This window comes from Xenopus tropicalis, chromosome 7, assembly GCF_000004195.4.
Source record: "Xenopus tropicalis strain Nigerian chromosome 7, UCB_Xtro_10.0, whole genome shotgun sequence".
Lineage (NCBI taxonomy): Eukaryota > Metazoa > Chordata > Amphibia > Anura > Pipidae > Xenopus > Xenopus tropicalis.
The window spans coordinates 94,515,776-94,659,954 of record NC_030683.2 but is presented as its reverse complement, the minus strand read 5'-3'; the positions used below and the strand labels follow the sequence as shown (position 1 = coordinate 94,659,954).

At 39.1% G+C, this 144,179-nt stretch overlaps 4 protein-coding genes across 4 annotated transcripts; all 4 read right to left on the bottom strand.

The window, feature by feature from the left end:
* Positions 1 to 24,923: 24,923 nt before the first annotated feature.
* Positions 24,924 to 71,921, bottom strand: LOC101734514 (prolyl 3-hydroxylase 1-like). Its single transcript, XM_031906511.1, has 22 exons — positions 71,904 to 71,921; positions 71,522 to 71,621; positions 68,639 to 68,778; positions 67,576 to 67,665; positions 65,886 to 65,938; positions 61,066 to 61,148; positions 54,857 to 54,969; positions 53,764 to 53,880; positions 51,396 to 51,491; positions 50,601 to 50,751; positions 48,726 to 48,843; positions 47,758 to 47,833; positions 47,011 to 47,102; positions 41,535 to 41,617; positions 35,049 to 35,161; positions 33,950 to 34,066; positions 31,594 to 31,689; positions 30,799 to 30,949; positions 28,905 to 29,022; positions 28,218 to 28,293; positions 27,420 to 27,560; positions 24,924 to 25,970 (listed from the first exon to the last, which is right to left on the bottom strand). Exons 1-22 carry the CDS (start codon positions 71,919 to 71,921, stop codon positions 25,734 to 25,736), a joined length of 2,379 nt encoding a protein of 792 aa, XP_031762371.1. The 3' UTR covers positions 24,924 to 25,733.
* Positions 71,922 to 72,164: 243 nt separating this feature from the next.
* Positions 72,165 to 93,493, bottom strand: LOC101733740 (prolyl 3-hydroxylase 1-like). Its single transcript, XM_031906510.1, has 12 exons — positions 93,422 to 93,493; positions 91,341 to 91,463; positions 89,681 to 89,733; positions 88,932 to 89,014; positions 82,644 to 82,756; positions 81,541 to 81,657; positions 79,184 to 79,279; positions 78,389 to 78,539; positions 76,495 to 76,612; positions 75,507 to 75,582; positions 74,709 to 74,849; positions 72,165 to 73,211 (listed from the first exon to the last, which is right to left on the bottom strand). The coding sequence occupies exons 1-12, from the start codon at positions 93,491 to 93,493 to the stop codon at positions 72,975 to 72,977; spliced, it is 1,380 nt and encodes a 459-aa protein (XP_031762370.1). The 3' UTR covers positions 72,165 to 72,974.
* A 7,001-nt stretch (positions 93,494 to 100,494) lies between these two features.
* On the bottom strand, positions 100,495 to 107,321 carry LOC105945914 (prolyl 3-hydroxylase 1-like). Its single transcript, XM_031906509.1, has 6 exons — positions 107,209 to 107,321; positions 106,395 to 106,657; positions 104,518 to 104,635; positions 103,832 to 103,907; positions 103,040 to 103,180; positions 100,495 to 101,542 (listed from the first exon to the last, which is right to left on the bottom strand). The coding sequence occupies exons 1-6, from the start codon at positions 107,319 to 107,321 to the stop codon at positions 101,306 to 101,308; spliced, it is 948 nt and encodes a 315-aa protein (XP_031762369.1). The 3' UTR covers positions 100,495 to 101,305.
* Positions 107,322 to 120,123: 12,802 nt separating this feature from the next.
* Positions 120,124 to 142,269, bottom strand: LOC101734646 (prolyl 3-hydroxylase 1-like). Its single transcript, XM_031906508.1, is given in 11 exon segments — positions 120,124 to 121,170; positions 122,647 to 122,787; positions 123,445 to 123,520; positions 124,132 to 124,249; positions 126,026 to 126,176; positions 126,821 to 126,916; positions 136,957 to 137,095; positions 137,763 to 137,815; positions 139,446 to 139,535; positions 140,509 to 140,648; positions 142,142 to 142,269. Coding segments are annotated over 11 exon segments (1,365 nt in total). The 5' UTR covers positions 142,266 to 142,269; the 3' UTR covers positions 120,124 to 120,933.
* Positions 142,270 to 144,179: the final 1,910 nt, after the last annotated feature.

Here is a 144,179-nt window from a genome sequence, read left to right as displayed (position 1 = left end):
CGGCCCAAGGAAAGTCTCCCATAGGGCTCAATGGCACTCTGCAGCTCCAACCCGGCCCAAGGAAAGTCTCCCATAGGACTCAATGGCACTCTGCAGCTCCAACCTGGCCCAAGGAAAGTCTCCCATAGGGCTCAATGGCACTCTGCAGCTCCAACCTGGCCCAAGGAATGTCTCCCATAGGGCTCAATGGCACCCTGCAGCTCCAACCTGGCCCAAGGAAAGTCTCCCATAGGGCTCAATGGCACTCTGCAGCTCCAACCCGGCCCAAGGAAAGTCTCCCATAGGGCTCAATGGCACTCTGCAGCTCCAACCTGGCCCAAGGAATGTCTCCCATAGGGCTCAATGGCACTCTGCAGCTCCAACCCGGCCCAAGGAAAGTCTCCCATAGGGCTCAATGGCACTCTGCAGCTCCAACCTGGCCCAAGGAATGTCTCCCATAGGGCTCAATGGCACTCTGCAGCTCCAACCCGGCCCAAGGAAAGTCTCCCATAGGGCTCAATGGCACTCTGCAGCTCCAACCTGGCCCAAGGAAAGTCACGATACTGAAGCTTGAATGAATCCGAAACTTTCGTACTCGGTGCGATGGCTACGAAAAAGTCGTGACAAGTCATAACGCTACGAAAAAGTCGCAACAATTTACGAAAAAGTCATAACGGCTACGAAAAAGTCGCGACAATTTACGAAAAAAATACCGATCATTACGAAAAAAACGCATTTGGACACTTTTCGGACGTTCGTGGATTAGTAAATGTGCCCCTAAGTCTACCATTAAATAATTTAAACATAAGGATTAATTATATCTTAGTTAGGATCATGTACCATGTACTATTTTACTATTACAGAGAAAAAGGAAATAATTAAAAAAAAAATTATAATTATTTGCTTATAATGGATTCTATGGGAGATGGGCTTCCCGTAATTTAGAACTTTTTGGAAAACGGGTTTCCAGACAATGTATCAGCAAGTACCTTTGTAACAGCATTTTTGTGGATGCAATTTTTTCATCAATTTTTGCATTTTGTGTGTTGAATTTTGTGTAGACTAAATAATGATGCCTTGACATTGCCCTGATCACACTACTTACAGGGTGCGATAACACTGATTTAAGATTTTCACATACTACTAAAAAAAAATATTTTTATGAACATGGTTTATTTAGATGAAGCAGGGTTTTACATATAAGCTTGTTTATGCAGTATCTTATTTTAGAGACCTACATTGTTAGGGGGTATAGTTTCCCTGTTTGTTGTTGTTAGGAACTCAATGAGAGTAGTAACTAGATAGTGGCTAGTGCCCCACCCAGTCTGAAGCTAGGCACTCATAATTATCTGCTGGCAGAGCTGTGGGGGTAGGATTGATGGGTTCATGCACAAAGCCTGCCCTACACATGTGCCAATCGGTAGAAGTGGAGTGCCCAGGGTATTATGGGATATATATACCCAGCACTGATTACCAGCTAACTAAAGTTCCAGCTTCATTATTCCCACATATACCTTTCTGTGCCTTGAGAAACCCTTGTGTCTTCTGCTAGTAAATAAACATTCAGATAGTTTGCTGTAGGGTTCCCTTATATATCTATACAAAAAAGTAATGTTGCTTGCTTCAGCAAACCCTTTTTTACCCGCGGGATGTGATTTACAAAAACAGATGATAAAATTCAGTAAAGCAGATAACCAACAACCAATCAGGTTTTTGCTCATTTTTTCTTGTGGTATTTAGCCTCTATGGTAATTACTGAGTTATAATTAAGCTTAGATCCTTCAAAAATGAACAAAACTCATGATTTTGAAGTTTTCCCAGGAGCAGTAATCCATAGAAACCAACCAGAAGGTAACAGTAACTGGTTTTGCTATAAACATGTTTATTCCCTTTGTGTGTATTGGAACACAAAAATGGGCTGGACAAAATTATTGGCACCCTTTCAAAATTGAGGATAAATAAGATTGTTTCAAACATGTGATGCTCCTTTAAATACTTGATTTTCTGGAAAAATTTCTGGGGTGCCAACAATTTCGGCCATGATTGTATGTATATTGTCTTTTATTTTCTATTAGAAGCCCAGCTCCCGATTTTTACAGGCTCCCATTCAAAAATGCCATATCCTATATGAGAAAAGGTTGGAATACACAGGTTCCCCTTGAAACCCTGGAAACCCTAAAAATGTGGAGATGTCACTTATGCACCCAACCACCCACCCACAGCAACCTTCATTCAGCAGGCAGTGGGTGCGCCAGCAGCAGGGTCTGGAGTGTGAGGGTCAGAACCCAAGAGACCCAAATGGCAGAAATTCAAAGAATTCGAAACAATGAACTCATAACAACATAAACAATAGACTCATAATAAAAGTGGCAACAATGTTAAGCCATAAACATTACATGGCTTTGTGCAGACAGCTGAGAGCTGGCAGCTTCATAGCATTAGAACACATATGTAAATGGAAAAGCATTCTTAACATTTTCATGTAAACTTGGACAGAGGGTTAACAATCCCCTGTTCTAAAGTTCTGTTTTATTCAGATCCACACCAACAATGCTAACATTTTATTCTCTTAATGTAGAATTTCACTCTCCAACGCACTGCGGGTGGGAGGACTGGGAGATTATGACATGCCAGAATACATAAACAATCAGCACCAAGCACAATATATTTACTATATCCCAAGTGGAAAGTGTTTTTTCTAGCTGAATATTAACTGGATTCTTCATATGGATTCTAATGACATTTTATGTAATAGACACTTTGTCCTTTTGCACGAACACAAACTAATGACGTCTTTTCTGCCACCAATATTTCATACTAATTTTTTAGCATTAAGTTATTAGTTTCTAAAAAGGTTTATCATGTGAAAACTCATGGATTAGATTCAATATTAGTTGCAATTCATTTCTGAAAAACCTACCTTGCAGTTTATTCTGGGGGGAAAAAAACTGGAACTGAATTTCGAGAAAAGTTTTTTCTCCTCTAATTGAATCTTGTCCATGAGTTTTAAAATGATAAACTATGAGATAACTTTTTCTCACTGAATTGAATCTGGCCCAGTGTTTAATATAGCAGTGGTTGGAGGAAGATGTCAGTTTGTGCATAGAGAAGAAGAGTGCATGTTGAAGCTGGACCTTCTTTTCTGTATGTCTTCTATATGGCTTCAAAGTGTTTATAGTCGCAGCTTACTCAGTCCCCCCCACCCCCAAACCAAAAGTAGTGACTGTTTATGGCATCTTACAGCAGCCTCTCTCTGGCATTTGTCAAAACCCACAGATTGCCAGCCCAGGCCTGACACTTTGCCTCTTTCATGGAATATTTTTGAAACCCTGTTCTACTAAGTTAAATTGACCTAAATTAATGATGTAACTGTTATATCTTAATCACAAGCAAATGTCCATCATTAAGTGAATGGAGAACATCAAAACAACTGCTTTATTGTTTCTAGTGCTATGATATTTATTTCTACATTCTTTTACTCTTTGCTTTGTATTTTATACCCTCTCATTTTCTCTGAATTTCACATTTTTCTGCCGCCTTCTTACTCTCTGCCTTTATCTTCTTTTCTACTACTGTTTCAGAGATGGAAACATATTTATTGTATAGACAAGTAAATCTGGAGCAGAAAAGTGTCCTCAGCCAAATTAGACTACATGACACAAAGTTTGGCAATTCACTTTAGTGATATGGTTATTCTTTCATTTCCAGTGTTGTGAGTTTTATATTAACATTTTGTTGTCATTAAATGGGCTGATCTGTAGTTACAGTAGACCATTTATACTTCCTGGAAAAGATATTCTCTTCCGGGATACATATTTAAGCATTGTTATTGCTAGGTGAAATAAAAAGAACTTACTGCTGTAGTATGCAAACTGCAAGTAGTTTAAATGTGAGGGGAGGAAATCTTCAAAAGGCTTTTTACTTCCTGGCTGTGATGCTAGCTCTGTTACACAACTTTTTCTCTCTGAATCTGGGCCAGTGTTTAATATTGCAGTGGTTGGAGGAAGATGTCAGTTTGTGCATAGAGAAGAAGAGTGCATGTTGAAGCTGGACCTTTTTTTCTGTATGTCTTCTATATGGCTTCAAAGTGTTTATAGTTGCAGCTTACTCAGTCCACCCCCCACCAACCCAAAAGTAGTGACTGCTTATGGCATCTTACTCTCTCTGGCATTTGTCAAAACCCACAGATTGCCAGCCCAGGTCTGACACTTTGCCTCTTTCATGGAATATTTTTTTACTAAGTTAAAGACCCTGGGCATGCCACCAATTAAAATCACAACCCCAAACACACACCTCCTGAAACATAGACCAGGAGACCAAAGAGTGATCATTATAGAGCAGGGATCCCCAACCTTTTTTACCCATGAGCCACTCTCAATTATAAAAAGAGTTGGGGAGCATCACAAGCATGAAAAATGTTCATGAGGATACCAAATAAGGGCTGTGATTGGCTATTTGGTAGCCCCTATGTGGACTGTTTGGCAGTTTTGGTTTTTATGCAACCAAAACTTGCCTCTAAGCCAGGAATTCAAAAATAAGCATCTACTTTGAGGCCACTGGGAGCAACATCCAAGGGGTTGGGGGGCAACATGTTGCTCAAGAACCACTGGTTGGGGATCACTGCTATAGAGTATTCATTCTTTGTACATACAGAAAAAATAGATGCAATGATGAACTCCATTGAGCTCATAATATAAATAAGGAATATTTAAAAAATTGGGCAAATACCAAACTGAATCTGAACCTTTATTTGCATATTCAAATCTGAAGAAATTGAAAATCTTAATTATCTCCTTTAGATGTTCAGTGGTTTAGAGTCATACAACTTTATACATAATGATTCAGCTCACTTGGCAATATGTTTGGTCAACTCCGTTGATGTTCATTGAAATGTATAAAAATTATACAGGGCCCAGTACTATAAAGGGTCTCTTGACTTCTGGAATAAAAAAGGGGGGAACAAACTGCTATTAACTGAATGACACAGTGATAGGAAGAAAACATAGAAAAAGAACGAGAGTTAAGGCTGGCAGAAGCCAGGGCATGTGGGTGTATGGTTTAGCTTGCAGCGAGCTCAGTGATTTTCTGGATAAGTTACACAAACTAACTTTATACATTATGTAACTTTAATTGCAGCTTTTATTGTAGACTTAACACCTAAACATATTAATATCAGATGGATGCTTTAGTAGCTGTGGATTTTAATGAAGGCACCATCACAATAAAATATATGTTTCTAGATTGTAAGTTTTGTTCCAGTGACTGCTATCTTTCCTTGCCAGCATTAAGCAAAATGGTTATGTTTCCCCCTGGTGGCCACAGAAAAGAAAGACTACCAATGGTACACACATCCCACCATTTCATTTCATATTTTCCTTCTTTGTAGGCATTACAGAAGCAATCTACTACATGGTACTCTGCTAACTGACTTCCATCTACAGAGAACAAAGCAGAAAGTTTGTTAAATAGGTCTTCCATGTGAAAAATGTGATGTTTACATATTGAAATAAAATGCTGAGCAACATTCCAGTACATTAATGAAAAGTAATCAGATCTCATTCAGATCCACATTCAGTTTTGGCCAATAATGTACAGATTGCAGGATGGATTAACTTGGCATGTGAGTAATTTAGTACAGGTACTTTAGTTCCCATTTAAGAGCCTTTGCATTTGCAGGACACTGTACCTAACTGGCATTTCCCAGATAATATAGGCAAATAAGCTGCACAGCCACAAACACCAAAACCATTCTGACCGTCCCCACTCCCAGTTCAACTGGCCAGAGTTCACCAACACTAGGGGGCTGATTTACTTACCCACGAACGGGTCGAATGGAGTCCGATTGCGTTTTTTTCGTAATGATCGGTACTTTGCGATTTTTTCGTATGTTTTGCGATTTTTTCGGATTCTTTACGAATTTTTCGGATCCAATACGATTTTTGTGTAAAAACGCGAGTTTTCCTATCCATTACGAAAGTTGCGTAAAAAGTTGCGCATTTTGCGTAGCGTTAAAACTTACGCGAAAAGTTGCGCATTTTTCGTAGCGTTAAGTTTTAACGCTACGAAAAATGCGCAACTTTTCGCGTAAGTTTTAACGCTACGAAAAATGCGCAACTTTTTACGCAACTTTCGTAATGGATACGAAAAACTCGCGTTTTTACGCAAAAATCGTATTGGTAACGAAAAATTCGTACAGAATCCGAAAAAATCGCAAAACATACGAAAAAATCGCAAAGTAATCGCAAAATGTTCGTTTTCAAGTCGGAACTTTTCCAATTCGGGTCGGATTCGTGGGTTAGTAAATCAGCCCCTAGGGGTCAAGAATGGTCTTGATTTCCCGGAGAAATCAAGACCCAACTTCTAAGAAGACTACAAACCAATGAAACCAAGAAATTCAGCAATTCCACACACTTGTAAAAAAGACATTCTGGAGAAATATAACCAAATATATCTCATATTAAAAAAGAAAAATTATCCTCCCAAATACAGGCAGATGGGAACATGGACTTCACTGCTAAGCAGCCTCTCCAAAGCCTTGATAGAGCAATTTCCAGGGTGGGGATTGAAGAAAATGCAGCAGGAGAGGAAGGAAGCAAGCAAATACACCGTCCTGGGACAAAACAAAACAATTCTTTAGACCAGTGCAACAGGATATGGAAATGTACATCAAATATGGCTGCCCACCTCTACCGACCATATAAGACCCATTTGTAGGGTCTGTTTGAATACAGATACAGGAGACAGCAGACTTCTACTACTCATAAAAGTACATGAGTGACCAAAGAGAAAAAAGAGAGTCCATATGTATAGAACCCATACACATGTAAAAATGTTGGCAGTTCAGAATAAATAACAATATCAAGATGTAATTGCTAGACAGAGATGGGGATAATTGTATTTTATGTGAACAATATTGGATTCTTGAGTTTGAGACCAAATTTCTTAAGGGTTTTAATGAATCATTAGAATTGCAGTAGAGTATAAGCAGGATTTTCTAAGGAAGCTCACGGACTCACGGATTATGTAAAATATGTTGGAGACTGTAGGAGCTCTTTCACCCTATGATGTAAACCATGCTAGCTTGTCCTGCATTCCCATTCCCATTTGAGCCTATGACCAAGTACCCCAGGGTACGAAACGGGTAAGGCTTTATAAGCATTATATGTAAGTGTTAATAAACTTTTTGTTTTTACACCAACAATTTTGAGCTACTACAGACATCACAATAAACAAGACAGAAGGCATTTGGCTCTCCAGTGGATATTTTATTTTTACATGGTACTTATTGAAGTGGACCTGGCGAAACCTACACCACTGTTTGACTTGAGCCCCTTACACTTTGTGGCACACAAGTTGTATTTACTTTTGTCATAGTTTTTAGTTTAGTATCATGGTTTGAGACTTGAAACTAGTGGGACATCATTTTTGTAACTTGCATTTTTTCCTTCATTAGAAATTAATTTTTAGCCGCCAGCAGGTTACCCGCTTTTCTGTGGCAACAGCGCACCGCTGGCCTTTAGTGACGGCATTTACTCCGTGAGGATTTTCTTCTCCAGATGAGAATCCCACCATTCGCCCGCACTGTGGTCTCACTTCAGCCTAGAAACAGCATAGAGGTCTGAATGAATAAATTCCACATTTAAAAGAAAAAATAGGAGGCATTCAAATCTATACCCATGCCAAACTGATTAAATCTTAAATAAAATCTAAATCTATAGGCTTGAGGAGCATGGAGGAGCACACACCAAAAAAAAACACAACATGTCTGGGTGCAGGTAAAATGTGTACTTGTAAATATCTAAATCCTTTAAAAGGACAGCATTCCTCCCATGCTTTGAAAATTAAAAAAGGGGTCAATACAGGGTATTCCCCTAATCTGCCCAAGAAACACCCAGTTATTTCCAATGAACTCATAACCTCATCCATGTGAGCCATGGCCTTTCCTTGGGTCCAAGATTAAAATTTTCCCCACCAGGATCAAAACAACTGGGAGGTCCACATATATTGGGCAATAAACTGTGGACTCCATTGGAAAGACTATTTTTATTGGCTTTTATGTGGCCACAATAACTCTAAAACAACCTGCCAGCCCAGTGTGATAGTTAAGCGCACAGACCAGCTGGCCAGCTCACAGATACTGCTTGCCTTGGCAGTGGTTTGAAGGACTATGGATTAATAAGCAACAAAAAAGGGCAGGGTTTAGTGAACAGAACCAATATCTGCATTAAACAGGGAGGAGCAAAATACTTACAGTTATTGTCTTTGCATCAAGTTCTGTAAAAACAAAATTTCCTCCTTCAAAATCCCCATTTAGATATAGTATGGCACTATAAGAAAAGGAAAATATGATGGTGAATCCATGTCATGACTTGCACGCGCAGTTAGTAAATGGGCTGCCAGTGTATGGTCTGATCTTCGACACAGTACAAGCAAAATATATACATTGTGCCTACCCAGCTATTATATTGAATTTTATGCAGAAATTTAGATCTGCACACAGTGACACTATGACAAAAAGAAAAATGTTTAAAAATATTTTTAAATCTGAAAATGCATAGGTAGGAAAAAAGTAGGTTTTAAAAGGAATCTATAGCCTAATTATGCAAGCCCTATTTTTTATCTTCTAGACTTAACAGGAAACAACTTTCCCACATAAACCTATTACTAATTCTGTAAAAATTTCAAGAAACAAGTACAAATTTCCACTTTAATCTGCTTCTTGATGCCATTTTCTAGAGCTCCTGTAAAGCTACCAGCATGCCTCTGCTCTGTTTGAAATGTTTGGTCCAACCCTTCCTGAACCCCCTGCTTTTATTGAAAATATTTGCAGTGGGAACACAACTCCCCCCTATCAGCTGAAAAAGGACATTCAGAACTGGCATTCCGTGTTATTGCGTATGGCAAGGTAATGGGTGTATGGTCATATCCCACATGTACCTGTAATCACGGAAAGTATAAGCTGGATGTTCCTTTATACACATATTTGCTTCTGCATTTAGAATGCAATTGTCAACATGCACAGGATGACTTAAATCCTTTCTTCCCTCCTGTTTCTCTTTAACACAAAACAAAAATATTTCAGTAATGGAAATTGTTGGGTTATATGAATCCTCCATTCCTTGCAGCCTGAAGCCTCCAATATTTCTAAAATCCACTCAAGGAAGCCCCTGTAACACTGCCTGACTAAACATTTATGCTCATAAGTGGATACACACAGTGTCGGACTGAGATGGCAGGGGCCCACCAGGAAACCCTGGACCATGGGCCCACTCTCAAAACTTTAATTCCTCCTCTCCTCCCTCAGACCCTTTATTATCCTAGTCTCTTTTCTTTACATACTATACTCTATTCTTCCATCTATCAAAGTTTTCTTGTCCCATACTAAAATAGAGAATGACCATGAAATAGGCTAAATAGTTAGAAGCAAGAGGGCCCATTGACACCTGGGCCCACCGGGAGTTTTCCTGGTATCCTGGTGGGCCAGTCCGACACTGGATACACACAACTGTTCCTTCCTTCCCGTCCATTCATTTTGTGTCCATTTCTTTACCCTCCATCTCCTCCACCACTGCTCCTTCTGCTTATCTTTTTAGCTTGACTTACTCCCACCTTTCTGTCAGCTACTCTTTTGCCGGCGCCCACCTTACCATTCAGCCCACTCTCCTGTCCTGCTGCTCACTCCCTCCAGCTGTCTCTCCAGCCCCTTCCTCTTTACAGGGTATGTTCGGTTCCTGTTTCCAGCTGTGATGGATCCGAGCACCCATGGATGAGAGCAGCAGTGGCAGGAGAGGGATGGCAACACTGGTCCCTTTCAGTTATAAATAGCACGGATATAGCATATACAATTTACAGTTTGGTCTCATAGGGAAATGACCAAACTGTAGATACAGTTTCAAGCAGCCTGCACTTTTCTCCAGAAGAATCGTATACATTTAAATTTCAGGTGCTGCACCAAAGTTGTGTATCATAGATAAATATTGAAGGAAGGTGCACGCCCCATTAAAAAGTCTTTTATTAATTCATAATAAAGTCAATGTTTCAGTAATTTTTTACACCTCAAGACATATTGGCAGTAACAATGCTTACTAACAAATTTACAATTTAAAATCCAGTAAAACCACACCCATCTTAACCAAAATTAGGTTTCAAGGCCCAAGGTCCAGTTCACTCCCTTAAAGGCAAGGTAAATTCAAACCTACACCCTGAAAGCCGACCAGATTGGTCATATGGAGCATTAAGCCACACAACCATCAGTACAACATTACTCCAAAGTATACATACATATTCATATAATAATGAATACATAGCCATAACCACCAATTCATTAACCCTTAGTTGAAACAGTTGCTTCTTTATCCAGAAGGTCTGATATTGCAGTAATAGATGTGATCTGTCACTCCCATATCTTGGTACTAGGGATGTGATCAATTGCAATGTACCAACATGTTGTAGGATGATGTATTTAAAAAATGTTTGGCTTCAGGGTGTAGGTTTGAATTTACCTTGCCTTTAAGGGAGAGGACTGAAAGGGTTAAACTTGGAGTCTGGGCCTTGAAACCTAATCTTGGGTCAAGTTTTAAATTGTGTAGTTGTTAGTAAGCATTATTATTGGCAATATGTCTTGAGAAACACAAATGTTGACTTTATGCAAAATTATAAGATTTTTTAAATGGATGCTCACCTTCATATGAAGAAAATAGACAGTATGTAACTAAATGTTGGTTTCTTAACATTCTGACCTAAATAAAAAGCAAATTTAATAAAACACTGTCACCATACCAACAAAGGAATAAAGGTGAATAGTTTTATTTTACCTTCAACAGCAGTTCGGCAGACGAGGTGGGAGTATGAGAAGTAGAGTGGGCTGTCCAGTCGAAAGTATGACTCTACCACTCTTCTTACTTTATCGGTAACATTATAGTATAAGAGTGCGCTGCTTAAAGGGACCTTTCCCTCTTGCCCCAGCTGAAAACAACACAATAAAGATTTGACTAATGGATATCTGTGCTTATTGACCAATACAACTGACACAGGATCATGCAGAAGTCCACTTTTAAATTCAAATAAAGATTTTTGACTTATAACATACAGTATATATCTAACGTTAATGTTTAGAGGTGTGGCTGGGGGTTAGCACAGAGACACATTCAACTGGAAATGCATACACCACATGTAAAGTTGGCCATACACGGGCAGATTTTATTAGATTTTAATATAGCACATTTAGAGCAATGCATCCATTCTACTCTGTTGTATAAGGGGACCAAAACACAGTAAAACAGAAATAAGTTGTGTGCTGGAAGTTGTTTACAACAAAAAGAAACTTTCATACAGTTTGTCGTTGCTACTTTGGGATATTTGGGATCAAATGTCACATGCACAGCCGCTGTGACATCACCCAGCCAGACTGAGGGTATGCCTGAGAAGTGTCAGTTGGACTTAACTGTCATATCTGAAGACATCTCTTGAAGCAACAGGAGAAATCTTTCCAGGGCATTCTTCAGTACTATAGCGCAACCCAATCAAATCATGGGAGGTAGGTTTACTATTTAGAGTCTTCTATTGAATATATATAAATTTTTTAAGGTCCACTAAAGCAAGAGAAAAGCTCAACCCTTCAAGCTCACTGTACTGCCCCTTGCGCCTCAGTCACATTACAAGGCACAACAGATGCCATTTTTGGGCTCCAGGGGCATTTGCTTTGTTCATCTACAGCCTGGGCAATGTTTATCCTTATCATTTCCCCTTTTGGAATAGTGAGAATGAATATAGAAATGTAGATGTTCACATGCTATATGGCTACAATTGGTTAAGGCAGATGTTTAACTCTGATCTTTATTATTTCCAGATAATTGGCATCCATATTCTGCTTGTCCTCAATGGACCAGTACGTTCAGTACTGCAGACAGTTATCCCTGGATATACAGACCTGAGAACCAAAGATATAACTGGCTTCCAGGGCAAGAACCAATAGGCATGTCACTGGTATATCATCCCTTACCTGTACACTGCTACAGGCAGGCAAATTATGGAGCATTTTATAATTGTATACAAACCATGGAAGCTTACAACCATGCTTACTATTCACACATGGCAAGCGCTGCAGCACAATATGCTAGGGCAATGGATATCTGGTACAGCCAAACACTCCAGCATCCATCCTTAGCCAGTGTCGGTATGCAGCCTATGGGCGGGAATAACCAAATCACTGGTCAGTTTCCTGGCACCCACACTCCAGCTACTGATGGCAGTTCAGCTATTGAGAAAACTGCTTTAACAAATCCAATAATGCCTGATCCAGGGGATCTTTCCTCAGCAGACTGCACCATTCAAAAAGCCCAGACTCAAGAACAATCAAATGTGAGTGGGCCAAATAAAACCTATTCAGGAGCTTTACTAGACGATCAGAGTAAGATCGAGCTGAAGAAAGATCAGTGGGTAAAGCAAAAACACAAGCTAGATAACAACAGCAGCAGTGTAGAAACAGTGAGCCTGAAGAGAAGAAAGAAAGAGGCAGGCTCCTCTGTTCTTGATGAAGCATCAAACTGCAAAAAATCAAATATCAAAGTGACTGAGCCAATACAGACCAGAGTGGAGATTGACAACCTAAAGAAAAAAATGCAGCAGGAGAGGAGGGAGGCATGCAAATACACCGCCCTGGGCAAAAAACAATATTTTAAACTGCGGCAGCGGGATTTAGAAATATCCATTCACTATGGCTACCCACCATATCAGATTCATGATCGCAAGAGCTATTTAACTCAAGATTAGAGTAGAAGGCCTTCTACTACTAAAGCATGAGTGACTTTTTAATCTTTTTTTTATATTATTTATTTAACAAAGGGTCATGGTGAAGTAACCATGAGTGACTCTGCAAAAGGAGATAGAGAGGAATCTATCCCATAGCCAAATGGCAGATATTTGCTTTCTTTTTTTTTTATTATTTATTTAACAAAGGGTCATGGTGAAGTAACCATGAGTGACTCTGCAAAAGGAGATAGAGAGGAATCTATCCCATAGTCAAATGGCAGATATTTGCTTTCTTTTTTTTTTATTATTTATTTAACAAAGGGTCATGGTGAAGTAACCATGAGTGACTCTGCAAAAGGAGATAGAGAGGAATCTATCCCATAGCCAAATGGCAGATATTTGCTTTCTTATTTTATTTTATTTTTTTTATTTTTTTTTTAATATTATTTATTTAACAAAGGGTCATGGTGAAGTAACCATGAGTGACTCTGCAAAAGGAGATAGAGAGGAATCTATCTCATAGCCAAATGGCAGATATTTGCTTTCTCATTTTATTTAATTTTTTTTCAAGTTTTTTTTTTATTATTTATTTAACAAAGGGTCATGGTGAAGTAACCATGAGTGACTCTGCAAAAGGAGATAGAGAGGAATCTATCTCATAGTCAAATGGCAGATATTTGCTTTCTTATTTTATTTTATTTTTTTTAATCTTTTTTTTTATATTATTTATTTAACAAAGGGTCATGGTGAAGTAACCATGAGTGACTCTGCAAAAAGAGATAGAGAGGAATCTATCCCATAGCCAAATGGCAGATATTTGCTTTCTCTTTTTTTATGATTTATTTAACAAAGGGTCATGGTGACGTAACCATGATAAAGTCACGCAAGTCACACGGCATAATCACATTTTTCTTTGATTTTTTAGTGATTTTCTGAGTTTCCAGTTCTGCGTTGTACTTTTGATTAGTTATATTACTTGTGTTACCTTGATTTTGCATTTCTTTTCTTGCATTTTATTGCATTTGCAATAAAATTTATTTTGCAGAGTGTAGTTTGGGTGTTTCCTTACCTAAAATGTTATGTTAGGTTATGTATAGCCAACTGAGGTGTTAAGTGACAGACTGGGCCCCTAAAAATTTGTGGCGCGTGATGATCATGATGTTTCATCTTGCCTGCGGATGATTTCATCTCCCCTGCTGATGCCACAAGGTTTTTATTTTACTGACACCTCATTAGCTACCCTTTCAGGGCAGTTGCTATGGCTATATGTATTTCTGGGTGACATTTTAGGTTTTACTAGTGTACAGGCAGATATTTGCTTTCTCTTTTTTTATCATTTATTTAACAAAGGGTCATGGTGACGTAACCATGATAAAGTCACGCAAGTCACACGGCATAATCACATTTTTCTTTGATTTTTTAGTGATTTTCTGAGTTTCCAGTTCTGCGTTGTACTTTTGATTAGTTATATTACTTGTGTTACCTTGATTTTGCATTTCTTTTCTTGCATTTTATTGCATTTGCAATAAAATTTATTTTGCAGAGTGTAGTTTGGGTGTTTCCTTACCTAAAATGTTATGTTAGGTTATGTATAGCCAACTGAGGTGTTAAGTGACAGACTGGGCCCCTAAAAATTTGTGGCGCGTGATGATCATGATGTTTCATCTTGCCTGCGGATGATTTCATCTCCCCTGCTGATGCCACAAGGTTTTTATTTTACTGACACCTCATTAGCTACCCTTTCAGGGCAGTTGCTATGGCTATATGTATTTCTGGGTGACATTTTAGGTTTTACTAGTGTACAGGCAGATATTTGCTTTCTCTTTTTTTATCATTTATTTAACAAAGGGTCATGGTGAAGTAACCATGATAAAGTCACGCAAGTCACACGGCATAATCACATTTTTCTTTGATTTTCTAGTGATTTTCTGAGTTTCCAGTTCTGCGTTGTACTTTTGATTAGTTATATTACTGTGTTACCTGGAGTTTGCATTTCTTTTCTTGCATTTTATTGCATTTGTCAGTGGTTTCATTGCATTTTTAGATTTGTGTTGCTGTTCATTTACTGTTCTTGCTTATTGATTGTTCTTGGTTATTTTACAGAACTTTGCTTGTGTTACTTTGACTTCAATAGTAATTAGTTCATAATCACTTTTTTGTATATTCAGTGACTTTAATTGCATTTTTATTTGTGTTGCTGCTCGTCTACTGGCTTTTGCTTTTTTTTTTGCTTGTTCCGGATTGTTCCTGATTGTTCTTGCTCTTCATTGTCCTTGGTTGTATTTTTTTTTAGGGAGGTCTAGAGTTCAAGGGAGGGGTGGGGGTTTCTTTGCCAGATTTGTTTATCTTATCTGTTTTTTTTTCTAGTCTCTGCCTTGCCTGTGTTGCTGTAGTTTGTGTTTGCATAGCTGTTAGATTTTTCTGGCTTCTGATCATATTGTGATTTACTCCATTTTTTGTGTGACTGATTGGGAGCATTTGGACTCGGGTGTTTAGTTTTGAAAATATTTTGTTGGCAACATGGCCAGAAAGTTGTTCTTGGTCGAAGAGGCTGCTGCACTGTATTGTGTAGTAGTAGCACGGTTAGTGCTCTTGAGGAGCCCATGGTTGGGGCAATGACTCCCTTTTACCACCGCCCCGCATCAACCGAAGATTCGCAGGAATACAGATGAAACTATACAGTCAAAAGATGTTCAACTAAACAGATAAAGGTAAATAGAATATATTTTGGGGCTAAATTAGGCAGGTTTTTTTAGTTGCTATTGCAATTTTGGGGAGAAATCTAACTTTGGATCTTTTTTTTTTTCTTTATTTCAGGCCAAACCGCAAACTTCTATGGAGAACTGTGTCGACAATTCTGCATGCAGGAAAGCAAGAATGGCGCTGCTGAATAGCTACAGGTGTGCACTTCCAGAAAACATATAGTTTGTGGGGGTATTTCACAGGTAAGGGGGTGTTTACAAGTTGCAGATTGATATTTTAGTGGTTTTATTTCGTTGTTATTGCAATTTCGGGGAGAAATCTAACTTTGGATTTTTTTTTCTTTATTTCAGGCCAAACCGCAAACTTCTACAGAGAACTGCGTCTACAATTCTGAATGCAGGAAAGCAAGAATAGTGCTGCTGAATAGCATTGGTGTTTTATTCTCAAATTTACTTTGGACTTTGTGACTGTGATAGTGTTTCAGAAAAAATAAAAAAAAAATTAAAAATATGGTATATGTTTTTACGGTATCTGTATGACAGGAGCTGCATTTAGAGCAAAAACTACACCACAACTAAAAATATAGAGGTGTGCAGTTTCTAAAAATGTGTGACTTCTGAACAAGAAAAGTGGGTTACCAATACATATTTGGTTTTTTTGGATTCAGCAGAATCGGGGCTTTTACAAACAGTAACATTTTTGTAAGTTAATGTAATCGTTCTTGGAAAAAAAACCACAAAATATAAATACTTTTTTCTTTATTTCACTTTTTTTTTAACATATTTCACTCAAAAAATGTGTTAAATCTCCAGAAAAAGTACAACATTTTATAACAATGTTCAAGCCCAATTCGTTCCGGAAAAAACGATATATAACATGCTTTATTTCATGTAGGTTTTCTTGTCAAGAAACTGAAGCAAATGTAATGAGTGCAAAATGTCTAAAAATGGATTGGCAGTAGATGTTCAATTTTGGGACAAATCGGCTGGCAGTGAAAGGGTTAAGGAGACAGTTAAAAAGGTCTATGGTGAGTTCCTGGTCTGACCAAATACTACTCCTACTTACACAAGTACATGAAGACACACAAGACACAAGTGGAGGGAGGGAGGTAGGTAGGGGGAAGGTATGTATGCACAAACACAAGTGGAGGGAGGGAGGTATGCACATCCATCTGCACAATGAGCCAGAGTAAGTAATTGCTACAATAACTTGTTATTTACAAAAATTAAATTTGTATTAAGTCCAGCATCAAGAATTATTTTGCCCTTGTAACTACTATTGTAGTACTGTGGTGGGACTTGTACACTGGGGTCCAAGTACTTGATAATTAATATGGCAGCTTCCTTAGCATTCCCAAACTTGCTTTTGTCTGCTGCTGTAGCATTTTTCTTTCCCTAAAGTTATCTATTTATTTATCTGTTATTTATTTGATTATTGAAACTTAGCAGAAGCTGCTGCATTTCCCACCCTAGGCTTATACTTGAGTCAATAGGTTTTTCCAGTTTTCTTAGGTAAAATTAGGTACCTCGGCTTATATTCGGATCGGCTTATACTCGAGTATATACGGTAACAAAAACAAAACATAATGAGGAATAATGAAGAATAATAAAGAACTGTGCTATTATCAAAAGTCAGACATACTAACAAACAATACAGCAAGAAAATAAACAATTCCTTTTTAGTAACATTCTGTTGCTATGGCAACCTGTGTGCTGAGCCCATACTACATTTCCCAGAAGTCTCTGTGAGCCTAAAATTGTGAACCCATGTTTGCATTTACTCATTTACTAATGAGTTTCCCACATATATGTGCATAGAGACAGATTAGTGGGCATACATGGCCTATTGCCGCCAAGTAGAACCACAGGGAAATGTATAATTCCATACTACAGAGGTATAAGGGAACCCAGTTAAATGTCAGCAAAGACAATCGCTACAGTCACACAGAGCCAAGTGTGCACATGGGAAAAAATGCGCACAGACAGACCAAGGGGCAGACCAAGGGGCATTGAACAAGATCCACCAGACTGATTTATTTTATTCTGCTTAGTATGTGCAAGGGTCCCTACTGGTAATTATGGTCTTTGGCACTTAAGTAAAGATTCACATTTTTCAAAACAACCGGAGTGCTGCTGTTTTCTTCATTTTTGTATTTATCTGCCCGGGCAGTGGGAACAGCGTGCACCTGGGGCTGCAAGAAGCTATTTTCACTGTGTAAGCACATGTTAACTGATTCTATGGTCTGACCTAAGTACCTGTCCTTCAGGGCACATTTAGTGGTTTATATTATTTCACTCATCTTATTATTTGGAGTTACTGCGCTAAAAGATCACATGCACCATCGGGGAAATCCCAGGGCTTACATGTGCTCAAAGGCACAGTAGGTAAATCAGAACAATTAGCCCTTATTGCCAAGGTATAATGCTTCACAAAACTGGCATTGTAAAAGTACCATATGATACAGAACTTCCAGGATGGAAGCCTGTTCAAGACCAGTCTTGTTGGGGAGCAATGAGACTTTCGATTGGTCAACTATGCAATATACTTGTGCCATAATCAAATTAACGACTTCATCCAACAACTTGATTTGCCAGTGTGACTTGTCCTACATATGCTGACATCGCCATTATCCCTGTCCTTCACCTCATATACAAGCACAAGGCAGAAAAGTGAAAAAAGGATGAAAACAGGAGCTGTGGAGACACAGATAAAATGTGTGTCACAAATGACCCGGGGTAAAACCACCAAATGACACGGAGTGTATGAGAGACTGTGTGATACCCAGGTCTGCCACACAAGTAACCAGATCTGGTACTATTTCTCTTGCACCCAGGCAGCTGTTTTCTACATTGTTTGGTGTGCCCCTCTAAGTTGTGTGTGTATTTATATATTCAGTCTATTAATTAGTGTTCTCCTGAACACACACATATATATATATATATATACATATATACATATATATGTTCTAGAGAACACTGAAGGCAGCCTCACCTTCTCGTATTGTCCTTGTTTCAATTTCTTTCATCAGGTTTCCAATCTCTTTAGTAATTCTTGCTGCTGTCTCCTTCTCCATCCTAAAGAATTATTATAAACCAATTTGTAAATTCAAGAAAAATCTTTGTGGACTGTAAACAATAACAGTATCCCTCTTAAAATGCTAATATGGTTACCTACACTGATTGCTCTTCTGGGGTTAAAAAGAAACTGAGGTTTGTACAAAAACAACAGGTTTTTAAATGCCCATTTGCAAAAAGGAATTGTTGTTTGCTGTTTAAGGTAATACTTGGTGGTTTCTCGTTGAACTTAAATTCTTAATGGATTGTGTCAGTTTTCATTTGAAATATACCAGAGTGCAGTGATTCATGCAATATCTTGATTGAGAAGCAAGAAGTTTTCAAGAGTTTCTAAATGTCTACTGACCTTTTATTGAAATAAAACTGCTCTTCACTGGCAGAAACAGCAATGAACTTGGGATTGCATTTGCAGGTTCTGTTTGATTCCCCACATACCTTTGGTACATTATAGGGGGATCATGTAGGCACCAGTAGCCACAACTGAGAGATACACCAGGTTATCTATGTTATGTTTAAATAAACTGACAGTAAAGGTGGCCATACACGTTTCAATAACAATCATTGGTTGCAGGAAAGATCATTTCTCCACTCCCCTAACTTTAAGAGCTGGATTGTCAGATATGCAGGTAAAAACAAAGGAATTCTACCCCTATCTGATGATTCAGCATTAACCTACGGCCGATGTTTGGGCACATTCAATGGTGCCCCCAAATCAAAATTCTTCCCCCTGGCTGATTGACAAGATGAACAATATCCAAGGCTTTTAGTGATATACCGATGATATAATTTAGAAAAAAACACAAGTGCTTAGAGAAGCCGAACATCTAACTCGTTATAAGAAATGATGAATCCAATGAATCCAGCAGAAATAAAACTCTAAATCTACTACTAGGAGGAAACATGCTGATCCACAGAATAATCTAATTATATCCAATCAGATGGTAAATGTTAGTTTGTCAATGTTCTACTCTCTGGCTCAAGACCTAGGTCCTAGTCCCACACAGCATTTCAGGGAGTAAATAATTCATTTTATTTTGCTGGGTGTGATAAAACAGCAGACTTTTTAAAATGATCTTACACACTCCCTTAAGCTGGCCATACATGCACCGATATAAAAATACAAAACACACTGTTGTGGGCTTCAAATTATCATCCCAATAATTTTCCCACCATGACGATTGCTTGTTTAGTCAATTGGACAGGTTAGAAAATTTCGGTTGGATAATGAGAAAATCTACGCAAGGATTGTGTATCTGAAGATATCCTTGGGGGAGCTACAAAGCACTTCCAGAAAGTCATTTTCTTACAATTTGTCTCAACTATTTCATATTCAGAACATCCTCCAAATTATTATTATTAGGGCTTTATCCTACAATTTCAGTCTGAATGTTAGTCTTAGATCGTTGCAGTTAAACATACAATCGATATCCAAACATTCACCGAAAGAAGACTAAAATCTGAACCTGTACGGCCACCTTTACAGAAAATGCTACATTCTTAGGGTGTTGGTATGAACATTTTAAATGCACACAATCAGAATGCTAGGAATGTTTACTTTACTGGCTAAATTGTGACACAGGCAGATTGTGGCCTGCGACCATTATCTAAATAAAGTTCTTGAAATTCCTATCAGAGATGCAGCAACCCTGGCCAATAGCTTTACTGCTGTATCAAACTCACCCTAGTAGACATATATTAAGAATGTGCATAAAACATAAAAATCAATACCACGGTTAAGAAGACCACGTAGTCTGGGTGTTTTTGACTTTTTGGGTTATGTCTTACACTGTAGTTAAACATTTGGCCAAGCCCAAACAAAACTATGGGGCTGATTAATCAAACCTCAAAAAAAATTGAAGAGCAATTTAACACTGCATCAGGTGGCAAGAATTCAAGGAGGTGAGAGGTCACTACCACCCAAAAGATCAAAATGTTGTTTGACTGTGTTTGGTTTTGCCTAATTAACCATATTATTGTTGCATATTTTCCCCTAATTTTCTTTATTTGTTGGATAACTCATATAAAACAGTGTCCTGATTTTCCTCCACCTCCTTTTATCTGTTCCAGATTTGTAATTTACAATTTACAGACAATTATGCAATTTGCCGTTACTCACTGGGTCGACAAAAGGAATTCCAAAGGTGTCATAGGCAAAGTAAAGCAGTTCTTTCTCGAGCAGACTGCGCTGAATATAACTATTAATATTCTGAAAAAGGAAAAGTAAGTTTAGCCTGAGACCTTTTTAAACGCAGTGCCAATCACAGTATTACAGACACACATATATAAACAGTGGAGGGCACTCACGGCCTTTATTTATGTAGCAATCCCTGCAGATTAAGAAGGAAAGTACTAATAGCTGCATTGACTGAGATGCTTTAGTTAGCTTTAATTATTCTGTATTAATAAAGCAATACCATGTACTTTATCCCAACTAAGACATAATTAATCCTTACTAGAGGCAAAACGATCCTATTAGGTTTATTTAATGTTTAAATTATTTTTTTAGTAAACTGAAGGCATGAAGATCCAAATAATGGAAAGACTTAGTATCCTAGGTTCCACACATTATGGATAATGGATCACATTCCTGTACTGGATTTTATTATTTTCTCCAAATGATCTACATGCATTTGATCTAGAAGTCCTACTTGTTTTGTACAGAACTGAAGAAAAGGTGGACCATTTACAGTATAAAAATATGTTAATAGTAAATATCCAATTAGGTGCTTATTGCATCTCAGTAAAATCATCTATCACTAATTGTTTTTGCTTTAGGAGAAGGGGGAACCTCAAAAACACCAAAGATCTGAAGGAAACGCTATTTCATTTGCCCTTACAAGCAACAGGCACACAGCATAAAATATCTTAAAGAGACTTACCTCTTTTGCATTTATCAACTTTGCTTCTTCCTCGCCAAGAACAGCAGTATAGTAAGCCAAATTCTGATTCATAACCTCATCATTAGGGAAGAATAGCAAGTAGGTTTTTGCACATTCAATTGCTTTTGTGTAATTATTAGCTGAAATAAATAAGTATTTAATTGCAGACTGATTGGAAGATTTAGCTTGCCATCCATAAACAAGAATTGTGCTGTGGGCCTTCCCTTGATTGAGGATAGATTTTTTTTGTAGATAACTTTTCAACTCCAACTCCATACAGGACCAGCCTTTGTTAAAGCATTTACTTGTTTGGAAGCACTGACTATAAAAACATAATTTTGTCTCTTTATTAGGGTTGGACTGGCCTGCAGGGTAATAAAGGATGTCCTGGTAAGCCCCATTATATGCAGGTTTGAATGCCTTCTTAGACAGACGTAACATTCAGGACTACAGTATGTCAAGATCTGTTGTTAGTTATGTACATGTATGTCTGTTTGTGTGTGTATGCTCTAAGGTAGGGATCCCCAACCCCAACCAAGTCACACTCAGATGTAAAAAGAGTTGATGAGCCATAAAAGTATGAAAAAAGTTCCTTGAGGATGCAAAATGTAGAATGTGATTGGCTATTTGGTAGCCCCATGTGGACTGCTGGCCTGCAGAAGGTCTCTTCCAGGTTGCGTCCAAAACCTGCCTCCAAGCCACAAATTTAGCACCTACTTTGATGCCACTGGGAGCAACACCAAAGGGCTTGTGAGCAACATTTTGCATTTGGATTCAATACTTTATTTACCATAGTTCCATGAATACCTACAAACTTTTACTAGCCTATATTTATGCATATTCTAGTATAAATTTTAATAATCTGTTTATTGGTAATTTATGTTATTCTATTATTACTTTTTCAGTCCTTTGCCAACTGTAAAATTGATTTGAAATGTGCATTTTACTAATTTGTTTATATTCTGTATTTTATTATTCCCTGTTGGGATTTACTTGTTCTCTCAACGATTCTTGTAATTGTCTAATCAATAAACAACAAAAAAAAACATTTTACTCAAGAGCCACTGCTTGGGGATCACTTAGGATATCATTTGGAGTGACTTAACCTGATGAAGAGCTGTATTTGATTGACCTAAATTAATGATGTAACTGTTATATCTTAATCCCTAGCAAATGTCCATCATTAATTGAATGGAGAACATCAAAACAACTGCTTTATTGTTTCTAGTGCTATGATATTTATTTCTACATTCTTTTACTCTTTGCTTTGTATTTTATACCCTCTCATTTTCTCTGAATTTCACATTTTTCTGCTGCCTTCTTACTCTCTGCCTTTATCTTCTTTTCTACTATTGTTTCAGAGATGGGAACATATTTATTGTATAGACAAGTAAATCTGGAGCAGAAAAGTGTCCTCAGCCAAATTAGACCACATGACACAAAGTTTGGCAATTCACTTTAGTGATAAGGTTATTCTTTCATTTCCAGTGTTGTGAGTTTTATATTAACGTTTGGTTGTCATTAAATGGGCTGATCTGCAGTTACAGTAGACCATTTATACTTCCTGGAAAAGATATTCTCTTCCGGGATACATATTTAAGCATTGTTATTGCTAGGTGAAATAAAAAGAACTTACTGCTGTAGTATGCAAACTGCAAGTAGTTTAAATGTGAGGGGAGGAAATCTTCAAAAGGCTTTTTACTTCCCAGCTGTGATACTAGCTCTGTTACACAGCTCTCCCCTAATTGAATCTTGTCCATGAGTTTTAAAATGATAAAGTATGAGATGAGTATGAGTATGGCATCTTACAGCAGCCTCTCTCTGGCATTTGTCAAAACCCACAGATTGCCAGCCCAGGCCTGACACTTTTCCGCTTTCATGGAATATTTTTGAAACCCTGTTCTACTAAGTTAAAGACCCTGGGCATGCCACCAATTAAAATCACAATCCCCCACACACACCTCCTGAAACATAGACCAGGAGACCAAAGAGTGATCATTATAGAGCAGGGATCCCCAACCTTTTTTACCCATGAGCCACTCTCAATTATAAAAAGAGTTGGGGAGCATCACAAGCATGAAAAATGTTCATGAGGATACCAAATAAGGGCTGTGATTGGCTATTTGGTAGCCCCTGTGTGGACTGGCAGCCTGCAGAAGGTTCTGTTTGGCAGTTCTGGTTTTTATGCAACCAAAACTTGCCGCCAAGTCAGGAATTCAAAAATAAGCATCTACTTTGAGGCCACTGGGAGCAACATCCAAGGGGTTGGGGGGCAACATGTTGCTCAAGAACCACTGGTTGGGGATCACTGCTATAGAGTATTCATTCTTTGTACACACAGAACAAATAGATGCACTGATGAACTCCATTGAGTTACTCATGTAACAAGCTCATAATAAAAATAAGGAATATTTTTAAAAAATTGGGCAAATACCAAACTGAATCTGAACCTTTATTTGCATATTCAAATCTGAAGAAATTGAAAATCTTAATTATCTCCTTTAGATGTTCAGTGGTTTAGAGTCATACAACTTTATACATAATGATTCAGCTCACTTGGCAATAAGTTTGGTCAACTCCGTTGATGTTCATTGAAATGTATAAAAATTATACAGGGCCCAGTACTATAAAGGGTCTCTTGGGGAAATTTGTCGCGGGCAACTAAACTCCCTCGTGTGCCAGAGCCCTTAGTAGCTGTGGATTTTAATGAAATTTTGTTTCGTACAAAATTTGGTGCGTGTATGGTGGATCGATGAGACGACATCGCAAAGGCTGTGGATATTGGTCGTCTCGTCAGTCGGGCAGGTTAAAAGATTTTGATGCCGCCCGAACAAAATCTACGTTCAGGACTGAATTGGCAGGTGGAGGTAGAATTCATATTGTTTCTACCTCCAACATCAGACAAATCAGTCATAAACGTCAGTGGGGGAAACGAACGATCTTTCTTGCGACCGTTGGTCGCTGGAAAGGTCAGAATTGCCACATGTATGGCCACCTTAAAAGACCAAATTTAATAAATCATTAGAATTACAGTATTTAGAGTATAAGCAGAATTTTCTAAGGAAGCTCACAGATTGCGTAAAATATGTTGGAGACTGTAGGAGCTCTTTCACCCTATGATGTAAACAATGCTAACTTGTCCTGCATTCCCTCATAACTGAGACTTCCCATGCCATTTATTAGCTTAGTTACTCTTCTTTGGCCATTTTCTATTCCATAAATATCTTGGAGACTAAAACAGCACTGAATACTCTCCATATATTCTACATATTCTTACCAGCTTCAAGCTGCTCATTGCGATTGCTTGCTACAGCAGTTTATAAACAGTTACTGTCCAAACATAGTCCCATTAAAAATGTAGGTGGCTTGCATATTTTAAATCTGAAACATAAGAACTTATATTTATCATCATTGAATCTCATCTGTCGCAGATCCCCCCCTCCTGCAAGGGTGTCACATCCTGGAAGAAACAATTAGCCTGCATAGAAAAAAAATCACTGTAAATAATAGCAGCCAAGTGTAGAAGACATCCTCTATATCCCAAACATTGCCAGTTTTTATTTATATGAGCCACAGTTTCAAGTCATAAAATAGCACATTGACCAATTTCTCTCAATCATTCCGCAACCACATAAACATACAAACCATGTGGAACAGTGTAACATGAAAAACTCACACTTGGTTGTTTTGCAAACACAGGCTATTCTGCAAGACCGGCTCCAAATAAATACACAACCAGTGTGGGTCCTAGATTATTACACTGTTCACTGAAAATACAGTTGACTGAATATCTCTGCAACAAAAACATCAGGACACAAAGAAATTCTGCCTTCAAAATTCATTTAAAAATATTTTGAGCCCAATTGGTCATTTTTTCTAATGTTCGATATTAAAAGTTCAGTATCTATTTTCCATGAAAGGATCAAGGCAAAAAATTAGGTATTCCATCATAACTGTCACCCATTCTTGTAAACAAGTGGAAACAACAAGCAAACTAGATATTTCCCCTTGGTATCCACTTATTGCATGGGACTGCAGGGCCTGGTTTAAAACAGAAAAACTTCCTCCTGTAAAAAAAGAAAAAGATGCAAGTTGCAAGCCAGAATGCACACTGTTAGGTTCTAGCACGAACTGCCTCTTGGAATTGAAAACTCTTTATAAATTTGTACATGCAACATTCATGACTCATGAGTCGTCTCTGCTGTTGTGCTTTTCTTCCAGGAATGATTAAAAACAATATGAAAAACATTAACGTCATGCTTTGGTTTTTCATTAAACTTTTTTTGGAAATGTTATCTCCCTGGTTCAGAGCAGTCTCCGAGGCACAACCAAAAGTCCCACATTAATGTTATAATTCTGTCTTGGGTTTGGAGTCCACAGGTGGTCCGCGCACGTGTTCTATAGAAGAGTCTGTGCTTTCTGCAGCAACTGAATCTGTAGTATCTGATGGTGATTCTGAGCCAGACTGTCTCAGATTGGCTTCCCCTAGAGAAAGTGGTTCTGCTGTTTGTTGTGCCTCCTCCTGGGACAGATCTGCCTCTGGACTAAGGAGCATTTTTATCAAGTCATCAGCTTGAACTCTTTCCTAAAATAACAACAAAAACAACATAAGAAACAAAACTGCCAAATCTTTTGGTTGATTTTTGCCTGTCAGTGGTGTGTGTGTTTCAGGAGCTGCACTATAAAAATGAAGAAGGCAGAGGGGAAGCTTTCAGTGCCTTGTAACATTATGGTACACCAGGCATTCCCAAGCTTGGGAGGGACAGAGGGGAACATTTTCAGAACTGGTCCTCCAACACAGTTGAATGATAGTTGCCTGCTCCCTTCCAGTGCACTTTTGTTTCAGTAGATTACTGCTTAGACACTCATTCATTTCTAGAGGGCCAAATCCTAGCATTTCAAGTTTTTTGGTCACTGAGCTTTCAATGGGATCACAGATCCAAGTAGATACAGGAAAAGGTGATGTACCGTAATCAGCTTGCAAAAGGAACTAAAATGTTCTGAAAGCTTGCTATGGTTATCTTAGTTAGCCAATAAAGGTATCACCTTTATACCACTTTTGTTATTTTTTAGATCCAAGTACCAATACCCTGAGAATGAGGTTTCTTTATAGAGTTGATAACAAGCAGTGCCATATATCTAGGCATCCGGTACCATGTCTAATAATTATAAATTTGCACTGCTAGTTTTTAGTTTATGTAAAAATAAAAAATCCACTAGAGAGCCAAATGCGCATGTGTTATGCATTTCTAAACCAATAAACAACATAGAAGGCATTTGGCTCTCCAGTGGTTTTTTTTTAGTTTTACATGGTGCTTATTGAAGTGGGCCTGGTGAAACCTACATCACTGTTTGATTGAGCCCCTTCACTGAGTTTTACACTTTGTGGCACACAGGTTGTGTCATAGTTTTTAGTTTAGTATCATGATTTGAGACTTGAAACTAGTGGTACTTCATGTTTGTAACTTGCATTGTTTACTTTATAAATTAATTTGTAGCCACAAGCAGGTTACCCGCTTTTCTGTGGGTAACCTGCTGGTATCCGACCCACTGCAGGCTGTGTGTGTATGACAGGGACCAGGGTTAATGTGACAAATATGTTTTATCTGCAAGAGGTGCAAACACAATATGGCTACCTACAGAATGGCCTACCAAGTATTCACAGTGTGGGCACCACTAGAATAATGCAGTTTAAATGTTCCAGAGTGATTTGCATAATACTCAGCTGTGTAACCCAGACAAGTATTGGGTTTGGGCTTAAACACAAAATACAAATTTAGCCCATGCTAATAATACTGTTTTTCCTTCTTCTGTATATAATGTAATAGTGTATCACTTGCACAACGTCTGTGAATGTACTCAGTAGAAATGTTAGTTAACTTTAAATCAGGTACTTGAAGGGCAGTGTATCATTTGTAACTTGGGATGAGGTTACTCACTGTCATAATTATATATAATGTGCATAATTAAAATAGCACCTTTGTGCTATAATGCCTAAAACAAACAAAGCAGCATAATCCTGCTATTAATTTACCCTCTCGTTATGACGGGGATCTAGAGTGAACCATAAGGCAACAGCGCACCGCTGGCCTTTAGTGACGGCATTTACTCCGTGAGGATTTTCTTCTCCAGATGAGAATCCCACCATTCGCCCGCACTGTGGTCTCACTTCAGCCTAGAAACAGCATATAGGTCTGATTGAATAAAATCCACATTTAAAAGAAAAAATAGAAGGCATTCAAATCTATACCCATGCCAAACTGATTAAATCTTAAATAAAATCTAAATCTATAGACTTGTGGAGCATGGAGGAGCACACACCAAAAAAACCACAACATGTCTGGGTGCAGGTAAAATGTATACTTGTAAATATCTAAATCCTTTAAAAGGACAGCATTCCTCCCATGCTTTGAAAATTAAAAAAGGGTCAATACAGGGTATTCCCCTAATCTGCCCAAGAAACACCCAGTTATTTCCGATCAAGCCATAACCTCATCCATGTGAGCCATGGCCTTTCCTTGGGTCCAAGATTAAAATTTTCCCCACCAGGATCAAAACAACTGGGAGGTCCACATATATTGGCCAATAAACTGTGGACTGTGGACTCCATTGGAAAGACCATTTTTATTGGCTTTTGTGTGGCCACAATAACTCTAAAACAACCTGCCAGCCCAGTGTGATAGTTAAGCGCACAGACCAGCTGGCCAGCTCACAGATACTGCTTGCCTTGGCAGTGGTTTGAAGGACTATGGATTAATAAGAAACAAAAAAGGGCAGGGTTTAGTGAACAGAACCAATATCTGCATTAAACAGGGAGGAGCAAAATACTTACAGTTATTGTCTTTGCATCAAGTTCTGTAAAAATAAAATTTCCTCCTTCAAAATCCCCATTTAGATATAGTATGGCGCTATAAGAAAAGGAAAATATGATGGTGAATCCATGTTATGACTTGCACGCGCAGTTAGTAAATGGGCTGCCAGTGTATGGTCTGATCTTCGACACAGTACAAGCAAAATATATACATTGTGCCTACCCAGCTATTATATTGAATTTTATGCAGAAATTTAGATCTGCACACAGTGACACTATGACAAAAAGAAAAACGTTTATAAATATTTTTAAATCTGAAAATGCATAGGTAGGAAAAAAGTAGGTTTTAAAAGGGATCTATAGCCTAATTATGCAAGCCCTATTTTTTATCTTCTAGAGTTAACAGGAAACAACTTTTCCATATAAACCTATTACTAATTCTGTAAAAATTTCAAGAAACAAGTACTAATTATCCACTTTAATCTGCTTCTTGATGCCATTTTCTAGAACTCCTGTAAAGCTACCAGCATGCCTCTGCTCTGTTTGAAATGTTTGGTCCAACCCTTCCTGAACCCCCTGCTTTTATTGAAAATATTTGCAGTGGGAACACAACTCCCCCCTATCAGCTGAAAAAGGACATTCAGAACTGGCATTCCGTGTTATTGCGTATGGCAAGGTAATGGGTGTATGGTCATATCCCACATGTACCTGTAATCACGGAAAGTATAAGCTGGATGTTCCTTTATACACATATTTGCTTCTGCATTTAGAATGCAATTGTCAACATGCACAGGATGACTTAAATCCTTTCTTCCCTCCTGTTTCTCTGTAACACAAAACAAAAATATTTCAGTAATGGAAATTGTTGGGTTATATGAATTCTCCATTCCTTGCAGCCTGAAGCCTCCAATATTTCTAAAATCCACTCAAGGAAACCCCTGTAACACTGCCTGACTAAACATTTATGCTCATAAGTGGATACACACAGTGTCGGACTGAGATGGCAGGGGCCCACCAGGAAACCCTGGACCATGGGCCCACTCTCAAAACTTTAATTCCTCCTCTCCTCCCTCAGACCCTTTATTATCCTAGTCTCTTTTCTTTACATACTATACTCTATTCTTCCATCTATCAAAGTTTTCTTGTCCCATACTAAAATAGGGAATGACCATGAAATAGGCTAAATAGTTAGAAGCAAGAGGGCCCATTGACACCTGGGCCCACCGGGAGTTTTCCTGGTATCCTGGTGGGCCAGTCCGACACTGGATACACACAACTGTTCCTTCCCTCCCGTCCATTCATTTTGTGTCCATTTCTTTACCCTCCATCTCCTCCACCACTGCTCCTTCTGCTTATCTTTTTAGCTTGACTTACTCCCACCTTTCTGTCAGCTACTCTTTTGCCGGCGCCCACCTTACCATTCAGCCCACTCTCCTGTCCTGCTGCTCACTCCCTCCAGCTGTCTCTCCAGCCCCTTCCTCTTTACAGGGTATGTTCGGTTCCTGTTTCCAGCTGTGATGGATCCGAGCACCCATGGATGAGAGCAGCAGTGGCAGGAGAGGGATGGCAACACTGGTCCCTTTCAGTTATAAATAGCACGGATATAGCATTTACAATTTACAGTTTGGTCTCATAGGGAAATGACCAAACTGTAGATACAATTTCAAGCAGCCCGCACTTACCTCCAGAAGAATCGTAAACATTTAAATTTCAGGTGCTGCACCAAAGTTGTGTATCATAGATAAATATTGAAGGAAGGTGCACGCCCCATTAAAAAGTCTTTTATTAATTCATAATAAAGTCAATGTTTCAGTAATTTTTTACACCTCAAGACATATTGGCAGTAACAATGCTTACTAACAAATTTACAATTTAAAACCCAGTAAAACCACACCCATCTTAACCAAAATTAGGTTTCAAGGCCCAAGGTCCAGTTCACTCCCTTAAAGGCAAGGTAAATTCAAACCTACACCCTGAAAGCGGACCAGATAGGTCATATGGAGCATTAAGCCACACAACCATCAGTACAACATTACTCCAAAGTATACATACATATTCATATAATAATGAATACATAACCATAACCACCAATTCATTAACCCTTAGTTGAAACAGTTGCTTCTTTATCCAGAAGGTCTGATATTGCAGTAATAGATGTGATCTGTCACTCCCATATCTTGGTACTAGGGATGTGATCAATTGCAATGTACCAACATGTTGTAGGATGATGTATTTAAGAAATGTTTGGCTTCAGGGTGTAGGTTTAAATTTACCTTGCCTTTAAGGGAGAGGACTGAAAGGGTTAAACTTGGAGTCTGGGCCTTCAAACCCAATCTTGGGTCAAGTTTTAAATTGTGTAGTTGTTAGCAAGCATTATTATTGGCAATATGTCTTGAGAAACACAAATGTTGAAACACAAATGTTGACTTGCAAAATTATAAAAAATTTTAAATGGATGCTCATCTTCATATGATATTAAGACAGATAGACAGTATGTAACTAAATGTTGGTTTCTTAACATTCTGACCTAAATAAAAAGCAAATTTAATAAAACACTGTCACCATACCAACAAAGGAATAAAGGTGAATAGTTTTATTTTACCTTCAACAGCAGTTCGGCAGACGAGGTGGGAGTATGAGAAGTAGAGTGGGCTGTCCAGTCGAAAGTATGACTCTACCACTCTTCTTACTTTATCGGTAACATTATAGTATAAGAGTGCGCTGCTTAAAGGGACCTTTCCCTCTTGCCCCAGCTGAAAACAACACAATAAAGATTTGACTAATGGATATCTGTGCTTATTGACCAATACAACTGACACAGGATCATGCAGAAGTCCACTTTTAAATTCAAATAAAGATTTTTGACTTATAACATGCAAGATATCTAACGTTAATGTTTAGAGGTGTGGCTGGGGGTTAGCACAGAGACACATTCAACTGGAAATGCATACACCACATGTAAAGGTGGCCATACACGGGCAGATTTTAGTTGCGATTCAAGCACTTCAGACCGTTTGGCAGCTTATCTGCCCGTGTATGGGAACCCTCGACTGGCCTACCTACCTCTCATTTTCTGCATACAGGAAACTACTAACCCCCTGATTGTTCCATAGAAGCATCCCCTACAGTGTCTGGTCAAGTTCATCAACCAGCAGCCCATTTTAATGGACTACCATGAAGTACCATACAGGCCATGATTGTGCAAAATACAACCTATCTTACTAACTGGCAAAAAACTCTGTCTGCACCTTATTCATTTTCCTCTGTTACACATTACTAGCTCTGTTTTCTCTATTCTTGCCCTAGGATACAAGCCACAAGTCATACAGCCACTCTTTCTTTCTGTTATGTAACACATTTTGCGTAGCTGAGAAAACACAAGCAGTTCAAAACAAACCTTAAGTGCTTTGTACACAGTAACGCCATGAAACTTTTCATTTGGAGTATGAGGGGAGGTTGTGCCACGGTACCCATCACCAGCTGAAGCGGCTGCCTGAAACAGAACAGAGGCCTAGTTCTAATACTGTCAGAAAAAGCGTAGCCCTTCAGCCTCTTAAATGTATAACACTAAAGAGAAGATGGTTTTATTGTTATTTTTTAAATTTTTAATAACAAAGTTCATTCATTAACAAACCTTATAAACAGCATGTTCTAAAGCCACAACATCCCATTACTTACAGTGGCTTGCAAAAGTATTCGGCCCCCTTGAACTTTTCCACATTTTGTCACATTACAGCCACAAACATGAATCAATTTTATTGGAATTCCAGGTGAAAGACCAATACAAAGTGGTGTACACGTGAGAAGTGGAACGAAAATCATACATGATTCCAAACATTTTTTACAAATAAATAACTGCAAAGTGGGGTGTGCGTAATTATTCAGCCCCCTGAGTCAATACTTTGTAGAACCACCTCTTGCTGCAATTCCAGCTGCCAGTCTTTTAGGGTATGTCTCTACCAGCTTTGCACATCTAGAGACTGAAATCCTTGCCCATTCTTCTTTGCAAAACAGCTCCAGCTCAGTCAGATTAGATGGACAGCCTTTGGGAACAGCAGTTTTCAGATCTTGCCACAGATTCTCCATTGGATTTAGATCTGGACTTTGACTGGGCCATTCTAACACATGGATATGTTTTGTTTTAAACCATTCCATTGTTGCCCTGGCTTTATGTTTAGGGTCGTTGTCCTGCTGGAAGGTGAACCTCCGCCCCAGTCTCAAGTCTTTTGCAGACTCCAAGAGGTTTTCTTCCAAGATTGCCCTGTATTTGGCTCCATCCATCTTCCCATCAACTCTGACCAGCTTCCCTGTCCCTGCTGAAGAGAAGCACCCCCAGAGCATGATGCTGCCCCCCCTTATGTGACAGTGGGGATGGTGTGTTCAGAGTGATGTGCAGTGTTAGTTTTCCGCCACACATAGCGTTTTGCATTTTGGCCAAAAAGTTCCATTTTGGACCAGAGCAGCTTCTTCCCCATGTTTGCTGTGTCCCCCACATGGCTTGTGGCAAACTGCAAACGGGACTTCTTATGGTTTTCTGTTAACAATGGCTTTCTTCTTGCCACTCTTCCATAAAGGCCAACTTTGTGCAGTGCACAACTAATAGTTGTCCTATGGACAGATTCCCCCACCTGAGCTGTAGATCTCTGCAGCTCATCCAGAGTCACCATGGGCCTCTTGGGTGCATTTCTGATCAGCGCTCTCCTTGTTCGGCCTGTGAGTTTAGGTGGACGGCTTTGTCTTGGTAGGTTTACAGTTGCGCCATACTCCTTCCATTTCTGAATGATCGCTTGAACAGTGCTCCGTGGGATGTTCAAGGCTTTGGAAATCTTTTTGTAGCCTAAGCCTGCTTTAAATTTCTCAATAACTTTATCCCTGACCTGTCTGGTGTGTTCTTTGGACTTCATGGTGTTGTTGCTCCTAATATTCTCTTAGACAACCTCTGAGGCCGTCACAGAGCAGCTGTATTTGTACTGACATTAGATTACACACAGGTGCACTCTATTTAGTCATTAGCACTCATCCGGCAATGTCTATGGGCAACTGACTGCACTCAGACCAAAGGGGGCTGAATAATTACGCACACCCCACTTTGCAGTTATTTATTTGTAAAAAATGTTTGGAATCATGTATGATTTTCCTTCCACTTCTCATGTGTACACCACTTTGTATTGGTCTTTCACGTGGAATTCCAATAAAATTGATTCAGGTTTGTGGCTGTAATGTGAGAAAATGTGGAAAAGTTCAAGGGGGCCGAATACTTTTGCAAGCCACTGTAAATTAAAGTGAAGGCAACACTATCAGGCACAGCTATGACAATATGATAACAATGCGGACAGCATAACCTATCAACAATGTTATCGTACCTGCTGTGCAACTGGCACATCCCGAGACCGAAACACCATACTGTCACACTGACAAGAGACTCGTCAACAGTCTCTTTCCAGTGGGATCAGATTCTTGGTTGCAGCAGAGCCCCCATAAAATGGGCAAACATATTTCAGCCAGTGCTTTCTCCATTTTAGTCTGGGTGATTCTGTGATGGTCTCTTAGGATATTCTGGCCCACCAAAATATGTCACACAAGGCTGAGATTTATAAGAGAAATGGCAACAGATTGTTCTGGGTTTTTGAGATATTAATTGGGTAGCAAGTATACAATTGTTAGAAGAATTACCTGGGTATGGCACCAATAGTTGGTTATAATGTGACATTTAGAAACATAAGAATGGATATGCAATAGCCCTCCAACAGAACCTTTAGCATCAGCATTAACAGTCCAACTGCTCTGCCCAGAGAGGGCAGCAGCAACACCACTCGATGCACAGAACAAAGTGCCACAGGCCGAGATTCAGTAATAATCACCGCACTCAGCTATAATAACAAAATACAAAACAAACAAATACAAAAGTATCGTAGAAGTGATACCTATATTGTTCAACAATAAATGTCCAGATCCCTGGACTATTAACAATCCACCATACGAGATGGCCTGTCAGTTTGCGGGAAAAAATCATGGGGTGGATCAATTAAGAAATCAGACTGTTAATGGTGTTGCAAAGTTACGCTGTGGAATTGATATGTTGAAAGAATTTCTCAAAAAAGGGGCTAGACGGATTCATTTATTATTGGGTACACTGACTCCACTTGGCCTTGGGAATATGGATTTCACACAATCTTTCCTTAACTGTTTTTTAATATATATTTTAATTTCTTATAAGTGCTCACTATGAGTATCTATCTTCTTTTGCAAGTGCTTAAAGTGATTTGTAACATTCATTTTATTAGAATTAAGTAATACCAAAATGTATTTATTTTACTGATGTTAAAAAGTTGTATACAGGTAAATGTGGTCCTTTTAAGAAAAGCAGCAACTGTTTTGACAGCACCAACAAACTCTATTACACTCAGGGTCTGCAGAATATATGACAGACTGGCCATTAATATAGCACATTTAGAGCAATGCATCCATTCTACTCTGTTGTATAAGGGGACCAAAACACAGTAAAACAGAAATAAGTTGTGTGCTGGAAGTTGTTTACAACAAAGAGAAACTTTCATACAGTTTGTCGTTGCTACTTTGGGACATCAAATGTCACATGCACAGCCGCTGTGACATCACCCAGCCAGACTGAGGGTATGCCTGAGAAGTGTCAGTTGGACTTAACTGTCGTATCTGAAGACATCTCTTGAAGCAACAGGAGAAATCTTTCCAGGGCATTCTTCAGTACTATAGCGCAACCCAATCAAATCATGGGAGGTAGGTTTACTATTTAGAGTCTTCTATTGAATATATATACATTTTTTAAGGTCCACTAAAGCAAGAGAAAAGCTCAACCCTTCAAGCTCACTGTACTGCCCCTTGCGCCTCAGTCACATTACAAGGCACAACAGATGCCATTTTTGGGCTCCAGGGGCATTTGCTTTGTTCATCTACAGCCTGGGCAATGTTTATCCTTATCATTTCCCCTTTTGGAATAGTGAGAATGAATATAGAAATGTAGATGTTCACATGCTATATGGCTACAATTGGTTAAGGCAGATGTTTAACTCTGATCTTTATTATTTCCAGATAATTGGCATCCATATTCTGCTTGTCCTCAATGGACCAGTACGTTCAGTACTGCAGACAGTTATCCCTGGATATACAGACCTGAGAACCAAAGATATAACTGGCTTCCAGGGCAAGAACCAATAGGCATGTCACTGGTATATCATCCCTTACCTGTACACTGCTACAGGCAGGCAAATTATGGAGCATTTTATAATTGTATACAAACCATGGAAGCTTACAACCATGCTTACTATTCACACATGGCAAGCGCTGCAGCACAATATGCTAGGGCAATGGATATCTGGTACAGCCAAACACTCCAGCATCCATCCTTAGCCAGTGTCGGTATGCAGCCTATGGGCGGGAATAACCAAATCACTGGTCAGTTTCCTGGCACCCACACTCCAGCTACTGATGGCAGTTCAGCTATTGAGAAAACTGCTTTAACAAATCCAATAATGCCTGATCCAGGGGATCTTTCCTCAGCAGACTGCACCATTCAAAAAGCCCAGACTCAAGAACAATCAAATGTGAGTGGGCCAAATAAAACCTATTCAGGAGCTTTACTAGACGATCAGAGTAAGATCGAGCTGAAGAAAGATCAGTGGGTAAAGCAAAAACACAAGCTAGATAACAACAGCAGCAGTGTAGAAACAGTGAGCCTGAAGAGAAGAAAGAAAGAGGCAGGCTCCTCTGTTCTTGATGAAGCATCAAACTGCAAAAAATCAAATATCAAAGTGACTGAGCCAATACAGACCAGAGTGGAGATTGACAACCTAAAGAAAAAAATGCAGCAGGAGAGGAGGGAGGCATGCAAATACACCGCCCTGGGCAAAAAACAATATTTTAAACTGCGGCAGCGGGATTTAGAAATATCCATTCACTATGGCTACCCACCATATCAGATTCATGATCGCAAGAGCTATTTAACTCAAGATTAGAGTAGAAGGCCTTCTACTACTAAAGCATGAGTGACTTTTTAATCTTTTTTTTATATTATTTATTTAACAAAGGGTCATGGTGAAGTAACCATGAGTGACTCTGCAAAAGGAGATAGAGAGGAATCTATCCCATAGCCAAATGGCAGATATTTGCTTTCTTTTTTTTTATTAATTATTTAACAAAGGGTCATGGTGAAGTAACCATGAGTGACTCTGCAAAAGGAGATAGAGAGGAATCTATCCCATAGCCAAATGGCAGATATTTGCTTTCTTATTTTATTTTATTTTTTTTAATCTTTTTTTTTATTATTTATTTAACAAAGGGTCATGGTGAAGTAACCATGAGTGACTCTGCAAAAGGAGATAGAGAGGAATCTATCTCATAGCCAAATGGCAGAAATTTGCTTTCTTATTATATTTTATTTTTTTTAATCATTATTTATTTAACAAAGGGTCATGGTGAAGTAACCATGAGTGACTCTGCAAAAGGAGATAGAGAGGAATCTATCTCATAGCCAAATGGCAGATATTTGCTTTCTCATTTTATTTAATTTTTTTTCAGTTTTTTTTTATTATTTATTTGACAAAAGGGTCATGGTGAAGTAACCATGAGTGACTCTGCAAAAAGAGATAGAGAGGAATCTATCCCATAGCCAAATGGCAGATATTTGCTTTCTTTTTTTTTATTATTTATTTAACAAATGGTCATGGTGAAGTAACCATGATCAAGTCACGCAAGTCACACAAGTCACGCAAGTCACGCAAGTCACACAAGTCACGCAAGTCACACGGCATAATCACATTTTTCTTTGATTTTTTAGTGATTTTCTGAGTTTCCAGTTCTGCGTTGTACTTTTGATTAGTTATATCACTTGTGTTAACTTGATTTTGCATTTCTTTTCTTGCATTTTCTTGCATTTGCAATAAAATTTATTTTGCAGAGTGTGCCGCAAAAGGGGTATAAGACGAGATACACGGTACTACTGCCCTAAGTGCCCTCGCAACCCCAGGTTATGTTTCAAACCATGTTTTGAAATATACCATACTCAGCTGCACTATTGAAAGGGTAATAAATTGTTGTGCACTGATTGAATCTATAATAATTATTGGCATCCCGCTTTGTGCAAAATTAATATAATAGCCTTATGGTTTATGTATTCTATGTTGTGGTTAGTTTGGATGTTTCCTTACCTAAAATGTTATGTTAGGTTATGTATAGCCAACTGAGGTGTTAAGTGATAGACTGGGCCCCTAAAAATTTGTGGCGCGTGATGATCATGATGTTTCATCTTGCCTGCGGATGATTTCATCTCCCCTGCTGATGCCACAAGGTTTTTTTTTACTGACACCTCATTAGCTACCCTTTCAGGGCAGTTGCTATGGCTATATGTATTTCTGGGTGACATTTTAGGTTTTACTAGTGTACAGGCAGATATTTGCTTTCTCTTTTTTTTTATCATTTATTTAACAAAGGGTCATGGTGAAGTAACCATGATAAAGTCACGCAAGTCACACGGCATAATCACATTTTTCTTTGATTTTCTAGTGATTTTCTGAGTTTCCAGTTCTGCGTTGTACTTTTGATTAGTTATATTACTGTGTTACCTTGAGTTTGCATTTCTTTTCTTGCATTTTATTGCATTTGTCAGTGGTTTCATTGCATTTTTAGATTTGTGTTGCTGTTCATTTACTGTTCTTGCTTATTGATTGTTCTTGGTTATTTTACAGAACTTTGCTTGTGTTACTTTGATTTCAATAGTAATTAGTTCATAATCACTTTTTTGTATATTTAGTGACTTTAATTGCATTTTTATTTGTGTTGCTGCTCGTCTACTGGCTTTTGCTTTTTTTTTTGCTTGTTCCGGATTGTTCCTGATTGTTCTTGCTCTTCATTGTCCTTGGTTGTATTTTTTTTTAGGGAGGTCTAGAGTTCAAGGGAGGGGTGGGGGTTTCTTTGCCAGATTTGTTTATCTTATCTGTTTTTTTTCTAGTCTCTGCCTTGCCTGTGTTGCTGTAGTTTGTGTTTGCATAGCTGTTAGATTTTTCTGGCTTCTGATCATATTGTGATTTACTCCATTTTTTGTGTGACTGATTGGGAGCATTTGGACTCGGGTGTTATATTAGTTTTGAAAATATTTTGTTGGCAACATGGCCAGAAAGTTGTTCTTGGTCGAAGAGGCTGCTGCACTGTATTGTGTAGTAGTAGCACGGTTAGTGCTCTTGAGGAGCCCATGGTGAGGGCAATGACTCCCTTTTACCACCGCCCCGCATCAACCGAAGATTCGCAGGAATACAGATGAAACTATACAGTCAAAAGATGTTCAACTAAACAGATAAAGGTAAATAGAATATATTTTGGGGCTAAATTAGGCAGGTTTTTTTAGTTGTTATTGCAATTTTGGGGAGAAATCTAACTTTGGATCTTTTTTTTTTTCTTTATTTCAGGCCAAACCGCAAACTTCTATGGAGAACTGTGTCGACAATTCTGCATGCAGGAAAGCAAGAATGGCGTTGCTGAATAGCTACAGGTGTGCACTTCCAGAAAACATATAGTTTGTGGGGGTATTTCACAGGTAAGGGGGTGTTTACAAGTTGCAGATTGATATTTTAGTGGTTTTATTTCGTTGTTATTGCAATTTCGGGGAGAAATCTAACTTTGGATTTTTTTTTCTTTATTTCAGGCCAAACCGCAAACTTCTACAGAGAACTGCGTCTACAATTCTGAATGCAGGAAAGCAAGAATAGTGCTGCTGAATAGCATTGGTGTTTTATTCTCAAATTTACTTTGGACTTTGTGACTGTGATAGTGTTTCAGAAAAAATAAAAAAAAATTAAAAATATGGTATTTGTTTTTACGGTATCTGTATGACAGGAGCTGCATTTAGAGCAAAAACTACACCACAACTTAAAATATAGAGGTGTGCAGTTTCTAAAAATGTGTGACTTCTGAACAAGAAAAGTGGGTTACCAATACATATTTGTTTTTTTTGGATTCAGCAGAATCGGGGCTTTTACAAACAGTAACATTTTTGTAAGTTAATGTAATCGTTCTTGGAAAAAAACCCACAAAATATAAATACTTTTTTCTTTATTTCACTTTTTTTTAAACATATTTCACTCAAAAAATGTGTTAAATCTCCAGAAAAAGTACAAAATTTTATTACAATGTTCAAGCCCAATTCGTTCCGGAAAAAACGATATATAACATGCTTTATTTCATGTAGGTTTTCTTGTCAAGAAACTGAAGCAAATGTAATGAGTGCAAAATGTCTAAAAAGGGATTGGCAGTAGATGTTCAATTTTGGGACAAATCGGCTGGCAGTGAAAGGGTTAAGGAGACAGTTAAAAAAAAGGGATAAAAGGATACGGTCTATGGTGAGTTCCTGGTCTGACCAAATACTACTCCTACTTACACAAGTACATGAAGACACACAAGACACAAGTGGAGGGAGGGAGGGAGGTAGGGGGAAGGTATGTATGCACAAACACAAGTGGAGGGAGGGAGGTATGCACATCCATCTGCACAACGAGCCAGAGTAAGTAATTGCTACAATAACTTGTTATTTACAAAAATTAAATGTGTATTAAGTCCAGCATCAAGAATTATTTTGCCCTTGTAACTACTATTGTAGTACTGTGGTGGGACTTGTACACTGGGGTCCAAGTACTTGATAATTAATATGGCAGCTTCCTTAGCGTTCCCAAACTTGCTTTTGTCTGCTGCTGTAGCATTTTTCTTTCCCTAAAGTTATCTATTTATTTATCTGTTATTTATTTGATTATTGAAACTTAGCAGAAGCTGCTGCATTTCCCACCCTAGGCTGATACTCGAGTCAATAGGTTTTTCCAGTTTTCTTAGGTAAAATTAGGTACCTCGGCTTATATTCGGATCGGCTTATACTCGAGTATATACGGTAACAAAAACAAAACATAATGAGGAATAATGAAGAATAATAAAGAACTGTGCTATTATCAAAAGTCAGACATACTAACAAACAATACAGCAAGAAAATAAACAATTCCTTTTTAGTAACATTCTGTTGCTATGGCAACCTGTGTGCTGAGCCCATACTACATTTCCCAGAAGTCTCTGTGAGCCTAAAATTGTGAACCCATGTTTGCATTTACTCATTTACTAATGAGTTTCCCACATATATGTACATAGAGACAGATTAGTGGGCATACATGGCCTATTGCCGCCAAGTAGAACCGCAGGGAAATGTATAATTCCATACTACAGAGGTATAAGGGAACCCAGTTAAATGTCAGCAAAGACAATCGCTACAGTCACACAGAGCCAAGTGTGCACATGGGAAAAAATGCGCACGGAGAGCATATAATTTCCTGACAGACCAAGGGGCATCGAACAAGATCCACCAGACTGATTTATTTTATTCTGCTTAGTATGTGCAAGGGTCCCTACTGGTAATTATGGTCTTTGGCACTTAAGTAAAGATTCACATTTTTCAAAACAACCGGAGTGCTGCTGTTTTCTTCATTTTTGTATTTATCTGCCCGGGCAGTGGGAACAGCGTGCACCTGGGGCTGCAAGAAGCTATTTTCACTGTGTAAGCACATGTTAACTGATTCTATGGTCTGACCTAAGTACCTGTCCTTCAGGGCACATTTAGTGGTTTATATTATTTCACTCATCTTATTATTTGGAGTTACCGTGCTAAAAGATCACATGCACCATCGGGGAAATCCCAGGGCTTACATGTGCCCAAAGGCACAGTAGGTAAATCAGAACAATTAGCCCTTATTGCCAAGGTATAATGCTTCACAAAACTGGCATTGTAAAAGTACCATATGATACAGAACTTCCAGGATGGAAGCCTGTTCAAGACCAGTCTTGTTGGGGAGCAATGAGACTTTCGATTGGTCAACTATGCAATATACTTGTGCCATAATCAAATTAACGACTTCATCCAACAACTTGATTTGCCAGTGTGACTTGTCCTACATATGCTGACATCGCCATTATCCCTGTCCTTCACCTCATATACAAGCACAAGGCAGAAAAGTGAAAAAAGGATGAAAACAGGAGCTGTGGAGACACGGATAAAATGTGCGTCACAAATGACCCGGGGTAAAACCACCAAATGACACGGAGTGTATGAGAGACTGTGTGATACCCAGGTCTGCCACACAAGTAACCAGATCTGTTACTATTTCTCTTGCACCCAGGCAGCTGTTTTCTACATTGTTTGGTGTGCCCCTCTAAGTTGTGTGTGTATTTATATATTCAGTCTATTAATTAGTGTTCTCCTGAACACACACATATATATATATATATATATACATATATATGTATATATGTTCTAGAGAACACTGAAGGCAGCCTCACCTTCTCGTATTGTCCTTGTTTCAATTTCTTTCATCAGGTTTCCAATCTCTTCAGTAATTCTTGCTGCTGTCTCCTTCTCCATCCTAAAGAATTATTATAAACCAATTTGTAAATTCAAGAAAAATCTTTGTGGACTGTAAGGGCTCTGGTACACGGGGAGATTAGTCGCCCGCGGCAAAACTCCCTGCTCGCGGGCGACTAATCTCCCCGAGTTGCCTTCCCTCTGCCATCCCACCGGCGAACATGTAAGTCGCCGGCGGGATGGCAGACGCGGCGGGGCGATTTCGCGCAAATCGCCGAAAAAGACTCGCGAGGCTTTTGTATTTTATACCCTCTCATTTTCTCTGAATTTCACATTTTTCTGCTGCCTTCTTACTCTCTGCATTTATCTTCTTTTCTACTACTGTTTCAGAGATGGGAACATATTTATTGTATAGACAAGTAAATCTGGAGCAGAAGTGTCCTCAGCCAAAGCAGACCACATGACACAAAGTTTGGCAATTCACTTTAGTGATAAGGTTATTCTTTCATTTCCAGTGTTGTGAGTTTTATATTAACATTTTGTTGTCATTAAATGGGCTGATCTGCAGTTACAGTAGACCATTTATACTTCCTGGAAAAGATATTCTCTTCCGGGATACATATTTAAGCATTGTTATTGCTAGGTGAAATAAAAAGAACTTACTGCTGTAGTATGCAAACAGCAAGTAGTTTAAATGTGAGGGGAGGAAATCTTCAAAAGGCTTTTTACTTCCTGGCTGTGATGCTAGCTCTGTTACACAACTTTTTCTCTCTGAATCTGGCCCAGTGTTTAATATAGCAGTGGTTGGAGGAAGACGTCAGTTTGTGCATAGAGAAGAAGAGTGCATGTTGAAGCTGGACCTTCTTTTCTGTATGTCTTCTATATGGCTTCAAAGTGTTTATAGTTGCAGCTTACTCAGTCCCCCCCCACCCCACCAACCCAAAAGTAGTGACTGCTTATGGCATCTTACTCTCTCTGGCATTTGTCAAAACCCACAGATTGCCAGCCCAGGTCTGACACTTTGCCTCTTTCATGGAATATTTTTTTACTAAGTTAAAGACCCTGGGCATGCCACCAATTAAAATCACAACCCCAAACACACACCTCCTGAAACATAGTCCAGGAGATCAAAGAGTGATCCTTATAGAGCAGGGATCCCCAACCTTTTTTACCCATGAGCCACTCTCAATTATAAAAAGAGTTGGGGAGCATCACAAGCATGAAAAATGTTCATGAGGATACCAAATAAGGGCTGTGATTGGTTATTTGGTAGCCCCTATGTGGACTGTTTGGCAGTTTTGGTTTTTATGCAAACTTGCCTCTAAGCCAGGAATTCAAAAATGAGCATCTACTTTGAGGCCACTGGGAGCAACATCCAAGGGGTTGGGGGGAAACATGTTGCTCAAGAACCACTGGTTGGGGATCACTGCTATAGAGTATTCATTCTTTGTACACACAGAACAAATAGATGCATTGATGAACTCCATTGAGTTACTCATGTAACAAGCTCATAATATAAATAAGGAATATTTAAAAAACTTGGCCAAATACCAAACTGAATCTGAACCTTTATTTGCATATTCAAATCTGAAGAAATTGAAAATCTTAATTATCTCCTTTAGATGTTCAGTGGTTTAGAGTCATACAACTTTATACATAATGATTCAGCTCACTTGGCAATATGTTTGGTCAACTCCATTGATGTTCATTGAAATGTATAAAAATTATACAGGGCCCAGTACTATAAAGGGTCTCTTGACTTCTGGAATAAAAAAGGGGGGAACAAACTGCTATTAACTGAATGACACAGTGATAGGAAGAAAACATAGAAAAAGAACGAGAGTTAAGGCTGGCAGAAGCCAGGGCATGTGGGTGTATGGTTTAGCTTGCAGCGAGCTCAGTGATTTTCTGGATAAGTTACACAAACTAACTTTATACATTATGTAACTTTAATTGCAGCTTTTATTGTAGACTTAAAACCTAAACATATTAATATCAGATGGATGCTTAAGGGCTCTGGCACACAAGGGAATTTAGTCGCTCGCGACAAATGTCCCTTGTTGAGGGCAACTAAACTCCCCCATATGACATCCCACCGGCGAAAATGTAAATCGCCGGTGGGATGGCATATGCGGTGGCACGATCGCTGAAGTTGCCTCTCAAGGCAACTTCGGTGAATTCCGCAAATCGCGCCTCTGCGTATGCCATCTGGGGGATGTCATATGGCGGAGTTTAGTTGCCCGCAACAAGGGAGATTTGACGCGGGCAACTAAACTCCCTCGTGTGCCAGAGCCCTTAGTAGCTGTGGATTTTAATGAAGGCACCATCATAATAAAATATATGTTTCTAGATTGTAAGTTTTGTTCCAGTGACTGCTATCTTTCCTTGCCAGCATTAAGCAAAATGGTTATGTTTCCCCCTGGTGGCCACAGAAAAGAAAGACTACCAATGGTACACACATCCCACCATTTCATTTCATATTTTCCTTCTTTGTAGGCATTACAGAAGCAATCTACTACATGGTACTCTGCTAACTGACTTCCATCTACAGAGAACAAAGCAGAAAGTTTGTTAAACAGGTCTTCCATGTGAAAAATGTGATGTTTACATATTGAAATAAAATGCTGAGCAACATTCCAGTACATTAATGAAAAGTAATCTGATCTCATTCGGATCCACATTCAGTTTTGGCCAATAATGTACAGATTGCAGGATGGATTAACTTGGCATGTGAGCAATTTAGTACTTTAGTTCCCATTTAAGAGCCTTTGCATTTGCAGGACACTGTACCTAACTGGCCTTTCCCAGATAATATAGGCAAATATGCTGCACAGCCACAAACACCAAAACCATTCTGACCGTCCCCACTCCCAGTTCAACTGGCCAGAGTTCACCAACACTAGGGGGCAGATTTATCAAATCACGAGTTTGAATCCCGAATGGGAAAAATTCGGATTGGAAACGAAAATTTCTGAAATTGCAAATATCACGAAAATGCTTACGAAAAAATCGTATTAGTCACAATAAAATCGTATTGGCGATCCGAAAGTTACGAAATTTTCGTACCGAACGATTGTAAACAGCGGCAAAACCGTTCCGATTTTTGTTGCGCAAGAAGTACAATAAAGTCGCACAAGGTACGGAAAAGTCGTGCAAAATACGATCAGATGCTCGGAGCGTTTGTGGATAAGTACATGTGCCCCTAGGCGTGTAGATAACTATGGATTTAGTAATCACAAGTAAGAAAAATTTGCACAATTACATGTGGAAGTCATGTATGTTTGGCACTCAGTATTCAGGGAGAATGCTCCCCCTTCAGGTAGAAGAAAGGCTACTGGCACACAAAGCCATTCCAGCCATAACTTTATTATAAAAGGTTAGGAGCTAGTCCTCAAGAATGGCTGATTTCCTGGAGAAATCAAGACCCAACTTCTAAGAAGACTACAAACCAATGAAACCAAGAAATACAATTTTTTAGACCAGTGCAACAGGATATGGAAATGTACATCAAATATGGCTGCCCACCTCTACCGACCATATAAGACCCATTTGTAGGGTCTGTTTGAATACAGATACAGGAGACAGTAGACTTCTACTACTCATAAAAGTACATGAGTGACCAAAGAGAAAAAAAGAGAGTCCATATGTATAGAACCCATACACACGTAAAAATGTTGGCAGTTCAGGATAAATAACAATATCAAGATGTAATTGCTTCTTTCCAACCGCTGTTTAAGGAACAATAGTATTTAGTGCTGGAGCTTCTTTTAATAAATAAGAAGACAGATTTTCTTGTTTCTGCCAAAGTTATTTAGCTCTAGCAACCGAAAGGTGTTTTTATAGAATAACAAATTATGGAGTTCAAACAATTTCATTTACCCAAAAATCTCTTTAGTATATTCCACAACACAAGCAATTTTTAAGATGACCATAAGTTATGGCAAGTTTTAGGGCAAAAAGAGTAACTAGCAGAATCACATTTTATTTAAAAAAAAATTATTTGATAACTAAGACATATCAATGTATAATGCCGGTCTCTCTAACGTTCCAAATAAAATGCATATAATAAAATTGGTTATGAATTGCAAATGTTGTTTGGGTTCAAACAGGAAGAATATTTATCTGTGACTGTTTGAAGAGGGTGAAGATCAGATGTAGATGAATTTCACAGGTTTTGAGAGTTATAGTTATTTTCATTTGGTCTTAAATGTTCTGTCTCAAGCACTGGTAACAATAATTGGTTTTGGTAAATTGTTGTTTTTTTTTGTTGAATAGATCTTACACCATATTTACATATAAAATAACTTTACTCCTTCTCCAAACTGAATTCTTATTTTCCCGTGTAAGTATTTCACCTGTCTCAGGATCAACTACATCTCTGATGATTGGATATATTTCTTTTTTTCCCAGGAAAAAGAGAGCAAGATGCATTCAGAGGCTGGGAAGGCATTTAAGTTGGAAAGGAGAAGGAAAGGCAAGATTAAGTCATTAGATTGAAATCGGATATAGAGGGGCAATCTATACTGCACTCCAGCAGAACCACACCCGCCAAACTGCAACTTTCCAAATAAATGCCTCAATTGCAAGCGCATATGAATTGCAAAAGTTGTTTAGGACGAGTTTAAGTATTCAAATAAGAAGACTATCTGTGACTGTCTGAAGAGGGTGAAGATCAGATGTAGATAAATTCCATAGTTTTTGAGACCGATCGTTATTTTTATTTGGTCTTAAATGTTCCAATGTCTCAAGCATTGATAACAATAATTTGTTTTGTTAAACTGTTGTTTTTTTATCAATAGATCTTAGATTATATTTACATATAAAATAACTTTACTTACGACACAGCAAATTTTTATTTTCTTTTTTTTCCAGGAAGAAGACAGCAAGATTTGTTCAAATGCTAGGAAGATAACTAAGTTAGAAGGTGGAAGGAAAGGCAAAATTGGGTAATTAGATTCCTGTTTGAGATCTGATATAGAGGTGCAATCTATACTGCACTCCAGCAGAGCCACACCTGCCAAACTGCAAAAATCAACTTCCCAAACACAGAACGTGGGAAAACCAAATGGATACAATTCAGTTCTAAGCAGCTTCTTCAGAAACTTGATGCTGAAATTTCCATTTCACCAAAAAAAAGTGGTTAAAGCTAGACAGAGATGGGGATAATTGTATTTTATGTAAACAATATTGGATTCTTGAGTTTGAGACCAAATTTCTTAAGAGTTTTAATGAATCATTAGAATTGCAGTAGAGTATAAACAGGATTTTCTAAGGAAGCTCACAGATTATGTAAAATATGTTGGAGACTGTAGGAACTCTTTCCCCCTATGATGTAAACCATGGTAGCTTGTCCTGCATTCCCATTCCCATTTGAGCCTATGACCAAGTACCCCAGGGTACGAAACGGGTAAGGCTTTATAAGCATTATGTGGCTTTTCTGTGGCAACAGCGCACCGCTGGCCTTTAGTGACGGCATTTACTCTGTGAGGATTTTCTTCTCCAGATGAGAATCCCACCATTCGCCCGCACTGTGGTCTCACTTCAGCCTAGAAACAGCATATAGGTCTGAATGAATAAATTCCACATTTAAAAGAAAAAATAGGAGGCATTCAAATCTATACCCATGCCAAACTGATTAAATCTTAAATAAAATATAAATCTATAGACTTGTGGAGCATGGAGGAGCACACACCAAAAAAAAACAACACAACATGTCTGGGTGCAGGTAAAATGTGTACTTGTAAATATCTAAATCCTTTAAAAGGACAGCATTCCTCCCATGCTTTGAAAATTAAAAAAGGGGTCAATACAGGGTATTCCCCTAATCTGCCCAAGAAACACCCAGTTATTTCCGATCAAGCCATAACCTCATCCATGTGAGCCATGGCCTTTCCTTGGATCCATGATTAAAATTTTCCCCACCAGGATCAAAACAACTGGGAGGTCCACATATATTGGGCAATAAACTGTGGACTCCATTGGAAAGACCATTTTTATTGGCTTTTGTGTGGCCACAATAACTCTAAAACAACCTGCCAGCCCAGTGTGATAGTTAAGCGCACAGACCAGCTGGCCAGCTCACAGATACTGCTTGCCTTGGCAGTGGTTTGAAGGACTATGGATTAATAAGAAACAAAAAAGGGCAGGGTTTAGTGAACAGAACCAATTTCTGCATTAAACAGGGAGGAGCAAAATACTTACAGTTATTGTCTTTGCATCAAGTTCTGTAAAAACAAAATTTCCTCCTTCAAAATCCCCATTTAGATATAGTATGGCACTATAAGAAAAGGAAAATATGATGGTGAATCCATGTCATGACTTGCACGCGCAGTTAGTAAATGGGCTGCCAGTGTATGGTCTGATCTTCGACACAGTACAAGCAAAATATATACATTGTGCCTACCCAGCTATTATATTGAATTTTATGCAGAAATTTAGATCTGCACACAGTGACACTATGACAAAAAGAAAAATGTTTAAAAATATTTTTAAATCTGAAAATGCATAGGTAGGAAAAAAGTAGGTTTTAAAAGGAATCTATAGCCTAATTATGCAAGCCCTATTTTTTATCTTCTAGACTTAACAGGAAACAACTTTCCCACATAAACCTATTACTAATTCTGTAAAAATTTCAAGAAACAAGTACTAATTATCCACTTTAATCTGCTTCTTGATGCCATTTTCTAGGGCTCCTGTAAAGCTACCAGCATGCCTCTGCTCTGTTTGAAATGTTTGGTCCAACCCTTCCTGAACCCCCTGCTTTTATTGAAAATATTTGCAGTGGGAACACAACTCCCCCCTATCAGCTGAAAAAGGACATTCAGAACTGGCATTCCGTGTTATTGCGTATGGCAAGGTAATGGGTGTATGGTCATATCCCACATGTACCCAGGGGCGCTTCTGCCATGAGGCGAGTTGAGAAACTCGCCTCAGGCGGCAGAAGCGCCCCAGTTACAAGGGGCAGCAAAAAGCCGCTCCTGGTAACTTTAAGAGCCGAATTTCCGGTTTTTAAACCGGAAATTCGGCTCTTCTAGTGCAGAGAGCACAATTGCGCTCTCTGCACTAGCGATCAGACCGCCCCCGGACCCGCTCCTGCGCTAGAGAGGTAAGCGCTGGGGAGCGGGGGGGGGGGGGGCGGCATCCAGGAGCCCAAACGCCCCTGCATGTACCTGTAATCACGGAAAGTATAAGCTGGATGTTCCTTTATACACATATTTGCTTCTGCATTTAGAATGTAATTGTCAACATGCACAGGATGACTTAAATCCTTTCTTCCCTCCTGTTTCTCTGTAACACAAAACAAAAATATTTCAGTAATGGAAATTGTTGGGTTATATGAATCCTCCATTCCTTGCAGCCTGAAGCCTCCAATATTTCTAAAATCCACTCAAGGAAACCCCTGTAACACTGCCTAACTAAACATTTATGCTCATAAGTGGATACACACAGTGTCGGACTGAGATGGCAGGGGCCCACCAGGAAACCCTGGACCATGGGCCCACTCTCAAAACTTTAATTCCTCCTCTCCTCCCTCAGACCCTTTATTATCCTAGTCTCTTTTCTTTACATACTGTACTCTATTCTTCCATCTATCAAAGTTTTCTTGTCCCATACTAAAATAGGGAATGACCATGAAATAGGCTAAATAGTTAGAAGCAAGAGGGCCCATTGACACCTGGGCCCACCGGGAGTTTTCCTGGTATCCTGGTGGGCCAGTCCGACACTGGATACACACAACTGTTCCTTCCCTCCCGTCCATTCATTTTGTGTCCATTTCTTTACCCTCCATCTCCTCCACCACTGCTCCTTCTGCTTATCTTTTTAGCTTGACTTACTCCCACCTTTCTGTCAGCTACTCTTTTGCCGGCGCCCACCTTACCATTCAGCCCACTCTCCTGTCCTGCTGCTCACTCCCTCCAGCTGTCTCTCCAGCCCCTTCCTCTTTACAGGGTATGTTCGGTTCCTGTTTCCAGCTGTGATGGATCCGAGCACCCATGGATGAGAGCAGCAGTGGCAGGAGAGGGATGGCAACACTGGTCCCTTTCAGTTATAAATAGCACGGATATAGCATATACAATTTACAGTTTGGTCTCATAGGGAAATGACCAAACTGTAGATACAATTTCAAGCAGCCCGCACTTACCTCCAGAAGAATCATAAACATTTAAAGTTGTGTATCATAGATAAATATTGAAGGAAGGTGCACGCCCCATTAAAAAGTCTTTTATTAATTCATAATAAAGTCAATGTTTCAGTAATTTTTTACACCTCAAGACATATTGGCAGTAACAATGCTTACTAACAAATTTACAATTTAAAACCCAGTAAAACCACACCCATCTTAACCAAAATTAGGTTTCAAGGCCCAAGGTCCAGTTCACTCCCTTAAAGGCAAGGTAAATTCAAACCTACACCCTGAAAGCGGACCAGATAGGTCATATGGAGCATTAAGCCACACAACCATCAGTACAACATTACTCCAAAGTATACATACATATTCATATAATAATGAATACATAACCATAACCACCAATTCATTAACCCTTAGTTGAAACAGTTGCTTCTTTATCCAGAAGGTCTGATATTGCAGTAATAGATGTGATCTGTCACTCCCATATCTTGGTACTAGGGATGTGATCAATTGCAATGTACCAACATGTTGTAGGATGATGTATTTAAGAAATGTTTGGCTTCAGGGTGTAGGTTTGAATTTACCTTGCTTTTAAGGGAGAGGACTGAAAGGGTTAAACTTGGAGTCTGGGCCTTCAAACCCAATCTTGGGTCAAGTTTTAAATTGTGTAGCTGTTAGTAAGCATTATTATTGGCAATATGTCTTGAGAAACACAAATGTTGAAACACAAATGTTGACTTACAAAATTATAAAATTTTTTAAATGGATGCTCATATTCATATGATATTAAGACAGATAGACAGTATGTAACTAAATGTTGGTTTCTTAACATTCTGACCTAAATAAAAAGCTAATTTAATAAAACACTGTCACCATATCAACAAAGGAATAAAGGTGAATAGTTTTATTTTACCTTCAACAGCAGTTCGGCAGACGAGGTGGGAGTATGAGAAGTAGAGTGGGCTGTCCAGTCGAAAGTATGACTCTACCACTCTTCTTACTTTATCGGTAACATTATAGTATAAGAGTGCGCTGCTTAAAGGGACCTTTCCCTCTTGCCCCAGCTGAAAACAACACAATAAAGATTTGACTAATGGATATCTGTGCTTATTGACCAATACAACTGACACAGGATCATGCAGAAGTCCACTTTTAAATTCAAATAAAGATTTTTGACTTATAACATGCAAGATATCTAACGTTAATGTTTAGAGGTGTGGCTGGGGGTTAGCACAGAGACACATTCAACTGGAAATGCATACACCACATGTAAAGGTGGCCATACACGGGCAGATTTTAGTTGCGATTCAAGCACTTCAGACCGTTTGGCAGCTTATCTGCCCGTGTATGGGAACCCTCGACTGGCCTACCTACCTCTCATTTTCTGCATACAGGAAACTACTAACCCCCTGATTGTTCCATAGAAGCATCCCCTACAGTGTCTGGTCAAGTTCATCAACCAGCAGCCCATTTTAATGGACTACCATGAAGTACCATACAGGCCATGATTGTGCAAAATACAACCTATCTTACTAACTGGCAAAAAACTCTGTCTGCACCTTATTCATTTTCCTCTGTTACACATTACTAGCTCTGTTTTCTCTATTCTTGCCCTAGGATACAAGCCACAAGTCATGCAGCCACTCTTTCTTTCTGTTATGTAACACATTTTGCGTAGCTGAGAAAACACAAGCAGTTCAAAACAAACCTTAAGTGCTTTGTACACAGTAACGCCATGAAACTTTTCATTTGGAGTATGAGGGGAGGTTGTGCCACGGTACCCATCACCAGCTGAAGCGGCTGCCTGAAACAGAACAGAGGCCTAATTTTAGAAATACTGTAAGAAAAAGCGTAGCCCATCAGCCCCTTAAATGTATAACACTAAAGAGAAGATGGTTTTATTGTTATTTTTTAAATTTTTAATAACAAAGTTCATTCATTAACAAACCTTATAAACAGCATGTTCTAAAGCCACAACATCCCATTACTTACAGTGGCTTGCAAAAGTATTCGGCCCCCTTGAACTTTTCCACATTTTGTCACATTACAGCCACAAACATGAATCAATTTTATTGGAATTCCAGGTGAAAGACCAATACAAAGTGGTGTACACGTGAGAAGTGGAAGGAAAATCATACATGATTCCAAACATTTTTTACAAATAAATAACTGCAAAGTGGGGTGTGCGTAATTATTCAGCCCCCTGAGTCAATACTTTGTAGAACCACCTCTTGCTGCAATTACAGCTGCCAGTCTTTTAGGGTATGTCTCTACCAGCTTTGCACATCTAGAGACTGAAATCCTTGCCCATTCTTCTTTGCAAAACAGCTCCAGCTCAGTCAGATTAGATGGACAGCGTTTGTGAACAGCAGTTTTTAGATCTTGCCACAGATTCTCCATTGGATTTAGATCTGGACTGTGACTGGGCCATTCTAACACATGGATATGTTTTGTTTTAAACCATTCCATTGTTGCCCTGGCTTTATGTTTAGGGTTGTTGTCCTGCTGGAAGGTTAAGCTCCGCCCCAGTCTCAAGTCTTTTGCAGACTCCAAGAGGTTTTCTTCCAAGATTGCCCTGTATTCGGCTCCATCCATCTTCCCACCAACTCTGACCAGCTTCCCTGTCCCTGCTGAAGAGAAGCACCCCCAGAGCATGATGCTGCCCCCCCATATGTGACAGTGGGGATGGTGTGTTCAGAGTGATGTGCAGTGTTAGTTTTCCGCCACACATAGCGTTTTGCATTTTGGCCAAAAAGTTCCATTTTGGTCTCATCTGACCAGAGCACCTTCTTCCACATGTTTGCTGTGTCCCCCACATGGCTTATGGCAAACTGCAAACGGGACTTCTTATGGTTTTCTGTTAACAATGGCTTTCTTCTTGCCACTCTTCCATAAAGGCCAACTTTGTGCAGTGCACGACTAATAGTTGTCCTATGGACAGATTCCCCCACCTGAGCTGTAGATCTCTGCAGCTCGTCCAGAGTCACCATGGGCCTCTTGGCTGCATTTCTGATCAGCGCTCTCCTTGTTCGGCCTGTGAGTTTAGGTGGATGGCCTTGTCTTGGTAGGGTTACAGTTGCGCCATACTCCTTCCATTTCTGAATGATCACTTGAACAGTGCTCCGTGGGATGTTCAAGGCTTTGGAAATCTTTTTGTAGCCTAAGCCTGCTTTAAATTTCTCAATAACTTTATCCCTGACCTGTCTGGTGTGTTCTTTGGACTTCATGGTGTTGTTGCTCCCAATATTCTCTTAGACAACCTCTGAGGCCGTCACAGAGCAGCTGTATTTGTACTGACATTAGATTACACACAGGTGCACTCTATTTAGTCATTAGCACTCATCAGGCAATGTCTATGGGCAACTGACTGCACTCAGACCAAAGGGGGCTGAATAATTACGCACACCCCACTTTGCAGTTATTTATTTGTAAAAAATGTTTGGAATCATGTATGATTTTCCTTCCACTTCTCATGTGTACCCCACTTTGTATTGGTCTTTCACGTGGAATTCCAATAAAATTGATTCATGTTTGTGGCTGTAATGTGACAAAATGTGGAAAAGTTTAAGGGGGCTGAATACTTTTGCAAGCCACTGTAAATTAAAGTGAAGGCAACACTATCAGGCACAGCTATGACAATATGATAACAATGCGGACAGCATAACCTATCAACAATGTTATCGTACCTGCTGTGCAACTGGCACATCCCGAGACCGAAACACCATACTGTGACACTGACAAGAGACTCGTCAACAGTCTCTTTCCAGTGGGATCAGATTCTTGGTTGCAGCAGAGCCCCCATAAAATGGGCAAACATATTTCAGCCAGTGCTTTCTCCATTTTAGTCTGGGTGATTCTGTGATGGTCTCTTAGGATATTCTGGCCCACCAAAATATGTCACACAAGGCTGAGATTTATAAGAGAAATGGCAACAGATTGTTCTGGGTTTTTGAGTTATTAATTGGGTAGCAAGTATACAATGGTTAGAAGAATAACCTGGGTATGGCACCAATAGTTGGTTATAATGTGACATTTAGAAACATAAGAATGGATATGCAATAGCCCTCCAACAGAACCTTTAGCATCAGCATTAACAGTCCAACTGCTCTGCCCAGAGAGGGCAGCAGCAACACCACTCGATGCACAGAACAAAGTGCCACAGGCCGAGATTCAGTAATAATCACCGCACTCAGCTATAATAAAAAAATACAAAACAAACAAATACAAAAGTATCGTAGAAGTGATACCTATATTGTTCAACAATAAATGTCCAGATCCCTGGACTATTAACAATCCACCATACGAGATGGCCTGGCAGTTTGCGGGAAAAAATCATGGGGTGCATCAATTAAGAAATCAGACTGTTAATGGTGTTGCAAAGTTACGCTGTGGAATTGATCTGTTGAAAGAAAAGGGGCTAGACGGATTCATTTATTATTGGGTACACTGACTCCACTTGGCCTTAATAGGGAATATGGATTTCACACAATCTTTCCTTAACTGTTTTTTAATATATATTTTAATTTCTTATAAGTGCTCACTATGTGTATCTATCTTCTTTTGCAAGTGCTTACAGTGATTTGTAACATTCCTTTTATTAAAATTAAGTAATACCAAAATGTATTTATTTTACTGATGTTAAAAAGTTGTATACAGGTAAATGTGGTCCTTTTAAGAAAAGCAGCAACTGTTTTGACAGCACCAACAAACTCTATTACACTCAGGGTCTGCAGAATATATGACAGACTGGCCATTAATATAGCGCATTTAGAGCAATGCATCCATTCTACTCTGTTGTATAAGGGGACCAAAACACAGTAAAACAGAAATAAGTTGTGTGCTGGAAGTTGTTTACAACAAAGAGAAACTTTCATACAGTTTGTCGTTGCTACTTTGGGACATCAAATGTCACATGCACAGCCGCTGTGACATCACCCAGCCAGACTGAGGGTATGCCTGAGAAGTGTCAGTTGGACTTAACTGTCGTATCTGAAGACATCTCTTGAAGCAACAGGAGAAATCTTTCCAGGGCATTCTTCAGTACTATAGCGCAACCCAATCAAATCATGGGAGGTAGGTTTACTATTTAGAGTCTTCTATTGAATATATATACATTTTTTAAGGTCCACTAAAGCAAGAGAAAAGCTCAACCCTTCAAGCTCACTGTACTGCCCCTTGCGCCTCAGTCACATTACAAGGCACAACAGATGCCATTTTTGGGCTCCAGGGGCATTTGCTTTGTTCATCTACAGCCTGGGCAATGTTTATCCTTATCATTTCCCCTTTTGGAATAGTGAGAATGAATATAGAAATGTAGATGTTCACATGCTATATGGCTACAATTGGTTAAGGCAGATGTTTAACTCTGATCTTTATTATTTCCAGATAATTGGCATCCATATTCTGCTTGTCCTCAATGGACCAGTACGTTCAGTACTGCAGACAGTTATCCCTGGATATACAGACCTGAGAACCAAAGATATAACTGGCTTCCAGGGCAAGAACCAATAGGCATGTCACTGGTATATCATCCCTTACCTGTACACTGCTACAGGCAGGCAAATTATGGAGCATTTTATAATTGTATACAAACCATGGAAGCTTACAACCATGCTTACTATTCACACATGGCAAGCGCTGCAGCACAATATGCTAGGGCAATGGATATCTGGTACAGCCAAACACTCCAGCATCCATCCTTAGCCAGTGTCGGTATGCAGCCTATGGGCGGGAATAACCAAATCACTGGTCAGTTTCCTGGCACCCACACTCCAGCTACTGATGGCAGTTCAGCTATTGAGAAAACTGCTTTAACAAATCCAATAATGCCTGATCCAGGGGATCTTTCCTCAGCAGACTGCACCATTCAAAAAGCCCAGACTCAAGAACAATCAAATGTGAGTGGGCCAAATAAAACCTATTCAGGAGCTTTACTAGACGATCAGAGTAAGATCGAGCTGAAGAAAGATCAGTGGGTAAAGCAAAAACACAAGCTAGATAACAACAGCAGCAGTGTAGAAACAGTGAGCCTGAAGAGAAGAAAGAAAGAGGCAGGCTCCTCTGTTCTTGATGAAGCATCAAACTGCAAAAAATCAAATATCAAAGTGACTGAGCCAATACAGACCAGAGTGGAGATTGACAACCTAAAGAAAAAAATGCAGCAGGAGAGGAGGGAGGCATGCAAATACACCGCCCTGGGCAAAAAACAATATTTTAAACTGCGGCAGCGGGATTTAGAAATATCCATTCACTATGGCTACCCACCATATCAGATTCATGATCGCAAGAGCTATTTAACTCAAGATTAGAGTAGAAGGCCTTCTACTACTAAAGCATGAGTGACTTTTTAATATTTTTTTTATATTATTTATTTAACAAAGGGTCATGGTGAAGTAGCCATGAGTGACTCTGCAAAAGGAGATAGAGAGGAATCTATCCCATAGCCAAATGGCAGATATTTGCTTTCTTTTTTTTTATTATTTATTTAACAAAGGGTCATGGTGAAGTAACCATGAGTGACTCTGCAAAAGGAGATAGAGAGGAATCTATCCCATAGTCAAATGGCAGATATTTGCTTTCTTATTTTATTTTATTTTTTTTAATCTTTTTTTTATTATTTATTTAACAAAGGTTCATGGTGAAGTAACCATGAGTGACTCTGCAAAAGGAGATAGAGAGGAATCTATCCCATAGCCAAATGGCATATTTTTGCTTTCTTATTTTATTTTATTTTTTTTAATCTTTTTTTTTATATTATTTATTTAACAAAGGGTCATGGTGAAGTAACCATGAGTGACTCTGCAAAAGGAGATAGAGAGGAATCTATCTCATAGCCAAATGGCAGATATTTGCTTTCTCATTTTATTTAATTTTTTTTAAGTTTTTTTTTTATTATTTATTTAACAAAGGGTCATGGTGAAGTAACCATGAGTGACTCTGCAAAAGGAGATAGAGAGGAATCTACCTCATAGCCAAATGGCAGATATTTGCTTTCTCTTTTTTAATCATTTATTTAACAAAGGGTCATGGTGACGTAACCATGATAAAGTCACGCAAGTCACACGGCATAATCACATTTTTCTTTGATTTTTTAGTGATTTTCTGAGTTTCCAGTTCTGCGTTGTACTTTTGATTAGTTATATTACTTGTGTTACCTTGATTTTGCATTTCTTTTCTTGCATTTTATTGCATTTGCAATAAAATTTATTTTGCAGAGTGTAGTTTGGGTGTTTCCTTACCTAAAATGTTATGTTAGGTTATGTATAGCCAACTGAGGTGTTAAGTGATAGACTGGGCCCCTAAAAATTTGTGGCGCGTGATGATCATGATGTTTCATCTTGCCTGCGGATGATTTCATCTCCCTGCTGATGCCACAAGGTTTTTATTTTACTGACACCTCATTAGCTACCCTTTCAGGGCAGTTGCTATGGCTATATGTATTTCTGGGTGACATTTTCGGTTTTACTAGTGTACAGGCAGATATTTGCTTTCTCTTTTTTATCATTTATTTAACAAAGGGTCATGGTGAAGTAACCATGATAAAGTCACGCAAGTCACACGGCATAATCACATTTTTCTTTGATTTTCTAGTGATTTTCTGAGTTTCCAGTTCTGCGTTGTACTTTTGATTAGTTATATTACTATGTTACCTGGAGTTTGCATTTCTTTTCTTGCATTTTCTTGCATTTGTCAGTGGTTTCATTGCATTTTTAGATTTGTGTTGCTGTTCATTTACTGTTCTTGCTTATTGATTGTTCTTGGTTATTTTACAGAACTTTGCTTGTGTTACTTTGATTTCAATAGTAATTAGTTCATAATCACTTTTTTGTATATTCAGTGACATTAATTGCATTTTTATTTGTGTTGCTGCTCGTCTACTGGCTTTTGCTTTTTTTTTTGCTTGTTCCGGATTGTTCCTGATTGTTCTTGCTCTTCATTGTCCTTGGTTGTATTTTTTTTTAGGGAGGTCTAGAGTTCAAGGGAGGGGTGGGGGTTTCTTTGCCAGATTTGTTTATCTTATCTGTTTTTTTTCTAGTCTCTGCCTTGCCTGTGTTGCTGTAGTTTGTGTTTGCATAGCTGTTAGATTTTTCTGGCTTCTGATCATATTGTGATTTACTCCATTTTTTGTGTGACTGATTGGGAGCATTTGGACTCGGGTGTTATATTAGTTTTGAAAATATTTTGTTGGCAACATGGCCAGAAAGTTGTTCTTGGTCGAAGAGGCTGCTGCACTGTATTGTGTAGTAGTAGCACGGTTAGTGCTCTTGAGGAGCCCATGGTGAGGGCAATGACTCCCTTTTACCACCGCCCCGCATCAACCGAAGATTCGCAGGAATACAGATGAAACTATACAGTCAAAAGATGTTCAACTAAACAGATAAAGGTAAATAGAATATATTTTGGGGCTAAATTAGGCAGGTTTTTTTAGTTGTTATTGCAATTTTGGGGAGAAATCTAACTTTGGATCTTTTTTTTTTTTCTTTATTTCAGGCCAAACCGCAAACTTCTATGGAGAACTGTGTCGACAATTCTGCATGCAGGAAAGCAAGAATGGCGTTGCTGAATTGCTACAGGTGTGCACTTCCAGAAAACATATAGTTTGTGGGGGTATTTCACAGGTAAGGGGGTGTTTACAAGTTGCAGATTGATATTTTAGTGGTTTTATTTCGTTGTTATTGCAATTTCGGGGAGAAATCTAACTTTGGATTTTTTTTTCTTTATTTCAGGCCAAACCGCAAACTTCTACAGAGAACTGCGTCTACAATTCTGAATGCAGGAAAGCAAGAATAGTGCTGCTGAATAGCATTGGTGTTTTATTCTCAAATTTACTTTGGACTTTGTGACTGTGATAGTGTTTCAGAAAAAATAAAAAAAAAATTAAAAATATGGTATATGTTTTTACGGTATCTGTATGACAGGAGCTGCATTTAGAGCAAAAACTACACCACAACTAAAAATATAGAGGTGTGCAGTTTCTAAAAATGTGTGACTTCTGAACAAGAAAAGTGGGTTACCAATACATATTTGGTTTTTTTGGATTCAGCAGAATCGGGGCTTTTACAAACAGTAACATTTTTGTAAGTTAATGTAATCGTTCTTGGAAAAAAACCCACAAAATATAAATACTTTTTTCTTTATTTCACTTTTTTTTAACATATTTCACTCAAAAAATGTGTTAAATCTCCAGAAAAAGTACAAAATTTTATTACAATGTTCAAGCCCAATTCGTTCCGGAAAAAACGATATATAACATGCTTTATTTCATGTAGGTTTTCTTGTCAAGAAACTGAAGCAAATGTAATGAGTGCAAAATGTCTAAAAATGGATTGGCAGTAGATGTTCAATTTTGGGACAAATCGTCTGGCAGTGAAAGGGTTAAAGAGACAGTTAAAAAAAAAAGGGATAAAAGGATACGGTCTATGGTGAGTTCCTGGTCTGACCAAATACTACTCCTACTTACACAAGTACATGAAGACACACAAGACACAAGTGGAGGGAGGGAGGTAGGTAGGGGGAAGGTATGTATGCACAAACACAAGTGGAGGGAGGGAGGTATGCACATACATCTGCACAATGAGCCAGAGTAAGTAATTGCTACAATAACTTGTTATTTACAAAAATTAAATTTGTATTAAGTCCAGCATCAAGAATTATTTTGCCCTTGTAACTACTATTGTAGTACTGTGGTGGGACTTGTACACTGGGGTCCAAGTACTTGATAATTAATATGGCAGCTTCCTTAGCATTCCCAAACTTGCTTTTGTCTGCTGCTGTAGCATTTTTCTTTCCCTAAAGTTATCTATTTATTTATCTGTTATTTATTTGATTATTGAAACTTAGCAGAAGCTGCTGCATTTCCCACCCTAGGCTGATACTCGAGTCAATAGGTTTTTCCAGTTTTCTTAGGTAAAATTAGGTACCTCGGCTTATACTCGAGTATATACGGTAACAAAAACAAAACATAATGAGGAATAATGAAGAATAATAAAGAACTGTGCTATTATCAAAAGTCAGACATACTAACAAACAATACAGCAAGAAAATAAACAATTCCTTTTTAGTAACATTCTGTTGCTATGGCAACCTGTGTGCTGAGCCCATACTACATTTCCCAGAAGTCTCTGTGAGCCTAAAATTGTGAACCCATGTTTGCATTTACTCATTTACTAATGAGTTTCCCACATATATGTACATAGAGACAGATTAGTGGGCATACATGGCCTATTGCCGCCAAGTAGAACCGCAGGGAAATGTATAATTCCATACTACAGAGGTATAAGGGAACCCAGTTAAATGTCAGCAAAGACAATCGCTACAGTCACACAGAGCCAAGTGTGCACATGGGAAAAAATGCGCACGGAGAGCATATAATTTCCTGACAGACCAAGGGGCATCGAACAAGATCCACCAGACTGATTTATTTTATTCTGCTTAGTTTGTGCAAGGGTCCCTACTGGTAATTATGGTCTTTGGCACTTAAGTAAAGATTCACATTTTTCAAAACAACCGGAGTGCTGCTGTTTTCTTCATTTTTGTATTTATCTGCCCGGGCAGTGGGAACAGCGTGCACCTGGGGCTGCAAGAAGCTATTTTCACTGTGTAAGCACATGTTAACTGATTCTATGGTCTGACCTAAGTACCTGTCCTTCAGGGCACATTTAGTGGTTTATATTATTTCACTCATCTTATTATTTGGAGTTACTGCGCTAAAAGATCACATGCACCATCGGGGAAATCCCAGGGCTTACATGTGCTCAAAGGCACAGTAGGTAAATCAGAACAATTAGCCCTTATTGCCAAGGTATAATGCTTCACAAAACTGGCATTGTAAAAGTACCATATGATACAGAACTTCCAGGATGGAAGCCTGTTCAAGACCAGTCTTGTTGGGGAGCAATGAGACTTTCGATTGGTCAACTATGCAATATACTTGTGCCATAATCAAATTAACGACTTCATCCAACAACTTGATTTGCCAGTGTGACTTGTCCTACATATGCTGACATCGCCATTATCCCTGTCCTTCACCTCATATACAAGCACAAGGCAGAAAAGTGAAAAAAGGATGAAAACAGGAGCTGTGGAGACACAGATAAAATGTGTGTCACAAATGACCCGGGGTAAAACCACCAAATGACACGAAGTGTATGAGAGACTGTGTGATACCCAGGTCTGCCACACAAGTAACCAGATCTGGTACTATTTCTCTTGCACCCAGGCAGCTGTTTTCTACATTGTTTGGTGTGCCCCTCTAAGTTGTGTATGTGTATATATATATTCAGTCTATTAATTAGTGTTCTCCTGAACACACACATATATATATATATATATACATATATATGTATATATGTTCTAGAGAACACTGAAGGCAGCCTCACCTTCTCGTATTGTCCTTGTTTCAATTTCTTTCATCAGGTTTCCAATCTCTTCAGTAATTCTTGCTGCTGTCTCCTTCTCCATCCTAAAGAATTATTATAAACCAATTTGTAAATTCAAGAAAAATCTTTGTGGACTGTAAACAATAACAGTATCCCTCTTAAAATGCTAATATGGTTACCTACACTGATTGCTCTTCTGGGGTTAAAAAGAAACTGAGGTTTTGTCAGGACCTGCCTGTACCAGAACTCTGGACCCTATGTTAGGCAGGTTCTGCATTACCTCACTGAGCCACTGGAGAATTTGGGCATCCAGCCTGAACATTCTGTTAACCCCTCTTCTTTGCTTCTGTGTTTATGTTCTCCTTCTCCTCCCTTAATTAGCCCAGGTGGTTCCAATCGGTCAATTAACGGACTTTATAAGCCTGTCACAAGCAACCCCTGGTTGCTTGATCATTAAGCCCTTTACGTTCCAGTGACCTTACCTGCTTGTTCCAGTCCCTGTTCCTGCCTGACTCCTGCCTGCATACCTGCCTGATTCCATTACCTTACCCTGTTCTACGACTCCTGTTCCACGACTCCTGTTCCTTACCTCTGTTTGATCTCCCGGTTTTGACCTCGGCCTGATTATTTGGACTCTCCCTGCCTTCAGCCTGCCTTTGACCACTGCCCGTTATTCCGGACCCTCCTTGTTTGCTGCCAGTCCTGACCCTCTGCCTGTTTTACGGATTTGTTTTGTCTTCTGCCTGCCTCCGACCACTGGCCTGTTGTAAGGACTTCCATATTGTTATTTCTCAATTTTCATTAATAAATCATGTTTCAGCAACATAACTTGTTTCCTGGCTATCCACAAGCGCAGTAACCCCTGTACCCATATTACACGGCATATAAGCTCCTACCTGCCAGCCACCCACCTGTGGCTGCGCCTGACAGAATGATCAAGCCACATAAAGAGGAGCCTGCTGGTAACAACTCTGCGGTTCAAAGTAATGCTGAACTACAACTCTCTGCAGAATGGCTTTCCTCCATTAAGAGGTATGAGGGGGAGAAAGACTCATTCAATTATTTGCTTGATTTATGTAAAAAGTTTTCTACAGTGCCATTTTTCAAAGAAGCTCCTGATAATATGAAGAGCAAGTTAATTATTCTTTTCCTTTTGGGCGGTGAGGCCGCAGAGTGGGCTGAAACCTGCATTGATGAATAAGCACATTTTTTAGAAGACCCCTGTTCTTTTCTTTCATTTTTAAAAGCAACATTTACAGGAGATCTGTGGCCAGTTTCAAATGTATTTTCCTCCACCTCAGATCCTTCTGCTGCTGTACTACCCAAAACTTTCCAACTCACTCCTCCGGTTCCAAGGTACTCACCCAGGCCCAAAGACTGCACACCTGCTTCAACTTCTTTCAGCGAGTTTTCTGAGGTAGAAGAGTTTTCTGAGGTAGAAGAGTTTTCTGAAGATTCACCTGATGAGGAAGATTGGCAAGATATTTTTGACGACAAAGAATGGGAAGATTTGGACTCAGATGAGGAAGAAATACCTACGGCATTTACCACTAGGTTTAAAGGCCGGTCTGTCTCCAAGAACTCTCCTATTCCTCTGTCTTTTTCTTTTCCTGCTGTATCAGCCCCTCAAGATCTCAGGCCTGAACCTCAATTTGTTTGTTTTTCTAATATAATCAAGGCACCTCTGCTGTCTCCAGCCTCTGTGCCAGCGCTTCAGTCTCCCGCTCCAGCCTCTGTGCCAGCACTTCAGACTCCTGCTCCAGCCTCTGTGCCAGCACTTCAGTCTCCTGTTCCAGCCTCTGTGCCAGTACTTCAGACTCCTGCTCCAGCCTCTGTGCCAGTGCTTCAGTCTCCCGCTCCAGCCTCTGTGCCAGTACTTCAGACTCCTGCTCCAGCCTCTGTGCCAGTACTTCAGTCTCCTGTTCCAGCCTCTGTGCCAGTACTTCAGACTCCCGCTCCAGCCTCTGTGCCAGTACTTCAGACTCCCGCTCCAGCCTCTGTGCCAGTACTTCAGACTCCCGTTCCAGCCTCTGTGCCAGCACTTCAGTCTCCCGCTCCAGCCTCTGTGCCAGCACTTCAGTCTCCCGCTCCAGCCTCTGTGCCAGCACTTCAGTCTCCCGCTCCAGCCTCTGTGCCAGCACTTCAGTCTCCTGCTCCAGCCTCTGTGCCAGCACTTCAGTCTCCTGCTCCAGCCTCTGTGCCAGCACCCAGACAGCAGCTTTGTCCAGTTCCAGCACCCAGACAGCGGCCTTGTCCTGCCTCAGCTCCTGTGCCTGAACTGCAACCCTCCGCTCCTGTGCCTGAACTGCAACCCTCAGCTCTTGTGCCTGAACTGCAACCCTCAGCTCCTCTTGTGCCTGAACTGCAACCCTCAGCTCCTCTTGTGCCTGAACTGCAACCCTCAGCTCCTCTTGTGCCTGAACTGCAACCCTCAGCTCCTCTTGTGCCTGAACTGCAACCCTCAGCTCCTCCTGTGCCTGAACTGCAACCCTCAGCTCCTCCTGTGCCTGAACTGCAACCCTCAGCTCCTCCTGTGCCTGAACTGCAACCCTCAGCTCCTCCTGTGCCTGAACTGCAACCCTCAGCTCCTCCTGTGCCTGAACTGCAACCCTCAGCTCCTGCCTCGGTGCCAGCGGTCGTGCCTGCTCCTGCCTCGGTGCCAGCGGTCGTGCCTGCTCCTGCCTCGGTGCCAGCGGTCGTGCCTGCTCCTGCCTCGGTGCCAGCGGTCGTGCCTGCTCCTGCCTCGGTGCCAGCGGTCGTGCCTGCTCCTGCCTCGGTGCCAGCGGTCGTGCCTGCTCCTGTCTCGGTGCCAATACTTCTGCCACCAGCATCTGAGGACAAAACTGCTTCTGGACCTGCCTTCCCTGCTACTGGATCTGGTAGTTCTGGTGTCCCAGACTCTGCCAGTTCTGTTGCAGTGTTTGGTGGTCTTGTTGTTTCCCTGGGCATCTCTCTTCCACCTGTAGTGGGTGTTTTGCCTGGCGACGACTCCGCTGTGGCTCCTGACCCTGGCGACGACTCCGCTGTGGCTCCTGACCCTGGCGACGACTCCGCTGTGGCTCCTGACCCTGGCGACGACTCCGCTGTGGCTCCTGACCCTGGCGACGACTCCGCTGTGGCTCCTGACCCTGGCGTCTCATCCGCTGTGGCTCCTGACCCTGGCGTCTCATCCGCTCTGGCTCCTGACTCTGGTGACACTTCTATTCGGGCTTCCAACTCTGGCAACTCGTTGCTCTGGCTCCCGACCCTAGGCACTCCTATGTTCTGGCTCCAGTCCCTGGCGTCTCCTTTGCTGTGGTTCCTGGACTCGGTTACTCTCCTGTTCTGGCCGCTGTTTCTGATGAACCACCTATTCTGGCATTCACCTTGTTTGGGACTTTTTCTAAGTTTTTTCTTTTGGTTTAATTTATGTTTTTCTGCGATTTTCCAAAGTAGTTTTGGGCCAGTATTTTCTATTTTTGCAGGTTTTCTGTTTTTGGGTTCTGTGGACTTGAAAGTTTTGGACTTTTGGACTGAAAACATTTTTGTAAAGAAGATGTTTGAAAGATGTCCACCCGATCCTGGGATCGCCCGGAGGTCGATCCTCAAGGGGGGGGGTAATGTCAGGACCTGCCTGTACCAGAACTCTGGACTCTATGTTAGGCAGGTTCTGCATTACCTCACTGAGCCACTAGAGACTTTGGGCATCCAGCCTGAACATTCTGTTAACCCCTCTTCTTTGCTTCTGTGTTTATGTTCTCCTTCTCCTCCCTTAATTAGCCCAGGTGGTTCCAATCGGTCAATTAACGGACTTTATAAGCCTGTCACAAGCAACCCCTGGTTGCTTGATCATTAAGCCCTTTACGTTCCAGTGACCTTACCTGCTTGTTCCAGTCCCTGTTCCTGCCTGACTCCTGCCTGCATACCTGCCTGATTCCATTACCTTACCCTGTTCTACGACTCCTGTTCCTTACCTCTGTTTGATCTCCCGGTTTTGACCTCGGCCTGATTATTGGACTCTCCCTGCCTTCAGCCTGCCTTTGACCACTGCCCGTTATTCCGGACCCTCCTTTTTTTTGCTGCCAGTCCTGACCCTCTGCCTGTTTTACGGATTTGTTTCGTCTTCTGCCTGCCTCTGACCACTGGCCTGTTGTAAGGACTTCCATATTGTTATTTCTCAATTTTCATTAATAAATCATGTTTCAGCAACATAACTTGTTTCCTGGCTATCCACAAGCGCAGTACCCCCTGTACCCATATTACACGGCATATAAGCTCCTACCTGCCAGCCACCCACCTGTGGCTGCGCCTGACAGGTTTGTACAAAAACAACAGGTTTTTAAATGCCCATTTGCAAAAAGGAATTGTTGTTGTTTGCTGTTTAAGGTAATACTTGGTGGTTTCTCGTTGAACTTGGATTGTGTCAGTTTTCATTTGAAATATACCAGAGAGCAGTGATTCATGCAATATCTTGATTGAGAAGCAAGAAGTTTTCAAGAGTTTCTAAATGTCTACTGACCTTTTATTGAAATAAAACTGCTCTTCACTGGCAGAACCAGCAATGAACTTGGGATTGCATTTGCAGGTTCTGTTTGATTCCCCACATACCTTTGGTACATTATAGGGGGATCATGTAGGCACCAGTAGCCATCTGGATTGCCCAAGGGAGCAGTCACCCCTTCTAATAAAAACATTTTTTTTTTTTTTTTTGGAATGGTGGTTCCAGGAGCACTTTGACAGCAAAATGGAACATAATGTTACCTATACCTGTCTTAATAAATTACTCTTCCTCAGTTCCTCAAACCTTAGTTATTAATAAAAGCGGTAAATTAATTTCTTACTTTTGTTTTTCTCTGAGTCTTTTCAGCACAACATTTTCTGGAGTCCAGCTATCCTGAAAACAAGAAGGAATACAACTGAGAGATACACCAGGTTATCAATGTTATGTTTAAATAAACTGACAGTAAAGGTGGCCATACACGTTACAATAACAATCATTGGTTGCAGGAAAGATCATTTCTCCACTCCCCTAACTTTAAGAGCTGGATTGTCAGATATGCAGGTAAAAACAAAGGAATTCTACCCCTATCTGATGATTCAGCATTAACCTACGGCCGATGTTTGGGCACATTCAATGGTGCCCCCAAATCAAAATTCTTCCCCCTGGCTGATTGACAAGATGAACAATATCCAAGGCTTTTAGTGATATACCGATGATATAATTTAGAAAAAAACACAAGTGCTTAGAGAAGCCGAACATCTAACTCGTTATAAGAGATGATGAATCCAGCAGAAATAAAACTCTAAATCTACTACTAGGAGGGAACATGCTGATCCACAGAATAATCTAATTATATCCAATCAGATGGTAAACGATAGTTTGTCAATGTTCTACTCTCTGGCTCAAGACCTAGTCCCACACAGCATTTCAGGGAGTAAATAATTCATTTTATTTTGCTGGGTGTGATAAAACAGCAGGCTTTTTAAAATGATCTTACACACTCCCTTAAGCTGGCCATACATGCACCGATATAAAAATACAAAACACACTGTTGTGGGCTTCAAATTATCATCCCAATAATTTTCCCACCATGACGATTGCTCGTTTAGTCAATTGGACAGGTTAGAAAATTTCGGTTGGATAATGAGAAAATCTACGCAAGGATTGTGCATCTGAAGATATCCTTGGGGGAGCTACAAAGCACTTCCAGAAAGTCATTTTCTTACAATTTGTCTCAACTATTTCATATTCAGAACATCCTCCAAATTATTATTATTAGGGCTTTATCTTATAATTTCAGTCTGAATGTTAGTCTTAGATCGTTGCAGTTAAACATACAATCGATATCCAAACATTCACCGAAAGAAGACTAAAATCTGAACCTGTACGGCCCCCTTTACAGAAAATGCTACATTCTTAGGGTGTTGGTATGAACATTTTAAATGCACACAATCAGAATGCTAGGAATGTTTACTTTACTGGCTAAATTGTGACACAGGCAGATTGTGGCCTGCGACCATTATCTAAATAAAGTTCTTGAAATTCCTATCAGAGATGCAGCAACCCTGGCCAATAGCTTTACTGCTGTATCAAACTCACCCTAGTAGACATATATTAAGAATCTGCATAAAACATAAAAATCAATACCACGGTTAAGAAGACCACGTAGTCTGGGTGTTTTTGGGTTATGTCTTACACTGTAGTTAAACATTTGGCCAAGCCCACACAAAACTATGGGGCTGATTAATCAAACCTCAAAAAAAATTGAAGAGCAATTTAACACTGCATCAGGTGGCAAGAATTCAAGGAGGTGAGAGGTCACTACCACCCAAATGATCAAAATGTTGTTTGCCTGCGTTTGGTTTTGCCTAATTAACCATATTATTGTTGCATATTTTCCCCTAATTTTCTTTATTTGTTGGATAACTCATATAAAACATGTGTCCTGATTTTCCTCCACCTCCTTTTATCTGTTCCAGATTTGTAATTTACAATTTACAGACACAATTATGCAATTTGCTGTTACTCACTGGGTCGACAAAAGGAATTCCAAAGGTGTCATATGCAAAGTAAAGCAGTTCTTTCTCGAGCAGACTGCGCTGAATATAACTATTAATATTCTGAAAAAGGAAAAGTAAGTTTAGCCTGAGACATTTTTAAACGCAGTGCCAATCACAGTATTACATACACACATATATAAACAGTGGAGGGCACTCACGGCCTTTATTTATGTAGCAATCCCTGCAGATTAATTAGAAAAGTAGTAATAGCTGCATTAACTGAGATGCTTTAGTGCCCCCACTTTGGTTCTTTTGATAGCTCCAAATTATTCTGTATTAATAAAGCAATACCATGTACTTTATCCCAACTAAGACATAATTAATCCTTACTAAAGGCAAAACAATCCTATTAGGTTTATTTAATGTTTAAATTATTTTTTTTAGTAAACTGAAGGCATGAAGATCCAAATAACGGAAAGACTTAGGGGCACATTTACTAATACACGAACGTCCGAAAAGCATCCGAATGCGTTTTTTTCGTAATGATCGGTACTTTGCGACTTTTTCGCGAATTGTCGCGACTTTTTCGAGCTCTCAATACGAAAGTTGCGATAATTCGCGAAAGTCATAATGGCAATGAAAAAGTCGCGACAATTCTCGAAAGTCATAATGGCAATGAAAAAGTCGCGACAATTCACAAAATTTGTAATGGCTATGAAAAAGTCGCAACAATTCACGCAAGTCGTACCGGTTACGAAAAATTCGCGACAATTTACGGGAAAGTCGTAACGGCGACGAAAAAAACGCAAAAAATACGAAAAAGTCGCAAAATGTTCGTTTTCCAATCCGAATTTCTTCTCATTCGGATTCGGATTCGTGGATTAGTAAATCAGCCCCTAAGTATCCTAGGTCCCACACATTATGGATAATGGGTCCCATTCCTGTACTGGATTTTATTATTTTCTCCAAATGATCTACATGCATTTGATCTAGAAGTCCTACTTGTTTTGTACAAAAGATCTGAAGGAAATGCTATTTCATTTGCCCTTACAAGCAACAGGCACACAGCATAAAATATCTTAAAGAGACTTACCTCTTTTGCATTTATCAACTTTGCTTCTTCCTCGCCAAGAACAGCAGCATAGTAAGCCAAATTCTGATTCATAACCTCATCATTAGGGAAGAATAGCAAGTAGGATTTTGCACATTCAATTGCTTTTGTGTAATTATTAGCTGAAAAAAATAAGTATTTAATTGCAGACTGACTGGAAGATTTAGCTTGCCATCCATAAACAACGGGAATTGTGCTGTGGGCCTTCCCTTGATTGAGAAGGATAGATTTTTTTTGTAGATAACTTTTCAACTCCAACTCCATACAGTATCAGCCTTTGTTAAAGCATTTACTTGTTTGGAAGCACTGACTATAAAAACATAGCTTTGTCTCTTTATTGGGGTTGGACAGGCATGCAGGGTAATAATGGTAAGCCCCATTATATGCAGGTTTGAATGCCTTCTTAGATAGATGTAACATTCAGGACTACAGTCAAGATCTGTTGTTAGTTATGTACATGTATGTCTGTTTGTGTGTATGCTCTAGGGTAGGGATCCCCAACCCCAACCAAGTCACACTCAGATGTAAAAAGAGTTGATGAGCCATAAAAGTATGAAAAAAGTTCCTTGAGGATGCAAAATGTAGAATGTGATTGGCTATTTTGGTAGCCCCATGTGGACTGTTGGCCTGCAGAAGGTCTCTTCCAGGTTGCGTCCAAAACCTGCCTCCAAGCCACAAATTTAGCACCTACTTTGATGCCACTGGGAGCAACACCAAAGGGCTTGTGAGGAACATTTTGCATTTGGATTCAATACTTTATTTACCATAGTTCCATGAATACCTACAAACTTTTACAAGCCTATATTTATGCATATTCTAGTATAAATTTTAATAATCTGTTTATTAGTAATTTATGTTATTCTATTATTACTTTTTCAGTCCTTTGCCAACTGTAAAATTGATTTGAAATGTGCATTTTACTAATTTGTTTATATTCTGTATTTTAATATTCCCTGTTGGGATTTACTTGTTCTCTCAACGATTCTTGTAATTGTCTAACCAATAAACAAAAAAAAAAAAACATTTTACTCAAGAGCCACTGCTTGGGGATCACTTAGGATATCATTTGGAGTGACTTAACCTGATGAAGAGTTGTATTTGATTGACCTAAATTAATGATGTAACTGTTATATCTTAATCCCTAGCAAATGTCCATCATTAATTGAATGGCGAACATCAAAACAACTGCTTTATTGTATCTAGTGCTATGATATTTATTTCTACATTCTTTTACTCTTTGCTTTTGTATTTTATACCCTCTCATTTTCTCTGAATTTCACATTTTTCTGCTGCCTTCTTACTCTCTGCCTTTATCTTCTTTTCTACTACTGTTTCAGAGATGGGAACATATTTATTGTATAGACAAGTAAATCTGGAGCAGAAAAGTGTCCTCAGCCAAAGCAGACCACATGACACAAAGTTTGGCAATTCACTTTAGTGATAAGGTTATTCTTTCATTTCCAGTGTTGTGAGTTTTATATTAACGTTTGGTTGTCATTAAATGGGCTGATCTGTAGTTACAGTAGACCATTTATACTTCCTGGAAAAGATATTCTCTTCCGGGATACATATTTAAGCATTGTTATTGCTAGGTGAAATAAAAAGAACTTACTGCTGTAGTATGCAAACTGCAAGTAGTTTAAATGTGAGGGGAGGAAATCTTCAAAAGGCTTTTTACTTCCCAGCTGTGATACTAGCTCTGTTACACAGCTCTCCCCTAATTGAATCTTGTCCATGAGTTTTAAAATGATAAAGTATGAGATGAGTATGAGTATGGCATCTTACAGCAGCCTCTCTCTGGCATTTTTCAAAACCCACAGATTGCCAGCCCAGGCCTGACACTTTTCCGCTTTCATGGAATATTTTTGAAACCCTGTTCTACTAAGTTAAAGACCCTGGGCATGCCACCAATTAAAATCACAATCCCCCACACACACCTCCTGAAACATAGACCAGGAGACCAAAGCGTGATCATTATAGAGCAGGGATCCCCAACCTTTTTTTACCCATGAGCCACTCTCAATTATAAAAAGAGTTGGGGAGCATCACAAGCATGAAAAATGTTCATGAGGATACCAAATAAGGGCTGTGATTGACTATTTGGTAGCCCCTGTGTGGACTGGCAGCCTGCAGAAGGTTCTGTTTGGCAGTTCTGGTTTTTATGCAACCAAAACTTGCCGCCAAGTCAGGAATTAAAAAATAAGCATCTACTTTGAGGCCACTGGGAGCAACATCCAAGGGGTTGGGGAGCAACATGTTGCTCAAGAACCACTGGTTGGGGATCACTGCTATAGAGTATTCATTCTTTGTGCACACAGAACAAATAGATGCACTGATGAACTCCATTGAGTTACTCATGTAACAAGCTCATAATAAAAATAAGGAATATTTTTTAAAAATTGGGCAAATACCAAACTGAATCTGAACCTTTATTTGCATATTCAAATCTGAAGAAATTGAAAATCTTAATTATCTCCTTTAGATGTTCAGTGGTTTAGAGTCATACAACTTTATACATAATGATTCAGCTCACTTGGCAATAAGTTTGGTCAACTCCGTTGATGTTCATTGAAATGTATAAAAATTATACAGGGCCCAGTATATAAAGGGTCTCTTGGGGAAATTTGTCGCGGGCAACTAAACTCCCTCGTGTGCCAGAGCCCTTAGTAGCTGTGGATTTTAATGAAATTTTGTTTCGTACAAAATTTGGTGCGTGTATGGTGGATCGATGAGACGACATCGCAAAGGCTGTGGATATTGGTTGTCTCGTCAATCGGGCAGGTTAAAAGATTTTGATGCCGCCCGAACAAAATCTACGTTCAGGACTGAATTGGCAGGTGGAGGTAGAATTCATATTGTTTCTACCTTCAGACAAATCAGTCATAAACGTCAGTGGGGGAAACGAACGATCTTTCTTGCGACCGTTGGTCGCTGGAAAGGTCAGAATTGCCACATGTATGGCCACCTTAAAAGACCAAATTTAATAAATCATTAGAATTACAGTATTTAGAGTATAAGCAGAATTTTCTAAGGAAGCTCACAGATTGCGTAAAATATGTTGGAGACTGTAGGAGCTCTTTCACCCTATGATATAAACAATGCTAACTTGTCCTGCATTCCCTCATAACTGAGACTTCCCATGCCATTTATTAGCTTAGTTACTCTTCTTTGGCCATTTTCTATTCCATAAATATCTTGGAGACTAAAACAGCACTGAATACTCTCCATATATTCTACATATTCTTACCAGCTTCAAGCTGCTCATTGCGATTGCTTGCTACAGCAGTTTATAAACAGTTACTGTCCAAACATAGTCCCATTAAAAATGTAGGTGGCTTGCATATTTTAAATCTGAAACATAAGAACTTATATTTATCATCATTGAATCTCATCTGTCGCAGATCCCCCCCTCCTGCAAGGGTGTCACATCCTGGAAGAAACAATTAGCCTGCATAGAAAAAAAATCACTGTAAATAATAGCAGCCAAGTGTAGAAGACATCCTCTATATCCCAAACATTGCCAGTTTTTATTTATATGAGCCACAGTTTCAAGTCATAAAATTGCACATTGACGATTTCTCTCAATCATTCCGCAACCACATAAACATACAAAACATGTGGAACAGTGTAACATGAAAAACTCACACTTGGTTGTTTTGCAAACACAGGCTATTCTGCAAGACCGGCTCCAAATAAATACACAACCAGTGTGGGTCCTAGATTATTACACTGTTCACTGAAACTACAGTTGACTGAATATCTCTGCAACAAAAACATCAGGACACAAAGAAATTCTGCCTTCAAAATTCATTTAAAAATATTTTGAGCCCAATTGGTCATTTTTTCTAATGTTCGATATTAAAAGTTCAGTATCTATTTTCCATGAAAGGATCAAGGCAAAAAATTAGGTATTCCATCATAACTGTCACCCATTCTTGTAAACAAGTGGAAACAACAAGCAAACTAGATATTTCCCCTTGGTATCCACTTATTGCATGGGACTGCAGGGCCTGGTTTAAAAACAGAAAAACTTCCTCCTGTAAAAAAAGAAAAAGATGCAAGTTGCAAGCCAGAATGCACACTGTTAGGTTCTAGCACGAACTGCCTCTTGGAATTGAAAACTCTTTGTAAATTTGTACATGCAACATTCATGACTCATGAGTCGTCTCTGCCGTTGTGCTTTTCTTCCAGGAATGATTAAAAACAAAATGAAAAACATTAACGTTATGCTTTGGTTTTTCATTAAACTTTTTTTGGAAATGTTATCTCCCTGGTTCAGAGCAGTCTCCGAAGCACAACCAAAAGTCCCACATTAATGTTATAATTCTGTCTTGGGTTTGGAGTCCACAGGTGGTCCGCGCACGTGTTCTATAGAAGAGTCTGTGCTTTCTGCAGCAACTGAATCTGTAGTATCTGATGGTGATTCTGAGCCAGACTGTCTCAGATTGGCTTCCCCTAGAGAAAGTGGTTCTGCTGTTTGTTGTGCCTCCTCCTGGGACAGATCTGCCTCTGGACTAAGGAGCATTTTTATCAAGTCATCAGCTTGAACTCTTTCCTAAAATAACAACAAAAACAACATAAGAAACAAAACTGCTAAATCTTTTGGTTGATTTTTGCCTGTCAGTGGTGTGTGTGTTTCAGGAGCTGCACTTTCCAAAAATTACTATAAAAATGAAGAAGGCAGAGGGGAAGCTTTCAGTGCCTTGTAACATTATGGTACACCAGGCATTCCCAAGCTTGGGAGGGGGGTGGCACAGAGGGGAACATTTTCAGAATTGGTCCTCCAACACAGTTGAATGATAGTTGCCTGCTCCCTTCCAGTGCACTTTTGTTTCAGTAGATTACTGCTTAGACACTCATTCATTTCTAGAGGGCCAAATCCTAGCATTTCAAGTTTTTTGGTCACTGAGCTTTCATTGGGATCACAGATCCAAGTAGATACAGGAAAAGGTGATGTACCGTAATCAGCTTGCAAAAGGAACTAAAATGTTCTGAAAGCTTGCTATGGTTATCTTAGTTAGCCAATAAAGGTATCACCTTTATACCACTTTTGTTATTTTTTAGATCCAAGTACCAATACCCTGAGAATGAGGTTTCTTTATAGAGTTGATAACAAGCAGTGCCATATATCTAGGCATCCGGTACCATGTCTAATAATTATAAATTTGCACTGCTAGTTTTTAGTTTATGTAAAAATAAAAAATCCACTAGAGAGCCAAATGCGTTCTGTGTTGTTTATTGGTTTAGAGATGCATGTGTTATGCATTTCTAAACCAATAAACAACATAGAAGGCATTTGGCTCTCCAGTGGTTTTTTTTAGTTTTACATGGTGCTTATTGAAGTGGGCCTGGTGAAACCTACATCACTGTTTGATTGAGCCCCTTCACTGAGTTTTACACTTTGTGGCACACAGGTTGTGTCATAGTTTTTAGTTTAGTATCATGATTTGAGTCTTGAAACTAGTGGTACTTCATGTTTGTAACTTGCATTTTTTACTTTATAAATTAATTTGTAGCCGCCAGCAGGTTACCCGCTTTTCTGTGGGTAACCTGCTGGTATCCGACCCACTGCAGGCTGTGTGTGTATGACAGGGACCAGGGTTAATGTGACAAATATGTTTTATCTGCCAGAGGTGCAAACACAATATGGCTACCTACAGAATGGCCTACCAAGTATTCACAGTGTGGGCACCACTAGAATAATGCAGTTTAAATGTTCCAGAGTGATTTGCATAATACTCAGATGTGTAACCCAGACAAGTATTGGGTTTGGGCTTAAACACAAAATACAAATTTAGCCCATGCTAATAATACTGTTTTTCCTTCTTCTGTATATAATGTAATAGTGTATCACTTGCACAACGTCTGTAAATGTACTCAGTAGAAATGTTAGTTAACTTTAAATCAGGTACTTGAAGGGCAGTGTATCATTTGTACCTTGGGATGAGGTTACTCACTGTCATAATTATATATAATGTGCATAATTAAAATAGCACCTTTGTGCTATAATCCCTAAAACAAACCAATCAGCATAATCCTGCTATTAATGTACCCTCTCGTTATGACGGGGATCTAGAGTGAACCATAAGGCAACAGCGCACCGCTGGCCTTTAGTGACGGCATTTACTCCGTGAGGATTTTCTTCTCCAGATGAGAATCCCACCATTCGCCCGCACTGTGGTCTCACTTCAGCCTAGAAACAGCATATAGGTCTGATTGAATAAAATCCACATTTAAAAGAAAAAATAGGAGGCATTCAAATCTATACCCATGCCAAACTGATTAAATCTTAAATAAAATCTAAATCTATAGACTTGTGGAGCATGGAGGAGCACACACCAAAAAAACCACAACATGTCTGGGTGCAGGTAAAATGTATACTTGTAAATATCTAAATCCTTTAAAAGGACAGCATTCCTCCCATGCTTTGAAAATTAAAAAAGGGTCAATACAGGGTATTCCCCTAATCTGCCCAAGAAACACCCAGTTATTTCCGATCAAGCCATAACCTCATCCATGTGAGCCATGGCCTTTCCTTGGGTCCAAGATTAAAATTTTCCCCACCAGGATCAAAACAACTGGGAGGTCCACATATATTGGCCAATAAACTGTGGACTGTGGACTCCATTGGAAAGACCATTTTTATTGGCTTTTGTGTGGCCACAATAACTCTAAAACAACCTGCCAGCCCAGTGTGATAGTTAAGCGCACAGACCAGCTGGCCGGCTCACAGATACTGCTTGCCTTGGCAGTGGTTTGAAGGACTATGGATTAATAAGAAACAAAAAAGGGCAGGGTTTAGTGAACAGAACCAATATCTGCATTAAACAGGGAGGAGCAAAATACTTACAGTTATTGTCTTTGCATCAAGTTCTGTAAAAACAAAATTTCCTCCTTCAAAATCCCCATTTAGATATAGTATGGCACTATAAGAAAAGGAAAATATGATGGTGAATCCATGTCATGACTTGCACGCGCAGTTAGTAAATGGGCTGCCAGTGTATGGTCTGATCTTCGACACAGTACAAGCAAAATATATACATTGTGCCTACCCAGCTATTATATTGAATTTTATGCAGAAATTTAGATCTGCACACAGTGACACTATGACAAAAAGAAAAACGTTTAAAAATATTTTTAAATCTGAAAATGCATAGGTAGGAAAAAAGTAGGTTTTAAAAGGGATCTATAGCATAATTATGCAAGCCCTATTTTTTATCTTCTAGACTTTACAGGAAACAACTTTTCCATATAAACCTATTACTAATTCTGTAAAAATTTCAAGAAACAAGTACTAATTATCCACTTTAATCTGCTTCTTGATGCCATTTTCTAGAGCTCCTGTAAAGCTACCAGCATGCCTCTGCTCTGTTTGAAATGTTTGGTCCAACCCTTCCTGAACCCCCTGCTTTTATTGAAAATATTTGTAGTGGGAACACAACTCCCCCCTATCAGCTGAAAAAGGACATTCAGAACTGGCATTCCGTGTTATTGCGTATGGCAAGGTAATGGGTGTATGGTCATATCCCACATGTACCCAGGGGCGCTTCTGCCATGAGGCGAGTTGAGAAACTCGCTTCAGGCGGCAGAAGCGCCCCAGTTACAAGGGGCAGCAAAAAGCCGCTCCTGGTAACTTTAAGAGCCGAATTTCGGGTTTTTAAACCGGAAATTTGGCTCTTCTATTGCAGAGAGCACAATTGCGCTCTCTGCACTAGCGATCAGACCGCCCCCGGACCCGCTCCTGCGCTAGAGAGGTAAGCGCTGGGGAGCGGGGGGGGGGGGGCGGTCTCAGGAGCCGCCTCAGGTGGCAAGAGGGGCCCAAACGCCCCTGCATGTACCTGTAATCACGGAAAGTATAAGCTGGATGTTCCTTTATACACATATTTGCTTCTGCATTTAGAATGCAATTGTCAACATGCACAGGATGACTTAAATCCTTTCTTCCCTCCTGTTTCTCTGTAACACAAAACAAAAATATTTCAGTAATGGAAATTGTTGGGTTATATGAATCCTCCATTCCTTGCAGCCTGAAGCCTCCAATATTTCTAAAATCCACTCAAGGAAACCCCTGTAACACTGCCTGACTAAACATTTATGCTCATAAGTGGATACACACAGTGTCGGACTGAGATGGCAGGGGCCCACCAGGAAACCCTGGACCATGGGCCCACTCTCAAAACTTTAATTCCTCCTCTCCTCCCTCAGACCCTTTATTATCCTAGTCTCTTTTCTTTACATACTATACTCTATTCTTCCATCTATCAAAGTTTTCTTGTCCCATACTAAAATAGGGAATGACCATGAAATAGGCTAAATAGTTAGAAGCAAGAGGGCCCATTGACACCTGGGCCCACCGGGAGTTTTCCTGGTATCCTGGTGGGCCAGTCCGACACTGGATACACACAACTGTTCCTTCCCTCCCGTCCATTCATTTTGTGTCCATTTCTTTACCCTCCATCTCCTCCACCACTGCTCCTTCTGCTTATCTTTTTAGCTTGACTTACTCCCACCTTTCTGTCAGCTACTCTTTTGCCGGCGCCCACCTTACCATTCAGCCCACTCTCCTGTCCTGCTGCTCACTCCCTCCAGCTGTCTCTCCAGCCCCTTCCTCTTTACAGGGTATGTTCGGTTCCTGTTTCCAGCTGTGATGGATCCGAGCACCCATGGATGAGAGCAGCAGTGGCAGGAGAGGGATGGCAACACTGGTCCCTTTCAGTTATAAATAGCACGGATATAGCATATAAAATTTACAGTTTGGTCTCATAGGGAAATGACCAAACTGTAGATACAATTTCAAGCAGCCCGCACTTACCTCCAGAAGAATCATAAACATTTAAATTTCAGGTGCTGCACCAAAGTTGTGTATCATAGATAAATATTGAAGGAAGGTGCACGCCCCATTAAAAAGTCTTTTATTAATTCATAATAAAGTCAATGTTTCAGTAATTTTTTACACCTCAAGACATATTGGCAGTAACAATGCTTACTAACAAATTTACAATTTAAAACCCAGTAAAACCACACCCATCTTAACCAAAATTAGGTTTCAAGGCCCAAGGTCCAGTTCACTCCCTTAAAGGCAAGGTAAATTCAAACCTACACCCTGAAAGCGGACCAGATAGGTCATATGGAGCATTAAGCCACACAACCATCAGTACAACATTACTCCAAAGTATACATACATATTCATATAATAATGAATACATAACCATAACCACCAATTCATTAACCCTTAGTTGAAACAGTTGCTTCTTTATCCAGAAGGTCTGATATTGCAGTAATAGATGTGATCTGTCACTCCCATATCTTGGTACTAGGGATGTGATCAATTGCAATGTACCAACATGTTGTAGGATGATGTATTTAAGAAATGTTTGGCTTCAGGGTGTAGGTTTGAATTAACCTTGCCTTTAAGGGAGAGGACTGAAAGGGTTAAACTTGGAGTCTGGGCCTTCAAACCCAATCTTGGGTCAAGTTTTAAATTGTGTAGCTGTTAGTAAGCATTATTATTGGCAATATGTCTTGAGAAACACAAATGTTGAAACACAAATGTTGACTTGCAAAATTATAAAAAATTTTAAATGGATGCTCATCTTCATATGATATTAAGACAGATAGACAGTATGTAACTAAATGTTGGTTTCTTAACATTCTGACCTAAATAAAAAGCAAATTTAATAAAACACTGTCACCATACCAACAAAAAAAAAAAGGTGAATAGTTTTATTTTACCTTCAACAGCAGTTCGGCAGACGAGGTGGGAGTATGAGAAGTAGAGTGGGCTGTCCAGTCGAAAGTATGACTCTACCACTCTTCTTACTTTATCGGTAACATTATAGTATAAGAGTGCGCTGCTTAAAGGGACCTTTCCCTCTTGCCCCAGCTGAAAACAACACAATAAAGATTTGACTAATGGATATCTGTGCTTATTGACCAATACAACTGACACAGGATCATGCAGAAGTCCACTTTTAAATTCAAATAAAGATTTTTGACTTATAACATGCAAGATATCTAACGTTAATGTTTAGAGGTGTGGCTGGGGGTTAGCACAGAGACACATTCAACTGGAAATGCATACACCACATGTAAAGGTGGCCATACACGGGCAGATTTTAGTTGCGATTCAAGCACTTCAGACCGTTTGGCAGCTTATCTGCCCGTGTATGGGAACCCTCGACTGGCCTACCTACCTCTCATTTTCTGCATACAGGAAACTACTAACCCCCTGATTGTTCCATAGAAGCATCCCCTACAGTGTCTGGTCAAGTTCATCAACCAGCAGCCCATTTTAATGGACTACCATGAAGTACCATACAGGCCATGATTGTGCAAAATACAACCTATCTTACTAACTGGCAAAAAACTCTGTCTGCACCTTATTCATTTTCCTCTGTTACACATTACTAGCTCTGTTTTCTCTATTCTTGCCCTAGGATACAAGCCACAAGTCATACAGCCACTCTTTCTTTCTGTTATGTAACACATTTTGCGTAGCTGAGAAAACACAAGCAGTTCAAAACAAACCTTAAGTGCTTTGTACACAGTAACGCCATGAAACTTTTCATTTGGAGTATGAGGGGAGGTTGTGCCACGGTACCCATCACCAGCTGAAGCGGCTGCCTGAAACAGAACAGAGGCCTAGTTCTAATACTGTCAGAAAAAGCGTAGCCCTTCAGCCTCTTAAATGTATAACACTAAAGAGAAGATGGTTTTATTGTTATTTTTTAAATTTTTAATAACAAAGTTCATTCATTAACAAACCTTATAAACAGCATGTTCTAAAGCCACAACATCCCATTACTTACAGTGGCTTGCAAAAGTATTCGGCCCCCTTGAACTTTTCCACATTTTGTCACATTACAGCCACAAACATGAATCAATTTTATTGGAATTCCAGGTGAAAGACCAATACAAAGTGGGGTACACGTGAGAAGTGGAACGAAAATCATACATGATTCCAAACATTTTTTACAAATAAATAACTGCAAAGTGGGGTGTGCGTAATTATTCAGCCCCCTGAGTCAATACTTTGTAGAACCACCTCTTGCTGCAATTCCAGCTGCCAGTCTTTTAGGGTATGTCTCTACCAGCTTTGCACATCTAGAGACTGAAATCCTTGCCCATTCTTCTTTGCAAAACAGCTCCAGCTCAGTCAGATTAGATGGACAGCCTTTGGGAACAGCAGTTTTCAGATCTTGCCACAGATTCTCCATTGGATTTAGATCTGGACTTTGACTGGGCCATTCTAACACATGGATATGTTTTGTTTTAAACCATTCCATTGTTGCCCTGGCTTTATGTTTAGGGTCGTTGTCCTGCTGGAAGGTGAACCTCCGCCCCAGTCTCAAGTCTTTTGCAGACTCCAAGAGGTTTTCTTCCAAGATTGCCCTGTATTTGGCTCCATCCATCTTCCCATCAACTCTGACCAGCTTCCCTGTCCCTGCTGAAGAGAAGCACCCCCAGAGCATGATGCTGCCCCCCCATATGTGACAGTGGGGATGGTGTGTTCAGAGTGATGTGCAGTGTTAGTTTTCCGCCACACATAGCGTTTTGCATTTTGGCCAAAAAGTTCCATTTTGGACCAGAGCAGCTTCTTCCCCATGTTTGCTGTGTCCCCCACATGGCTTGTGGCAAACTGCAAATGGGACTTCTTATGGTTTTCTGTTAACAATGGCTTTCTTCTTGCCACTCTTCCATAAAGGCCAACTTTGTGCAGTGCACAACTAATAGTTGTCCTATGGACAGATTCCCCCACCTGAGCTGTAGATCTCTGCAGCTCATCCAGAGTCACCATGGGCCTCTTGGGTGCATTTCTGATCAGCGCTCTCCTTGTTCGGCCTGTGAGTTTAGGTGGACGGCCTTGCCTTGGTAGGTTTACAGTTGCGCCATACTCCTTCCATTTCTGAATGATCGCTTGAACAGTGCTCCGTGGGATGTTCAAGGCTTTGGAAATCTTTTTGTAGCCTAAGCCTGCTTTAAATTTCTCAATAACTTTATCCCTGACCTGTCTGGTGTGTTCTTTGGACTTCATGGTGTTGTTGCTCCTAATATTCTCTTAGACAACCTCTGAGGCCGTCACAGAGCAGCTGTATTTGTACTGACATTAGATTACACACAGGTGCACTCTATTTAGTCATTAGCACTCATCCGGCAATGTCTATGGGCAACTGACTGCACTCAGACCAAAGGGGGCTGAATAATTACGCACACCCCACTTTGCAGTTATTTATTTGTAAAAAATGTTTGGAATCATGTATGATTTTCCTTCCACTTCTCATGTGTACACCACTTTGTATTGGTCTTTCACGTGGAATTCCAATAAAATTGATTCAGGTTTGTGGCTGTAATGTGAGAAAATGTGGAAAAGTTCAAGGGGGCCGAATACTTTTGCAAGCCACTGTAAATTAAAGTGAAGGCAACACTATCAGGCACAGCTATGACAATATGATAACAAATGCGGACAGCATAACCTATCAACAATGTTATCGTACCTGCTGTGCAACTGGCACATCCCGAGACCGAAACACCATACTGTCACACTGACAAGAGACTCGTCAACAGTCTCTTTCCAGTGGGATCAGATTCTTGGTTGCAGCAGAGCCCCCATAAAATGGGCAAACATATTTCAGCCAGTGCTTTCTCCATTTTAGTCTGGGTGATTCTGTGATGGTCTCTTAGGATATTCTGGCCCACCAAAATATGTCACACAAGGCTGAGATTTATAAGAGAAATGGCAACAGATTGTTCTGGGTTTTTGAGATATTAATTGGGTAGCAAGTATACAATTGTTAGAAGAATTACCTGGGTATGGCACCAATAGTTGGTTATAATGTGACATTTAGAAACATAAGAATGGATATGCAATAGCCCTCCAACAGAACCTTTAGCATCAGCATTAACAGTCCAACTGCTCTGCCCAGAGAGGGCAGCAGCAACACCACTCGATGCACAGAACAAAGTGCCACAGGCCGAGATTCAGTAATAATCACCGCACTCAGCTATAATAAAAAAATACAAAACAAACAAATACAAAAGTATCGTAGAAGTGATACCTATATTGTTCAACAATAAATGTCCAGATCCCTGGACTATTAACAATCCACCATACGAGATGGCCTGGCAGTTTGCGGGAAAAAATCATGGGGTGCATCAATTAAGAAATCAGACTGTTAATGGTGTTGCAAAGTTACGCTGTGGAATTGATATGTTGAAAGAATTTCTCAAAAAAGGGGCTAGACGGATTCATTTATTATTGGGTACACTGACTCCACTTGGCCTTAATAGGGAATATGGATTTCACACAATCTTTCCTTAACTGTTTTTTAATATATATTTTAATTTCTTATAAGTGCTCACTATGTGTATCTATCTTCTTTTGCAAGTGCTTACAGTGATTTGTAACATTCCTTTTATTAAAATTAAGTAATACCAAAATGTATTTATTTTACTGATGTTAAAAAGTTGTATACAGGTAAATGTGGTCCTTTTAAGAAAAGCAGCAACTGTTTTGACAGCACCAACAAACTCTATTACACTCAGGGTCTGCAGAATATATGACAGACTGGCCATTAATATAGCGCATTTAGAGCAATGCATCCATTCTACTCTGTTGTATAAAGGTACCAAAACACAGTAAAACAGAAATAAGTTGTGTGCTGGAAGTTGTTTACAACAAAGAGAAATTTTCATACAGTTTGTCGTTGCTACTTTGGGACATCAAATGTCACATGCACAGCCGCTGTGACATCACCCAGCCAGACTGAGGGTATGCCTGAGAAGTGTCAGTTGGACTTAACTGTCGTATCTGAAGACATCTCTTGAAGCAACAGGAGAAATCTTTCCAGGGCATTCTTCAGTACTATAGCACAACCCAATCAAATCATGGGAGGTAGGTTTACTATTTAGAGTCTTCTATTGAATATATATACATTTTTTAAGGTCCACTAAAGCAAGAGAAAAGCTCAACCCTTCAAGCTCACTGTACTGCCCCTTGCGCCTCAGTCACATTACAAGGCACAACAGATGCCATTTTTGGGCTCCAGGGGCATTTGCTTTGTTCATCTACAGCCTGGGCAATGTTTATCCTTATCATTTCCCCTTTTGGAATAGTGAGAATGAATATAGAAATGTAGATGTTCACATGCTATATGGCTACAATTGGTTAAGGCAGATGTTTAACTCTGATCTTTATTATTTCCAGATAATTGGCATCCATATTCTGCTTGTCCTCAATGGACCAGTACGTTCAGTACTGCAGACAGTTATCCCTGGATATACAGACCTGAGAACCAAAGATATAACTGGCTTCCAGGGCAAGAACCAATAGGCATGTCACTGGTATATCATCCCTTACCTGTACACTGCTACAGGCAGGCAAATTATGGAGCATTTTATAATTGTATACAAACCATGGAAGCTTACAACCATGCTTACTATTCACACATGGCAAGCGCTGCAGCACAATATGCTAGGGCAATGGATATCTGGTACAGCCAAACACTCCAGCATCCATCCTTAGCCAGTGTCGGTATGCAGCCTATGGGCGGGAATAACCAAATCACTGGTCAGTTTCCTGGCACCCACACTCCAGCTACTGATGGCAGTTCAGCTATTGAGAAAACTGCTTTAACAAATCCAATAATGCCTGATCCAGGGGATCTTTCCTCAGCAGACTGCACCATTCAAAAAGCCCAGACTCAAGAACAATCAAATGTGAGTGGGCCAAATAAAACCTATTCAGGAGCTTTACTAGACGATCAGAGTAAGATCGAGCTGAAGAAAGATCAGTGGGTAAAGCAAAAACAAAAGCTAGATAACAACAGCAGCAGTGTAGAAACAGTGAGCCTGAAGAGAAGAAAGAAAGAGGCAGGCTCCTCTGTTCTTGATGAAGCATCAAACTGCAAAAAATCAAATATCAAAGTGACTGAGCCAATACAGACCAGAGTGGAGATTGACAACCTAAAGAAAAAAATGCAGCAGGAGAGGAGGGAGGCATGCAAATACACCGCCCTGGGCAAAAAACAATATTTTAAACTGCGGCAGCGGGATTTAGAAATATCCATTCACTATGGCTACCCACCATATCAGATTCATGATCGCAAGAGCTATTTAACTCAAGATTAGAGTAGAAGGCCTTCTACTACTAAAGCATGAGTGACTTTTTAATCTTTTTTTTATATTATTTATTTAACAAAGGGTCATGGTGAAGTAACCATGAGTGACTCTGCAAAAGGAGATAGAGAGGAATCTATCCCATAGCCAAATGGCAGATATTTGCTTTCTTTTTTTTTATTATTTATTTAACAAAGGGTCATGGTGAAGTAACCATGAGTGACTCTGCAAAAGGAGATAGAGAGGAATCTATCCCATAGCCAAATGGCAGATATTTGCTTTTTTTTTTTTATTATTATTTATTTAACAAAGGGTCATGGTGAAGTAACCATGAGTGACTCTGCAAAAGGAGATAGAGAGGAATCTATCCCATAGCCAAATGGCAGATATTTGCTTTCTTTTTTTTATTATTATTTATTTAACAAAGGGTCATGGTGAAGTAACCATGAGTGACTCTGCAAAAGGAGATAGAGAGGAATCTATCCCATAGCCAAATGGCAGATATTTGCTTTCTTTTTTTTTATTATTTATTTAACAAAGGGTCATGGTGAAGTAACCATGAGTGACTCTGCAAAAGGAGATAGAGAGGAATCTATCTCATAGTCAAATGGCAGATATTTGCTTTCTTATTTTATTTTATTTTTTTTAATTTTTTTTTTTATATTATTTATTTAACAAAGGGTCATGGTGAAGTAACCATGAGTGACTCTGCAAAAGGAGATAGAGAGGAATCTATCTCATAGCCAAATGGCAGATATTTGCTTTCTCTTTTTTTATCATTTATTTAACAAAGGGTCATGGTGACGTAACCATGATAAAGTCACGCAAGTCACACGGCATAATCACATTTTTCTTTGATTTTTTAGTGATTTTCTGAGTTACCAGTTCTGCGTTGTACTTTTGATTAGTTATATTACTTGTGTTACCTTGATTTTGCATTTCTTTTCTTGCATTTTATTGCATTTGCAATAAAATTTATTTTGCAGAGTGTAGTTTGGGTGTTTCCTTACCTAAAATGTTATGTTAGGTTATGTATAGCCAACTGAGGTGTTAAGTGACAGACTGGGCCCCTAAAAATTTGTGGCGCGTGATGATCATGATGTTTCATCTTGCCTGCGGATGATTTCATCTCCCCTGCTGATGCCACAAGGTTTTTTTTTTACTGACACCTCATTAGCTACCCTTTCAGGGCAGTTGCTATGGCTATATGTATTTCTGGGTGACATTTTAGGTTTTACTAGTGTACAGGCAGATATTTGCTTTCTCTTTTTTTTTATCATTTATTTAACAAAGGGTCATGGTGAAGTAACCATGATAAAGTCAATCAAGTCACACGGCATAATCACATTTTTCTTTGATTTTCTAGTGATTTTCTGAGTTTCCAGTTCTGCGTTGTACTTTTGATTAGTTATATTACTGTGTTACCTGGAGTTTGCATTTATTTTCTTGCATTTTATTGCATTAGTCAGTGGTTTCATTGCATTTTTAGATTTGTGTTGCTGTTCATTTACTGTTCTTGCTTATTGATTGTTCTTGGTTATTTTACAGAACTTTGCTTGTGTTACTTTGACTTCAATAGTAATTAGTTCATAATCACTTTTTTGTATATTCAGTGACTTTAATTGCATCTTTATTTGTATTGCTGCTCGTCTACCGGCTTTTGCTTTTTTTTTGCTTGTTCCGGATTGTTCCTGATTGTTCTTGCTCTTCATTGTCCTTGGTTGTATTTTTTTTTAGGGAGGTCTAGAGTTCAAGGGAGGGGTGGGGGTTTCCTTGCCAGATTTGTTTATCTTATCTGTTTTTTTTCTAGTCTCTGCCTTGCCTGTGTTGCTGTAGTTTGTGTTTGCATAGCTGTTAGATTTTTCTGGCTTCTGATCATATTGTGATTTACTCCATTTTTTGTGTGACTGATTGGGAGCATTTGGACTCGGGTGTTATATTAGTTTTGAAAATATTTTGTTGGCAACATGGCCAGAAAGTTGTTCTTGGTCGAAGAGGCTGCTGCACTGTATTGTGTAGTAGTAGCACGGTTAGTGCTCTTGAGGAGCCCATGGTTGGGGCAATGACTCCCTTTTACCACCGCCCCGCATCAACCGAAGATTCGCAGGAATACAGATGAAACTATACAGTCAAAAGATGTTCAACTAAACAGATAAAGGTAAATAGAATATATTTTGGGGCTAAATTAGGCAGGTTTTTTTAGTTGTTATTGCAATTTTGGGGAGAAATCTAACTTTGGATCTTTTTTTTTTTTCTTTATTTCAGGCAAAACCGCAAACTTCTATGGAGAACTGTGTCGACAATTCTGCATGCAGGAAAGCAAGAATGGCGCTGCTGAATAGCTACAGGTGTGCACTTCCAGAAAACATATAGTTTGTGGGGGTATTTCACAGGTAAGGGGGTGTTTACAAGTTGCAGATTGATATTTTAGTGGTTTTATTTCATTGTTATTGCAATTTCGGGGAGAAATCTAACTTTGGATTTTTTTTTCTTTATTTCAGGCCAAACCGCTCTACAGAGAACTGCGTCTACAATTCTGAATGCAGGAAAGCAAGAATAGTGCTGCTGAATAGCATTGGTGTTTTATTCTCAAATTTACTTTGGACTTTGTGACTGTGATAGTGTTTCAGAAAAAATAAAAAAAAAATTAAAAATATGGTATATGTTTTTACGGTATCTGTACGACAGGAGCTGCATTTAGAGCAAAAACTACACCACAACTAAAAATATAGAGGTGTGCAGTTTCTAAAAATGTGTGACTTCTGAACAAGAAAAGTGGGTTACCAATACATATTTGGTTTTTTTGGATTCAGCAGAATCGGGGCTTTTACAAACAGTAACATTTTTGTAAGTTAATGTAATCGTTCTTGGAAAAAAACCCACAAAATATAAATACTTTTTTCTTTATTTCACTTTTTTTTTAACATATTTCACTCAAAAAATGTGTTAAATCTCCAGAAAAAGTACAACATTTTATTACAATGTTCAAGCCCAATTCGTTCCGGAAAAAACGATATATAACATGCTTTATTTCATGTAGGTTTTCTTGTCAAGAAACTGAAGCAAATGTAATGAGTGCAAAATGTCTAAAAATGGATTGGCAGTAGATGTTCAATTTTGGGACAAATCGGCTGGCAGTGAAAGGGTTAAGGAGACAGTTAAAAAAAAGGGATAAAAGGATACGGTCTATGGTGAGTTCCTGGTCTGACCAAATACTACTCCTACTTACACAAGTACATGAAGACACACAAGACACAAGTGGAGGGAGGGAGGGAGGTAGGGGGAAGGTATGTATGCACAAACACAAGTGGAGGGAGGGAGGTATGCACATCCATCTGCAGAACGAGCCAGAGTAAGTAATTGCTACAATAACTTGTTATTTACGAAAATTAAATTTGTATTAAGTCCAGCATCAAGAATTATTTTGCCCTTGTAACTACTATTGTAGTACTGTGGTGGGACTTGTACACTGGGGTCCAAGTACTTGATAATTAATATGGCAGCTTCCTTAGCGTTTCCAAACTTGCTTTTGTCTGCTGCTGTAGCATTTTTCTTTCCCTAAAGTTATCTATTTATTTATCTGTTATTTATTTGATTATTGAAACTTAGCAGTAGCGGCTGCATTTCCCACCCTAGGCTGATACTCGAGTCAATAGGTTTTTCCAGTTTTCTTAGGTAAAATTAGGTACCTCGGCTTATATTCGGATCGGCTTATACTCGAGTATATACGGTAACAAAAACAAAATATAATGAGGAATAATGAAGAATAATAAAGAACTGTGCTATTATCAAAAGTCAGACATACTAACAAACAATACAGCAAGAAAATAAACAATTCCTTTTTAGTAACATTCTGTTGCTATGGCAACCTGTGTGCTGAGCCCATACTACATTTCCCAGAAGTCTCTGTGAGCCTAAAATTGTGAACCCATGTTTGCATTTACTCATTTACTAATGAGTTTCCCACATATATGTGCATGGAGACAGATTAGTGGGCATACATGGCCTATTGCCGCCAAGTAGAACCGCAGGGAAATGTATAATTCCATACTACAGAGGTATAAGGGAACCCAGTTAAATGTCAGCAAAGACAATCGCTACAGTCACACAAAGCCAAGTGTGCACATGGGAAAAAATGCGCACGGAGAGCATATAATTTTCTGACAGACCAAGGGGCATCGAACAAGATCCACCAGACTGATTTATTTTATTCTGCTTAGTTTGTGCAAGGGTCCCTACTGGTAATTATGGTCTTTGGCACTTAAGTAAAGATTCACATTTTTCAAAACAACCGGAGTGCTGCTGTTTTCTTCATTTTTGTATTTATCTGCCCGGGCAGTGGGAACAGCGTGCACCTGGGGCTGCAAGAAGCTATTTTCACTGTGTAAGCACATGTTAACTGATTCTATGGTCTGACCTAAGTACCTGTCCTTCAGGGCACATTTAGTGGTTTATATTATTTCACTCATCTTATTATTTGGAGTTACTGCGCTAAAAGATCCCATGCACCATCGGGGAAATCTCAGGGCTTACATGTGCTCAAAGGCACAGTAGGTAAATCAGAACAATTAGCCCTTATTGCCAAGGTATAATGCTTCACAAAACTGGCATTGTAAAAGTACCATATGATACAGAACTTCCAGGATGGAAGCCTGTTCAAGACCAGTCTTGTTGGGGAGCAATGAGACTTTCGATTGGTCAACTATGCAATATACTTGTGCCATAATCAAATTAACGACTTCATCCAACAACTTGATTTGCCAGTGTGACTTGTCCTACATATGCTGACATCGCCATTATCCCTGTCCTTCACCTCATATACAAGCACAAGGCAGAAAAGTGAAAAAAGGATGAAAACAGGAGCTGTGGAGACACGGATAAAATGTGTGTCACAAATGACCCGGGGTAAAACCCCCAAATGACACGGAGTGTATGAGAGACTGTGTGATACCCAGGTCTGCCACACAAGTAACCAGATCTGTTACTATTTCTCTTGCACCCAGGCAGCTGTTTTCTACATTGTTTGGTGTGCCCCTCTAAGTTGTGTGTGTATTTATATATTCAGTCTATTAATTAGTGTTCTCCTGAACACACATATATATATATATATATATACATATATATGTATATATGTTCTAGAGAACACTGAAGGCAGCCTCACCTTCTCGTATTGTCCTTGTTTCAATTTCTTTCATCAGGTTTCCAATCTCTTCAGTAATTCTTGCTGCTGTCTCCTTCTCCATCCTAAAGAATTATTATAAACCAATTTGTAAATTCAAGAAAAATCTTTGTGGACTGTAAACAATAACAGTATCCCTCTTAAAATGCTAATATGGTTACCTACACTGATTGCTCTTCTGGGGTTAAAAAGAAACTGAGGTTTGTACAAAAACAACAGGTTTTTAAATGCCCATTTGCAAAAAGGAATTGTTGTTTGCTGTTTAAGGTAATACTTGGTTGTTTCTCGTTGAACTTAAATTCTTAATGGATTGTGTCAGTTTTCATTTGAAATATACCAGAGTGCAGTGATTCATGCAATATCTTGATTGAGAAGCAAGAAGTTTTCAAGAGTTTCTAAATGTCTACTGACCTTTTATTGAAATAAAACTGCTCTTCACTGGCAGAACCAGCAATGAACTTGGGATTGCATTTGCAGGTTCTGTTTGATTCCCCACATACCTTTGGTACATTATAGGGGGATCATGTAGGCACCAGTAGCCACCTGGATTGCCCAAGGGAGCAGTCACCCCTTCTAATAAAAACATATTTTTTTTTTTTTGGAATGGTGGTTCCAGGAGCACTTTGACAGCAAAATGGAACATAATGTTACCTATACCTGTCTTAATAAATTACTCTTCCTCAGTTCCTCAAACATTAGTTATTAATAAAAGCGGTAAATTAATTTCTTACTTTTGTTTTTCTCTGAGTCTTTTCAGCACAACATTTTCTGGAGTCCAGCTATCCTGAAAACAAGAAGGAATACAACTGAGAGATACACCAGGTTATCTATGTTATGTTTAAATAAACTGACAGTAAAGGTGGCCATACACGTTACAATAACAATCATTGGTTGCAGGAAAGATCATTTCTCCACTCCCCTAACTTTAAGAGCTGGATTGTCAGATATGCAGGTAAAAACAAAGGAATTCTACCCCTATCTGATGATTCAGCATTAACCTACGGCCGATGTTTGGGCACATTCAATGGTGCCCCCAAATCAAAATTCTTCACCCTGGCTGATTGACAAGATGAACAATATCCAAGGCTTTTAGCAATTTAGATATAATTTAGAAAAAAACACAAGTGCTTAGAGAAGCCGAACATCTAACTCGTTATAAGAGATGATGAATCCAGCAGAAATAAAACTCTAAATCTACTACTAGGAGGGAACATGCTGATCCACAGAATAATCTAATTATATCCAATCAGATGGTAAACGATAGTTTGTCAATGTTCTACTCTCTGGCTCAAGACCTAGGTCCTAGTCCCACACAGCATTTCAGGGAGTAAATAATTCATTTTATTTTGCTGGGTGTGATAAAACAGCAGGCTTTTTAAAATGATCTTACACACTCCCTTAAGCTGGCCATACATGTGGGCTTCAAATTATCATCCCAATAATTTTCCCACCATGACGATTGCTCGTTTAGTCAATTGGACAGGTTAGAAAATTTCGGTTGGATAATGAGAAAATCTACGCAAGGATTGTGTATCTGAAGATATCCTTGGGGGAGCTACAATGCACTTCCAGAAAGTCATTTTCTTACAATTTGTCTCAACTATTTCATATTCAGAACATCCTCCAAATTATTATTATTAGGGCTTTATCCTACAATTTCAGTCTGAATGTTAGTCTTAGATCGTTGCAGTTAAACATACAATCGATATCCAAACATTCACCGAAAGAAGACTAAAATCTGAACCTGTATGGCCACCTTTACAGAAAATGCTACATTCTTAGGGTGTTGGTATGAACATTTTAAATGCACACAATCAGAATGCTAGGAATGTTTACTTTACTGGCTAAATTGTGACACAGGCAGATTGTGGCCTGCGACCATTATCTAAATAAAGTTCTTGAAATTCCTATCAGAGATGCAGCAACCCTGGCCAATAGCTTTACTGCTGTATCAAACTCACCCTAGTAGACATATATTAAGAATCTGCATAAAACATAAAAATCAATACCACGGTTAAGAAGACCACGTAGTCTGGGTGTTTTTGGGTTATGTCTTACACTGTAGTTAAACATTTGGCCAAGCCCACACAAAACTATGGGGCTGATTAATCAAACCTCAAAAAAAATTGAAGAGCAATTTAACACTGCATCAGGTGGCAAGAATTCAAGGAGGTGAGAGGTCACTACCACCCAAATGATCAAAATGTTGTTTGCCTGCGTTTGGTTTTGCCTAATTAACCATATTATTGTTGCATATTTTCCCCTAATTTTCTTTATTTGTTGGATAACTCATATAAAACAGTGTCCTGATTTTCCTCCACCTCCTTTTATCTGTTCCAGATTTGTAATTTACAATTTACAGACACAATTATGCAATTTGCTGTTACTCACTGGGTCGACAAAAGGAATTCCAAAGGTGTCATAGGCAAAGTAAAGCAGTTCTTTCTCGAGCAGACTGCGCTGAATATAACTATTAATATTCTGAAAAAGGAAAAGTAAGTTTAGCCTGAGACATTTTTAAACGCAGTGCCAATCACAGTATTACATACACACATATATAAACACTGGAGGGCACTCACGGCCTTTATTTATGTAGCAATCCCTGCAGATTAATTAGAAAAGTAGTAATAGCTGCATTTACTGAGATGCTTTAGTGCCCCCACTTTGGTTCTTTTGATAGCTCCAAATTATTCTGTATTAATAAAGCAATACCATGTACTTTATCCCAACTAAGACATAATTAATCCTTACTAAAGGCAAAACAATCCTATTAGGTTTATTTAATGTTTAAATTATTTTTTTTAGTAAACTGAAGGCATGAAGATCCAAATAACGGAAAGACTTAGGGGAACATTTACTAATATACGAACGTCCGAAAAGCGTCCGAATGCGTTTTTTTCGTAATGATCGGTAAATTGCGACTTTTTTGCGAATTGTCGCGACTTTTTTGAGCTCTCAATACGAAAGTTGCGACAATTCTCGAAAGTCATAATGGCAATGAAAAAGTCGCGACAATTCACGAAATTTGTAATGGCTATGGCCATTATGACTTTCGAGAATTGTCGCGACTTTTTCATTGCCATTATGACTTTCGAGAATTGTCGCAACTTTCGTATTGAGAAGTCGCGACAATTCACGCAAGTCGTACCGGTTACGAAAAATTCGCGACAATTTACGGGAAAGTCGTAACAGCGACAAAAAAAACGCAAAAAATACGAAAAAGTCGCAAAATGTTCGTTTTCCAATCCGAATTTTTCTCATTCGGATTCGGATTCGTGGATTAGTAAATCAGCCCCTAAGTATCCTAGGTCCCACACATTATGGATAATGGGTCCCATTCCTGTACTGGATTTTATTATTTTCTCCAAATGATCTACATCAGTGCTGTCCAACTTCTATGGTGCCGAGGGCCGGAATTTCTCTAGCATACATGGTGGAGGGCCGCTAATGGAAGCCAGTTTTGACCACTCCCCTTTTTGAAACCACACCCACTTCAAACCACACCTATTTTATCACAATGGTGGTAACACAGCAAAATCCCAAATGCTTGGTCCTTACTGTGGGAATATCAACCATCATTCATATGTGAAAGAATTATGTCATATTAAGATATACCCTTAAATTCCATATGCCTCCTCCTCCCCTGTGGATAGCAAAGCAACCCCCAGTACATAATTACACACCTTAGGGACCATTTAATGGCTATTTCCAACTGCTAACAAACTCCCACAACAAACCCCTGCCAGGTTCACCTCCCACAAGCAGCATAGGGCAAGCAGAGTATGGCACACACAGGCAGCACTCTGCCTGTCCTATGCTGTCTGTGTGTGCCATACTCTGCCTGTCCTACCCTGCCTATGTGTGCCATACTCTGCCTTCTCTATGCTGCCTCTGTGTACCATACTCTGCCTGCCCTACCCTGACTGTGTGTGCCATACTCTGCCTGCCCTACCCTTCCTGTGTGTGCCATACCCTCACTGACCTATGCTGCCTGTGTGTGCCATACTCTACCTGCCCTATGCTGGCTGTATGTGCCATACTCTGCCTACAGTACCTATGTCTGAGGTGTGAAGAAGTAAACAATGGGAGTGATTACAGTCTGAGCCTAAGGTGTGAACACTGCAGGGGGTGAACAATGCAGGTATTAAAAGGTGTGAAAAACACAGGGGATTACATTTTTAAACAATGCAGAGGGATTACAGCCTGAATCTGAGGTGAGAACCATGCAGGGGGCCAGTTAATCTCAGTACTGATACCATTTAATGCTTACTCAAAGGTAAGCCATCAAAGCAGCCAGACAGGTGGGGGGCCACATAGAGGGGGGTCGCGGGCCGCCAGTTGGACAGCACTGATCTACATGCATTTGATCTAGAAGTCCTACTTGTTTTGTACAAAAGATCTGAAGGAAATGCTATTTCATTTGCCCTTACAAGCAACAGGCACACAGCATAAAATATCTTAAAGAGACTTACCTCTTTTGCATTTATCAACTTTGCTTCTTCCTCGCCAAGAACAGCAGCATAGTAAGCCAAATTCTGATTCATAACCTCATCATTAGGGAAGAATAGCAAGTAGGATTTTGCACATTCAATTGCTTTTGTGTAATTATTAGCTGAAAAAAATAAGTATTTAATTGCAGACTGACTGGAAGATTTAGCTTGCCATCCATAAACAACGGGAATTGTGCTGTGGGCCTTCCCTTGATTGAGAAGGATAGATTTTTTTTGTAGATAACTTTTCAACTCCAACTCCATACAGTACCTGCCTTTGTTAAAGCATTTACTTGTTTGGAAGCACTGACTATAAAAACATAGCTTTGTCTCTTTATTGGGGTTGGACAGGCATGCAGGGTAATAATGGTAAGCTCCATTATATGCAGGCTTGAATGCCTTCTTAGATAGATGTAACATTCAGGACTACAGTCAAGATCTGTTGTTAGTTATGTACATGTATGTCTGTTTGTGTGTGTATGCTCTAGGGTAGGGATCCCCAACCCCAACCAAGTCACACTCAGATGTAAAAAGAGTTGATGAGCCATAAAAGTATGAAAAAAGTTCCTTGAGGATGCAAAATGTAGAATGTGATTGGCTATTTTGGTAGCCCCATGTGGACTGCTGGCCTGCAGAAGGTCTCTTCCAGGTTGCGTCCAAAACCTGCCTCCAAGCCACAAATTTAGCACCTACTTTGACGCCACTGGGATCAACACCAAAGGGCTTGTGAGCAACATTTTGCATTTGGATTCAATACTTTATTTACCATAGTTCCATGAATACCTACAAACTTTTACTAGCCTATATTTATGCATATTCTAGTATAAATTTTAATAATCTGTTTGTTAGTAATTTATGTTATTCTATTATTACTTTTTCAGTCCTTTGTCAACTGTAAAATTGATTTGAAATGTGCATTTTACTAATTTGTTTATATTCTGTATTTTATTATTCCCTGTTGGGATTTACTTGTTCTCTCAACGATTCTTGTAATTGTCTAACCAATAAACAAAAAAAAAAGCAACATTTTACTCAAGAGCCACTGCTTGGGGATCACTTAGGATATCATTTGGAGTGACTTAACCTGATGAAGAGCTGTATTTGATTGACCTACATTAATGATGTAACTGTTATATCTTAATCCCTAGCAAATGTCCATCATTAATTGAATGGAGAACATCAAAACAACTGCTTTATTGTTTCTAGTGCTATGATATTTATTTCTACATTCTTTTACTCTTTGCTTTTGTATTTTATACCCTCTCATTTTCTCTGAATTTCACATTTTTCTGCTGCCTTCTTACTCTCTGCCTTTATCTTCTTTTCTACTACTGTTTCAGAGATGGGAACATATTTATTGTATAGACAAGTAAATCTGGAGCAGAAAAGTGTCCTCAGCCAAAGCAGACCACATGACACAAAGTTTGGCAATTCACTTTAGTGATAAGGTTATTCTTTCATTTCCAGTGTTGTGAGTTTTATATTAACGTTTTGTTGTCATTAAATGGGCTGATCTGCAGTTACAGTAGACCATTTATACTTCCTGGAAAAGATATTCTCTTCCGGGATACATATTTAAGCATTGTTATAGCTAGGTGAAATAAAAAGAACTTACTGCTGTAGTATGCAAACAACAAGTAGTTTAAATGTGAGGGGAGGAAATCTTCAAAAGGCTTTTTACTTCCTGGCTGTGATGCTAGCTCTGTTACACAACTTTTTCTCTCTGAATCTGGGCCAGTGTTTAAAGGAGAAGGAAAGGCTAAGTCACTTGGGGGTGCCAAAATGTTAGGCACCCCCAAGTGACTTAGAGCGCCTACCTTGTACCCCGGGCTGGTGCCCCTGTACGGAGGGAACAGCACCAGCCCGGGGTAGCTGCCGGCGCTTCCTCCTTCCTCCTCGCTTGCGCGCGCATGCGCAGTAGAGTGAAAAGCCGAACTTAAACATTAAAGTCGGCTTTTCACTCTACTGCGCATGCGCCGGCCGGCGGATTTCGCCGGCAGCGCGCAAAGGAAGGAGGAAGCGGTGTCTACAGGTGCCCCGGGCTGGTGCTGTTCCCTCCGTACAGGGGCACCAGCCCGGGGTACAAGGTAGGCGTTCTAAGTCACTTGGGGGTGCCTAACATTTTGGCACCCCCAAGTGACTTAGCCTTTCCTTCTCCTTTAATATTGCAGTGGTTGGAAGAAGATGTCAGTTTGTGCATAGAGAAGAAGAGTGCATGTTGAAGCTGGACCTTCTTTTCTGTATGTCTTCTATATGGCTTCAAAGTGTTTATAGTCGCAGCTTACTCAGTCCCCCCCACCAACCCAAAAGTAGTGACTGTTTATGGCATCTTACAGCAGCCTCTCTCTGGCATTTGTCAAAACCCACAGATTGCCAGCCCAGGCCTGACACTTTTCCGCTTTCATGGAATATTTTTGAAACCCTGTTCTACTAAGTTAAAGACCCTGGGCATGCCACCAATTAAAATCACAATCCCCCACACACACCTCCTGAAACATAGACCAGGAGACCAAAGCGTGATCATTATAGAGCAGGGATCCCCAACCTTTTTTACCCATGAGCCACTCTCAATTATAAAAAGAGTTGGGGAGCATCACAAGCATGAAAAATGTTCATGAGGATACCAAATAAGGGCTGTGATTGGCTATTTGGTAGCCCCTATGTGGACTGGCAGCCTGCAGAAGGTTCTGTTTGGCAGTTCTGGTTTTTATGCAACCAAAACTTGCCGCCAAGTCAGGAATTAAAAAATAAGCATCTACTTTGAGGCCACTGGGAGCAACATCCAAGGGGTTGGGGGGCAACATGTTGCTCAAGAACCACTGGTTGAGGATCACTGCTATAGAGTATTCATTCTTTGTACACACAGAACAAATAGATGCATTGATGAACTCCATTGAGTTACTCATGTAACAAGCTCATAATAAAAATAAGGAATATTTTTAAAAAATTGGGCAAATACCAAACTGAATCTGAACCTTTATTTGCATATTCAGATCTGAAGAAATTGAAAATCTTAATTATCTCCTTTAGATGTTCAGTGGTTTAGAGTCATACAACTTTATACATAATGATTCAGCTCACTTGGCAATATGTTTGGTCAACTCCGTTGATGTTCATTGAAATGTATAAAAATTATTCAGGGCCCAGTACTATAAAGGGTCTCTTGACTTCTGGAATAAAAAAGGGGGGAACAAACTGCTATTAACTGAATGACACAGTGATAGGAAGAAAACATAGAAAAAGAACGAGAATTAAGGCTGGCAGAAGCCAGGGCATGTGGGTGTATGGTTTAGCGGCCAGGCCGCTCGTTTCTGCCCATACACGGGCCGATTAGCTGCCGAATCAGCCCAAGGGACCGATATCGGCAGCTTCTATCGGCCTGTGTATGGGGGCCTTTATTACTTCCATCTACAAAGAACAAAGCAGAACGTTTATTAAATAGGTCTTCCATGTGAAAAAATGTGATGTTTGCATACTGAAATAAAATGCTGAGCAACATTCCAGTACATTAATGAAAAGTAATCAGATTTCATTCAGATCCACATTCAGTTTTGGCCAATAATGTACAGATTGCAGGATGGATTAACTTGGCATGTAAGCAATTTAGTACTTTAGTTCCCATTCAAGAGCCTTTGCATTTGCAGGACACTGTACCTAACTGGCATTTCCCAGATAATATAGGCAAATAAGCTGCACAGCCACAAACACCAAAACCCTTCTGACCGTCCCCACTCCCTGTTCAACTGGCCAGAGTTCACCAACACTAGGCGTGTAGATAACTATGGATTTAGTAATCACAAGTAAGAAAAATTCCCACAATCACACCCATGTGGAAGTCATGTATGTTTGGCACTCAGTATTCAGGGAGAATGCACCCCCTTCAGGTAGAAGAAAGACAACTGGCACACAAAGCCATTCCAGCCATAACTTTATTATAACAGGTTAGGAGCTAGTCCTCAAGAATGGCTGAGTCCGATTAAGAAATCAGAAGAAAAGGAACTAGATCAAAGACAAACCAGCTGATTAAACTAGAAAATATAATAATTACACTCCACTGGTAAAAATACTTATTGCTCTACTTTGGACGAATAAGCATTTACTGGCAAAGTCAAGACCCGACGTCTAAGCAGACAACAAACCAATGAAACCAAGAAATTCAGCAATTCCACACACTTGTAAAAAAGACATTCTGGAGAAATACAACCAAATATATCTCATATTAAAAAAGAAAAATCATCCTCCCACATACAGGCAGATGGGAACATGGACTGCACTGCTAAGCAGCCTCTCCAAAGCCTTGATAGAGCAATTTCCAGGGGGATTGAGGAAAATGCAGCAGGAGAGGAAGGAAGCAAGCAAATACACCGTAATGGGACAAAACAAAACAATTCTTTAGACCAGTGCAACAGGATATGGAAATGTACATCAAATATGGCTGCCCACCTCTACCGACCTTATAAGACCCATTTGAAGGGTCTGTTTGAATACAGAATAAAGGAGACAGCAGACTTCCACTACTCATAAAAGTACATGAGTGACCAAAGAGAAAAAAAGAGAGTCTATAAAAGGGATATAAAATACTCAGATGGTGTTCACATGAATACAACCCATACACATGTAAAAATGTTGGCAGTTCAGGATAAATAACAATATCAAGATGTAATTGCTTCTTTCAAACCGCTGTTTAAGGAACAATAGTATTTAGTGCTGGAGCTTCTTTTAATAAATAAGAAGACAGATTTTCTTGTTTCTGCCAAAGTTATTTAGCTCTAGCAACCGAAAGGTGTTTTTATAGAATAACAAATTATGGAGTTCAAACAATTTCATTTACCCAAAAATCTCTTTAGTATATTCCACAACACAGGTAATTTTTAAGATGACCATAAGTTATGGCAAGTTTTAGGGCAAAACCAGTAGCTAGCAGAATCACATTTTATTTTAGAAAAATGATTTGATAACTAAGACATCAATCTAAAATGCCGGTCTCTCCAACTTTCTAAATAAATGCATCTATTAAAATTGGGTATGAATTGCAAACAAGAAGAATATTTATCTATGACTGTTTGAAGAGGGTGAAGATCAGATGTAGATGAATTTCAAAGGTTTTGGGAGCTATAGTTATTTTCATTCTCTTAAATGTTCTGTCTCAAGCACTGATAACAATAATTGGTTTTGTTAAATTGTTGTTTTTTTTGTTGAATAGATCTCAGACCATATTTAAATATAAAATAACTTTACTCCTTCTCGCAAACTGAATTTTTATTTTCCCAGGTAAGTATTTCACTTTCGCATATGAATTGCAAAAGTTGTTTAGGACGAGTTTAAGTATTCAAATAAGAAGACTATCAGTGACTGTCTGAAGAGGGTAATGATCAGATGTAGATTAATTCCATCGTTTTTGAGAGCTATTGTTATTTTTATTTGGTCTTAAATGTTCCAATGTCTCAAGCATTGATAACAATCATGTTTTGTTAAACTGTTGTTTTTTATCAATAGACCTTAGATGATATTTATTTATAAAATAACTTTACTTCTCACAAAGCGAATTTTTATTTTCTTTTTTTTGCAGGAAGAAGACAGCAAGATTTGTTCAAAGGCTAGGAAGATAACTAAGTTAAAAGGTGGAAGGAAAGGCAAAGTTGGGTAATAAGATCCCTGTCTGAGATCTGATATAGAGGTGCAATCTATACTGCACTCCTGCAGAGCCACACCTGCCAAACTGCAAAGATCAACTTCCCAAACACAGAACGTGGGAAAACCAAACGGATACAATTCAGTTCTAAGCAGCTTCTTCAGAAACTTGATGCTGAAATTTCCATTTCACCAAAAAAAGGTGGTTAAAGCTAGACAGAGATGGGGATAATTGTATTTTATGTAAACAATATTGGATTGGATTGAAACCTTGTTTCGTACAAAATTTGGTGCGTGTATGGTGGATCCATGAGACGACATCGCAAAGGCTGCGGATATTGGTCGTCTCGTCAATCGGGCAGGTTAAAAGATTTTGATGCCGCCCGAACAAAATCTATGTTCAGGACTGAATTGGCAGGTGGAGGTAGAATTCATATTGTTTCTACCTCCACATCAGACGAATCAGTCATGAACGTCAGTGGGGGAAACGAACGATCTTTCTTGCGACCGTTGGTCGCTGGAAAGATCAGAATTGCCACATGTATGGCCACCTTCAAAGACCAAATTTCTTAAGGGTTTTAATGAATTATTAGAATTACAGTATTTAGAGTATAAGCAGGATTTTCTAAGGAAGCTCACAGATTGTGTAAAATATGTTGGAGACTGTAGGAGCTCTTTCCCCCTATGATGTAAACAATGCTAACTTGTTCTGCATTCCCTCATAACTGAGACTTCCCATGCCATTTATTAGCTTAGTTACTCTTCTTTGGCCATTTTCTATTACATAAATATCTTGGAGACTAAAACAGCACTGAATACTCTCCATATATTCTACATATTCTTACCAGCTTCAAGCTGCTCATTGCGATTGCTTGCTACAGCAGTTTATAAACAGGGCCGGATTTCTATCCGGTGCGCCCCGAGGCCGCCCCTGTGGGAGTCCCCCATGCGCATGCGCAAACGCGCACCCCAGTGCGCATGCGCAAACGCGCACCCCAGTGCGCATGCGCAAAGCGCCAGCTCCTCATTGCGCATGCGTGAACGCTCTTTTTAACTCCCATACGGAGCAGTGGGGAGAGGTCACGACTGCTCCTTATGGGAGCAAAATTTAAAAATGTTCTTGCGGCGGGGCGGCATGCCGCCCCTAAACTTCTGCCGCCCTAGGCCCGGGCCTTTGTGGCCTCTCCACAAATCCGGGCCTGTTTATAAACAGTTACTGTCCAAACATAGTCCCATTAAAAATGTAGGTGGCTTGCATATTTTAAATCTGAAACATAAGAACTTATATTTATCATCATTGAATCTCATCTGTCGCAGATCCCCCCCTCCTGCAAGGGTGTCACATCCTGGAAGAAACAATTAGCCTGCATAGAAAAAAATCACTGTAAATTAATAGCAGCCAAGTGTAGAAGACATCCTCTATATCCCAAACATTGCCAGTTTTTATTTATATGAGCCACAGTTTCAAGTCATAAAATAGCACATTGACCGATTTCTCTCAATCATTCCGCAACCACATAAACATACAAAACATGTGGAACAGTGTAACATGAAAAACTCACACTTGGTTGTTTTGCAAACACAGGCTATTCTGCAAGACCGGCTCCAAATAAATACACAACCAGTGTAGGTCCTAGATTATTACACTGTTCACTGAAAATACAGTTGACTGAATATCTCTGCAACAAAAACATCAGGACACAAAGAAATTCTGCCTTCAAAATTCATTTAAAAATATTTTGAGCCCAATCGGTCATTTTTTCTAATGTTCGATATTAAAAGTTCAGTATCTATTTTCCATGAAAGGATCAAGGCAAAAAATTAGGTATTCCATCATAACTGTCACCCATTCTTGTAAACAAGTGGAAACAACAAGCAAACTAGATATTCCCCCTTGGTATCCACTTATTGCATGGGACTGCAGGGCCTGGTTTAAAAACAGAAAAACTTCCTCCTGTAAAAAAAGAAAAAGATGCAAGTTGCAAGCCAGAATGCACACTGTTAGGTTCTAGCACGAACTGCCTCTTGGAATTGAAAACTCTTTGTAAATTTGTACATGCAACATTCATGACTCATGAGTCGTCTCTGCCGTTGTGCTTTTCTTCCAGGAATGATTAAAAACAAAATGAAAAACATTAACGTTATGCTTTGGTTTTTCATTAAACTTTTTTTGGAAATGTTATCTCCCTGGTTCAGAGCAGTCTCCGAGGCACAACCAAAAGTCCCACATTAATGTTATAATTCTGTCTTGGGTTTGGAGTCCACAGGTGGTCCGCGCACGTGTTCTATAGAGGAGTCTGTGCTTTCTGCAGCAACTGAATCTGTAGTATCTGATGGTGATTCTGAGCCAGACTGTCTCAGATTGGCTTCCCCTAGAGAAAGTGGTTCTGCTGTTTGTTGTGCCTCCTCCTGGGACAGATCTGCCTCTGGACTAAGGAGCATTTTTATCAAGTCATCAGCTTGAACTCTTTCCTAAAATAACAACAAAAACAACATAAGAAACAAAACTGCTAAATCTTTTGGTTGATTTTTGCCTGTCAGTGGTGTGTGTGTTTCAGGAGCTGCACTTTCCAAAAATTACTATAAAAATGAAGAAGGCAGAGGGGAAGCTTTCAGTGCCTTGTAACATTATGGTACACCAGGCATTCCCAAGCTTGGGAGGGGGGTGGCACAGAGGGGAACATTTTCAGAACTGGTCCTCCAACACAGTTGAATGATAGTTGCCTGCTCCCTTCCAGTGCACTTTTGTTTCAGTAGATTACTGCTTAGACACTCATTCATTTCTAGAGGGCCAAATCCTAGCATTTCAAGTTTTTTGATCACTGAGCTTTCAATGGGATCACAGATCCAAGTAGATACAGGAAAAGGTGATGTACCGTAATCAGCTTGCAAAAGGAACTAAAATGTTCTGAAAGCTTGCTATGGTTATCTTAGTTAGCCAATAAAGGTATCACCTTTATACCACTTTTGTTATTTTTTAGATCCAAGTACCAATACCCTGAGAATGAGGTTTCTTTATAGAGTTGATAACAAGCAGTGCCATATATCTAGGCATCCGGTACCATGTCTAATAATTATAAATTTGCACTGCTAGTTTTTAGTTTATGTAAAAATAAAAAATCCACTAGAGAGCCAAATGCGTTCTGTGTTGTTTATTGGTTTAGAGATGCATGTGTTATGCATTTCTAAACCAATAAACAACATAGAAGGCATTTGGCTCTCCAGTGGTTTTTTTTAGTTTTACATGGTGCTTATTGAAGTGGGCCTGGTGAAACCTACATCACTGTTTGATTGAGCCCCTTCACTGAGTTTTACACTTTGTGGCACACAGGTTGTGTCATAGTTTTTAGTTTAGTATCATGATTTGAGTCTTGAAACTAGTGGTACTTCATGTTTGTAACTTGCATTTTTTACTTTATAAATTAATTTGTAGCCACCAGCAGGTTACCTGCTTTTCTGTGGGTAACCTGCTGGTATCCGACCCACTGCAGGCTGTGTGTGTATGACAGGGACCAGGGTTAATGTGACAAATATGTTTTATCTGCCAGAGGTGCAAACACAATATGGCTACCTACAGAATGGCCTACCAAGTATTCACAGTGTGGGCACCACTAGAATAATGCAGTTTAAATGTTCCAGAGTGATTTGCATAATACTCAGATGTGTAACCCAGACAAGTATTGGGTTTGGGCTTAAACACAAAATACAAATTTAGCCCATGCTAATAATACTGTTTTTCCTTCTTCTGTATATAATGTAATAGTGTATCACTTGCACAACGTCTGTGAATGTACTCAGTAGAAATGTTAGTTAACTTTAAATCAGGTACTTGAAGGGCAGTGTATCATTTGTACCTTGGGATGAGGTTACTCACTGTCATAATTATATATAATGTGCATAATTAAAATAGCACCTTTGTGCTATAATCCCTAAAACAAACCAATCAGCATAATCCTGCTATTAATTTACCCTCTCGTTATGACGGGGATCTAGAGTGAACCATAAGGCAACAGCGCACCGCTGGCCTTTAGTGACGGCATTTACTCCGTGAGGATTTTCTTCTCCAGATGAGAATCCCACCATTCGCCCGCACTGTGGTCTCAATTCAGCCTAGAAACAGCATATAGGTCTGATTGAATAAAATCCACATTTAAAAGAAAAAATAGGAGGCATTCAAATCTATACCCATGCCAAACTGATTAAATCTTAAATAAAATCTAAATCTATAGACTTGTGGAGCATGGAGGAGCACACACCAAAAAAACCACAACATGTCTGGGTGCAGGTAAAATGTGTACTTGAAAATATCTAAATCCTTTAAAAGGACAGCATTCCTCCCATGCTTTGAAAATTAAAAAAGGGGTCAATACAGGGTATTCCCCTAATCTGCCCAAGAAACACCCAGTTATTTCCGATCAAGCCATAACCTCATCCATGTGAGCCATGGCCTTTCCTTGGGTCAAAGATTAAAATTTTCCCCACCAGGATCAAAACAACTGGGAGGTCCACATATATTGGGCAATAAACTGTGGACTCCATTGGAAAGACTATTTTTATTGGCTTTTGTGTGGCCACAATAACTCTAAAACAACCTGCCAGCCCAGTGTGATAGTTAAGCGCACAGACCAGCTGGCCGGCTCACAGATACTGCTTGCCTTGGCAGTGGTTTGAAGGACTATGGATTAATAAGAAACAAAAAAGGGCAGGGTTTAGTGAACAGAACCAATTTCTGCATTAAACAGGGAGGAGGAAAATACTTACAGTTATTGTCTTTGCATCAAGTTCTGTAAAAACAAAATTTCCTCCTTCAAAATCCCCATTTAGATATAGTATGGCACTATAAGAAAAGGAAAATATGATGGTGAATCCATGTTATGACTTGCACGCGCAGTTAGTAAATGGGCTGCCAGTGTATGGTCTGATCTTCGACACAGTACAAGCAAAATATATACATTGTGCCTACCCAGCTATTATATTGAATTTTATGCAGAAATTTAGATCTGCACACAGTGACACTATGACAAAAAGAAAAATGTTTAAAAATATTTTTAAATCTGAAAATGCATAGGTAGGAAAAAAGTAGGTTTTAAAAGGAATCTATAGCCTAATTATGCAAGCCCTATTTTTTATCTTCTAGAGTTAACAGGAGACAACTTTTCCATATAAACCTATTACTAATTCTGTAAAAATTTCAAGAAACAAGTACAAATTTTCACTTTAATCTGCTTCTTGATACCATTTTCTAGAGCTCCTGTAAAGCTACCAGCATGCCTCTGCTCTGTTTGAAATGTTTGGTCCAACCCTTCCTGAACCCCCTGCTTTTATTGAAAATATTTGCAGTGGGAACACAACTCCCCCCTATCAGCTGAAAAAGGACATTCAGAACTGGCATTCCGTGTTATTGCGTATGGCAAGGTAATGGGTGTATGGTCATATCCCACATGTACCTGTAATCACGGAAAGTATAAGCTGGATGTTCCTTTATACACATATTTGCTTCTGTATTTAGAATGCAATTGTCAACATGCACAGGATGACTTAAATCCTTTCTTCCCTCCTGTTTCTCTTTAACACAAAACAAAAATATTTCAGTAATGGAAATTGTTGGGTTATATGAATTCTCCATTCCTTGCAGCCTGAAGCCTCCAATATTTCTAAAATCCACTCAAGGAAGCCCCTGTAACACTGCCTGACTAAACATTTATGCTCATAAGTGGATACACACAGTGTCGGACTGAGATGGCAGGGGCCCACCAGGAAACCCTGGACCATGGGCCCACTCTCAAAACTTTAATTCCTCCTCTCTTCCCTCAGACCCTTTATTATCCTAGTCTCTTTTCTTTACATACAATACTCTATTCTTCCATCTATCAAAGTTTTCTTGTCCCATACTAAAATAGGGAATGACCATGAAATAGGCTAAATAGTTAGAAGCAAGAGGGCCCATTGACACCTGGGCCCACCGGGAGTTTTCCTGGTATCCTGGTGGGCCAGTCCGACACTGGATACACACAACTGTTCCTTCCTTCCCGTCCATTCATTTTGTGTCCATTTCTTTACCCTCCATCTCCTCCACCACTGCTCCTTCTGCTTATCTTTTTAGCTTGACTTACTCCCACCTTTCTGTCAGCTACTCTTTTGCCGGCGCCCACCTTACCATTCAGCCCACTCTCCTGTCCTGCTGCTCACTCCCTCCAGCTGTCTCTCCAGCCCCTTCCTCTTTACAGGGTATGTTCGGTTCCTGTTTCCAGCTGTGATGGATCCGAGCACCCATGGATGAGAGCAGCAGTGGCAGGAGAGGGATGGCAACACTGGTCCCTTTCAGTTATAAATAGCACGGATATAGCATATACAATTTACAGTTTGGTCTCATAGGGAAATGACCAAACTGTAGATACAGTTTCAAGCAGCCTGCACTTTTCTCCAGAAGAATCGTATACATTTAAATTTCAGGTGCTGCACCAAAGTTGTGTATCATAGATAAATATTGAAGGAAGGTGCACGCCCCATTAAAAAGTCTTTTATTAATTCATAATAAAGTCAATGTTTCAGTAATTTTTTACACCTCAAGACATATTGGCAGTAACAATGCTTACTAACAAATTTACAATTTAAAATCCAGTAAAACCACACCCATCTTAACCAAAATTAGGTTTCAAGGCCCAAGGTCCAGTTCACTCCCTTAAAGGCAAGGTAAATTCAAACCTACACCCTGAAAGCCGACCAGATTGGTCATATGGAGCATTAAGCCACACAACCATCAGTACAACATTACTCCAAAGTATACATACATATTCATATAATAATGAATACATAACCATAACCACCAATTCATTAACCCTTAGTTGAAACAGTTGCTTCTTTATCCAGAAGGTCTGATATTGCAGTAATAGATGTGATCTGTCACTCCCATATCTTGGTACTAGGGATGTGATCAATTGCAATGTACCAACATGTTGTAGGATGATGTATTTAAAAAATGTTTGGCTTCAGGGTGTAGGTTTGAATTTACCTTGCCTTTAAGGGAGAGGACTGAAAGGGTTAAACTTGGAGTCTGGGCCTTGAAACCCAATCTTGGGTCAAGTTTTAAATTGTGTAGTTGTTAGTAAGCATTATTATTGGCAATATGTCTTGAGAAACACAAATGTTGACTTTATGCAAAATTATAAGATTTTTTAAATGGATGCTCACCTTCATATGAAGAAAATAGACAGTATGTAACTAAATGTTGGTTTCTTAACATTCTGACCTAAATAAAAAGCAAATTTAATAAAACACTGTCACCATACCAACAAAGGAATAAAGGTGAATAGTTTTATTTTACCTTCAACAGCAGTTCGGCAGACGAGGTGGGAGTATGAGAAGTAGAGTGGGCTGTCCAGTCGAAAGTATGACTCTACCACTCTTCTTACTTTATCGGTAACATTATAGCATAAGAGTGCGCTGCTTAAAGGGACCTTTCCCTCTTGCCCCAGCTGAAAACAACACAATAAAGATTTGACTAATGGATATCTGTGCTTATTGACCAATACAACTGACACAGGATCATGCAGAAGTCCACTTTTAAATTCAAATAAAGATTTTTGACTTATAACATACAGGTATATATCTAACGTTAATGTTTAGAGGTGTGGCTGGGGGTTAGCACAGAGACACATTCAACTGGAAATGCATACACCACATGTAAAGTTGGCCATACACAGGCAGATTTTATTAGATTTTAATATAGCACATTTAGAGCAATGCATCCATTCTACTCTGTTGTATAAGGGGACCAAAACACAGTAAAACAGAAATAAGTTGTGTGCTGGAAGTTGTTTACAACAAAAAGAAACTTTCATACAGTTTGTCGTTGCTACTTTGGGATATTTGGGATCAAATGTCACATGCACAGCCGCTGTGACATCACCCAGCCAGACTGAGGGTATGCCTGAGAAGTGTCAGTTGGACTTAACTGTCATATCTGAAGACATCTCTTGAAGCAACAGGAGAAATCTTTCCAGGGCATTCTTCAGTACTATAGCGCAACCCAATCAAATCATGGGAGGTAGGTTTACTATTTAGAGTCTTCTATTGAATATATATACATTTTTTAAGGTCCACTAAAGCAAGAGAAAAGCTCAACCCTTCAAGCTCACTGTACTGCCCCTTGCGCCTCAGTCACATTACAAGGCACAACAGATGCCATTTTTGGGCTCCAGGGGCATTTGCTTTGTTCATCTACAGCCTGGGCAATGTTTATCCTTATCATTTCCCCTTTTGGAATAGTGAGAATGAATATAGAAATGTAGATGTTCACATGCTATATGGCTACAATTGGTTAAGGCAGATGTTTAACTCTGATCTTTATTATTTCCAGATAATTGGCATCCATATTCTGCTTGTCCTCAATGGACCAGTACGTTCAGTACTGCAGACAGTTATCCCTGGATATACAGACCTGAGAACCAAAGATATAACTGGCTTCCAGGGCAAGAACCAATAGGCATGTCACTGGTATATCAGCCCTTACCTGTACACTGCTACAGGCAGGCAAATTATGGAGCATTTTATAATTGTATACAAACCATGGAAGCTTACAACCATGCTTACTATTCACACATGGCAAGCGCTGCAGCACAATATGCTAGGGCAATGGATATCTGGTACAGCCAAACACTCCAGCATCCATCCTTAGCCAGTGTCGGTATGCAGCCTATGGGCGGGAATAACCAAATCACTGGTCAGTTTCCTGGCACCCACACTCCAGCTACTGATGGCAGTTCAGCTATTGAGAAAACTGCTTTAACAAATCCAATAATGCCTGATCCAGGGGATCTTTCCTCAGCAGACTGCACCATTCAAAAAGCCCAGACTCAAGAACAATCAAATGTGAGTGGGCCAAATAAAACCTATTCAGGAGCTTTACTAGACGATCAGAGTAAGATCGAGCTGAAGAAAGATCAGTGGGTAAAGCAAAAACACAAGCTAGATAACAACAGCAGCAGTGTAGAAACAGTGAGCCTGAAGAGAAGAAAGAAAGAGGCAGGCTCCTCTGTTCTTGATGAAGCATCAAACTGCAAAAAATCAAATATCAAAGTGACTGAGCCAATACAGACCAGAGTGGAGATTGACAACCTAAAGAAAAAAATGCAGCAGGAGAGGAGGGAGGCATGCAAATACACCGCCCTGGGCAAAAAACAATATTTTAAACTGCGGCAGCGGGATTTAGAAATATCCATTCACTATGGCTACCCACCATATCAGATTCATGATCGCAAGAGCTATTTAACTCAAGATTAGAGTAGAAGGCCTTCTACTACTAAAGCATGAGTGACTTTTTAATCTTTTTTTTATATTATTTATTTAACAAAGGGTCATGGTGAAGTAACCATGAGTGACTCTGCAAAAGGAGATAGAGAGGAATCTATCCCAAAGCCAAATGGCAGATATTTGCTTTCTTTTTTTTAATATTATTTATTTAACAAAGGGTCATGGTGAAGTAACCATGAGTGACTCTGCAAAAGGAGATAGAGAGGAATCTATCCCATAGTCAAATGGCAGATATTTGCTTTCTTATTTTATTTTATTTTTTTTAATTTTTTTTTTAATATTATTTATTTAACAAAGGGTCATGGTGAAGTAACCATGAGTGACTCTGCAAAAGGAGATAGAGAGGAATCTATCTCATAGCCAAATGGCAGATATTTGCTTTCTCATTTTATTTAATTTTTTTTAAGTTTTTTTTTTATTATTTATTTAACAAAGGGTCATGGTGAAGTAACCATGAGTGACTCTGCAAAAAGAGATAGAGAGGAATCTATCCCATAGCCAAATGGCAGATATTTGCTTTCTCTTTTTTTATGATTTATTTAAAAAATGGTCATGGTGACGTAACCATGATAAAGTCACGCAAGTCACACGGCATAATCACATTTTTCTTTGATTTTTTAGTGATTTTCTGAGTTTCCAGTTCTGCGTTGTACTTTTGATTAGTTATATTACTTGTGTTACCTTGATTTTGCATTTCTTTTCTTGCATTTTATTGCATTTGCAATAAAATTTATTTTGCAGAGTGTAGTTTGGGTGTTTCCTTACCTAAAATGTTATGTTAGGTTATGTATAGCCAACTGAGGTGTTAAGTGACAGACTGGGCCCCTAAAAATTTGTGGCGCGTGATGATCATGATGTTTCATCTTGCCTGCGGATGATTTCATCTCCCCTGCTGATGCCACAAGGTTTTTATTTTACTGACACCTCATTAGCTACCCTTTCAGGGCAGTTGCTATGGCTATATGTATTTCTGGGTGACATTTTAGGTTTTACTAGTGTACAGGCAGATATTTGCTTTCTCTTTTTTTATCATTTATTTAACAAAGGGTCATGGTGAAGTAACCATGATAAAGTCACGCAAGTCACACGGCATAATCACATTTTTCTTTGATTTTCTAGTGATTTTCTGAGTTTCCAGTTCTGCGTTGTACTTTTGATTAGTTATATTACTGTGTTACCTGGAGTTTGCATTTCTTTTCTTGCATTTTATTGCATTTGTCAGTGGTTTCATTGCATTTTTAGATTTGTGTTGCTGTTCATTTACTGTTCTTGCTTATTGATTGTTCTTGGTTATTTTACAGAACTTTGCTTGTGTTACTTTGACTTCAATAGTAATTAGTTCATAATCACTTTTTTGTATATTCAGTGACTTTAATTGCATTTTTATTTGTGTTGCTGCTCGTCTACTGGCTTTTGCTTTTTTTTTTGCTTGTTCCGGATTGTTCCTGATTGTTCTTGCTCTTCATTGTCCTTGGTTGTATTTTTTTTTATGGAGGTCTAGAGTTCAAGGGAGGGGTGGGGGTTTCTTTGCCAGATTTGTTTATCTTATCTGTTTTTTTTTCTAGTCTCTGCCTTGCCTGTGTTGCTGTAGTTTGTGTTTGCATAGCTGTTAGATTTTTCTGGCTTCTGATCATATTGTGATTTACTCCATTTTTTGTGTGACTGATTGGGAGCATTTGGACTCGGGTGTTTAGTTTTGAAAATATTTTGTTGGCAACATGGCCAGAAAGTTGTTCTTGGTCGAAGAGGCTGCTGCACTGTATTGTGTAGTAGTAGCACGGTTAGTGCTCTTGAGGAGCCCATGGTTGGGGCAATGACTCCCTTTTACCACCGCCCCGCATCAACCGAAGATTCGCAGGAATACAGATGAAACTATACAGTCAAAAGATGTTCAACTAAACAGACAAAGGTAAATAGAATATATTTTGGGGCTAAATTAGGCAGGTTTTTTTAGTTGCTATTGCAATTTTGGGGAGAAATCTAACTTTGGATCTTTTTTTTTTTCTTTATTTCAGGCCAAACCGCAAACTTCTATGGAGAACTGTGTCGACAATTCTGCATGCAGGAAAGCAAGAATGGCGCTGCTGAATAGCTACAGGTGTGCACTTCCAGAAAACATATAGTTTGTGGGGGTATTTCACAGGTAAGGGGGTGTTTACAAGTTGCAGATTGATATTTTAGTGGTTTTATTTCGTTGTTATTGCAATTTCGGGGAGAAATCTAACTTTGGATTTTTTTTTCTTTATTTCAGGCCAAACCGCAAACTTCTACAGAGAACTGCGTTTACAATTCTGAATGCAGGAAAGCAAGAATAGTGTTGCTGAATAGCATTGGTGTTTTATTCTCAAATTTACTTTGGACTTTGTGACTGTGATAGTGTTTCAGAAAAAATAAAAAAAAAATTAAAAATATGGTATATGTTTTTACGGTATCTGTATGACAGGAGCTGCATTTAGAGCAAAAACTACACCACAACTAAAAATATAGAGGTGTGCAGTTTCTAAAAATGTGTGACTTCTGAACAAGAAAAGTGGGTTACCAATACATATTTGGTATTTTTGGATTCAGCAGAATCGGGGCTTTTACAAACAGTAACATTTTTGTAAGTTAATGTAATCGTTCTTGGAAAAAAACCCACAAAATATAAATACTTTTTTCTTTATTTCACTTTTTTTTTAACATATTTCACTCAAAAAATGTGTTAAATCTCCAGAAAAAGTACAACATTTTATAACAATGTTCAAGCCCAATTCGTTCCGGAAAAAATGATATATAACATGCTTTATTTCATGTAGGTTTTCTTGTCAAGAAACTGAAGCAAATGTAATGAGTGCAAAATGTCTAAAAATGGATTGGCAGTAGATGTTCAATTTTGGGACAAATCGGCTGGCAGTGAAAGGGTTAAGGAGACAGTTAAAAAGGTCTATGGTGAGTTCCTGGTCTGACCAAATACTACTCCTACTTACACAAGTACATGAAGACACACAAGACACAAGTGGAGGGAGGGAGGTAGGGGGAAGGTATGTATGCACAAACACAAGTGGAGGGAGGGAGGTATGCACATCCATCTGCACAATGAGCCAGAGTAAGTAATTGCTACAATAACTTGTTATTTACAAAAATTAAATTTGTATTAAGTCCAGCATCAAGAATTATTTTGCCCTTGTAACTACTATTGTAGTACTGTGGTGGGACTTGTACACTGGGGTCCAAGTACTTGATAATTAATATGGCAGCTTCCTTAGCATTCCCAAACTTGCTTTTGTCTGCTGCTGTAGCATTTTTCTTTCCCTAAAGTTATCTATTTATTTATCTGTTATTTATTTGATTATTGAAACTTAGCAGAAGCTGCTGCATTTCCCACCCTAGGCTTATACTTGAGTCAATAGGTTTTTCCAGTTTTCTTAGGTAAAATTAGGTACCTCGGCTTATATTCGGATCGGCTTATACTCGAGTATATACGGTAACAAAAACAAAACATAATGAGGAATAATGAAGAATAATAAAGAACTGTGCTATTATCAAAAGTCAGACATACTAACAAACAATACAGCAAGAAAATAAACAATTCCTTTTTAGTAACATTCTGTTGCTATGGCAACCTGTGTGCTGAGCCCATACTACATTTCCCAGAAGTCTCTGTGAGCCTAAAATTGTGAACCCATGTTTGCATTTACTCATTTACTAATGAGTTTCCCACATATATGTGCATAGAGACAGATTAGTGGGCATACATGGCCTATTGCCGCCAAGTAGAACCACAGGGAAATGTATAATTCCATACTACAGAGGTATAAGGGAACCCAGTTAAATGTCAGCAAAGACAATCGCTACAGTCACACAGAGCCAAGTGTGCACATGGGAAAAAATGCGCACAGACAGACCAAGGGGCAGACCAAGGGGCATTGAACAAGATCCACCAGACTGATTTATTTTATTCTGCTTAGTATGTGCAAGGGTCCCTACTGGTAATTATGGTCTTTGGCACTTAAGTAAAGATTCACATTTTTCAAAACAACCGGAGTGCTGCTGTTTTCTTCATTTTTGTATTTATCTGCCCGGGCAGTGGGAACAGCGTGCACCTGGGGCTGCAAGAAGCTATTTTCACTGTGTAAGCACATGTTAACTGATTCTATGGTCTGACCTAAGTACCTGTCCTTCAGGGCACATTTAGTGGTTTATATTATTTCACTCATCTTATTATTTGGAGTTACTGCGCTAAAAGATCACATGCACCATCGGGGAAATCCCAGGGCTTACATGTGCTCAAAGGCACAGTAGGTAAATCAGAACAATTAGCCCTTATTGCCAAGGTATAATGCTTCACAAAACTGGCATTGTAAAAGTACCATATGATACAGAACTTCCAGGATGGAAGCCTGTTCAAGACCAGTCTTGTTGGGGAGCAATGAGACTTTCGATTGGTCAACTATGCAATATACTTGTGCCATAATCAAATTAACGACTTCATCCAACAACTTGATTTGCCAGTGTGACTTGTCCTACATATGCTGACATCGCCATTATCCCTGTCCTTCACCTCATATACAAGCACAAGGCAGAAAAGTGAAAAAAGGATGAAAACAGGAGCTGTGGAGACACAGATAAAATGTGTGTCACAAATGACCAGGGGTAAAACCACCAAATGACACGGAGTGTATGAGAGACTGTGTGATACCCAGGTCTGCCACACAAGTAACCAGATCTGGTACTATTTCTCTTGCACCCAGGCAGCTGTTTTCTACATTGTTTGGTGTGCCCCTCTAAGGGCTCTGGTACACGGGGAGATTAGTCGCCCGCGGCAAAACTCCCTGCTCGCGGGCGACTAATCTCCCCGAGTTGCCTTCCCTCTGCCATCCCACCGGCGAACATGTAAGTCGCCGGCGGGATGGCAGACGCGGCGGCGCGATTTCGCGCAAATCGCCGAAAAAGACTCGCAAGGCTTTTTCGGCGATTTCCCGAAATCGCCCCGCCGCGTCTGCCATCCCGCCGGCGACTTACATGTTCGCCGGTGGGATGGCAGAGGGAAGGCAACTCGGGGAGATTAGTCGCCCGCGAGCAGGGAGTTTTGCCGCGGGCGACTAATCTCCCCGTGTACCAGAGCCCTAAGTTGTGTGTGTATTTATATATTCAGTCTATTAATTAGTGTTCTCCTGAACACACACACATATATATATATATATATATATATATATATATACATATATATGTTCTAGAGAACACTGAAGGCAGCCTCACCTTCTCGTATTGTCCTTGTTTCAATTTCTTTCATCAGGTTTCCAATCTCTTCAGTAATTCTTGCTGCTGTCTCCTTCTCCATCCTAAAGAATTATTATAAACCAATTTGTAAATTCAAGAAAAATCTTTGTGGACTGTAAACAATAACAGTATCCCTCTTAAAATGCTAATACGGTTACCTACACTGATTGCTCTTCTGGGGTTAAAAAGAAACTGAGGTTTGTACAAAAACAACAGGTTTTTAAATACCCATTTGCAAAAAGGAATTGTTGTTGTTTGCTGTTTAAGGTAATACTTGGTGGTTTCTCGTTGAACTTAAATTCTTAATGGATTGTGTCAGTTTTCATTTGAAATATACCAGAGAGCAGTGATTCATGCAATATCTTGATTGAGAAGCAAGAAGTTTTCAAGAGTTTCTAAATGTCTACTGACCTTTTATTGAAATAAAACTGCTCTTCACTGGCAGAAACAGCAATGAACTTGGGATTGCATTTGCAGGTTCTGTTTGATTCCCCACATACCTTTGGTACATTATAGGGGGATCATGTAGGCACCAGTAGCCACAACTGAGAGATACACCAGGTTATCTATGTTATGTTTAAATAAACTGACAGTAAAGGTGGCCATACACGTTTCAATAACAATCATTGGTTGCAGGAAAGATCATTTCTCCACTCCCCTAACTTTAAGAGCTGGATTGTCAGATATGCAGGTAAAAACAAAGGAATTCTACCCCTATCTGATGATTCAGCATTAACCTACGGCCGATGTTTGGGCACATTCAATGGTGCCCCCAAATCAAAATTCTTCCCCCTGGCTGATTGACAAGATGAACAATATCCAAGGCTTTTAGTGATATACCGATGATATAATTTAGAAAAAAACACAAGTGCTTAGAGAAGCCGAACATCTAACTCGTTATAAGAAATGATGAATCCAATGAATCCAGCAGAAATAAAACTCTAAATCTACTACTAGGAGGAAACATGCTGATCCACAGAATAATCTAATTATATCCAATCAGATGGTAAATGTTAGTTTGTCAATGTTCTACTCTCTGGCTCAAGACCTAGGTCCTAGTCCCACACAGCATTTCAGGGAGTAAATAATTCATTTTATTTTGCTGGGTGTGATAAAACAGCAGACTTTTTAAAATGATCTTACACACTCCCTTAAGCTGGCCATACATGCACCGATATAAAAATACAAAACACACTGTTGTGGGCTTCAAATTATCATCCCAATAATTTTCCCACCATGACGATTGCTTGTTTAGTCAATTGGACAGGTTAGAAAATTTCGGTTGGATAATGAGAAAATCTACGCAAGGATTGTGTATCTGAAGATATCCTTGGGGGAGCTACAAAGCACTTCCAGAAAGTCATTTTCTTACAATTTGTCTCAACTATTTCATATTCAGAACATCCTCCAAATTATTATTATTAGGGCTTTATCCTACAATTTCAGTCTGAATGTTAGTCTTAGATCGTTGCAGTTAAACATACAATCGATATCCAAACATTCACCGAAAGAAGACTAAAATCTGAACCTGTACGGCCACCTTTACAGAAAATGCTACATTCTTAGGGTGTTGGTATGAACATTTTAAATGCACACAATCAGAATGCTAGGAATGTTTACTTTACTGGCTAAATTGTGACACAGGCAGATTGTGGCCTGCGACCATTATCTAAATAAAGTTCTTGAAATTCCTATCAGAGATGCAGCAACCCTGGCCAATAGCTTTACTGCTGTATCAAACTCACCCTAGTAGACATATATTAAGAATGTGCATAAAACATAAAAATCAATACCACGGTTAAGAAGACCACGTAGTCTGGGTGTTTTTGACTTTTTGGGTTATGTCTTACACTGTAGTTAAACATTTGGCCAAGCCCAAACAAAACTATGGGGCTGATTAATCAAACCTCAAAAAAAATTGAAGAGCAATTTAACACTGCATCAGGTGGCAAGAATTCAAGGAGGTGAGAGGTCACTACCACCCAAAAGATCAAAATGTTGTTTGACTGCGTTTGGTTTTGCCTAATTAACCATATTATTGTTGCATATTTTCCCCTAATTTTCTTTATTTGTTGGATAACTCATATAAAACAGTGTCCTGATTTTCCTCCACCTCCTTTTATCTGTTCCAGATTTGTAATTTACAATTTACAGACAATTATGCAATTTGCCGTTACTCACTGGGTCGACAAAAGGAATTCCAAAGGTGTCATAGGCAAAGTAAAGCAGTTCTTTCTCGAGCAGACTGCTCTGAATATAACTATTAATATTCTGAAAAAGGAAAAGTAAGTTTAGCCTGAGACCTTTTTAAACGCAGTGCCAATCACAGTATTACAGACACACATATATAAACAGTGGAGGGCACTCACGGCCTTTATTTATGTAGCAATCCCTGCAGATTAAGAAGGAAAGTACTAATAGCTGCATTGACTGAGATGCTTTAGTTAGCTTTAATTATTCTGTATTAATAAAGCAATACCATGTACTTTATCCCAACTAAGACATAATTAATCCTTACTAAAGGCAAAACGATCCTATTAGGTTTATTTAATGTTTAAATTATTTTTTTAGTAAACTGAAGGCATGAAGATCCAAATAATGGAAAGACTTAGTATCCTAGGTTCCACACATTATGGATAATGGATCACATTCCTGTACTGGATTTTATTATTTTCTCCAAATGATCTACATGCATTTGATCTAGAAGTCCTACTTGTTTTGTACAGAACTGAAGAAAAGGTGGACCATTTACAGTATAAAAATATGTTAATAGTAAATATCCAATTAGGTGCTTATTGCATCTCAGTAAAATCATCTATCACTAATTGTTTTTGCTTTAGGAGAAGGGGGAACCTCAAAAACACCAAAGATCTGAAGGAAACGCTATTTCATTTGCCCTTACAAGCAACAGGCACACAGCATAAAATATCTTAAAGAGACTTACCTCTTTTGCATTTATCAACTTTGCTTCTTCCTCGCCAAGAACAGCAGCATAGTAAGCCAAATTCTGATTCATAACCTCATCATTAGGGAAGAATAGCAAGTAGGTTTTTGCACATTCAATTGCTTTTGTGTAATTATTAGCTGAAATAAATAAGTATTTAATTGCAGACTGATTGGAAGATTTAGCTTGCCATCCATAAACAAGAATTGTGCTGTGGGCCTTCCCTTGATTGAGGATAGATTTTTTTTGTAGATAACTTTTCAACTCCAACTCCATACAGGACCAGCCTTTGTTAAAGCATTTACTTGTTTGGAAGCACTGACTATAAAAACATAATTTTGTCTCTTTATTAGGGTTGGACTGGCCTGCAGGGTAATAAAGGATGTCCTGGTAAGCCCCATTATATGCAGGTTTGAATGCCTTCTTAGACAGACGTAACATTCAGGACTACAGTATGTCAAGATCTGTTGTTAGTTATGTACATGTATGTCTGTTTGAGTGTGTATGCTCTAGGGTAGGGATCCCCAACCCCAACCAAGTCACACTCAGATGTAAAAAGAGTTGATGAGCCATAAAAGTATGAAAAAAGTTCCTTGAGGATGCAAAATGTAGAATGTGATTGGCTATTTGGTAGCCCCATGTGGACTGCTGGCCTGCAGAAGGTCTCTTCCAGGTTGCGTCCAAAACCTGCCTCCAAGCCACAAATTTAGCACCTACTTTGACGCCACTGGGAGCAACACCAAAGGGCTTGTGAGCAACATTTTGCATTTGGATTCAATACTTTATTTACCATAGTTCCATGAATACCTACAAACTTTTACTAGCCTATATTTATGCATATTCTAGTATAAATTTTAATAATCTGTTTATTGGTAATTTATGTTATTCTATTATTACTTTTTCAGTCCTTTGCCAACTGTAAAATTGATTTGAAATGTGCATTTTACTAATTTGTTTATATTCTGTATTTTATTATTCCCTGTTGGGATTTACTTGTTCTCTCAACGATTCTTGTAATTGTCTAATCAATAAACAACAAAAAAAAACATTTTACTCAAGAGCCACTGCTTGGGGATCACTTAGGATATCATTTGGAGTGACTTAACCTGATGAAGAGCTGTATTTGATTGACCTAAATTAATGATGTAACTGTTATATCTTAATCCCTAGCAAATGTCCATCATTAATTGAATGGAGAACATCAAAACAACTGCTTTATTGTTTCTAGTGCTATGATATTTATTTCTACATTCTTTTACTCTTTGCTTTGTATTTTATACCCTCTCATTTTCTCTGAATTTCACATTTTTCTGCTGCCTACTTACTCTCTGCCTTTATCTTCTTTTCTACTATTGTTTCAGAGATGGGAACATATTTATTGTATAGACAAGTAAATCTGGAGCAGAAAAGTGTCCTCAGCCAAATTAGACCACATGACACAAAGTTTGGCAATTCACTTTAGTGATAAGGTTATTCTTTCATTTCCAGTGTTGTGAGTTTTATATTAACGTTTTTTTGTCATTAAATGGGCTGATCTGTAGTTACAGTAGACCATTTATACTTCCTGGAAAAGATATTCTCTTCCGGGATACATATTTAAGCATTGTTATTGCTAGGTGAAATAAAAAGAACTTACTGCTGTAGTATGCAAACTGCAAGTAGTTTAAATGTGAGGGGAGGAAATCTTCAAAAGGCTTTTTACTTCCCAGCTGTGATACTAGCTCTGTTACACAGCTCTCCCCTAATTGAATCTTGTCCATGAGTTTTAAAATGATAAAGTATGAGATGAGTATGAGTATGGCATCTTACAGCAGCCTCTCTCTGGCATTTGTCAAAACCCACAGATTGCCAGCCCAGGCCTGACACTTTTCCGCTTTCATGGAATATTTTTGAAACCCTGTTCTACTAAGTTAAAGACCCTGGGCATGCCACCAATTAAAATCACAATCCCCCACACACACCTCCTGAAACATAGACCAGGAGACCAAAGAGTGATCATTATAGAGCAGGGATCCCCAACCTTTTTTACCCATGAGCCACTCTCAATTATAAAAAGAGTTGGGGAGCATCACAAGCATGAAAAATGTTCATGAGGATACCAAATAAGGGCTGTGATTGGCTATTTGGTAGCCCCTGTGTGGACTGGCAGCCTGCAGAAGGTTCTGTTTGGCAGTTCTGGTTTTTATGCAACCAAAACTTGCCGCCAAGTCAGGAATTAAAAAATAAGCATCTACTTTGAGGCCACTGGGAGCAACATCCAAGGGGTTGGGGGGCAACATGTTGCTCAAGAACCACTGGTTGGGGATCACTGCTATAGAGTATTCATTCTTTGTACACACAGAACAAATAGATGCACTGATGAACTCCATTGAGTTACTCATGTAACAAGCTCATAATAAAAATAAGGAATATTTTTAAAAAATTGGGCAAATACCAAACTGAATCTGAACCTTTATTTGCATATTCAAATCTGAAGAAATTGAAAATCTTAATTATCTCCTTTAGATGTTCAGTGGTTTAGAGTCATACAACTTTATACATAATGATTCAGCTCACTTGGCAATATGTTTGGTCAACTCCGTTGATGTTCATTGAAATGTATAAAAATTATACAGGGCCCAGTATATAAAGGGTCTCTTGGGGAAATTTGTCGCGGGCAACTAAACTCCCTCGTGTGCCAGAGCCCTTAGTAGCTGTGGATTTTAATGAAATTTTGTTTCGTACAAAATTTGGTGCGTGTATGGTGGATCGATGAGACGACATCGCAAAGGCTGTGGATATTGGTCGTCTCGTCAGTCGGGCAGGTTAAAAGATTTTGATGCCGCCCGAACAAAATCTACGTTCAGGACTGAATTGGCAGGTGGAGGTAGAATTCATATTGTTTCTACCTCCAACATCAGACAAATCAGTCATAAACGTCAGTGGGGGAAACGAACGATCTTTCTTGCGACCGTTGGTCGCTGGAAAGGTCAGAATTGCCACATGTATGGCCACCTTAAAAGACCAAATTTAATAAATCATTAGAATTACAGTATTTAGAGTATAAGCAGAATTTTCTAAGGAAGCTCACAGATTGCGTAAAATATGTTGGAGACTGTAGGAGCTCTTTCACCCTATGATGTAAACAATGCTAACTTGTCCTGCATTCCCTCATAACTGAGACTTCCCATGCCATTTATTAGCTTAGTTACTCTTCTTTGGCCATTTTCTATTCCATAAATATCTTGGAGACTAAAACAGCACTGAATACTCTCCATATATTCTACATATTCTTACCAGCTTCAAGCTGCTCATTGCGATTGCTTGCTACAGCAGTTTATAAACAGTTACTGTCCAAACATAGTCCCATTAAAAATGTAGGTGGCTTGCATATTTTAAATCTGAAACATAAGAACTTATATTTATCATCATTGAATCTCATCTGTCGCAGATCCCCCCCTCCTGCAAGGGTGTCACATCCTGGAAGAAACAATTAGCCTGCATAGAAAAAAAATCACTGTAAATAATAGCAGCCAAGTGTAGAAGACATCCTCTATACCCCAAACATTGCCAGTTTTTATTTATATGAGCCACAGTTTCAAGTCATAAAATAGCACATTGACCAATTTCTCTCAATCATTCCGCAACCACATAAACATACAAACCATGTGGAACAGTGTAACATGAAAAACTCACACTTGGTTGTTTTGCAAACACAGGCTATTCTGCAAGACCGGCTCCAAATAAATACACAACCAGTGTAGGTCCTAGATTATTACACTGTTCACTGAAACTACAGTTGACTGAATATCTCTGCAACAAAAACATCAGGACACAAAGAAATTCTGCCTTCAAAATTCATTTAAAAATATTTTGAGCCCAATTGGTCATTTTTTCTAATGTTCGATATTAAAAGTTCAGTATCTATTTTCCATGAAAGGATCAAGGCAAAAAATTAGGTATTCCATCATAACTGTCACCCATTCTTGTAAACAAGTGGAAACAACAAGCAAACTAGATATTTCCCCTTGGTATCCACTTATTGCATGGGACTGCAGGGCCTGGTTTAAAAACAGAAAAACTTCCTCCTGTAAAAAAAGAAAAAGATGCAAGTTGCAAGCCAGAATGCACACTGTTAGGTTCTAGCACGAACTGCCTCTTGGAATTGAAAACTCTTTATAAATTTGTACATGCAACATTCATGACTCATGAGTCATCTCTGCCGTTGTGCTTTTCTTCCAGGAATGATTAAAAACAAAATGAAAAACATTAACGTTATGCTTTGGTTTTTCATTAAACTTTTTTTGGAAATGTTATCTCCCTGGTTCAGAGCAGTCTCCGAGGCACAACCAAAAGTCCCACATTAATGTTATAATTCTGTCTTGGGTTTGGAGTCCACAGGTGGTCCGCGCACGTGTTCTATAGAAGAGTCTGTGCTTTCTGCAGCAACTGAATCTGTAGTATCTGATGGTGATTCTGAGCCAGACTGTCTCAGATTGGCTTCCCCTAGAGAAAGTGGTTCTGCTGTTTGTTGTGCCTCCTCCTGGGACAGATCTGCCTCTGGACTAAGGAGCATTTTTATCAAGTCATCAGCTTGAACTCTTTCCTAAAATAACAACAAAAACAACATAAGAAACAAAACTGCTAAATCTTTTGGTTGATTTTTGCCTGTCAGTGGTGTGTGTGTTTCAGGAGCTGCACTATAAAAATGAAGAAGGCAGAGGGGAAGCTTTCAGTGCCTTGTAACATTATGGTACACCAGGCATTCCCAAGCTTGGGAGGGACAGAGGGGAACATTTTCAGAACTGGTCCTCCAACACAGTTGAATGATAGTTGCCTGCTCCCTTCCAGTGCACTTTTGTTTCAGTAGATTACTGCTTAGACACTCATTCATTTCTAGAGGGCCAAATCCTAGCATTTCAAGTTTTTTGGTCACTGAGCTTTCAATGGGATCACAGATCCAAGTAGATACAGGAAAAGGTGATGTACCGTAATCAGCTTGCAAAAGGAACTAAAATGTTCTGAAAGCTTGCTATGGTTATCTTAGTTAGCCAATAAAGGTATCACCTTTATACCACTTTTGTTATTTTTTAGATCCAAGTACCAATACCCTGAGAATGAGGTTTCTTTATAGAGTTGATAACAAGCAGTGCCATATATCTAGGCATCCGGTACCATGTCTAATAATTATAAATTTGCACTGCTAGTTTTTAGTTTATGTAAAAATAAAAAATCCACTAGAGAGCCAAATGCGTTCTGTGTTGTTTATTGGTTTATAGATGCATGTGTTATGCATTTCTAAACCAATAAACAACATAGAAGGCATTTGGCTCTCCAGTGGTTTTTTTTAGTTTTACATGGTGCTTATTGAAGTGGGCCTGGTGAAACCTACATCACTGTTTGATTGAGCCCCTTCACTGAGTTTTACACTTTGTGGCACACAGGTTGTGTCATAGTTTTTAGTTTAGTATCATGATCTGAGACTTGAAACTAGTGGTACTTCATGTTTGTAACTTGCATTGTTTACTTTATAAATTAATTTGTAGCCACAAGCAGGTTACCTGCTTTTCTGTGGGTAACCTGCTGGTATCCGACCCACTGCAGGCTGTGTGTGTATGACAGGGACCAGGGTTAATGTGACAAATATGTTTTATCTGCAAGAGGTGCAAACACAATATGGCTACCTACAGAATGGCCTACCAAGTATTCACAGTGTGGGCACCACTAGAATAATGCAGTTTAAATGTTCCAGAGTGATTTGCATAATACTCAGCTGTGTAACCCAGACAAGTATTGGGTTTGGGCTTAAACACAAAATACAAATTTAGCCCATGCTAATAATACTGTTTTTCCTTCTTCTGTATATAATGTAATAGTGTATCACTTGCACAACGTCTGTGAATGTACTCAGTAGAAATGTTAGTTAACTTTAAATCAGGTACTTGAAGGGCAGTGTATCATTTGTACCTTGGGATGAGGTTACTCACTGTCATAATTATATATAATGTGCATAATTAAAATAGCACCTTTGTGCTATAATGCCTAAAACAAACAAAGCAGCATAATCCTGCTATTAATTTACCCTCTCGTTATGACGGGGATCTAGAGTGAACCATAAGGCAACAGCGCACCGCTGGCCTTTAGTGACGGCATTTACTCCGTGAGGATTTTCTTCTCCAGATGAGAATCCCACCATTCGCCCGCACTGTGGTCTCACTTCAGCCTAGAAACAGCATATAGGTCTGATTGAATAAAATCCACATTTAAAAGAAAAAATAGAAGGCATTCAAATCTATACCCATGCCAAACTGATTAAATCTTAAATAAAATCTAAATCTATAAACTTGTGGAGCATGGAGGAGCACACACCAAAAAAACCACAACATGTCTGGGTGCAGGTAAAATGTATACTTGTAAATATCTAAATCCTTTAAAAGGACAGCATTCCTCCCATGCTTTGAAAATTAAAAAAGGGTCAATACAGGGTATTCCCCTAATCTGCCCAAGAAACACCCAGTTATTTCCGATCAAGCCATAACCTCATCCATGTGAGCCATGGCCTTTCCTTGGGTCCAAGATTAAAATTTTCCCCACCAGGATCAAAACAACTGGGAGGTCCACATATATTGGCCAATAAACTGTGGACTGTGGACTCCATTGGAAAGACCATTTTTATTGGCTTTTGTGTGGCCACAATAACTCTAAAACAACCTGCCAGCCCAGTGTGATAGTTAAGCGCACAGACCAGCTGGCCGGCTCACAGATACTGCTTGCCTTGGCAGTGGTTTGAAGGACTATGGATTAATAAGAAACAAAAAAGGGCAGGGTTTAGTGAACAGAACCAATATCTGCATTAAACAGGGAGGAGCAAAATACTTACAGTTATTGTCTTTGCATCAAGTTCTGTAAAAATAAAATTTCCTCCTTCAAAATCCCCATTTAGATATAGTATGGCGCTATAAGAAAAGGAAAATATGATGGTGAATCCATGTTATGACTTGCACGCGCAGTTAGTAAATGGGCTGCCAGTGTATGGTCTGATCTTCGACACAGTACAAGCAAAATATATACATTGTGCCTACCCAGCTATTATATTGAATTTTATGCAGAAATTTAGATCTGCACACAGTGACACTATGACAAAAAGAAAAACGTTTATAAATATTTTTAAATCTGAAAATGCATAGGTAGGAAAAAAGTAGGTTTTAAAAGGGATCTATAGCCTAATTATGCAAGCCCTATTTTTTATCTTCTAGAGTTAACAGGAAACAACTTTTCCATATAAACCTATTACTAATTCTGTAAAAATTTCAAGAAACAAGTACTAATTATCCACTTTAATCTGCTTCTTGATGCCATTTTCTAGAGCTCCTGTAAAGCTACCAGCATGCCTCTGCTCTGTTTGAAATGTTTGGTCCAACCCTTCCTGAACCCCCTGCTTTTATTGAAAATATTTGCAGTGGGAACACAACTCCCCCCTATCAGCTGAAAAAGGACATTCAGAACTGGCATTCCGTGTTATTGTGTATGGCAAGGTAATGGGTGTATGGTCATATCCCACATGTACCTGTAATCACGGAAAGTATAAGCTGGATGTTCCTTTATACACATATTTGCTTCTGCATTTAGAATGCAATTGTCAACATGCACAGGATGACTTAAATCCTTTCTTCCCTCCTGTTTCTCTGTAACACAAAACAAAAATATTTCAGTAATGGAAATTGTTGGGTTATATGAATTCTCCATTCCTTGCAGCCTGAAGCCTCCAATATTTCTAAAATCCACTCAAGGAAGCCCCTGTAACACTGCCTGACTAAACATTTATGCTCATAAGTGGATACACACAGTGTCGGACTGAGATGGCAGGGGCCCACCAGGAAACCCTGGACCATGGGCCCACTCTCAAAACTTTAATTCCTCCTCTCCTCCCTCAGACCCTTTATTATCCTAGTCTCTTTTCTTTACATACTATACTCTATTCTTCCATCTATCAAAGTTTTCTTGTCCCATACTAAAATAGGGAATGACCATGAAATAGGCTAAATAGTTAGAAGCAAGAGGGCCCATTGACACCTGGGCCCACCGGGAGTTTTCCTGGTATCCTGGTGGGCCAGTCCGACACTGGATACACACAACTGTTCCTTCCCTCCCGTCCATTCATTTTGTGTCCATTTCTTTACCCTCCATCTCCTCCACCACTGCTCCTTCTGCTTATCTTTTTAGCTTGACTTACTCCCACCTTTCTGTCAGCTACTCTTTTGCCGGCGCCCACCTTACCATTCAGCCCACTCTCCTGTCCTGCTGCTCACTCCCTCCAGCTGTCTCTCCAGCCCCTTCCTCTTTACAGGGTATGTTCGGTTCCTGTTTCCAGCTGTGATGGATCCGAGCACCCATGGATGAGAGCAGCAGTGGCAGGAGAGGGATGGCAACACTGGTCCCTTTCAGTTATAAATAGCACGGATATAGCATTTACAATTTACAGTTTGGTCTCATAGGGAAATGACCAAACTGTAGATACAATTTCAAGCAGCCTGCACTTACCTCCAGAAGAATCATAAACATTTAAATTTCAGGTGCTGCACCAAAGTTGTGTATCATAGATAAATATTGAAGGAAGGTGCACGCCCCATTAAAAAGTCTTTTATTAATTCATAATAAAGTCAATGTTTCAGTAATTTTTTACACCTCAAGACATATTGGCAGTAACAATGCTTACTAACAAATTTACAATTTAAAACCCAGTAAAACCACACCCATCTTAACCAAAATTAGGTTTCAAGGCCCAAGGTCCAGTTCACTCCCTTAAAGGCAAGGTAAATTCAAACCTACACCCTGAAAGCGGACCAGATAGGTCATATGGAGCATTAAGCCACACAACCATCAGTACAACATTACTCCAAAGTATACATACATATTCATATAATAATGAATACATAACCATAACCACCAATTCATTAACCCTTAGTTGAAACAGTTGCTTCTTTATCCAGAAGGTCTGATATTGCAGTAATAGATGTGATCTGTCACTCCCATATCTTGGTACTAGGGATGTGATCAATTGCAATGTACCAACATGTTGTAGGATTATGTATTTAAGAAATGTTTGGCTTCAGGGTGTAGGTTTGAATTTACCTTGCCTTTAAGGGAGAGGACTGAAAGGGTTAAACTTGGAGTCTGGGCCTTCAAACCCAATCTTGGGTCAAGTTTTAAATTGTGTAGTTGTTAGTAAGCATTATTATTGGCAATATGTCTTGAGAAACACAAATGTTGAAACACAAATGTTGACTTGCAAAATTATAAAAAATTTTAAATGGATGCTCACCTTCATATGATATTAAGACAGATAGACAGTATGTAACTAAATGTTGGTTTCTTAACATTCTGACCTAAATAAAAAGCTAATTTAATAAAACACTGTCACCATACCAACAAAGGAATAAAGGTGAATAGTTTTATTTTACCTTCAACAGCAGTTCGGCAGACGAGGTGGGAGTATGAGAAGTAGAGTGGGCTGTCCAGTCGAAAGTATGACTCTACCACTCTTCTTACTTTATCGGTAACATTATAGTATAAGAGTGCGCTGCTTAAAGGGACCTTTCCCTCTTGCCCCAGCTGAAAACAACACAATAAAGATTTGACTAATGGATATCTGTGCTTATTGACCAATACAACTGACACAGGATCATGCAGAAGTCCACTTTTAAATTCAAATAAAGATTTTTGACTTATAACATGCAAGATATCTAACGTTAATGTTTAGAGGTGTGGCTGGGGGTTAGCACAGAGACACATTTAACTGGAAATGCATACACCACATGTAAAGGTGGCCATACACAGGCAGATTTTAGTTGCGATTCAAGCACTTCAGACCATTTGGCAGCTTATCTGCCCGTGTATGGGAACCCTCGACTGGCCTACCTACCTCTCATTTTCTGCATACAGGAAACTACTAACCCCCTGATTGTTCCATAGAAGCATCCCCTACAGTGTCTGGTCAAGTTCATCAACCAGCAGCCCATTTTAATGGACTACCATGAAGTACCATACAGGCCATGATTGTGCAAAATACAACCTATCTTACTAACTGGCAAAAAACTCTGTCTGCACCTTATTCATTTTCCTCTGTTACACATTACTAGCTCTGTTTTCTCTATTCTTGCCCTAGGATACAAGCCACAAGTCATACAGCCACTCTTTCTTTCTGTTATGTAACACATTTTGCGTAGCTGAGAAAACACAAGCAGTTCAAAACAAACCTTAAGTGCTTTGTACACAGTAACGCCATGAAACTTTTCATTTGGAGTATGAGGGGAGGTTGTGCCACGGTACCCATCACCAGCTGAAGCGGCTGCCTGAAACAGAACAGAGGCCTAATTTTAGAAATACTGTAAGAAAAAGCATAGCCCATCAGCCCCTTAAATGTATAACACTAAAGAGAAGATGGTTTTATTGTTATTTTTTAAATTTTTAATAACAAAATTCATTCAATAACAAACCTTATAAACAGCATGTTCTAAAGCCACAACATCCCATTACTTACAGTGGCTTGCAAAAGTATTCGGCCCCCTTGAACTTTTCCACATTTTGTCATATTACAGCCACAAATATGAATCAATTTTATTGGAATTCCACATGAAAGACCAATACAAAGTTGTGTACATGTGAGAAGTGGAAGGAAAATCATACATGATTCCAAACATTTTTTACAAATAAATAACTGCAAAGTGGGGTGTGCGTAATTATTCAGCCCCCTGAGTCAATACTTTGTAGAACCACCTCTTGCTGCAATTACAGCTGCCAGTCTTTTAGGGTATGTCTCTACCAGCTTTGCACATCTAGAGACTGAAATCTTTGCCCATTCTTCTTTGCAAAACAGCTCCAGCTCAGTCAGATTAGATGGACAGCCTTTGGGAACAGCAGTTTTCAGATCTTGCCACAGATTCTCCATTGGATTTAGATCTGGACTTTGACTGGGCCATTCTAACACATGGAAATGTTTTGTTTTAAACCATTCCATTGTTGCCCTGGCTTTATGTTTAGGGTCGTTGTCCTGCTGGAAGGTTAAGCTCCGCCCCAGTCTCAAGTCTTTTGCAGACTCCAAGAGGTTTTCTTCCAAGATTGCCCTGTATTTGGCTCCATCAATCTTCCCACCAACTCTGACCAGCTTCCCTGTCCCTGCTGAAGAGAAGCACCCCCAGAGCATGATGCTGCCCCCCCATATGTGACAGTGGGGATGGTGTGTTCAGAGTGATGTGCAGTGTTAGTTTTCCGCCACACATAGCGTTTTGCATTTTGGCCAAAAAGTTCCATTTTGGTCTCATCTGACCAGAGCACCTTCTTCCACATGTTTGCTGTGTCCCCCACATGGCTTGTGGCAAACTGCAAACGGGACTTCTTATGGTTTTCTGTTAACAATGGCTTTCTTCTTGCCACTCTTCCATAAAGGCCAACTTTGTGCAGTGCACGACTATTAGTTGTCCTATGGACAGATTCCCCCACCTGAGCTGTAGATCTCTGCAGCTCGTCCAGAGTCAGCATGGGCCTCTTGGCTGCATTTCTGATCAGCGCTCTCCTTGTTCGGCCTGTGAGTTTAGGTGGACGGCCTTGTCTTGGTAGGGTTACAGTTGCGCCATACTCCTTCCATTTCTGAATGATCGCTTGAACAGTGCTCCGTGGGATGTTCAAGGCTTTGGAAATCTTTTTGTAGCCTAAGCCTGCTTTAAATTTCTCAATAACTTTATCCCTGACCTGTCTGGTGTGTTCTTTGGACTTCATGGTGTTGTTGCTCCCAATATTCTCTTAGACAACCTCTAAGGCCGTCACAGAGCAGCTGTATTTGTACTGACATTAGATTACACACAGGTGCACTCTATTTAGTCATTAGCACTCATCAGGCAATGTCTATGGGCAACTGACTGCACTCAGACCAAAGGGGGCTGAATAATTACGCACACCCCACTTTGCAGTTATTTATTTGTAAAAAATGTTTGGAATCATGTATGATTTTCCTTCCACTTCTCATGTGTACACCACTTTGTATTGGTCTTTCACGTGGAATTCCAATAAAATTGATTCATGTTTGTGGCTGTAATGTGACAAAATGTGGAAAAGTTTAAGGGGGCTGAATACTTTTGCAAGCCACTGTAAATTAAAGTGAAGGCAACACTATCAGGCACAGCTATGACAATATGATAACAATGCGGACAGCATAACCTATCAACAATGTTATCGTACCTGCTGTGCAACTGGCACATCCCGAGACCGAAACACCATACTGTCACACTGACAAGAGACTCGTCAACAGTCTCTTTCCAGTGGGATCAGATTCTTTGTTGCAGCAGAGCCCCCATAAAATGGGCAAACATATTTCAGCCAGTGCTTTCTCCATTTTAGTCTGGGTGATTCTGTGATGGTCTCTTAGGATATTCTGGCCCACCAAAATATGTCACACAAGGCTGAGATTTATAAGAGAAATGGCAACAGATTGTTCTGGGTTTTTGAGTTATTAATTGGGTAGCAAGTATACAATGGTTAGAAGAATAACCTGGGTATGGCACCAATAGTTGGTTATAATGTGACATTTAGAAACATAAGAATGGATATGCAATAGCCCTCCAACAGAACCTTTAGCATCAGCATTAACAGTCCAACTGCTCTGCCCAGAGAGGGCAGCAGCAACACCACTCGATGCACAGAACAAAGTGCCACAGGCCGAGATTCAGTAATAATCACCGCACTCAGCTATAATAACAAAATACAAAACAAACAAATACAAAAGTATCGTAGAAGTGATACCTATATTGTTCAACAATAAATGTCCAGATCCCTGGACTATTAACAATCCACCATACGAGATGGCCTGTCAGTTTGCGGGAAAAAATCATGGGGTGGATCAATTAAGAAATCAGACTGTTAATGGTGTTGCAAAGTTACGCTGTGGAATTGATATGTTGAAAGAATTTCTCAAAAAAGGGGCTAGACGGATTCATTTATTATTGGGTACACTGACTCCACTTGGCCTTGGGAATATGGATTTCACACAATCTTTCCTTAACTGTTTTTTAATATATATTTTAATTTCTTATAAGTGCTCACTATGAGTATCTATCTTCTTTTGCAAGTGCTTAAAGTGATTTGTAACATTCATTTTATTAAAATTAAGTAATACCAAAATGTATTTATTTTACTGATGTTAAAAAGTTGTATACAGGTAAATGTGGTCCTTTTAAGAAAAGCAGCAACTGTTTTGACAGCACCAACAAACTCTATTACACTCAGGGTCTGCAGAATATATGACAGACTGGCCATTAATATAGCACATTTAGAGCAATGCATCCATTCTACTCTGTTGTATAAGGGTACCAAAACACAGTAAAACAGAAATAAGTTGTGTGCTGGAAGTTGTTTACAACAAAGAGAAACTTTCATACAGTTTGTCGTTGCTACTTTGGGACATCAAATGTCACATGCACAGCCGCTGTGACATCACCCAGCCAGACTGAGGGTATGCCTGAGAAGTGTCAGTTGGACTTAACTGTCGTATCTGAAGACATCTCTTGAAGCAACAGGAGAAATCTTTCCAGGGCATTCTTCAGTACTATAGCGCAACCCAATCAAATCATGGGAGGTAGGTTTACTATTTAGAGTCTTCTATTGAATATATATACATTTTTTAAGGTCCACTAAAGCAAGAGAAAAGCTCAACCCTTCAAGCTCACTGTACTGCCCCTTGCGCCTCAGTCACATTACAAGGCACAACAGATGCCATTTTTGGGCTCCAGGGGCATTTGCTTTGTTCATCTACAGCCTGGGCAATGTTTATCCTTATCATTTCCCCTTTTGGAATAGTGAGAATGAATATAGAAATGTAGATGTTCACATGCTATATGGCTACAATTGGTTAAGGCAGATGTTTAACTCTGATCTTTATTATTTCCAGATAATTGGCATCCATATTCTGCTTGTCCTCAATGGACCAGTACGTTCAGTACTGCAGACAGTTATCCCTGGATATACAGACCTGAGAACCAAAGATATAACTGGCTTCCAGGGCAAGAACCAATAGGCATGTCACTGGTATATCATCCCTTACCTGTACACTGCTACAGGCAGGCAAATTATGGAGCATTTTATAATTGTATACAAACCATGGAAGCTTACAACCATGCTTACTATTCACACATGGCAAGCGCTGCAGCACAATATGCTAGGGCAATGGATATCTGGTACAGCCAAACACTCCAGCATCCATCCTTAGCCAGTGTCGGTATGCAGCCTATGGGCGGGAATAACCAAATCACTGGTCAGTTTCCTGGCACCCACACTCCAGCTACTGATGGCAGTTCAGCTATTGAGAAAACTGCTTTAACAAATCCAATAATGCCTGATCCAGGGGATCTTTCCTCAGCAGACTGCACCATTCAAAAAGCCCAGACTCAAGAACAATCAAATGTGAGTGGGCCAAATAAAACCTATTCAGGAGCTTTACTAGACGATCAGAGTAAGATCGAGCTGAAGAAAGATCAGTGGGTAAAGCAAAAACACAAGCTAGATAACAACAGCAGCAGTGTAGAAACAGTGAGCCTGAAGAGAAGAAAGAAAGAGGCAGGCTCCTCTGTTCTTGATGAAGCATCAAACTGCAAAAAATCAAATATCAAAGTGACTGAGCCAATACAGACCAGAGTGGAGATTGACAACCTAAAGAAAAAAATGCAGCAGGAGAGGAGGGAGGCATGCAAATACACCGCCCTGGGCAAAAAACAATATTTTAAACTGCGGCAGCGGGATTTAGAAATATCCATTCACTATGGCTACCCACCATATCAGATTCATGATCGCAAGAGCTATTTAACTCAAGATTAGAGTAGAAGGCCTTCTACTACTAAAGCATGAGTGACTTTTTAATCTTTTTTTTATATTATTTATTTAACAAAGGGTCATGGTGAAGTAACCATGAGTGACTCTGCAAAAGGAGATAGAGAGGAATCTATCCCATAGCCAAATGGCAGATATTTGCTTTCTTTTTTTTTATTATTTATTTAACAAAGGGTCATGGTGAAGTAACCATGAGTGACTCTGCAAAAAGAGATAGAGAGGAATCTATCCCATAGCCAAATGGCAGATATTTGCTTTCTTTTTTTTTATTATTTATTTAACAAAGGGTCATGGTGAAGTAACCATGAGTGACTCTGCAAAAGGAGATAGAGAGGAATCTATCCCATAGCCAAATGGCAGATATTTGCTTTCTTTTTTTATTTTATTTTTTTTTTAGTTTTTTTTATTATTATTTATTTAACAAAGGGTCATGGTGAAGTAACCATGAGTGACTCTGCAAAAGGAGATAGAGAGGAATCTATCCCATAGCCAAATGGCAGATATTTGCTTTCTTTTTATTTATTTAACAAAGGGTCATGGTGAAGTAACCATGAGTGACTCTGCAAAAGGAGATAGAGAGGAATCTATCCCATAGCCAAATGGCAGATATTTGCTTTCTCTTTTTATTTTATTTTTTTTAATCTTTTTTTTTTATTATTTATTTAACAAAGGTTCATGGTGAAGTAACCATGAGTGACTCTGCAAAAGGAGATAGAGAAGAATCTATCCCATAGTCAAATGGCAGATATTTGCTTTCTTATTTTATTTTATTTTTTTTAATCTTTTTTTTTTATTATTTATTTAACAAAGGGTCATGGTGAAGTAACCATGAGTGACTCTGCAAAAGGAGATAGAGAGGAATCTATCTCATAGCCAAATGGCAGATATTTGCTTTCTCATTTTATTTAATTTTTTTTAAGTTTTTTTTTTATTATTTATTTAACAAAGGGTCATGGTGAAGTAACCATAAGTGACTCTGCAAAAGGAGATAGAGAGGAATCTATCCCATAGCCAAATGGCAGATATTTGCTTTCTTTTTTTTATTATTTATTTAACAAAGGGTCATGGTGAAGTAACCATGAGTGACTCTGCAAAAGGAGATAGAGAGGAATCTACCTCATAGCCAAATGGAAGATATTTGCTTTCTCTTTTTTTATGATTTATTTAACAAATGGTCATGGTGACGTAACCATGATAAAGTCACGCAAGTCACACGGCATAATCACATTTTTCTTTGATTCTTTAGTGATTTTCTGAGTTTCCAGTTCTGCGTTGTACTTTTGATTAGTTATATCACTTGTGTTACCTTGATTTTGCATTTCTTTTCTTGCATTTTATTGCATTTGCAAAAAAATTTATTTTGCAGAGTGTAGTTTGGGTGTTTCCTTACCTAAAATGTTATGTTAGGTTATGTATAGCCAACTGAGGTGTTAAGTGACAGACTGGGCCCCTAAAAATTTGTGGCGCGTGATGATCATGATGTTTCATCTTGCCTGCGGATGATTTCATCTCCCCTGCTGATGCCACAAGGTTTTTTTTTTACTGACACCTCATTAGCTACCCTTTCAGGGCAGTTGCTATGGCTATATGTATTTCTGGGTGACATTTTAGGTTTTACTAGTGTACAGGCAGATATTTGCTTTCTCTTTTTTTATCATTTATTTAACAAATGGTCGTGGTGAAGTAACCATGATAAAGTCAATCAAGTCACACGGCATAATCACATTTTTCTTTGATTTTCTAGTGATTTTCTGAGTTTCCAGTTCTGCGTTGTACTTTTGATTAGTTATATTACTGTGTTACCTGGAGCTTGCATTTCTTTTCTTGCATTTTATTGCATTAGTCAGTGGTTTCATTGCATTTTTAGATTTGTGTTGCTGTTCATTTACTGTTCTTGCTTATTGATTGTTCTTGGTTATTTTACAGAACTTTGCTTGTGTTACTTTGACTTCAATAGTAATTAGTTCATAATCACTTTTTTGTATATTCAGTGACTTTAATTGCATCTTTATTTGTATTAATGCTCGTCTACTGGCTTTTGCTTTTTTTTTGCTTGTTCCGGATTGTTCCTGATTGTTCTTGCTCTTCATTGTCCTTGGTTGTATTTTTTTTTAGGGAGGTCTAGAGTTCAAGGGAGGGGTGGGGGTTGCCTTGCCAGATTTGTTTATCTTATCTGTTTTTTTTCTAGTCTCTGCCTTGCCTGTGTTGCTGTAGTTTGTGTTTGCATAGCTGTTAGATTTTTCTGGCTTCTGATCATATTGTGATTTACTCCATTTTTTGTGTGACTGATTGGGAGCATTTGGACTCGGGTGTTATATTAGTTTTGAAAATATTTTGTTGGCAACATGGCCAGAAAGTTGTTCTTGGTCGAAGAGGCTGCTGCACTGTATTGTGTAGTAGTAGCACGGTTAGTGCTCTTGAGGAGCCCATGGTTGGGGCAATGACTCCCTTCCACCACCGCCCCGCATCAACCGAAGATTCGCAGGAATACAGATGAAACTATACAGTCAAAAGATGTTCAACTAAACAGATAAAGGTAAATAGAATATATTTTGGGGCTAAATTAGGCAGGTTTTTTTAGTTGTTATTGCAATTTTGGGGAGAAATCTAACTTTGGATCTTTTTTTTTTTTCTTTATTTCAGGCCAAACCGCAAACTTCTATGGAGAACTGTGTCGACAATTCTGCATGCAGGAAAGCAAGAATGGCGCTGCTGAATAGCTACAGGTGTGCACTTCCAGAAAACATATAGTTTGTGGGGGTATTTCACAGGTAAGGGGGTGTTTACAAGTTGCAGATTGATATTTTAGTGGTTTTATTTCGTTGTTATTGCAATTTCGGGGAGAAATCTAACTTTGGATTTTTTTTTCTTTATTTCAGGCCAAACCGCAAACTTCTACAGAGAACTGCGTCTACAATTCTGAATGCAGGAAAGCAAGAATAGTGCTGCTGAATAGCATTGGTGTTTTATTCTCAAATTTACTTTGGACTTTGTGAGTGTGATAGTGTTTCAGAAAAAATAAAAAAAAAATTAAAAATATGGTATATGTTTTTACGGTATCTGTACGACAGGAGCTGCATTTAGAGCAAAAACTACACCACAACTAAAAAGATAGAGGTGTGCAGTTTCTAAAAATGTGTGACTTCTGAACAAGAAAAGTGGGTTACCAATACATATTTGGTTTTTTTGGATTCAGCAGAATCGGGGCTTTTACAAACAGTAACATTTTTGTAAGTTAATGTAATCGTTCTTGGAAAAAAAACCACAAAATATAAATACTTTTTTCTTTATTTCACTTTTTTTTAACATATTTCACTCAAAAAATGTGTTAAATCTCCAGAAAAAGTACAAAATTTTATTACAATGTTCAAGCCCAATTCGTTCGGGAAAAAACGGTATTTAACATGCTTTATTTCATGTAGGTTTTCTTGTCAAGAAACTGAAGCAAATGTAATGAGTGCAAAATGTCTAAAAATGGATTGGCAGTAGATGTTCAATTTTGGGACAAATCGGCTGGCAGTGAAAGGGTTAAGGAGACAGTTAAAAAAAAGGGATAAAGGATACGGTCTATAGTGAGTTTCTGGTCTGACCAAATACTACTCCTACTTACACAAGTACATGAAGACACACAAGACACAAGTGGAGGGAGGGAGGGAGGTAGGGGGAAGGTATGTATGCACAAACACAAGTGGAGGGAGGGAGGTATGCACATCCATCTGCACAACGAGCCAGAGTAAGTAATTGCTACAATAACTTGTTATTTACAAAAATTAAATTTGTATTAAGTCCAGCATCAAGAATTATTTTGCCCTTGTAACTACTATTGTAGTACTGTGGTGGGACTTGTACACTGGGGTCCAAGTACTTGATAATTAATATGGCAGCTTCCTTAGCGTTCCCAAACTTGCTTTTGTCTGCTGCTTTAGCATTTTTCTTTCCCTAAAGTTATCTATTTATTTATCTGTTATTTATTTGATTATTGAAACTTAGCAGAAGCTGCTGCATTTCCCACCCTAGGCTGATACTTGAGTCAATAGGTTTTTCCAGTTTTCTTAGGTAAAATTAGGTACCTCGGCTTATATTCGGATCGGCTTATACTCGAGTATATACGGTAACAAAAACAAAACATAATGAGGAATAATGAAGAATAATAAAGAACTGTGCTATTATCAAAAGTCAGACATACTAACAAACAATACAGCAAGAAAATAAACAATTCCTTTTTAGTAACATTCTGTTGCTATGGCAACCTGTGTGCTGAGCCCATACTACATTTCCCAGAAGTCTCTGTGAGCCTAAAATTGTGAACCCATGTTTGCATTTACTCATTTACTAATGAGTTTCCCACATATATGTGCATAGAGACAGATTAGTGGGCATACATAGCCTATTGCCGCCAAGTAGAACCGCAGGGAAATGTATAATTCCATACTACAGAGGTATAAGGGAACCCAGTTAAATGTCAGCAAAGACAATCGCTACAGTCACACAGAGCCAAGTGTGCAGATGGGAAAAAATGCGCACGGAGAGCATATAATTTTCTGACAGACCAAGGGGCATCGAACAAGATCCACCAGACTGATTTATTTTATTCTGCTTAGTATGTGCAAGGGTCCCTACTGGTAATTATGGTCTTTGGCACTTAAGTAAAGATTCACATTTTTCAAAACAACCGGAGTGCTGCTGTTTTCTTCATTTTTGTATTTATCTGCCCGGGCAGTGGGAACAGCGTGCACCTGGGGCTGCAAGAAGCTATTTTCACTGTGTAAGCACATGTTAACTGATTCTATGGTCTGACCTAAGTACCTGTCCTTCAGGGCACATTTAGTGGTTTATATTATTTCACTTATGTTATTATTTGGAGTTACTGCGCTAAAAGATCACATGCACCATCGGGGAAATCCCAGGGCTTACACGTGCCCAAAGGCACAGTAGGTAATTCAGAACAATTAGCCCTTATTGCCAAGGTATAATGCTTCACAAAACTGGCATTGTAAAAGTACCATATGATACAGAACTTCCAGGATGGAAGCCTGTTCAAGACCAGTCTTGTTGGGGAGCAATGAGACTTTCGATTGGTCAACTATGCAATATACTTGTGCCATAATCAAATTAACGACTTCATCCAACAACTTGATTTGCCAGTGTGACTTGTCCTACATATGCTGACATCGCTATTATCCCTGTCCCTCATATACAAGCACAAGGCAGAAAAGTGAAAAAAGGATGAAAACAGGAGTTGTGGAGACACAGATAAAATGTGTGTCACAAATGACCCGGGGTAAAACCACCAAATGACACGGAGTGTATGAGAGACTGTGTGATACCCAGGTCTGCCACACAAGTAACCAGATCTGGTACTATTTCTCTTGCACCCAGGCAGCTGTTTTCTACATTGTTTGGTGTGCCCCTCTAAGTTGTGTATGTATTTATATATTCAGTCTATTAATTAGTGTTCTCCTGAACACACACATATATATATATATATACATATATATGTATATATGTTCTAGAGAACACTGAAGGCAGCCTCACCTTCTCGTATTGTCCTTGTTAAATCTAATGTTTCTTTATTCTTCTCTTCAACAAGAGTTTCAATTTCTTTCATCAGGTTTCCAATCTCTTCAGTAATTCTTGCTGCTGTCTCCTTCTCCATCCTAAAGAATTGTTAGAAACCAATTTGTAAATTGAAGAAAAATCTTTGTGGACTGTAAACAATAACAGTATCCCTCTTAAAATGCTAATATGGTTACCTACACTGATTGCTCTTCTGGGGTTAAAAAGAAACTGAGGTTTGTACAAAAACAACAGGTTTTTAAATACCCATTTGCAAAAAGGAATTGTTGTTTGCTGTTTAAGGTAATACTTGGTGGTTTCTCGTTGAACTTAAATTCTTAATGGATTGTGTCAGTTTTCATTTGAAATATACCAGAGTGCAGTGATTCATGCAATATCTTGATTGAGAAGCAAGAAGTTTTCAAGAGTTTCTAAATGTCTACTGACCTTTTATTGAAATAAAACTGCTCTTCACTGGCAGAACCAGCAATGAACTTAGGATTGCATTTGCAGGTTCTGTTTGATTCCCCACATACCTTTGGTACATTATAGGGGGATCATGTAGGCACCAGTAGCCACCTGGATTGCCCAAGGGAGCAGTCACCCCTTCTAATAAAAACATATTATTTTTTTTTTTGGAATGGTGGTTCCAGGAGCACTTTGACAGCAAAATGGAACATAATGTTACCTATACCTGTCTTAATAAATTACTCTTCCTCAGTTCCTCAAACATTAGTTATTAATAAAAGCGGTAAATTAATTTCTTACTTTTGTTTTTCTCTGAGTCTTTTCGGCACAACATTTTATGGAGTCCAGCTATCCTGAAAACAAGAAGGAATACAACTGAGAGATACACCATGTTATCTATGTTATGTTTAAATAAACTGACAGTAAAGGTGGTTATACATGTTACAATAACAATCATTGGTTGCAGGAAAGATCATTTCTCCACTCCCCTAACTTTAAGAGCTGGATTGTCAGATATGCAGGTAAAAACAAAGGAATTCTACCCCTATCTGATGATTCAGCATTAACCTACGGCCGATGTTTGGGCACATTCAATGGTGCCCCCAAATCAAAATTCTTCCCCCTGGCTGATTGACAAGATGAACAATATCCAAGGCTTTTAGCGATATACCGATGATATAATTTAGAAAAAAACACAAGTGCTTAGAGAAGCCGAACATCTAACTCATTATAAGAGATGATGAATCCAGCAGAAATAAAACTCTAAATCTACTACTAGGAGGGAACATGCTTATCCACAGAATAATCTAATTATATCCAATCAGATTGTAAACGATAGTTTGTCAATGTTCTACTCTCTGGCTCAAGACCTAGGTCCTAGTCCCACACAGCATTTCAGGGAGTAAATAATTCATTTTATTTTGCTGGGTGTGATTAAGAGCAGGCTTTTTAAAATGATCTTACACACTCCCTTAAGCTGGCCATACATGCACCGATATAAAAATACAAAACACACTGTTGTGGGCTTCAAATTATCATCCCAATAATTTTCCCACCATGACGATTGCTCGTTTAGTCAATTGGACAGGTTAGAAAATTTCGGTTGGATAATGAGAAAATCTACGCAAGTATTGTGTATCTGAAGATATCCTTGGGGGAGCTACAATGCACTTCCAGAAAGTAATTTTCTTACAATTTGTCTCAACTATTTCATATTCAGAACATCCTCCAAATTATTATTATTAGGGCTTTATCTTACAATTTCAGTCTTAGATCGTTGCAGTTAAACATACAATCGATATCCAAACATTCACCGAAAGAAGACTAAAATCTGAACCTGTACGGCCACCTTTACAGAAAATGCTACATTCTTAGGGTGTTGGTATGAACATTTTAAATGCACACAATCAGAATGCTAGGAATGTTTACTTTACTGGCTAAATTGTGACACAGGCAGATTGTGGCCTGCGACCATTATCTAAATAAAGTTCTTGAAATTCCTATCAGAGATGCAGCAACCCTGGCCAATAGCTTTACTGCTGTATCAAACTCACCCTAGTAGACATATATTAAGAATCTGCATAAAACATAAAAATCAATACCACGGTTAAGAAGACCACGTAGTCTGGGTGTTTTTGGGTTATGTCTTACACTGTAGTTAAACATTTGGCCAAGCCCACACAAAACTATGGGGCTGATTAATCAAACCTCAAAAAAAATTGAAGAGCAATTTAACACTGCATCAGGTGGCAAGAATTCAAGGAGGTGAGAGGTCACTACCACCCAAATGATCAAAATGTTGTTTGCCTGCGTTTGGTTTTGCCTAATTAACCATATTATTGTTGCATATTTTCCCCTAATTTTCTTTATTTGTTGGATAACTCATATAAAACAGTGTCCTGATTTTCCTCCACCTCCTTTTATCTGTTCCAGATTTGTAATTTACAATTTACAGACACAATTATGCAATTTGCCGTTACTCACTGGGTCGACAAAAGGAATTCCAAAGGTGTCATATGCAAAGTAAAGCAGTTCTTTCTCGAGCAGACTGCGCTGAATATAACTATTAATATTCTGAAAAAGGAAAAGTAAGTTTAGCCTGAGACATTTTTAAACGCAGTGCCAATCACAGTATTACATACACACATATATAAACAGTGGAGGGCACTCACGGCCTTTATTTATGTAGCAATCCCTGCAGATTAAGAAGAAAAGTAGTAATAGCTGCATTAACTGAGATGCTTTAGTGCCCCCACTTTGGTTCTTTTGATAGCTCCAAATTATTCTGTATTAATAAAGCAATACCATGTACTTTATCCCAACTAAGACATAATTAATCCTTACTAAAGGCAAAACAATCCTATTAGGTTTATTTAATGTTTAAATTATTTTTTTTAGTAAACTGAAGGCATGAAGATCCAAATAACGGAAAGACTTAGGGGCACATTTACTAATACACGAATGTCCGAAAAGCGTCCGAATGCGTTTTTTTCGTAATGATCGGTACTTTGCGACTTTTTCGCGAATTGTCGCGACTTTTTCGAGCTCTCAATACGAAAGTTGCGATAATTCGCGAAAGTCATAATGGCAATGAAAAAGTCGCGACAATTCTCGAAAGTCATAATGGCAATGAAAAAGTCGCGACAATTCACAAAATTTGTAATGGCTATGAAAAAGTCGCAACAATTCACGCAAGTCGTACCGGTTACGAAAAATTCGCGACAATTTACGGGAAAGTCGTAACGGCGACGAAAAAAACGCAAAAAATACGAAAAAGTCGCAAAATGTTCGTTTTCCAATCCGAATTTCTTCTCATTCGGATTCGGATTCGTGGATTAGTAAATCAGCCCCTAAGTATCCTAGGTCCCACACATTATGGATAATGGGTCCCATTCCTGTACTGGATTTTATTATTTTCTCCAAATGATCTACATGCATTTGATCTAGAAGTCCTACTTGTTTTGTACAAAAGATCTGAAGGAAATGCTATTTCATTTGCCCTTACAAGCAACAGGCACACAGCATAAAATATTTTAAAGAGACTTACCTCTTTTGCATTTATCAACTTTGCTTCTTCCTCGCCAAGAACAGCAGCATAGTAAGCCAAATTCTGATTCATAACCTCATCATTAGGGAAGAATAGCAAGTAGGATTTTGCACATTCAATTGCTTTTGTGTAATTATTAGCTGAAAAAAATAAGTATTTAATTGCAGACTGACTGGAAGATTTAGCTTGCCATCCATAAACAACGGGAATTGTGCTGTGGGCCTTCCCTTGATTGAGAAGGATAGATTTTTTTTGTAGATAACTTTTCAACTCCAACTCCATACAGTACCAGCCTTTGTTAAAGCATTTACTTGTTTGGAAGCACTGACTATAAAAACATAGCTTTGTCTCTTTATTGGGGTTGGACAGGCATGCAGGGTAATAATGGTAAGCTCCATTATATGCAGGTTTGAATGCCTTCTTAGATAGATGTAACATTCAGGACTACAGTCAAGATCTGTTGTTAGTTATGTACATGTATGTCTGTTTGTGTGTGTATGCTCTAGGGTAGGGATCCCCAACCCCAACCAAGTCACACTCAGATGTAAAAAGAGTTGATGAGCCATAAAACTATGAAAAAAGTTCCTTGAGGATGCAAAATGTAGAATGTGATTGGCTATTTTGGTAGCCCCATGTGGACTGCTGGCCTGCAGAAGGTCTCTTCCAGGTTGCGTCCAAAACCTGCCTCCAAGCCACAAATTTAGCACCTACTTTGACGCCACTGGGAGCAACACCAAAGGGGTTGTGAGGAACATTTTGCATTTGGATTCAATACTTTATTTACCATAGTTCCATGAATACCTACAAACTTTTACTAGCCTATATTTATGCATATTCTAGTATAAATTTTAATAATCTGTTTATTAGTAATTTATGTTATTCTATTATTACTTTTTCAGTCCTTTGCCAACTGTAAAATTGATTTGAAATGTGCATTTTACTAATTTGTTTATATTCTGTATTTTATTATTCCCTGTTGGGATTTACTTGTTCTCTCAACAATTCTTGTAATTGTCTAACCAATAAACAAAAAAAAAAAGCAACATTTTACTCAAGAGCCACTGCTTGGGGATCACTTAGGATATCATTTGGAGTGACTTAACCTGATGAAGAGCTGTATTTGATTGACCTAAATTAATGATGTAACTGTTATATCTTAATCCCTAGCAAATGTCCATCATTATTTGAATGGAGAACATCAAAACAACTGCTTTATTGTTTCTAGTGCTATGATATTTATTTCTACATTCTTTTACTCTTTGCTTTGTATTTTATACCCTCTCATTTTCTCTGAATTTCACATTTTTCTGCTGCCTTCTTACTCTCTGCCTTTATCTTCTTTTCTACTACTGTTTCAGAGATGGGAACATATTTATTGTATAGACAAGTAAATCTGGAGCAGAAAAGTGTCCTCAGCCAAAGCAGACCACATGACACAAAGTTTGGCAATTCACTTTAGTGATAAGGTTATTCTTTCATTTCCAGTGTTGTGAGTTTTATATTAACGTTTTGTTGTCATTAAATGGACTGATCTGCAGTTACAGTAGACCATTTATACTTCCTGGAAAAGATATTCTCTTCCGGGATACATATTTAAGCATTGTTATTGCTAGGTGAAATAAAAAGAACTTACTGTTGTAGTATGCAAACTGCAAGTAGTTTAAATGTGAGGGGAGGAAATCTTCAAAAGGCTTTTTACTTCCTGGCTGTGATGCTAGCTCTGTTACACAGCTCTCCCCTAATTGAATCCTGTCCATGAGTTTTAAAATGATAAAGTATGAGATAACTTCTTCTCTCTGAATCTGGCCCAGTGTTTAATATAGCAGTGGTTGGAGGAAGATGTCAGTTTGTGCATAGAGAAGAAGAGTGCATGTTGAAGCTGGACCTTCTTTTCTGTATGTCTTCTATATGGCTTCAAAGTGTTTATAGTCGCAGCTTACTCAGTCCCCCCCACCAACCCAAAAGTAGTGACTGTTTATGGCATCTTACAGCAGCCTCTCTCTGGCATTTGTCAAAACCCACAGATTGCCAGCCCAGGCCTGACACTTTTCCGCTTTCATGGAATATTTTTGAAACCCTGTTCTACTAAGTTAAAGACCCTGGGCATGCGACCAATTAAAATCACAATCCCCCACACACACCTCCTGAAACATAGACCAGGAGACCAAAGAGTGATCCTTATAGAGCAGGGATCCCCAACCTTTTTTACCCATGAGCCACTCTCAATTATAAAAAGAGTTGGGGAGCATCACAAGCATGAAAAATGTTCACGAGGATACCAAATAAGGGCTGTGATTGGCTATTTGGTAGCCTCTATGTGGACTGGCAGCCTGCAGAAGGTTCTGTTTGGCAGTTCTGGTTTTTATGCAACCAAAACTTGCCGCCAAGTCAGGAATTAAAAAATAAGCATCTACTTTGAGGCCACTGGGAGCAACATCCAAGGGGTTGGAGGGCAACATGTTGCTCAAGAACCACTGGTTGGGGATCACTGTTATAGAGTATTCATTCTTTGTACACACAGAACAAATAGATGCATTGATGAACTCCATTGAGTTACTCATGTAACAAGCTCATAATAAAAATAAGGAATATTTTTTAAAAATTGGGCAAATACCAAACTGAATCTGAACCTTTATTTGCATATTCAGATCTGAAGAAATTGAAAATCTTAATTATTTCCTTTAGATGTTCAGTGGTTTAGAGTCATACAACTTTATACATAATGATTCAGCTCACTTGGCAATATGTTTGGTCAACTCCGTTGATGTTCATTGAAATGTATAAAAATTATTCAGGGCCCAGTACTATAAAGGGTCTCTTGACTTCTGGAATAAAAAAGGGGGGAACAAACTGCTATTAACTGAATGACACAGTGATAGGAAGAAAACATAGAAAAAGAACGAGAATTAAGGCTGGCAGAAGCCAGGGCATGTGGGTGTATGGTTTAGCGGCCAGGCCGCTCGTTTCTGCCCATACACGGGCCGATTAGCTGCCGAATCAGCCCAAGGGACCGATATCGGCAGCTTCTATCGGCCTGTGTATGGGGGCCTTTATTACTTCCATCTACAAAGAACAAAGCAGAACGTTTATTAAATAGGTCTTCCATGTGAAAAAATGTGATGTTTGCATACTGAAATAAAATGCTGAGCAACATTCCAGTACATTAATGAAAAGTAATCAGATTTCATTCAGATCCACATTCAGTTTTGGCCAATAATGTACAGATTGCAGGATGGATTAACTTGGCATGTAAGCAATTTAGTACTTTAGTTCCCATTCAAGAGCCTTTGCATTTGCAGGACACTGTACCTAACTGGCATTTCCCAGATAATATAGGCAAATAAGCTGCACAGCCACAAACACCAAAACCCTTCTGACCGTCCCCACTCCCTGTTCAACTGGCCAGAGTTCACCAACACTAGGCGTGTAGATAACTATGGATTTAGTAATCACAAGTAAGAAAAATTCCCACAATCACACCCATGTGGAAGTCATGTATGTTTAGCACTCAGTATTCAGGGAGAATGCACCCCCTTCAGGTAGAAGAAAGACAACTGGCACACAAAGCCATTCCAGCCATAACTTTATTATAACAGGTTAGGAGCTAGTCCTCAAGAATGGCCCATTAAGAAATCAGAAGAAGAGGAACTAGATCAAAGACAAACCAGCTG

What these genes read in the sequence shown, in the direction of transcription:
- LOC101734514 (XM_031906511.1), bottom strand. An exon ending in TTGATGCAAAGACAATAACT is followed by an intron (nt 47,103 to 47,757) that starts GTAAGTATTTTG and finishes TGCTGTTTCTAG; the next exon opens with GCTGAAGTGAGACCACAGTG. An exon ending in TATACTTTCCGTGATTACAG is followed by an intron (nt 28,294 to 28,904) that starts GTACATGTGGGA and finishes CTTTTCTTATAG; the next exon opens with CGCCATACTATATCTAAATG.
- LOC101733740 (XM_031906510.1), bottom strand. Translation starts at nt 93,493, where the DNA reads ATGAATCAGAATTTGGCTTACTATGCTGCTGTTCTTGGCGAGGAAGAA. An exon ending in TGACTGAGGCGCAAGGGGCA is followed by an intron (nt 81,658 to 82,643) that starts GTACAGTGAGCT and finishes TTTTTATTATAG; the next exon opens with CTGAGTGCGGTGATTATTAC. An exon ending in TGTTAATGCTGATGCTAAAG is followed by an intron (nt 79,280 to 81,540) that starts GTTCTGTTGGAG and finishes GTTCTGTTTCAG; the next exon opens with GCAGCCGCTTCAGCTGGTGA.
- LOC105945914 (XM_031906509.1), bottom strand. Translation starts at nt 107,321, where the DNA reads ATGATAAGGATAAACATTGCCCAGGCTGTAGATGAACAAAGCAAATGC. An exon ending in CTGCCGAACTGCTGTTGAAG is followed by an intron (nt 104,636 to 106,394) that starts GTAAAATAAAAC and finishes TTTGTGTTAAAG; the next exon opens with AGAAACAGGAGGGAAGAAAG. An exon ending in TATACTTTCCGTGATTACAG is followed by an intron (nt 103,908 to 104,517) that starts GTACATGTGGGA and finishes CTTTTCTTATAG; the next exon opens with TGCCATACTATATCTAAATG.